The sequence below is a fragment of the Mesocricetus auratus genome, unplaced genomic scaffold (assembly GCF_017639785.1).
Source record: "Mesocricetus auratus isolate SY011 unplaced genomic scaffold, BCM_Maur_2.0 Super-Scaffold_4256, whole genome shotgun sequence".
NCBI classification, from domain to species: Eukaryota; Metazoa; Chordata; class Mammalia; order Rodentia; family Cricetidae; genus Mesocricetus; species Mesocricetus auratus.
Window position 1 is genome coordinate 13,391,867 of NW_024429182.1, and position 144,179 is coordinate 13,536,045.

Here is a 144,179-nt window from a genome sequence, read left to right on the forward strand (position 1 = left end):
GTGTCTGGATCAGTTCCATGCTGGTCTCTCAGTCATCAGTCTGGGGTCCATGTGTTCCCCCTTGTTTAGGTCAGCTGCATCTGTGGGGTTCTCCAGCCTGGTCTCGACTCCTTTGCTCATCACTCCTCTTTGCAACTGGGTTCCAGGCATTCAGTTCGGTTTTTAGCTGTGGGTGTCTGCTTCTGCTTCCGACAGCCACTGGATGAGGGTTCTGGGATGGCATGTAAGGTAGACATCAATCTCATTGTCAGGGGAGGAAATTTAAGGTAGCATTAATGCCAGTTGATGTCATTTTTGTAGATCTGTGAAGATCTCACTAGTGCCAGATCCCTCCTCCAGCTTATAATGGCTTCCTTTAATTTGGTATCTCTCATCCTTCTCTCCTCTATTCTTTCCCTGGCTTCCTCTGTGTCCTCCTCTCCCCTCCTATGCTCCCCCTCACCTTCTCCCATCTCCTTCTCCCCTCCCCCCTGCTCCCAATCCAATTAGGAGATCTCCTCCCATAACCCTTCTCCAGATTACCATGCATATCTCTCTTAGGGTCCTCCCTGCTTCCCAGACTCTCTGGCAGTGGAATTGTAGGCTGGCACTCCCTGCTCCATGTCTAAAATCCATATATGAGTGAGTACATACCATGTTTGTCTTTTTGTGACTAGGTTACCTCACTCAGGATGGTTTCTTCTAGTGCCATCCATTTGCCTTCAAATTTCAAGATTACATTTTTTTCCTGCTGAGTAGTACTCCTTGTGTAAATGTACCACATTTTCTCTATCCACTTTTCAGTTGAGGGACATATAGGTTGTTTCCAGGTTCTGGCTATTACAAATAATGCTGCTATGAACATAGTTGAGCAAGATGTCCTTATTGTATGTGTACATATTTTGGGTATATGCCTAAGAGTGGAATTGCTGGGTCTTGTGGTAGGCTGATTTCCATTTTCCTGAGGAATCTCCATACCCATCTCCAAAGTGGCTTCACAAGTTGGCATTCCCACCAGCAGTGGAGGAGTGTGCCCCTTTCTCCATATCCTCTGCAGCGTAAACTGTCATTAGTGTTTTTGAATTTAGCCATTCTGATGGGAGTGAGATGGTATCTCAGAGTTGTTTTGATTTGCATTTCCCTGATGGCTAAGGATGTTGAACACTTTCTCAGGTGTCTCTCAGTCATTTTAGACTCCTCTATTGAGAATTCTCTATTTAGTTCTGTACCCCACTTTTTGATTGGAGCCTTTGGTGTTTTGGAGGCTTGCTTCTTGAGTTCTTTGTAAATTTTGGAGATCAGTCCTCAGTCAGATGTGGGGTTAATGGATATCTTTTCCCATTCTGTCGTTTTGTCTTGTTGACTGTGTCCTTTGCCTTACAGAAGTTTCTCAGTTTCAGGAGGTTTCATTTATTAATTGTCGATCTCAGTGTCTGTGTTACTGGTGTTACATTCAGGAAGCTGTCTCCTGTACCAATTCATTCAAGGGTGCTTCCCACTTTCTCTTCTAAGAGGTTCAGTGTGGCTGGATTTATGTTGAGGTCTTTGATCCATTTGGACTTAAGTTTTGTGCATGGTGATAGATATGGATGTATCTGCTGTCTTTTACATGCCAGCATCCAGTTACTCCAGCACCATTTTTTGAAAATGCTTTCTTTTTTCCATTGTATAGTTTTAGCTTCTTTGTCAAAAATCAGGTGATCACAGGTGTGTGGGTTGATTTCAGGTCTTAGATTCAATTCCATTGGTCTACCTGTCTGTTTTTGTGCCAGTACCAAGCTGTTTTCAGGACTCTATAGTAGAGCTTGAAGTCAGGGATGGTGATACCTCCTGAAGTTCCTTTATTGTACAGGGTTGTTTTGGCTATCCTGGTCTTTTGTTTTTCCATATAAAGTTGAGGATTGTCCTTTAGAGGTCTGTGAAAAATTGTGCTGGTATTTTGATAGGGATTGCATTGAATCTGTAAATTGCTTTTGGTAAGAGTGCCATTTTTACTATGTTGATCCTATCTATCCAAGAGCATGGGAGATCTTTCCATTTTCTGGTATCTTCTTTAATTTCTTCCTTTAAAGACTCAAAGTTCTTGTTATACAGGTCTTTCACCTGTTCGGTTAGAGTTACACTAAGATATTTCATATTGTTTGTGGAAATACTCTTAAGTCTTAAAAAGAAAGAATTCCCACATTTGTAACCATATGCAGGAATCTGGGGATGTTACACTAATTGCTATAAGCTAGATTCAGAAAGACAACTGCTAAATATGAATGTTTGAACTGTAGGAAATCAGAGGAGACCAGTTTATTTTGGTTTAACAGGTGCTACAGGAAGAGGGGCACAAGAAAGAAAAGGGAAGGTGTTGACCACAGGGCACTAAATCTCAGTCGTGACAAAGAATTCTTTTAAGATCTTTTGTACAGCAGAGTGACCACCACCAACAAGAATTTGTATTTCAATTTTTTTAATTAAAGAGGTTTTAAAATGAACCTCTGCTCTAAAACCTTATACCATACATCAATTAACTCTAAATCCATAAATATAAACATAAAAGTCAAAAGTATAATACAGACAAAATACAGACAAAAGAAATTCATTACTGTCATGGAGTAGACAGAAATGGCTTGAGACAAGACAGTGGAAGTAAAAGTCACACAAGAAAAAAATAAAGATTCATTGGACCTTATTAAAATGTAAATGCTCTGTTCCTCAAAATGCACTGCTGGGAAAATGAAATGGTGATCTGAAAACTGGGTAAAATAACCTTTACATGTCTGCTTGAAAAAGCCCGTGCGTCAGTCTGCACGAGGAACTTTCACAACCTAGTAAGAAGATAAAAGCAGGCTTGAGTTTTGAAGGCATCTCACAAACTAAGACATGAATGACCAAAATGACAATAACAGATGCTTGATTCTGTTAGTCACCAGGAAATAAGCCACATGGAGACATCACTGTTTACAGAATAGAAGGACTTGAAAACACTGACAGTGCACAGTATGGACAAGGATGTGGAGCAACCAGAGTCCATGTGCATTGTTTTTAGGATGGTATGCTGATACATTGGTTTTAGGATGGTATGTTGATACATTGGTTTTAGGATGGTATGTTGATGCATTGGTTTTAGGATGGTATGTTGATGCATTGGTTTTAGGATGGTATGTTGGTGCATTGGTTTTAGGATGGTATGTTGATACATTGTTTTTAGGATGGTATGTTGACTCAAGCAGGCAACACTTTGACAGTGTCTTCTCAAGTAAAATACACACTTTCGGGCAGATCCAGCAATTCCATTTCTTAGTGCTTCTCCCAAGAGAAATGGCAATGTCTATCCACATAATGACTCATCTGTGAGTCTTTGTAACAACTTCATACAAGTTGAAATTTAGATGCAACTTGTACTCCTATCAACAATTCAAATAAATGGCATTATTTCTATATATAGAATGTTGTTATGCAATAAGGGTGAGTGGATGACTGATGTGTACACACATTTATGAGCACATGACTGATCTCAAAACGACGGCACTGTATTTTACAGACCCAGGTCCAAAAGAATACATTGTGTGGACTTCCCTTATATGATACAGTAGAAAAAAAATAAAAACAGGTATACAGGGACAATGAAATCCTTCCTCTGGACTCGGTGAGCACTGAGTGTACAAGTGGTGTATAGGCATTCATGTAAGCAAATCATTCATACATATAGAATCAAATAATTTTAAATGCAAAAAGATACATTCAGAAGTATGCAACAGTAGTATTTCAAAGATGGTGTTTAAATATTTACCAATTTGGTAGCCTGAGCCCTTACAAGTCAGGACAAATGGCAGTCATGAGCAATTGCTACAGTCCCAAGTAACAGAGATAGGGGGTGGGGATTATTGGTAGCCTTTTTCTCCTTTTTTGCTTATCCTTACTTTCTAATTTTCTGTTACAATGGGATACTTTAAAATAAGAGGGAAAATCTATTTTTAATTATAAAAAAGAATGGTACCCTGTTGATACTACATTTCCTACTGTTATAAAATTCTAATGGATCTCAAAACCCTAATGGAACTTTTAAATAATAGATATGAGGAATGGTATACTAAAGCAGCATTGAATTAGGAGTTAAAAATGGATAATGCTATAAAAATATTTTCCATCTACTACAAAGAGAATGATGAGATATATGTTAAGTTATTTTACAATTTTAATATTTAAAAACACCCTCCCTTTGCTCTAATTCCAGCTAGGTGGCCATGTAATGGAGTACATTAACGAAGGACTGGTATCCTGTTTTTCAAATTGTCCTGCTTCTGAAATGCCACTCTACTCAACACTCGCCATTTTCCTAAGGGAATCCTGGCCAAGGTCAAACTTCAAACTCTAAGCTAGTCAGGAAATAAAATGAGACTTATCAACCCTGAATGAATGTTTCCAGCAGAATTACCACCACGACTGGCATCATCGCCACCACCTCTTCCTAGAACACACAGCTATCACCCTCTCTACAGCATATCACAGCAGCAATCCTGTGCTCTGAGCCATTCTTCAGAAGTCAGCCTAATAAAAAGGCAGCTATAGGAGAAGTTGCTGAGAAGCGACGATCAGCAAACGATGGCCAGGGAGTCTCTGCCATCACGACTCCCTATGAACAGAGAACCCATGGCAGTTCATAGTCTTCCCAGGTGGAAGTCCGTGGTTGGTTTAATGACAGGACTCCTCTCTCAAACTCAGAAAACCCTGGGGTAAAATTACACAGCTGTACCATCTCCTTACGTTGCTTTATAATGCAGAGCAGATTCCTGATTTTTAAGGGCACCAAGCCCACTGTGAGCTCACAGTTATTGCCAATGCTTTGCAAAGCTCAATGTCTTTAACAACCCACCTTTGTGCCATGGCTATGGTGGAAATATTTCTACCTAAATGAATATTGCTTATAGAACTAGGCTTTGACTATTGGCAGCCTTAACTCACTCTTCCACTTGAATATAAACATGTAACATCTAGGGGTGCTGCATGTATCTCCAGAGCCTTCTTCTGTCCTGTACCATAGGCTCCCTGTTGGTAGTGCAGGTGACCACCCAGGAAGAAGAGGGCAGCAGAGGTCACTGGGATTTTTTCTATGGTGACTGAATGATAACAGAACACTTCAACTTCTGACGATGAGAGGCCCCCTTATCTCCAGGCTGTGGGTTATTTTTATTGTGTGTAAGCTTATTTGTGATACATGACTATTTTATGTCATATCCCCCCAGATTTTAATAATAATACATAGAAATTTCATAAAGCATACAATGTGGCATTTTACAGGATACTCAAGTTATAAATTCATTACTGAACCAAGCCTCATCCAGACGTTTGAACGTCATCCACCGGGTTTGTGCATGTTAGAATCACCTTTATAGTTTATAAGAATTATGTAGCAATTTTTCTTCTCCAATTCCAAAGCATTAGTTATCTCTTATGTGTATATGCCTTTACATGTGTATGAACATACTTATACATATTGTGCAGTCTGTGCCTGGAGGTACTCTAAGCTCAGGTGATGAAACTCATCCACTTTTCAAAACAACTCATTGTTATGAACCAGGATGTGAACCCAAGTATCTCCAGAGTCTTTGTCATCCTGGGATAGACCAATAACCATTGGTGAAATGGTTGCACTGTGATTTAAACATAGAGACCTGTACACCCCCAGGATAGGGCTCCACCACTGAGATATATCCAGCCTATTCTTGTCCAGACTGAGATAGAATTGGTGATCTTCCTTTCTCTGCCTGCCAAGTGCAGGGATTACAGGCATGCACCACTGTTGAGTGATGCCTTTTCCTTGCCAGCCGCTTTGATTTTTCCCCACCAGTCGCCTGGGCTCTGCCACGTTGTAGTCCCCAAATAACACACAGGACACTGTATTAATTATGAGGCAGTTGGCCATTTGCTTGTTTCTTACTGGCTATCTCTGACTTAAGTATTTACTCCATAATTATTAATCTAAGTATTTCTCTTACCGGAGAAAGGGTCGGGACTTCTTATCCCTATGGTGGCTACATCATGACTCCCTGTGTTTCTCCTTCCCAGAGTTCTTTATTCAACAACCAATAAGAGAGAGATTTCAGAGTGACATCTCCCATCATACCACCTTACCTAACTCTACTGATTCTTATGTTCATTTGTTTGGAAACAAGATCTTCTGCAGCCCAGGTTTAAATCTGACTGGCCTTGTAGTCAAGGTTGGCCTTGGATTCCGGATCATTCTGTCTGTCCCACTGGGATTACAAGCATGCATCACCCACATCTGGCTCCCATTGTGATCCTCTGGATTTAAAGTGTTCTTGGTAACTTCTCTAGGAGACTACCCTACTTTTAAAATTTCATGCACAGTGCTCGAAGGGCTTAGGAACATGCCTCATCACAATATCACCAGACACTAAGGTGACTTTCTACCTGTGGCATTCTTACTCTGGTCCAAATGAGAGCAACATAGGATGCCATGGCCTATCCCGTGCCGCCTCCATCTCCTAACCACTTCCACTTCCAGCAGTCAACACCTGCTGGCTCTTTGTCGGAGGCCTGCCACTGTGTGGCAAGGGCCTGCATTGCCAACAGGCAGAGATAACCAGAGAGGTCCCTCCAGAATTGCCCTTGGCTGGTGAATAACAGTAAGAATGTTTAACTATCCAACCCCCCTCATCCCTCATGGTAAAACTCTGAGCACTGACTGCAGTGTCTTCAGATCTCTGCTGCAAGCATAGTCATAGTCTCCCATCGTGGAGTTTGACTTTCCATGCCTTCCTTTCATGGCCTGCTTCTCTTCGCTGTTTCACGTCTGTATTCTCTTACCTGCTCTTGTAGAGTCGTCACATAGTAGAACACTTTCACAGTCTTCTCTGTCGTTGGTCAACTTCTGGGGAACTTCTTCCCCTAAGCAATAGCACCAGCCTCCGGAATGAGAGGCCACAGGACAACCAGAAAATTCTGTAAAGTCCTGTTTTCCTGCACCATCTGAACAAACATCTTGGGTCATGCTCCTGATGATGGGAATCACAGTCATGAACATTCTAATGCTTCACTTACATTGCGTGGTAAGCGTTCTTGTCAGAACCACCAACCCTCAAATAATGACTTATTATTAATCATGAAAGCTTAGACTGAACTAGCTCTTACAACTTAATTAACCTGTGCCTATTAATCTATGTTGTATCACATGGCTCAGTTACCTTTCGTCTGTCCCGTATGTCTGACTTGTTCAATGTGCTGTTGGCATCTCCCTCTTTCTTCCTCTCTTTCTGCTGGAAATCCCACCTGTCCTCTCCTGCCTAGCTATTGGCCAATCAGCTCTTTATTACACCAATCACAGCAAGACATCTTCACACAGTGTACAAATATCCCACAACAGCATTGTTCTTGGTCTTTGCCAAGAGACTTGCCCCTAGGTAATTTAAAGAACTGCAGAAATCAACTTATTGTAGGAGAGATGGCCACGGTATTACTGAACGGATATTTAAAAAGGTGACGGTGGACTGATGACCACATAATTGTGGCTATGATGAAAAGAAGTCGCAATGGACTCTGTGGCTCAAAACGCTGTGGCAGCCTGAGAGCCAAGCATACGGGTGCTAACGAACCCCACTGTCAAGCACAAGGCCTCCAAGCATGGCCACCAGCCCTTTCTCTTCAGTCTTGGGTCCTTCCACTGGAATCATTATGTTAAACATTCCCCTCAGTCATTTTAAACATTAATGACATGCTCTACCAAAGCAAAGATCAAAATCTCTACAAAGATTTTTTTATATGATGAAGTATTTATTGGCATTTCTCTTCAGAATAGATTTTCCAACCCCAGGCCTGAAATGACATCCCCACATGGAAGTCACTCTCAATATACACTTTCTGAAGTCCCAGTAGTGTGTCCTGTTTTCTCATCTCATTCAATGACTTGTTAATGAGGAATAATTAAAATAGATTTTCACTAAGAAGATATGAGGGCATGTACTGCATTTTTACATATAAAATATTTTGTACATACAAAAATCTTCAAGTGCTCAAATATCTATAACAGAGAAATTAATACCCAACGCTTCATCCATCCCGAGTTTCTAAATCTGGTGCATTTCAAGTCAGTCAATGGGACTGTAACAGAAGATCAGCTTCATGCCAAGGGCCAGCCTAATTAAAAACCTTCAATTATAGTCTGTTAATGTCCATGCTTCAAGTACGGCATCATCACTCTTACATACAGGTCATTGATAGTTGTCCATCCCTTCCCATTCTGAAGAGCTGGACACCGGCTTTTCTAGATATCTGTGATCTGAGGGATTCAAAGGCAATTCTGTCACAATGTTCCAGCGCAGATTTCTTAAGCTGCTTCCAGTTACAATTTCACCTTGGATGTCTGGTTGAGGGGAAATCCACCCCCAGTAAATCGAGGGCCAGACTGCTTAGACCCTGAGAAGACGTTGTTCACGGATAATCTGTCCTTGTTTCTGTAAGAGAAAAGAGATGATTAGCTTCCCCAACATCCTTCTCCTCTTCTAAGTTTCATTCTCTGTGAGTTCCTAGGGTAAGCTAGCCACTGAAGACAACTGATTAAAGCCTCTGGCTGGAGACAAGGTGGTTGGGGAGATCTAATTAGGTGTTTTCTGATAGCATGTAGACTTATGGGGAGACAATTAGTTATGAAATATATACCGCTATTGGTGGTCCAAATATGGACAGAGGACCTCATTATAGCTCAAACACTGTGGCTTCAATGCTCTCTGACTTGTAATGATCATCCTGTTTTAAAAATATTTGTTTAGTTCCAAAGATCAGTCAGAAGACTCTTGGCTCAGATACAATGACTAATTAGTCATTTATCACCTGGTACATTTCCAAATTCTCGTGGAAAGTTAAAAATATTTACTGAATGTATAGTATCTTCATCAAACTTGAACATCTATAAAATACAAACTCTCCTATAATTCCAAGCATGCAACAGAAATTACTAGAAATAGTTTAAGATACAAGAAAATCTGGGGAAATTTAAAAAAAAGATGGTATTTTTGGTAATAGATAAAAGGAATTCTGCTTACAACAAATCTACAATGTATTTTTTCATCTGCATCCCTTTCACACATGTGAATACACATACACACATATACACACATGCACAAATGCACATATACACACTCATACATATACATCCACACATGCACACACACACACACCCCTTTCCTGCATATTTACACAAGTTACCTATTTTGGATTAAAAAGGATAAAAATTAAGTGAACTTCTAAGACCAAAGTCAAATAGATGGGCCAAAATCACATGACTGATCTTAGAGGAATGAATACTGGCTTGGCGGAAAGGAACTCATCTTTGAAACTACAGAACAGCATAAGAAGTGGAGACTGGAGGAACCGGGTGGGAGGACATGGGTGGAACCAGTGGCTGGTGAAAAGTGTGTCTGAGAAAAATGAAAGAATCCAAAAGGCAAAAATGATATGAGATGCTATTTTCTAAAGGGTGTGTGTTGTGTGTGTGTGTGTGTGTGTGTGTGTGTGTGTGTGTGTGTGTGTGTGTGTAGAAAATCCATCCGCAGGGCAGGGAAGGCTCTGAGTTATTCCATTTGGAAAGAACCTGTAGAGTGATGGTTAATCAACTCAGCTGCTCTTAGTAGAATTGATTTCATTACTGTGAAAACCCATCCTCCATAAATAGGACAAAAGCTGTAGCAAAGAGGATTCCTTCCCGGACTTTGGCAACTTGTCTAGCTCCTGACTGGTGTTAGATGCAGGCAGTCCTCACTCCCCCTTCCCTGCACCCCCTTGCCTTAAATAACCTGAATTTTCCTTTCTGAAGGAACTTAAGCATAATGCTTCTGGCTTGGTCTAAGCTGACTAATGGGAATACTGTCTCCTCTCCATTATCTGCTCAATGTATTTATAGGCCATTATAATGACTCCCTGCAGCCTTCTCCCCCCAGTCTAAAGCATCTCAGCACTTTTGTTCTTGCCTTTGCATATCTTCCCGAGCACCTTAATCTTTTCTGCTGTGTTCCTATGAACTCTTCTCTCTGTCTGCTGACTTATGGATGCCTCAACTTAAAGGAGCTTTCAAGGAAGCCAAGCCCAAGTCAGAGGGCTGCGAGGGAGGACCAGCGGAAGACAGGCGAAGCCAGAACTCGAAGAGCCACACTAACCATCAGAGACCTCGGCAACAGAGGAAACAGCTCTGGAGCTAGCAACTGTGTGTGGTATCCAACACCATGAATGCAGCTGCTGCAACCAAGGCACAGGATTTTCACTGGTTTAAATTTGTTTGCAGCAGCCGTTAAGTTGGGCTAAGCCAAGAGAGAGCAGCTCATCCTGCTGTATCCAGGAAACCGCAGACTAGCCAGGAAGGCCACGGAACCTGAGATCAGGGGCCAGAGAGGCTGGCTTTGTGTAAAGAGACTTGATGCCATGCCTGGTGGCCTGAGGTGGTTGATCCCTAGGCTTACATGGCAGAAGGAAATAACTGACTCCCATAAGTTGTCCTCTGACCTCATTCCCTACACCATGGCATGGCCACCCTCACCCCCAAACCTCTGCACGCGCGCGCACACACACACACACACACACACACACACAATAAAAATAAATAAATAAATAAATGTGACTTTTTAAAGAGGCAAGAGCAAGCAGCAAGTACAGCAAAACGTGAATTAGTTTTATAAAGATGACAAACCATTTAGCCAAGCTGACTGCTTAGAACTGCGTAAACTATACCACCAGTCTCAGGTGGGGTGTGTGAACACTTAGAGGCAAGAAAGATGATTCCCCTGTATCAGAAAGAAGGTGTCAGAGTGTGGCCAGGCTTCTATCTTTAAATCTAAGCATTATGTTTTACTTGTCATCACAAAATGGTGACAGCATTCACGTGGAGGGCAAGTTAAAATCTTCTGAAGGTAAATCTGAATGACTCCAGGACTTTTTCCTTTGTTTAAAAAAGTTTATGTGCAAAAAAAAAAAAAAGGTTAGGTGCCAGGTGGGAGGGGGAGGGGGGCGGCGGCGGCAGCAGCAGTGGCGGCGGCACCGCCCACCTTTAATCCCAGCACTGGGAAGGCAAAGACAGGCTCTCTGTGTCTCTGTGAGTTCATGGCCAGCCTGGTCTACAGAGCAAGTTCCAGGATAGGTTTCAAAGCTACACAGAGAAACCCTGTCTCAAAAAACAAAACAAACAAAAAAAGTATATGTATAGATACATGGGAGGGGGAAGAAAGGATTTTAAGAATCTCTTATTGTCAGGGTGTGAGCTCAAAAAACTTGATGATCTCAGAGCTTGACCCCTCCACACGAGGAACCAGCCCTGCTGATATTTCAGCAGCACAACCTCAAGATCCCAGAGGTGGTGTGAACCATCTGCTCCCATACCATGTGATCTAGTTAAACCCTAGCATTTCCACTTCAAGACTCCCTTACCTCGGATGGTTTCTCTCTTTCCTCCTCCTCCTCCTCCTCCTCCTGTTCCTCCTCCTCCTCTTTCTTCTTCCTCTCTCTCTCTCTCTCTCTCTCTCTCTCTCTCTCTCTCTCCCTCTCTCTCTCCCCCTCTCCCTATCCCTCTCCCTCTCCCCCCCTCTCCCCCTCTCCTTCTCTCCCTCTGTGGTTCTGGGCTCTGAAACTTCAATGTGCTGAAATCCACCCAGGAAGTCTTGAGTTGCAGATTTCTGAGGCGGATCCAGATATCAGAAAGCGGGGCTGAGGACCCTGCATGTTTAGTCAATCTCACTACGGATTCAGATAGTCACAAGACCCACACGTTAGGACAGACTTCTCTAAATCATGGCCGTATTTCACTCCACCGAGAAGTTGGCATCTAAATGTGGACCAGGGGAATATCCTGATTTACAAGAAGGGCAGATTTTTACTGGCAAATGAATTTGCATCCAGTTACTTTATATGCTGTTTGCTGCTAACGGATTGTAGGCAGATGCACTCAAACCATATTTCACGCTGTCCCTGAGATGTCCATGCAGATGAAATACCAAATATGACTTTCAACCCGTAATGGGAGTCATTGTGGAATTAGTTGGATTAGCTTTGGCAAGGCCACACGATCAGACCAAGTTTCAAACTTCCTGACTCAACTGGGCTCCTGCCCTACCCCCTGGGCACAGGAAAATGACAATAACACAGCAAAGGGAACTTGCGCTTCCCAGAATTTGGGCACCCCCAACTCCCAAAATGTCAAGCTCAGCATTTGCATCTTCATATCCTTATCTCCTGGAAGAGAAGCTGAGACCAACACTCCACCACAAATACTCTAGTCAATGGCCAGCATGGATGATCACAGACAGTCATGTCTAAAACATAGCATGTGTTCCCAACCACAGCGGTGCTCCTGCATTACGAGAGACAACAGCCTTTCGAAGTCCTGCCCCCTCCACAAAAGTGTTTATGGTTTTAACTGTGAAGAAGCTTTAGCCTAGAGAAGTCTGGTTACTGAGTCCCATCTGCAAGCAGTTATTGCCTGGTTGTTGGCAAACCTGGAGAACAGTGTGTGCGGCAGAGTATGGGATGCCCCCCTCTCCCATCTGCCCCCTGTTCAGTCCACCTATGAGCAGGTGTTGGTGGATCCCTGTTAGGTTCCTAACATAGGAGAGATCAACATCAGATGAGACATCAGTTCTGATATGTTACGAACTTCTGGTTGCTTGCTCCATGACTCAGTTTACCCTACTGAGATTGGCAGCTCTGAGAAATTCATCAAACTTTTTTTTTTTTTTGGCCTGGGGGTCTCACTGTGCAACCCTGGCTGGCCTGGGACTCTCTATGTGGACCAGTCTGGACTTCACAGAAGTCAGCCTTCCTCTGCCTCCTAAGTGGTAGGAGCAAAGGCCACCACTCCCAGCCTCCTCAAACATCTTTTCTAAAACAGACAGCAGACGTAACGAGTTCAGAGCAGCTGACGGAGTCTTACTTCTGAATGAGTTCTTTGCGTTTCTGAGCCAGGTATTTCTTCTTTAATGTCACCAGTTCATTGCCAAGTCTCTCGATCTCATACTTGTACTCATGGCTCTGGGATTCGTACATATTCAACTCTGATGAGAGAACCTAACATGATAAGCAAAGCAGTGTTAGCAAAGGATGTACAAGGAGACCGTATCATTTTCCGAAACATCTGTTTTACCCTGTTAGCAACCATCCCAGGAGCTAAAGGTGCAGGCCATTGTGCCGGAATAACAATGGCTCAACAGCACACTTCCGCAGGCCCAGAGTCATTACCTAGTTGTTAATCTGGCTGAGGACCGGTGACTCATAATCAAGCGGCAAATGTAAATGAAATATCATGTCATGCTTAAAAGGAGAGCTAGCAGCAACGTTCAGATGGGTTCAGATAAACGGTGTAATGTGTTTCAGGGGAGCATTATAAGTGGAGACAGAAATACTCCTAGATAGACTGTCTGGGATAGCTCTTAGCCCTTTAAAATATACTCAAAAGAAAATACCACTAGGGAGTGAGATTCTGAGGATTACGGTAAGAGGCCTTCTGAAAGCATCTCACCAGCCACCACTAACTAGGTTTTCAGTTTATGTATATGCCAGGGTGGTTGTTCTGCTAAATGTCTATCATCATTGGCATTGCACGCTCTGGGACTATTCCCTGGCTCACTCTATCTCAATAGTGGGACACTTTAGTTCTTAGAAGCAAGGAGCTGGGATCTTAATGTCCAATGCAGGATCTTAATGCAAGAGAGAGGCTATGATGGGAAGCCTGACCCCCACCTCTCTTCATGACTGGGTTCAGTGACTGCTAAGGGGTATGAGCTGTACCAGAGCAGGGATGTACTCATCCGAACAGGGCATAAAAGATGCCCAGTACTAGGGTGTGCTTCCGACCAGAATCCAGGCAAGGAAAGGCAGCCAATTGTTCTAAGGGGCATGTACTTGTTGCTTTGGAGGTGTTCCTAGAAGAAAGACCACTGCTTTGCCTGCTTGTTTCTGAACTCTTTCCTCTTAATTGTTGTGAGTGTGATTGTGGCCATGTTGGCTGCGCAGAACAACATGATTTTCATGGTGAAAGAAAACCTGTCTCAGTGGTTTGATTCTTGGGGACAAAGAGCCTGTTTTGAGAATCCAGATAATGGCATTGCTCTGTGGGACCTGCTCAGAATACACAACCCTCCCACCCCCTACCTCCTCCATCCTCCCCCTACCCCCATCCCTCTGCTGCAAGGTGTTGGCTTTTATTCTGAGCTGAAGACAAGAGTTTCTTAGGTAAAGGACTGCTGTAACACACCGCCCCTTGGGGGCCATTGAGGACTATCCAGAGCCAACTGCGGGGAAGACAAAGGAAGTGAATATGTTTCTAATTTATCTCGTCCTGAGAAAACAAGAAGAAAAAAATTTTGCTTGAAATATTCAATTGTTTCAAGAAACAAAAGTAATCAAAACTGTGTGTGCCCTTTGCAAAATTCAAATTATGTCTCATGTGAAATGAGCACTCAACAGTAATCTGAAAATTAATATTCTAATTAGATTGGTTTCTTCTGTCCTTTTACCTAAAGGACACAGTATTATAATGTCTTGTTTATGCAAAGATTAAGCCTAAACTCATAGGTTGCCACCTATTTTATCCCCAATTATCACCCTTGTGGGGCAGGTAACTGCCAGAAGTTAGTTGAGCTGCACAGGACACCACAGATGTGTGTGCAAGCATAAAACTTCTCTGGTATTCTAAGAATAGTGGCTGCTCACTCAGGAGACAGAGCTGAAAACACAGCTTGAAGATGGACATTTTTTGAGAAAGCTTCTATGAGGCACGCAGAACAATAAAATACTCCATGTCTCCAAATCAGGCTTTTGTGTCACTAGGAAAGGAATTACGCCAACAAAAATTTTGCATGGTTTTATCTCCCTCCTTTCATGACTGTCTACGTGATAAACGGACATGAATCAAGGCCCTGGGTGGAAAGGAATAGCAGAAAGCTGCCTTGGTACAGAAATGTGCTTCAGTTTGGCAATGGGGTTTAACGTTCTTTTCTGCCATGGGAGCGGTCTAAACCATTCTGTGACCTTCCACGGCTTCTACCCTTCCTCAGCTTCTTCCTTACTGCCCACTCTCCTCCTTTTGGGACCACTGGAGTCCAGTGAACTCTGAGAAAAGCCGGTGTGGTGGGAGACTGACTCACTGAGCAGCCCCGGGAGGACCCTCAATGTGACCCGCTGTCCCAACAACCCAGAGCCGGGCCTGAGCCTACTTTCAGCTGCTTGGTCCTCTCCCGTAGCGTGTGCCGGTAGATCTGCAGCTGCTCTGCGGCCTCAGGGCCAGGCTGCCGGGCTAAGGCGTGCTTCAGTTCCACGTACAGCTTCTCTTTCTCCTGGGGAGGACACAGCCAGAAGCAGACATCAAACAGCAGCCTGTCCAATCGAGGGAGGGGACTGCGCCCACAGGGGCCCTAGTTCCGGAGCCCTCCTTCTAAGCTACCTGGCAGCTGTACACTGATTACATTCACTCTGGAGCTGTCACACCAACCCACCTTTCACAGGCCTAGGGTGTGCTCAGCCTCTGGAGTCAAGGGACAAGGAGCAAGACAAACATGATGAGCATCCTCTCTATCTGGACATATGATTGCGGGGCAGTGTTGGAGAGTCAAGCGGCTGCTGTCAGAGGAGGTGGGGGAAGGCTTGCAAAAAACCATCATTTGAATGTCCTCCCTAAACACGAGTAGACACTTTGCCCACACAAAGAGGGAAGAGATTATTTTTAGGCCAAAAATCCCATGGTGGAACAGGGTGTGGCTTTAAGAGTTCACGGGGTCTCAGAAGGAGTTACCTTGCAAGAGTGAGTGTAGGGGACAAGTCAGGAGGAAGAGAAAAGGGCCCAGATCACAGCGAGTCTGAGCTGTATAGGGAGCCACATCTTCTGGGGAGCTGGGAGCCAGGAATGAGCATGCCTGGGCTGTCTTCAGAGGGAGGAGAGCAGCAGCAGAATGAGCAGTCCTGGGGCCGCAGGGCAGATGAGAACAGGAAAAGCTGTATCTCAGGTCCCTTAGGAGCGAACACGGGTAGAGGTGAAGACGTTGCTTGGGGTGGAATCAGTGGGCTTTGGCGAGTGATCGACAATTGTGGAAGACAGGGACACAGTGACTGAGTCTCTGGTACCTGCCCCTGCATGTGGGAAGGGAGGGCCACAGTAGCAGAGGGAAGAGAGAAAAGCTGGAAGAGGAAGAGCTGTCCCAGAGGCTGCTAAGTAGACAGAGGTTGAGGTCACAGCCAGCCTGGACCATGCATACATCTGGGAGCTGGAAATGCAGCCCAGAATTGGGATGCCAAAAAGGGCAAGCTAGAGCACCCAGCTCCTCCAGACAACTAGCATACAAGGAATGGGTGTGGAACAGGGGGAGGGGAGGAAAAATGATGGGGACCAGCTCAGAGTCCCACAAAGCAAAGAAAAGCAGATGCCTTAGAAACGGGAGAGATGGTGTGAGCGCACATCAAATGAGATGAAGGGAAGAAACCAGGCAGCCTCAACAAACCTGAGGCAAACTGAAGGCAGCAACCAGCTGGCCTCACTGAGGCACACATGGAAGAGAGTATCTCAAGAAACACGAGGGTGGGGGGGGAGGTAAGGAGGTAGCTCAAGGGGTGGGTAGAGGCCCCAGGAAAACGAGGGCAAGCGTATTTACAGGACTAAAAGAAAGGATTTCCCAGGAACCAAATGTGCTCCTCACAGCCTTACTCAGACAATAAACAGGACAGAACTCTCCTTGGCAGCCTAGAGTTTAATTACTGGTGAGACGTTTTCAGATCCTTAACCTGAAGGTGTGACACTGAACACAGTGGGTTTCAGCATCATGTCCCAGTTCTAGACACACATTTGCATGGAGCGGGGTAAACGGCACAAGCATTAATGAAGGCTGGGGTGCTCATTAGTCTCCAAGCGCTCGGATTTCCTGTAGGTAATTATGCTAGCAGGAAACCCATGGTAAGTGCAAGCCTTCATGTTAAATGGGACACCCAATCACATGGAAACTGATCTCTCCCTAGAGTTATGTAACCTTGGTATTGTCACCCAATGACCTATTTTTAACAGAGCACAAACTTCATTTTTAAAATAGGAAAGATCCATTATTATGGCATCATTACCATTTGGTTTAGGTTTCTCCTTTCCCCTGACCAAATTTGAGATATTTTACTATAAAAACCTAGCTCAATCTACAGTCTAGTGTTTGTGGCTCCAAAATCAGGTGAATGGAATCAAGTGTCTCCATAAACACATACACCAAACAAGCAAAAAGTTGCCTTGTAAGACATTATTCCAGAAGCGACAAGGAAACGCGGAAGCCCATAATAAGGAGAACACAGACAAATAGAATTAGAGAGGGGTGGTCTTCCTTTGACATATAACCCCTCCTGTCACACCTTCCAATACAGTCTTCGCAGTAAATGGATACAGCAAGCAGAGAGAACGGCATCAGGAGGCGAGTTTATTTTCTATAGCCTCTTAACACCTTCTCTGTTGGAAAAATAACACTTCTGACAAGGCTCCAAGATTCAATTCGGAGAGGCTGAGACCTGTGTGGAGAGGCCCAGGAAACTGTTTTTGTTCATTTCTTTCAGCTCACCTTGCTTTCTTCCAGACACACGGAGGGTTGAAAAGTAAAGAACCCCATGATGATGAGGAGGAAACAATCTGGCTCAGGATAGAATGGTGTCTTGGCTGCAAAGACCATCTGACTCCAAGAGCCATGAACTGTTTCCCATGTGTAATGTTTTTCAATTACTCGTGCTCAGCTGGGAGTCAGGACACAGAAAAGGAAGTTTGGAAGAAGCAAATGCCGTTAACCTCAATTCAGAGGGGGAAATGTCAAAGTCAAAAGAGACTAATAACATCCAAAGTCCCTCCCCAAGCATGTAGCTATGCTGCTCAAGCATCACCTTCCCTACAATTCAGGGGCTTAAAAGACACACTTTCATGGAAGGGGCAGGGAACCGGGATCAAACCAATCTACAAAATTCCAAAGACTACTCAAAAACATCAATAAAAGAATCAAACCAAAAGGTAAATCAGGCCTAAACTAACCACAAACTAAATGTCTACGGAAAAGATGACCCAAGCCCTCCATCTCCTTTCCCACACTGAGTAGGTCCAGCCTATCCACCCATCTTTCGATGCAGAGTGAATGAAATTTTACTCTACCACATCCAGCTTTGGATCTCAGAGTTATTAAGCGAACCCTAATGGATTTGTCCTAAACATTAGCTGAGCGTGAGCTGGAGAGATGGCTCAATGGCTAAGAGCACTTCTGGCAGAGGAGCCAGATTCATCATTACACAACTGCTCACAACCACAGTCCCATGGAATCCAGTGCCTTCTTCTGGACTCTACTGGTATCAGCCATACACACAGGGCCCCTTAATACACACTGACAAAACATTCATACACATACTGTAAAAAATAAACCTTTGAAAAAAAGAAAAGGAGCTGGACAACTGGACAGAGAGGAACCCACGGGTGTGAAGAAAAGTGAGGGAAATTCCAGTAAAACCACCTATTCAAAAACCAGAGTTCTGCTGGGCGTTGGTGGTGCACACCTTTAATCCCAGCACGTGGGAGGCAGAGGCAGATGGATCTCTGTGAGTCGGAGACCAGTCTGGTCTACAAAGTGAGTTCCAGGACAGCCTCCAAAGCCACAGAGAAACCCTGTCTGGAAAAACCAAAGGAATAACATCAACAACAAAAACCAACCAACCAACCAAACAAACAAACAAACAACAGAGTTCTGAGAATTAAATCACCCAAGATAAGTGATACATATGTTGTGTTCGCAGAGGGTGGAAGAAATGCCAAAGGAGACTCAGGCACTGTCACTGAGGACGGAAGCAGGAAGAGTGTGGCCATGGCCAGTAGTGGTGGGAGGGTACTGACTGCCAGGCTTCAGTTTGTGCAGATTTGGGTCTATACTTACAGTGGAAAACCTGACTGGTGAAACCAAAGTGACATCTGGTCATCATTAACATTCTGGCCATGTGTGTCATAGAAATGTGTGTTTGGGGAGAGTGTGCGGGTAATTTAGATAAATATGGAGAGTTTGATGGATTGACGGTCGAAAGCACGATTGTCTTCCCATTTATTTCTCTCCTAACCCTCTACAAGGTCCAACCAAGCTCTTCAAACACTGTGCAATGGTGTGTATAATAACCCATTTAGAGACAAAGCATGCAATTCTATTATAAAGAAAATCCATCTTATGCAACAGAGACTCATTAGCTGTCCGATGTGTATTGTCTCCATAAGCCAGCCCCAGAAGAACCAGCTGTCTCATAATACATAGCCTGTCCCTCTTCATTAAGTCATATCCATTTCTCTTTAAACCTAGTCAATTAATTTGTCACTTGGTTAGCAGCTCCGTATGTCAATGAAACAGCATAAGAAAAATCATAAATACTTCATTTCCTCACGAACAAACAGTTGCATCTTTTGGTTTCCGTTTCTTATTTATTCAGAGTTTTTATAGTGTGCATCAACATTACTTGGCAGCACGCTTTAGTCTTGAAGTTATTTTATGAACAGCCATAGTGGAAAAAAGATAGACTATTCATACCAAAAGACTAGCTTTCTCTTTGACTGAGCTTATCTTGAGACTAACCACACTACTGTCATGCTAAAACTGGTATTCTCTTCCCTGACACTTCATCCCCTGTGTAAGAGAGATCACTGGGCAGGATTATAGAATATCTGGCTGCAAGAGGTCCCACCAACTTATAGTGGATAACCGACCAGATCTGCTAAGTGCACTGTTAAGAAATAACAGTGTATATGCCCAAAAGTGGTACTGCAAGGTCTTGAGGTAGGTTGATCCCTAATTTTCTGAGAAATTGCCATACTGATTTCCACAGCAGCTGTACAAGTTTACACTCCTACCAGCAACGGAGGAGTGTTCCCCTTTCTCCACATCCTTTCCAGCAAAAGCTGTCATTGGTGTTTTTTTTATCTTAACCATTCTAATTGGTGTAAGATGCAATCTCAAAGTTGTTTTGATTTGCATTTCCCTGATGACTAAGGGTATTGAGAATTTCCTTAAGTGTCTTTCTGCCATTTGAGATTGCCCAAAGGCACATTCACACCACATTTGCTCAACTATGCTCACAGCAACATTATTCATAATAGCCAGATCTTGGAAACAACCTAGATGCTCCTGAACTGAAGAATGTTACATTTATATAATGGAGTAAGAAACAATGACAACCTAAAATTTGCAGGCAAATGGGCAGAACTAGAAAAAACCATCCTGAGTGAGGTAATCCAGAACCAGGAAGACAAATATAGTATGTACTCACTCATAAGTGATACCAGACATAAAGCAAAAGATACCCAGCCTACAATCCATAACCCCAGAGAAGCTAGAACCCTCTTCCAGAAACAGAAGGAAGCAGATGCAGAAATCCACAACTAACCAATGGGCCAAGCTCCTGGAGTACAATTAAGGAGGGAAAATATGAATAAAGAGTCAAGACCATGATGGGGAAACCCACAGAATCAGCTGACCCAAACTAGTGAGATATCACTGATTCAGGTCTGACAAATGGGGATCCTGCATAAGACCAAACTAGACTTCCTTAATACAGGTGACAATGGTGTGACTAGGACAATGTATGAGGCCACTGGCAGTGGGTCCAACATCTAACTCTAATGCACAAACTGACTTAATGGAGCCCATTCTATATGAAGAAATACCTTGCTCAGCCTAGACACAGGGGTGTGGGGGTGGAGAGGTGCCTTGGTTCTGCTTCAACTAGATGATGGGACAGACTTAGTTGAGTTTCTAAGGGAAGCCTTACTGTCTCTGAGGAACAGATGGGAGGGAGAAATGGGGGGAGTGGGAGGAGAGAAAGGAGGAGGAACTGGAATTGGAATGTAAAAAATAAATTAATTAAAAAAGAAAAGAAATAATAGAGGCCAGGGAGACGGCTGGCAGTTCCCAGAGCAGGTGTGGCAGCCCATCTGTAATTTCAGCACTGGGAAAGCTGAGACAGGAAAGCTGAGACCCGAGTGAGACCGTCGTCAGGGAACTCTGGGTTCAACTGGTAGACCCTGCCTCAATGAGTAAGGTGGAGAGTGATCTAGGGAGACTATCACCTTCAGTCTAGACACATCACAGGTATGTCCATATATGTCCACATGCATTCAAACATGCATACACACCCAGGAACACATGTCGTACGTATATATACACATGAAAAAGAAAGAATTGAGAAAAAATTAACTACACTACTAACTTCAAATAATGCTGTCATCACTTGGTGGCAGTCCACAACCTGAACTGGAAACTCCGGGTAAGCAATCCCTCAGAGCTCAGGCCTCTATAGTTTACCTGACAATAAGTTGAAACTCTGCATTTTGAACAGTGAGTGCTATTGTAGCCACGGTTCAGAGGAAGAGGTTGAGCTGCTCTTGGGATTCCTTTACCTCCCCAGCCGTGGTCTTATGACCACTGTTTATATTCTCTGTCTTTTGCTTTGCAACTCTGGCTGGAAACAGAAGGAAGGTCACACTCAACACTGCCTCCGCACCTCCTCTTCCTCCGCTTGCCTACTCGAAGCAGTAGTCAACTGAGAGGAACTAATTTATTCTGTTTTCACCCCAGTCTGTGTTTGGCAAATACCAGTGCTTGATTCTGCTCACTCTGGAACCATCCATTTGCCCGCGCAAGAGTTGGGGATTTTTGCCTCCCCCACCTCAGTGAACTAGCCGATGTGCAGGAGACAGGTAGCTCTCCTCCTGGCTAAAGATGGACACTGATCCGCCCCACCAGGGCAAAGCTCACCCATGTGGACTCTCGAGTACCAACCAAATCCTCCAAGGACAGGTGTGTGAGCCCTCCTCTTTATTCTAGGCTTACCTGACAGACTGAAAATACAGTGAATTAAGACATGAAAATCCTATACCCACTGCTTCTGAAAAAACGCCTCTTTCACAGAATAGTCAGGAACAGAAATGCCGATTTTTCTGAACATTACCAGGCACCGGGTACAGTGCTAACTCCCACACCTGGACTTCGAGGTCAGAACTGTGACAGAGCTCTCTGCCTCCTTCACACCTACTCTTGTGTTCCTCTCATTTCGGGTGCTCAGTAGTTTTGCCCACTGCAATTACAGTGACACCCCTCTATGTACCCCGTATTTTACAGTATTCTTCAACAGAGGTATGGCTGTATTTGAGCTGAGAATTACTCTTGAATCACATGAGACCTTTGGATAGCATCCTTCAGTGGGCGGGGCTTGCACACTGCATATCGAGTGCCGGTGCTGTGAGGGTCAACCCGGTGAACTCAGTGTTTGCATTGTGTCTATTTGTGCGTAGCTCGGAAAATTACTTGATGTGCAACGTTGATCTCCTCACTAAACGGTTTTAGAGGTTTCTAATGGTTCTGTTTCAGACACATTTTTGAAATTCATATGACTTGTAAATGTATTCAAATTAACTGGCTCTGACAACACTACTTGAATGTGCATGTTCATACTGATGGTGTCAGTATGAAAATGTAAGGGTAAGTCTTGAGCTGCTTTTGTCCATTAAACAATGTGTTGACTTTTTAACAATGTTCTTAAACACAGAAATCCTGATCGCACTTATAACTCTCCCAGAATTAAAAGAAAAAGTATAATTTTTTGCCTCTTGGCTTAAAATGTATTTACTTTCTTGGTTTCAGTTATTTTTCTAATCTCCCTCACAACAATCCAGAATTCTTAATAATGTATAAAGGTAGATTTAATTTTTAAGCTAATTACCACTACACCCCCCCCCCATACAAAGGCAAGTCCAGAAAGAACACTGCCTAATGTATCTGGAAATGCCTGTTTTCGTTAGTAGGAAAATGAATTAGGAAGTCTGTAAACATATTATATTTCTGCATGGCTTTGGAAAAGGAAAAATAATGGCTGGTGTCTTGAGGCTTTCTTGTTTATTGGCTTTATAAGGAAAATGTCAGCAAAACTGAACCCTGGGCCCATTTTGTTTATGATGTCATGAAGAGGCAAAGCCCCCTAGAGGAGGTGAGGGATGCTGGAATTGGGGATGAAACAGAATTACACAGCCTCACTCCCTGTGAGCAGAGAACTAGTCTGTTACATCGTGGGTCTTGGCTTCGGATTTGGCTGAGTACGTGTCTTATGAGGCATTTGAGAAATCTGCATGCTCTGACCTTCCTGTTGTTTGCAACAATAGGAAAAATGCTTCTGATAAAACCAACACAAATTTTCAAGAAGGATCTTCCTGTACACAAACAAACATTTGTGAACTTCTGCACAAAGTAGATAATCCCCTAGACCAGCCTGCCTTTTGCTAGCTGAGGCTGCTTGCCCGAGTCACCTTTGAACCTTACTTAGCAATGTTTAGAGGAATTTGCTACCATTAAAACACGACAGTGTTGACTTTTCATAAACCAGTAAGGAAACAATCCAGAGGGATCCAAGGCAAGTAAGTATTTACCTATGCAAGATTCACAGAGGTAGAGAAGTCTGAAAGTGAAATTTACTGTCCAGTGAAGGAAAATCAAACAGCCCATTATAAAGACTAAGGTATGCCAGGTCCCCAAAGACACGGAAGGTGCACTGTGCAGTGCACAGACAGGTTTGGCAGCAGAGGTGACATCTAGCTGGCGGACCATGGGAGAGATACCAGGTATGTCTTACATATTAGTAACCACAATAACAGAAGTGTCGGGGCCCATAAAGATGGCTCCACTCCATCCTGACTGTAGGTCAGAGAGTTCAAAACTGTCCTTAGTAAGTCATAAGACATAAAGCTCATAGGCGTGGCTACAGTAGGATGTTTGATCTTGGCCTTAGGTGCCTTATCTGAATAAAAACAGACTTGGTCTGAGTTGTGGTTACTCTTGACCCTCAAGGCCCAGATAACGAGAAATTAAATAAAAGGTGTGGTTACAGAATCCTTGGAGAATTGAGGAAGAAAAGTCTGTTCGTATATTCGAAACCATATTCCCGTTTTCTGTTTTCTGTTTTTGTTTTTTTGTTAAGGTATTTAAGAATGGTGAAAAAATAAACTCGGCGTGTTTACTATTGACTGAATTACCCTCCTGACATCTATCCTGTGTCTCTGTTTTTTCTCTTAATGTCTTTACCTAACCTTTCTCCATCCACGCTCCCCCTCTCAGGTACGAACTGTGGGTGAGTCAGCAGGAACGGACTGCAACTCCAGAAGCACTGCTCCCCACACAGAAACAATTGGAACATTTGCATTTATGGACCAGAAAACACCTTTGCTATCAAAGGAAAGATTTAAGAGATAAAGCCCTTTGAAGTTAGTCCATTTGAAATGTGTCACTGCTCCTAGAAGATTGTTTCTAAAATATACCCAAATGCTATGCAGGAATTTGACACAGGGAAGGTAGTTGTCATTGATGCTCTTGTTAGACCCATGGCATCCAAGCTCATTGCCCTCCATATACGGTACCCACAGTTCACCATCGTCATAAACGACTTTTGTTTGCTCGCTCGCTCACTCACTCACTCGCTCACTCGCTCACTCACTCGCTCACTCACTCGCTCACTCACTCACTCACTCACTCACTCACTCACTCGCCCGCTCGCTCGCTCGCTTGCTTGCTTTTAATGCCAGTATTCCATGTGGCGCTCCTCTTGGGAATTTTGTTGCTATAAAGTTTGGCATCAGGAAGAGGATTAATGGGTCCCAATTCTCATAGCTGAGCCATTGGGTTCCAAACACAAAGTAATGGAAAAAGGGAGGGGGGTTAAAAAGGATTCATGGATGAGGGTCAGGACTCCATGGGTTTTGTTGTTGTTGTTGCTGTTGTTTAGTCATGTAAAGTTGGGAAGGAAAGATGGCTGGGGGGGGAGTTGAAAGAGAAAGTGGAGTGTGTGTGATCATGTGGGTTTGTTTGAATTCAATGTAATTGCTCCAAAGATTTCCCCCTGGGGGCTGTACAGATGGCTCTGTGGTTAAGAGCACTTGCTTTTCCCGAGGATACAGATTTGGATCCGAGCACCAGAGAAAGATGGCTCACAACTGACTTGTAACTCCAGTTCCAAGAGAGCCAACACCCTCTTCTGGCCTCCAAGGGTACACACACACACACACTACACACACACACACACACACACACACACGTAAGCCCTTAAGATACCCAGGGGAACTGTGGGGTTTGCTCTACTCTTTTTTTTTTTTTAAGAGATAAAACAGGTATTTTGAAGATTTGCACTAAAACAAACTCCTTGGGGGAATTCAGCACACACAGATAAGACGCAGCTAAAGGGGAAGAGAATCTGATTAAAACATTAAGTCACTCAACCGTTTTGAGAAAGCAAAACTGAAACTGAAGAACGCATGCCTAGTTGGCTATTGTTTTACTTTAAATGCATGTTTTAAAAGAGTTGACAAAAAGGAAATAAGAAAGCTTTCACGTGTAATAGATTTTACTGGGACTTTCGTTGTTGTAAGTTTGTTTGCTCTGGCTCTAGAGATGGAGCCCGGGGCTTTGAGTGTGTAAGGGAAGCTACTGGGCTGCGTCCCTGTCCCTCTGTACGTTTCGTGTTGAGACATGTCTCTCTAATGTACCTCGGCAGGCCTTAAACTCTGGATCCAACTGTCTCGGCCACCTCAGCAGCTGGGATTCAGGTCTGTGCCACTAACCCTAGGCTTAAAAGTAATTTTTGAGCCAGGCGATGGTGGTGCACACCTTTAATCCCAGGTGGATCTCTGCATTCAAAGTCAGCCTTGCCTACAGAGCGAGTTCCAGAATAGCCAGAGCTACACAGAGAAACCCTGTCTTGAAAAAGCAAAATAACAACAACCATAATTTTGATGAGGTTTGTTTCCCCCATAAAATTGAACTAAAATTATTTTTAAAACTGTCTCAGAACAGAATTTATACTGTAACTATAGCAGTGTATGACTTGGAACAAAAAACTAAGACAATTACTAATAGTCATAGTTATAACAAGCAATGAACCATGAGCTTATGAGATTTGAGTCATTTTAAACTATTAGATATTTGCAGCAATTTCCAGGGGATCTATAGATAACTAATATGGACATCTTCACTTCTATCCCTAAAATAGTATCTTATATGATTGTCGACTTTGTTTTCCCGAGTATAAAACAATGCTGAACTTTTTTCAAGCTTAAAACAATGCTGAACTTTTTTTTTCAAGTGTATTCCCCATTTTTGTTTCTTCTGGCCTGGCAGCACTAGACAGGGTAACTGTGGGCGTCTCTAAGGACATGCAGGTGACTCTGTCCGCAATTACAGGCAGTAGGAAGCCATTGAGAAATGTCTCTTCAGACGCCATTTCCCTCTTTTACAGCAGAGTAGCTTTTCACTATTGATCTGTAATTGTTTATATGTGCTGGAGAGATAAATTTTATGCCTTAACTTTCTTTATGATTTCCCTGAAGAAACAGACGGTCTTAATTTTAGTGTAGTAAGATTTAGCTATAATTTCTTTTATGGTTAATGCTTTTCGTGTTTCATTTAAGTACTCTGGCCAAGTGTTTTTAAAAGATTTCTTTTAGTAGAAATATTCAAAGGCTTCATTAATTCTTGCAAATCTCTTTCCAGCTCCTGGATCCTTAACATTATCTTCCATCTGCACTTATGCTGTGTAATTTGTTCTTTTCCTACCAGATTCTGGCTTGTCATTGACTTTGAATATAATTCCAACATTTTCCTGGCGACACCTGTGTTGACATCATGGCACATGACATCTAGTGTAAGGATTATAATTTTACCTGCAACTGTTTTGCATTGTATTTTCATTGCACTGTTGGATTGTAATGTGAGTGGATAATCCCACTGAATGACAGCTAACAATGCTGTCAACACAGGCAATTGAGGCTGGTAGAGAAAGGAGAGCAGGGACCAGGCTAACAGAAAGCTTGTTAGTGACTGTAAGTGATGGCATACTCAGCTCCCTGAACATTATTACAATTTGGGACAACTGGGCAAAGAATACTGTGAGGGGTGGGGGAGGTAAGAGAGGCCAGTCCACCCCTCACACAGAACCAGTGTTGCAGACAGGCCAGGCACAGCATACACTCGGCATATGCCACGTCATCCACTGGACACTGTGTTCCAGATGAGGAGGATGAAGCTAAGACCGGGTACCATTCCCAAGGGACACTACTGAGCAGTAGAGCCAACCTTAGAACTGAGTGGCTCCAAATGGAGTGGTTCTGGTTGGGATGAAAACGCGAATTTTCCTTGCTCTCAGCCACTACGTGAAAATGGAGAGCAATTCAAAGCAAAGCACAGGAGTGATAATGTGAGAATTTAAGAGCGTCCAGACAGCAGCCCAAGGTGGCTCAAGCCAGGGGGTGTGCAGGAAGGGTTATAACAGCTTGCTAGACTGAGAGGTGTAGGGAGAGATCTTACGTACCTGTAGCACTGACCATGGCCATTTGGGCGTGGTCACAGGTACGCAGAAGATGTGGGGGGATAAAGAGCTAAGAGGAAGGGGACTCAGTGCTGACCTTGGGTTCTTGGCTTCTCGTGTAAGTGTCTTCTTCCTAAATAAATACCATATGACATCCCTATCCTGGGCAGGCTAACTTTCCTCGATAGACAGGAGGACTGCATTTGTCTCTGAGGGTACAAGAGTCTATCTTTAATTCTAGGCAGTCGAGAGCTACAGAGGTTTCTTGGTGTTAATATTATCCTTATATTAATAGCACAATATATTATCTCCGTACTGCTCTCATGAGTTATTTATGGCATGAAACATATATAAGTCAGGGCATTTCAAGGACTGAGATTAAATTGCATATACCTATAGGTACTCTAGCATTTTCTTCTAACAGAGTGGGTTGTCTCAGGTGCTCTCGGATCATGGAGAGGATGGGAGTGAAGACAAGGCCCAGTGAGGGCAGGGAGAACAAAGCACAGGCTGCAGACGGATGCAAGAGTCCGTGTGGATGCAATCGAGGCGGTCAGCAACCAGCTGGGATGCAGGGAGAACGGAGGAGTCGGAGTGGCTCTGCATTTCAAGCTATGAAAGTTTAGAAAAGCTGTCACCCCATAAGTGTTCACAGCAGGCCAGGGAGAAGGCGATGCCAGGCAGAAGAGGGTGCCTGGGCTGAAAGAGCCGATAGGACATCCTCATGATGTGCAAGTACCAAGAAATCTGAGACCAGGATGCAAAGAGGCCAGAAAAACCATCATCTTCACGAAGGTGGTACCCGAAGCCTTCACAGAACAAGACCTTTGAGAGTACAAGCAGTGTTTGGGAATGTGACCTGGATAATGGTCACCACTGGTGAACAGGACAAGAAGGAACAAAAGGCAAAGGGAGAAGAGAGAGGAGTTAGATGGGGAAGGGAACTTCTGAGGCAGGGAGAAGGCGTTTGCAAAGGGAGTGGATAGCATCAAATTCAGCAAGCCTTGGGGAACAGAAGAAGCAGCTGTTTCCCATTCATTTAATCACGCAGTCTCCCCACCACTCATTGGCTCTCTTCACACACACACACACACACACACACACACACACACACACACACACTCGTGCTGCCCCGCGCACTGGGCTACATACCAACATTACCATCTCTGCAGCCGTAGCTACCCTCAAAGTCACCAGCTATCATTTATTAAACTGTTGCATGCCAGCCCCATTTTTTTCCCTTTCACGAATGGTATGCACCCCTTCTAATGAGTCTGCCATTCATTAGCTTCATCTTACTGATAAGAAAATGTGACCTGAACAAGAAAACCCAGCTCCCAGAGACTATTCCTTCTGTCATTCAAGGAATTCTGAGTCTAATGATGGAGAAAGACAATGGATCCAGGGTGTGCTGAGATAAGGGAAGTTCTTGACAATAACAAAGGGACCTTACAAAAACAAGAAGGGGCATCTCTGAACAGGAAAGGTCCCTGGCATCCCATAACACTCCATTACTTTCCAAGAGCTCAAGGAACTCCACTTCAAAGGTCCCCTGACTGGGACCACACATCCTTCTTCACCGAATCAGTCTCTCTAAAACTTAGATTTTTGGTGATTTATAAAGGAGTAAGATATAGGCTAAAAGTGTATTGCTGTGTTTCCAAAGAGAGGTAGTTAAGGGATACATTTCATTCAAACTCAGATTCTTTGGCTTGCTCCTCTGGCCCTGTCTAACTTCTCTGTCTTAGAAGTATTCCTCCAGACCTCCTACACCCTCCTGTCTAAAGTCTGGAGTCAAGAGTCATTCCAGGCAGTGAACTCCAACCTCCTCTCTCTGAGAGACACCCAAAGTAGGAAACACGATGGAAATTCTAGGACCATAGTTAATTTGACGTTTGCTATGAATGATCCCCTGGGGATTCATAAAAGACAAGCTGATGCCAATTACTTAAGAAACAGTAATTATGATAATAGCTAAGCGCCATTGAGCACATGCCCTAAGCTCAGAAGAAACCACTCTCTACACATCAGCAATGTGACCCTGTCACATCAATTCCACTTTGTAATTGAGAAAACAGGGAACCACTGAGCTAAGCTGTGTATCCAAGACCACACACCTATAAAGTACAAAGTGAAGACTTGAACCCAGACAACTGATCCTGTTTAGGGTAGAAGGGTTACTGGGAATTGGGCCCAGGGCCTCACACTTGCTGGACAAGTAGTCTATCATATTCCTTTTAACAGTGTTACCTATTTTGAGATAGGGCCTCACTCAGCTGATCCTGGAGCTCACTGTGTACCATTAGCAGAGCTTGAGTCTGCCATCCTCCTGCCTCAACCTCCCAAGTACCTGGGATTACAGGTCTGTAGCAGCAGGCCCAACTTTCCTTTATGATTTTTGCACCTTTTATAGATAGTACTTAGTCCTCTTCCTGCCTTTCGAGAGAAGCTCATGTATCATACAAGGACACTTAACCAGGAATGCCCACCCAAAACTTTTACAATCACAAAAAATGAAAAGAAAATGTTCTTAGCTAAATCACATCCCTTGAAAGCATGGATATAATAGAGATATACAATGAAATTATCTACAGCTTGAAGCGCATCCACATAGATACATCAAAGAAATATAATGTGGAATGGGTATAAAAGGAAATGAATAATGTGTGTCATATAATACCACGTGTAGATATAAATGTAAAATACATCAAGTACTCCTTTCTATTACTGGTAGGTACATCCATTTACAGTAAAAGTTCCAAAATATATGTGAGGCTCACACATCAAATTCATGATGGTCGTTGTCTGTAGGAAAGGCAGGGGAAATGAGGTTTTGAAAGGGAGAAAAAGAAGTCTTTACTTAATTTTTGGGAATCTATTCAAGCTTTAAATTTAGAAACAAATATGACACAACATTAACATTTGTCATTTGGGGCCAGGCACAGTGACTCACACCTTTAATCTCAGCACTCAAGAGGCAGAGACAGGCAGATCTCTGTGAGTTTGAGGTTAGCCTGGTCTACTTAGAGCATTCTGGGCCAGCTAGGACTATAGAATGAGACCCCGTCTCAATAAAAAAACTCAGGTAAAAAACCTTTTGGGGTTGCAGAGATGGCTCACTGTTAAGTGATGATCTGAATTCAGTTCTCAGCACCTGGAAGCACCTCACAAGTGCTTGCAACTCTAGCTCCAGGAGGGTTCTGTGTCGTGGCCTCAGAATACAACTGAATTCATGTGCATATACCAACTTGCAGACACACACATGCACAGACTTAAAATAATAAAGTAAATCTTTTTTAAATTTGCCATTTGGCATGGACATAGGGTATATATGTCACGTTTCTCTGTATTAACATTGTATCCAAACCTAAAACAATCACACACACACACACACACACACACACACACACACACACACACACCAGTCTCCAACCCCAATATTACATAGGAATTCACTATGTGTTATTCTAGAACTTCTGTAATATTTCTTAAAATTTTGTTTGCATATGCAGAAGGAACCTGGCCTAACTTTTTCAATAATAAGTTGCTAACACTGTCTATCATTCATGTTTACTTGTCATAGTGTAGTTACTGGCTCACACCCTTTTCTCCTTCATGAGATTAGCTCACACCATAGTTGAGGACCATTTATGTGCCTTTTGAATCATACAATAAACTTAAGACTTCGTTTTTGTTGTTTGCTAAATAAGTGAATGTATAAAGGGGCTAACTGCCGACTGGCTGGCTGGCTGGCTGGATGGATGGCTGGGTGGATGGATGTATGGGTGAATGGGTGGGTGGGTGGGAAGGTGGGTGGATGGATAGATGAATGGTTGGATGAGTGAGAGGGAGGATGGATGGACGGATGGACAGATGCAAGTATGCATGGATGGATGGTATACTAGTTTCTTATTGTTATAAAATACTCTGACAAAAGCAACTTAAGAAAGAAAAGAGTTAACATGTTTCAAAGTTCCTGATTATAGTCCATCAAAGAGGGAATGCCACCATGGCAAGAGCTTGGTTGAGCTGGCCACATCTTATCCTGCTTAGTTTTTGTCAATGTGACACAAACTAGAGTCAACTGGGAAGAGGGAACCTTGACTAAGTAATTGCTTCTATCAGAACCATCTGTGGATATTCTTTGGGGCACTGTCTTGATTGCTAATCACTAGAGGAGGACCTAGACCACAGCTGGGCACGTGGTCTTGTATTGTTCAGGAAAGGTATCTGAGGTTGGGTGTGGTGGTGCACTCCTTTAACCCCAGCACTCAGGAAGCAGTGGCAGGTGGATCTCTCTGACTTTGAGGCCAGCCTCAACTGATAGGAAATATAACCGTACACTGGATAAGGATATTGTTGGCTATTTATTGTGAGAAATTACTTACAAGAGAAACTGGTAACCCAGGTTAGTCTCTGCAGCTTCCCGAGACCTGGCCAAAACCCCAAAAAGAGATAGAGTCCCCTTCCTCCCAGCTCTTTATTCCACACACCTTCTTCGTACCTGTGACCACACCCAAGTGGGTGTGGTCAGCGCTACAGGTACCTAAGATCTCTCCGTACACTCATCTACACAGTTACAAGAAAACCAGGACTACACAGAGAAACCCTGTCCAAAAAAACAAAAAGTAGCTGAATATGAGCCAGTAAAAACAGATTTCCTTCATGTTCCCTGCTTCAGTCCCTGCCGTTGCTTCCCCCAGTGACGGACTTGTAGGACAAATCAGTCTTTTCCTCCCCACCCCCAAGCTGCATTTGAATGTTTTATCACAGCAACAGAAGACAAACAAGGATATATTGGGATATATTGCATCCATAACCAGGGACCAAGAACAATGAAGGTATGTGTGCTGGTCAGCTCCCTTTCCCTATTCATATGGTATAAGACCCTGGCAGGGAATGGTGCTGCCCACGGTGTGTGGTTTTCCCACCTCTGCTAACATACGGTAACCCCATTGGCATTCTCAGAGGCCCATCCTCCTGGTAATTCTAGATACTATTGAATTGGCAAGCAACACTAGCCATCACGGATGGATGGATAGATGGATGGATGGATGGATGGACGGACGGACGGGTGGGTGGATGGATGGATGTCTCAAATACATGACCAAATAACTCTCTGCAAGTCTGCAACCATCCTTCAGATTACATCAAACAATCTCAGAAAATCAGAAAAAACTTATAGCTAAGGTGATGCCTAATAAATGTCCATACTAACTATGCTAGTCAGTATGAGAGCCATTAGCCACTTGTGGCTATCAAGTACTTGAATTGTACATAGTCTGAACTTGATATTCACTGTAAGTCTTAATATACATCAGATACTACCTACTTTCTGCTCTGTTGCTATGGTACCAGAAAATGATGTAAAATAACATGTTGGTAGCTTAAAGTTCATTTCAAATTGAAGTGGTATTAGTTTGAATAAATTGAGTTAATCAATATACATTACCAAAAATCAGTTTTACTCGACTCTTTCCACACTTCTTCATTGTGGGTACCACAAGATTTTTAACTTCACAGACATGGTTCACACTATAAATTTATTGGGCAGCTCTGAAATCGAGCAACAATGTTGCCTTACATCTAAAATTATAAAGAAACCCATATAGTTTTCACATGTGCCTAATTTGAATGCAAACCAACCACCTCTTTATATAAATAATGGCATGAAACTAGATGAAAAAGGATGAGGTCATTATGCCGCACAGCCGACAACTTGGAAAATTAGACCTTGTGCAAATTGTTCCATAGAGCACTTAATAAAATTTTAGGGAAGTGGAAAATTGTGTATTAAGTTCTGTAATGCAAAGTAGATTTGTTTCCAAAAGAACACCATAAGAAGAGGAGGTAGCAAAAAGAACAGCCACAGAGGTGGAGAGCTTCTGTGTTCAGGCTTCTGTAGCCCATAGACACACACACACACACACACACACACACACACGCACGCACGCACGCACGCACGCACGCACACACCCCTCATGTGATTTCTGCCATCCTGGGGTAACATAGTACAAGCCAACATTGAGACCCACCAGATCCAATCAAAGACTATCATGGGCAAAGACGGTGACTAATAAGTGTCTTTCAGCAATGCTCCAGGAGGTGTCCTACCCACCTGCTTAAAATTCCCCTTCACTCAACACAGCAGCTCTCATACCCCCAACTTCAAATGTCCTGGAAACCTCCTTTCATAAGCTGCCATTCTGTTCCCATGATCCTGTGTCTTAAAAGCCTGGAGAACTGGCTAGCCTGAGCAGACCCTGCCTGAGAGGCTGGCCTAGAGTGCAGAGTTATGGCCCTCTCCAAAAGGAAGATGAAAAGCTATGCAAATCTGATTTCTTATCTGACGTCCTGTCCGGTCAGTCAATGCTGGGCTGGGAGAGTGAAATGGTTCTATGTATCACCTTGGGGTCAGCATAGGATGCTCAAAAGATGGGTGAAACGAGAGTGATGCATGATGTCCACGTGTACCCGAGTCTCTTTTGACCTAGGAGGATTTCAAGTTGTGTCAGACTGCTGGAAAGGAAGGTCTTTGACAAGTCAGAGAGTGATAGGTATATTAGACATCAAAGAGGAATGGAGACTTCCCCAAATAGGTGCCATTTGGACACATATCAATTTCACAAACAACACCTATTGAGAGACCCTTAAATAGCAGAGGCATTGTGATAAACAGTTTTGAGGGATGGGGACCGCTGTGCTCCAGGAGGCACCGCTGTATATTTTTATTATTTTTGCTTTTATCTGGTGGACAAATTTATTACATCTCGAGTTCCACAGCCAGCCAAACACCAATGTCATTACTCTGAAAGCTAGCTCAGCAGTGCTCCTTAGGACCCTGTGCCCCTCTGGACACGGTCGCCTGCCCCGCCTCGTCTGCTCATGGCACTCCCTGAGACCAGTCCCTGCACTTTCCTCTCCATGCAGCCCATCAGCCTCCTGGCTTTGCTGTTCCTCCTTCCTCCAGCCCACAGAGCAACACTTCCTAGCGCCTTCTACAACACTTAACTCTCTGCAGGCACACCACAGTGCCGTCTCGTGTGCGTGCCGCACGCACGCGCGCGTGTGTGTGTGTGTGTGTGTGTGTGTGTGTGTGTGTGTGTGTGTGTGTGTAGGAGTGGGTACATGTGCATACATGTGCATGTATGTGGGAAGACCAAAGGGTGTTGTCAGGTGTCCTCCTCTGTCACTCACTACCTTGTGTTCACTCTGAGACAGGGTGAACCTGGATCAGTCCCAGAAGATCCTTCCATCTCCACTGCTCAGCGCTAGATTACAGGCGGGTGTCTCTATGCCCAGCTTCTTAATGTGAGTACTGGAGATCTAAACTCAGGTCCTCATGCTGTGGAGCAGGCACTTTACTGCCTGAGCCATCTCCTCTCGTGGTCTGTGTTTCATCTTGCCTCCACCATGCGTATTTATTGAACTTGGTGCTGTGTTACATAAGGGCATTTTCACACAAGTCTATAACATACGCTAAAGCATGGCTTATTCAGTAGCGCAGTTCAACTCTGCTACGAAGAACATACTTTGTAGTTTTTATGTTTTTAAGCTTTTGTCCTGTGCAGCATGAATAATGAAAAACCCAGAGACAGATGTTGGGGTTCAAGCTGAAGATCAAAAAAACAAAGCAGTCAACCACGAGAGAGTTCTTACCTCTACCAAGGCTGGAGTGATCCCGTCCTCAGAGTGACTGCAGACTGAATGCACTGCACTCCTGTTTTTTGCATTAGACAAAAGCGGGGATTGTGATATTTGTTTATGATCTAACAAATAAAGCTTGCCTGAAGATCAGAGTGAAAACCTAGTCAGCCATAGAAGCCAGGCAGTGGTGGCACATGCCTTTAGCCCCGGCAGCCACACTGGGTAGCCACAGGGGTTGGGCAGTGGTGGTGCACGCCCCTAATTCCAGCACTAGAGAGGAATATAAGATGGGAGGAGATAGGAATGTAGTGTATTCAGTCCGCCATCACGCTGAGGACAGGCTCACCCCAGCCTTGGTAGAGGTGAGCACTCTCTAGTGGTTGACTGCTTTGCTTTTCTGATCTTCAGCTTGAACCCCAGTATCTCTCTCTGGGGTCTTATTATTGGTGCTGCGATTCTGAATTCTTTCTTTCATAACTGCATGTCTAGAATACAAGGCAACAAAGAACCAGAGTCCACTGCCTCCTTCCTCTCAACCTTTTCCCCCTTCTGAGCCGGTGCCAGCAAAGCTTCTATACCCAGCTGTCAACCACAACTGGGCTCTGCAGTAGCATCTGTGGTGACCTTGTGGCCACACCCTGCCTCCGTTCTCTTCACTGGGCAATATCTAACAGAGATGAACTGCTGGTTCTTGGGGTCTTCTCCTCTTCCCCTCTCCCTACCATCAGTCTCCGTGGCAAATCAAGAGAGTTCCATGAAAGACCCAGCAAACCCCAGTGCCCTTTACCCTCCTGGCTGCGACAGTGAATGGGGCTACATTTATCTGAGCAAGGGGTATCCGGAGAAGGGAGCTACAGAAGCGGGAACATCTGGGTGAGCTCTGTGTGCTGCTGATGAAGCCCCATCCTCAAAGGGGGACACTGCACTCAGCCACACAGCCTGCTCCCACCCAGAGTTGTCATTACAGGAAACTCAAAGTTTCTGTAACTGCCAATGTTGTCCATGGGTGTGCCTGTCACCCTCTGAATTCATAAGCCACCCAGGGCCACAAGACAAGGTCTGCTGAGACATCTGGCCCAGGCTTCCTCTCCTCGTTCCTACCCCATGACTTCTGCGAGAAAAGCTCAACAGCAAGGTCCGACCTGGAGAGGAGCCCACAGCCTCACGGATACGCACACCCTCCCTGAAGAAGGGATTTCATTGCCAACAACAGGCAACAGGACGGTGGTTTGATCAATGTGTGGGGTGTATGTTTAGAAATTAATGACAGAGAATCAAGCGGAGTGGGAAAGGTGGTAATGCTTTACACGCCTTACAAAACCGGACAAAGGTTGGATACTTCTATCTTCACGCACCCCACAGAGCTGTTAAAAAAAATTGCTTTGCCGACTGAGAGCACATTTATAATTTGTAATTATCCTTTGATATTTTGCCTGTAGCTAGACCAGGAGTCAGAGTGCGGCAATGTTGGGGAAGATTTAAATATCTGCTAATTCCTTTTGATTCAAAGTTCCAGGAATTGTTTATACACTGAGAATTCTAATTAATTTCCATCTTCTCCACCCTTTTTAGACGTACAGAGTGCACTAGACCTCAGACTCTCTCACCAACACAGGCAAGTTCCGTAGGACTTTCAGTTAGGCCACCAGACTTTGGCCTGAGCCCCAAGAGCCATCTTCTGCCCATAATTTTCTCTTCCAGTCTCCTTCATTTCAATCACCCAAGGCATTGTAAAAATGTCTGATGGGGGAAGTTCTGTGTTTATGTCAATAAAGCACTGTTGGCCAACAGGGAAGCAAGATAGGTGGGACTAGGAGTCTAGGATACTAGTCGCTATGTTATCTCCTGGGAGAAATAGGCACTCAGGAGTGCACCCTCAAAAAGATAAGTCCTTATAAAATATATATTAGTAATTATGGGTTAATAATCAAGTCAGAGCTAGCCGATAAGAAACCGAGCAAACGGCCAACAGCTTCATAATTACTATAGTGTCTTGTGTGTAATTTGGGGGCTGAAAGAGACAACAGGACCCAGGCAGCAGGCAGGAAGACTACATGTTACAAATATCAGTTTCCCCACAGTCACTTCCTGACCATCCAGTTTCCTTTTGCCTCTCTGCTTTCCAGGAGCCCTTCAAGTTCCCAATGAATGGGAGCCAAACTATCTTCTGAACAGGAGTTGTTGCATATGCAAGACCCACAATAAGAGCAAGCCAGTCAGTTTTCTAACAGAGGGAGAAATGCTCATGAGACCTCCAGTCCTGACAGAGGGTCTGTTGACAATGGGTGCCTTCCTGGGGAAGCAGAGTCCATTTCCTTTAATGGTGTTGCCCTGGATGGTTTCCTGCTCTGCTCTGCAATGGGTGGTCCCACACCCAAGATGTTATGGGCAGCACAGAGGGAACTTAATTAATTATCAGTTTTTAATAAAAGGACACAAAGTTGGAGGGGTAGGAAACTGAGGGTGCAGCTGGGAGTAGTCGGGGGGAGATAAGGGAAGTGAATGTGGTCAAAATACATTATAGAAAATCCTCAAAGACGTAATAAAAATATTTTAAAGCAATATCATTTTCACTATTTCAGGTAATATTCAATGGCTAATTTTGGTAAACAAAAACATTTAATTACAGAATAAAAACAAATCTAATATTATTTCACAATAATAAAACCATTACTACTTCTTAAGAAGGATAATTATGTATCTTGAAACCTCAGAAAAATGATTAAGAAGGTATTTATTTGACAGGTTGGCTACAGATGAGCATTCAGAAGCTGAGCATGGTGGGTATCTTAGTTGGCTTCAACTGCCAAGTGGATACAGCCTACAGTCGTCTAGGAAGAGTAAGCTAGCAAGCAGTGTTTCTTGACAGTTCCTGCTCTGACTTTCCTTAGGGAAGGACTGCCACTTGGAAGTTTAAGACAAATTAAACTCTTTCCTCCCACATGTTTCTTTTGAGTGTTTTGTCACAGCCACAGAAAGACGCTAGGAAAGTAAGGCAGGCCTGTACCCCAGTGGTTGGAAAGGAAAAAGCACAGGAATTGTTCTAAGTTCGAGGCCAGCCTGGTCTGAGTTCCTCGTCAGAGCAAGACCCTGTCTCAAGGGGCTGGAGGGATGACTCAGTGGTTAAGAGTGCCTTGCTGTTCTTCCAGAAGACCTGAGTTTGGCTCCCAGCACTCCCAGTGACTCACAACCACCTGTAACTACAGCTCTGGGGGATCCAGCACTTTCCTCTGCCTTCCATGGGTGTCCACACTTACATGCACACCCAACCCCATATACAGACCCTCCATACACATAAATAAAGTGAATACTTTATGTCGAAGACCTTGTCTCAAAAGAAAAAAAAAACCATGCAGGAATCAGCATTTTCCCAACATGACCATAGTAACCCACTGGAATGTGTAATTGGGAAAGATCTGCTCTTCATATCTGCCTATACCTTACCAGGGGAACCACTAGGAATTGTTAAATATATTCAAAGGGGTTCCTGGATTTTCTGTGATTAAGAAATGGTATGTGGGGGGGACTGAAGAGATGGCTCAGTGGCTAAGAGCCCTGGTTGCTCTTCCAGAGGACCCAGGTAGAATCCCCAGCACCCACATGGACACTCACAACTGCCTGTAACTGCAGTTCAAGGGGGATCTGATACCTTCTTTTGGCCTCTGTGAATACCAGGAATTCAAATGGCTGCATAGACATGCAGACAGGCAAAACACACATTCAATAATAAAACAAAAATGGGGGACAGGGTGTGTGTGTCAGAGAGAGAGAGAGAGAGAGAGAGAGAGAGAGAGAGAGAGAGAGAGAGAGAGAGAGAGAGAGAGAGAGAGAGAGAGAGAGAGAGAGAGAGAGAGAGAGAGAAGCGTCCTGAGTGTACCATGAGCTTTGTTTTCCTGGCCATTTATTTTTAGCTTCTCTTTACTGGGGTTTAAAGAGCATTAAGGAGTAGGATGGAGAGGGGCCAGAGGGTGGCTATGGTCTAGATAATGGGCTTTCCAGGCAGCTTATCATCTTTGCCAACTTCATAGTCATCACAGGTCAAGAAGAAAATGGAAACCACCCTTGCCTTTCTTTGGTCTCCTGGCCTTTGCAGACAGTCTTTGCCAGTGCTCTCCTCCACACTTGGAAACATACAGCACAGAGGCATTCAAAATTGTAGCTGCTACCAAAAGAGCTGTGGTTATTGTCATGATGGCATCCACAGCTGTCTAACAGATCAAGGTTACCAGCATTGCTTGTCTCTAAGACAATATATGGTTCGCCATCATCTAGCCAGAAGCACATCTCAGCACAAGATAGCCAACTAAAACACACCCCACACACAACAGCGGAACACATCATCTCAGAACCTCAGAACCTCTTTCCTCAGACTGCAAAACCCTTTACATTTATTTCCAACTGCATCTCCATCAAGCAAACTTTATCTTCCTACATGGGTTTAGCTCCCATATTGCCTTCTCCACCCAGCCCCTCCACCACTACAACCCTTAACTCTCACGGCCCTACAGCTTTGACTCTGTCCTAAGCACATGGAATTACCTGGCCTACTTTAAGTGAATAATTTGCATGCAAATGGGCACTGTATTGCTCCTAACAGTACATAGTTCTAGTAAGGATAAGACCCCAAGTTGGGTCTGATAAAACCAGAACTAAATTTGAGCTCTCCTACTCTGGCACTCCATTGTAATGTACGTGTGGTGGTTTGAAAGATGACCCCCAAAAGGGAGGGGCACTATTAAGAAATGTGGCCTTGTTGGAGTAGGTGTGGTCCTGTTGGAGGAAGCGTGTCATTGTGGAGGTGGGTTTTGAGGTGAGTGATACGGCTCACTTCCTGTTGCCTGTGCGAGGTGTAGAACTCTCAGCACCATGTCTGCCTGTACACCGCCATGCTCCCCGCCATGATGATAATGGGCTGAACCTCTGAAACCGTAAGCCACCACCCCCATTACATGTTTTCCTTTATGAGAGTTGCCATGGTCACGGCGTCTGTTCACAGCAGTAGAAACCCTAACCCAGACAGCATGTTTTTAGGGAATGGCTGGAGGAGGCACCTTGACACCCAAAAGCCCAGCCCAGCCCATTCTTCATTCTGAAGGGACCCAGCTCTTCGCCTCCTCTCCCCGTCCTTCCTGTTCAGGTGGCTGGTGTATACAGCAGGCACTTTATTTTTGCAGTCCCAGCAGTAACTCTGACCCACAGGGAGGTACTCACTGTCTGAAGAGATGTAATCACAGTTGTTCACTAAATGGAACCATAAAGTAATGATCTGGGTTTTCATACACTGCTCTTATCCACCAATCTCATTTCTTCCCAGATATACCTCAGGAATCTTCTCAAATAGGGCTGTAAATTTCTTACAGACAAGGACCATGCCTGATATTCCTCTGTGTCCTGCAAACTTCTGGAGCGAGGTAGACACCCCAAAACGACTTTTGAGGCCTAATTAGACTTCTAAGCAGACTCTCCCATCTGAGGGCCCAGCATACCTCTGAAGATGCACAGGATAAAAAGCTATGAGGCAAAAATCTCCCATCATCATCTCACGACAGACAGAGCATCAAGTCCCTATTCCTGACTGTCAGGAGCTAAAGGAAAACTAGGTCTGATGGCCCCTCTGTAGTTGGATGGCCTCTCTATGGTGCTTAGTATCTCATGACCTCTCTATGATGCTTAATATGCCACATATTTGTCATCTGTACCGGGAGAGACTGTGTATCAGGAACTCAGAAAATAGTCTCCCGGGCATACAGGCAGCTCCAAGTCTGTCTCCTCCATTAAATACACCCAGGGTAGGGAATATGCATCTTTAAATGCATGAAACATGGGGCAAACTTGACACCCATCTATCAAGGCAGCTTTAGGAATAATAAAACCAGAACTGCCATTATAAGGAGAGGGAGCCTGATGACCCACTGGAGATTTCTTTCAATCTAAACGATTCTATAAATTCCTCTAAAATCATAAAAAAGCAGATTAAAGATTCATGTAGGGGCCTGCACTATAAATACAAATTAATTTTGCTCCAGCTGCAATTTTTCTCGTGCTTGTGAGAAGCACCTCCATCTCTGAGATATTTGGGGGTGAAATACCAACCAACAGAGGAGCTGGAGACAGTTAGGACTCCCCCAGGTCCTTGTAGGCAACTATTTTCTTCTAATTTCCCAAATAAATCTGTATCTTGAAATAAACTGAATTGAATCTTGCCGCTGTCCAAAAACATTTATCAAGGAAAATCTGTTTTGTTTGGGGAGTAAGATATAATTGTACACAAATTCAATAAGAAGCTAAACACTCCACGGAGGAACTCATTCCTGAAAACGTCTGGACTCTGAGTAATCTATTTATTCCCTTTTTCAGTTACTGGTCATATTATTGTTATTTGTTTTTACTGAAATTTCCTGTTTGAACACTGCTCTTTCAAAAACCTTGAATAGTTCCCGAGGCCAGAAATGTATTGTTCTGCCTCTCACCTGGGATCATGCATCTCCATTCAAAATTATCCTAGCAGAAGTAAATAACAAAAAAACAAATTTCAGCATCCTCACATCTATTATAGCTCAATAACTAGAAATAAAAAAGAAAACAGTAAATGGTAACATTCTTTCAAGATTAATTTATCAGCTACTGCAGTTTTAGCTCACATGTCTTCTCTGATCCAATATGGAGTCAGAGACCAAAATAGAAATGAACAAATGGGTTGTAGATCACATTTCCAAATGTGTGTGGGGAAAGTGTGTTCAGTTATGACATCACAGCTGTTTCTCCTATAAAAAGAACCATGTCCTGTGGCAAACTATAATTTCCCAAATAAAGGGAATAAAAGATGAAAGGAAAGAAAAACATGTCAGCAATAGAATCCAACAGTATCGACCAGATGCCAGGCATATTAAAATACCATATCCAACAAAAGACTTAAAAAATAAAACTTGTACCACAAGTGTTTAAAATCGAGATGCTTAACTACAAAGTGCTTCCACTGAAAGTCGACAAAGAAAGGAGGCAGGGGAACAGTGTTATGGGAAGACCCTCCTCTATCCTTGGTCCTGAAAACCGGCTTGCTGATTCTGGGCTTTGCCATACGACTTGAGCTGTCCAACAGGACATTAGAAAACATGACACACAGAGACACTCAAAAGTCACTTTGACATTGAGATTTGGGCCTTCTTGTTGTTTTGGAAACCTTGAGGTTGTGACCATGAAAATCAGCCTCCATGAACCTAGTGGGGGCTTAAAGCTCATGGTTGCTCCCATCAACCCAGCCAACTGCCAGTGACAACCCCTGGACATGTGGAGTGATGCATGAAGACCACCCAGCTGCTGTCCCATTCTTCAGCAGGCTGCAAAAGCATGAATGAGAACAGGGTACCCCAGCTGAGGCCCGCCCAGATCGCCAGCCGACATAATCACACTTTGTAAGATGATTGCTGCAAGTCAAGAGGCTGTGGAATGATCTGCCATACAGCATAAGCTAAGTGACACGAGGTCATCACAGAATGCTATGTCATGAGTACAGCATGAATGGGCTACCCCCTCGCCCAGGAGGGAAGCGAGAGACTGCCTGATTCATTGATGGGTTCGGCAGTTATTTCTGAAAGGGAGATCACACACGAAACACTGAGCTGTGTGCTAAGCTCTTTACAAAGCACCACTTTGGAAGCCCTGCTGCCATTCAAATCTAGAGTTCAGTGCCAGGGCAATAACCATCAGGGTTATGAAGCACAAACACCAAACTGTGTGCCTGATAGAGACGGTGTTTGCTGTACACAAAGCCCTCGTTTGAAACATGGGATTGTCGTCTCCACGCTGCACTCTGAGAACTGAGGCACAGGGTAGTTACATACACTAGCAATCAGCACAAGATTACGAGTGAACCAGAACTCACAAACATGAACCATGCTCAGCAGCCTGACCCTTCCTTCCCTCTGCTTTCTACCAGATACTACCTCATGAAGGCCTCTCCTGCCCACTGGCCAGGGAAGCTGTGTGGCCCAGAGAGTCCTCTCTCTGTCTCTCTGTCTCTCTGTCTCTGTCTCTCTCTCTCTCTCTCTCTCTCTCTCTCTCTCTTGATTCTTAGATAGCCAAGAGAAGCAGTTGTTTCAGTGGTTTGAAGCAACAGAGCATGTGGCCAGGCAATATTTACCACACAGAGTCCAACCTGCTACAATAAATAAACAGCCAACCAGCAGCTAGCTCCCCTTTTCCCACTCATTGGAGGGTGGGGCTGGAAGGGGAGGAGCCATGCCTTTCTTTCCATACACGTGCGATCCTGTGTGAAGGACAGAGGAGTCCAGCTGCTGCTCATTCAGTATACATGAGAACCCTTTATTAACCGAAGCCACTGTTTCCTGGATTTCTGACCCTTTAACTAAGCCGAGGTGAAAATGTGGGTGAAGACAGGAATTCAGCAGACATGGCCCTCTTTGAACACAAAATACTAGGTGAAAAACACCCTCGCTAACCAAGACAGAGTCAGAGACAACCAATCATTGATCTGTCTGTCTCTGTGGATTACAGGTGTTTAAGATCCTTACGGTTTAGGGCATAAACTGGCTTTTAACTTCTTTCTGCCTAGTTGAGCCTGGCAGAGCCACTCTCTTCTTAAGAAACACTGACACCTCGGGGAATTGTTTCTGGCCCGTTTATGGAGAAGCAGTGAGCGGGAATATGAGAGGCATTTGATAATTGAGCACATGAAATACACCTAGGCAAGCAGGAAGAGACTGGGGTGGAAAAGCTATTCCCCTCCAATGATGCTGAACAGGATTGTAAGGAAATCTCCAAACATCTGCATGCTTAACACTCGCTCTCTACGGGGAGGCTGAGAGTCCATAGCAACCTACAATGTCTTCCTTCTCTTAGGGCTGCCAGCCCCAGAGGAACTGGCTTCGGAGGGCAGACGCATCTCTCTGAGCCAACATTCCCGATCTGTTGAACAGAGTTGCGGTAATGTTCAGAAAATGAAATAGTGGCTCCTGGGTTGTAAATTTCTTTGACCTGCAAAATTAGGAGCACCAGCAGGCATGCTAATTTAAGTTTTATGACTATACACACACACAGAGAGAGAGAGAGAGACAGAGACAGAGACAGAGACAGAGAGAGAAATCAGTAAGTAAGGGTACTTGCTAAGTAACCCTGACAAGCAGAATTCGATCTTGGAACCTACATAAAGGCAGGAGTTAGGAACCAACTCCACAAAGTTGTTCTCTGTCCTCCACAGGCACACTGCAGTCCAAGGGTGCCCATACATAGACACACACACACAGGCAAAGACAATATAATAAATGCAGTTTTAGAAACCAAAGAATGATGAACAACATTGTGACTTAAATATAAAAAAATCCCCCACAAGTTCATGTTGAATAGTGTTTAGATTCTATCTGTGGTGCTGTAATTGTTTTGGCAAAAAAGGAGGGGTGTTTTACAGAGACATTTGCAACCCCCAATTTAACTATCAGACTAATGAAGTAATAGGCTCCAAGAAAGGGGAGTTTCCCTGAGGAATCTCAGGCTGGGAGAAGAAAACTGGGGATCCTAACCCCAGTTGGAGGGGTAACACAGTTGTAACAACTTGTAAGGCCACCTTCAGGATGGAGCCTAAAGTGCGAACAACGGTAGCAGTTGGCGAGAGACCACACCTTGACCAGGACCCTTCGGCACGCCTGCCCTTCTAGTTAAACTTTAATCTCATTTTAGAACCCCAAAGTTACACTGGGCAGTGGGGTGGAGGGAGAACGACTGGATTGTTTTATTCCCTCTTTCCAATGTGGCCACATTGTCTAAATCTCCCTTTGTTTCGATGTTGGCGAGGCTGTTCTAATTGTCTTCTCAAGGATGGGCTGCTTAACTACATTTCCTAGGCCCCCCAAGATATGGAATATCACTTTAAGATATGTTACATTTGCTTACGTTATGGAATAATACTTTTAACTACGTAAAGCTGTGTTGCATTTGTTTGTGCTGCATTTGTTTAACTATGTAAAGATGTGTTGCTGCTTTACCTTGCCTGCCAAAGGTATGTGAACGGTCTAATAAAAAAGATGAGCAGCCAATAGCTGAGGAGGAATAGGGAGGGCTGACCCGCAGAAAGAATAAATAGGAGGAATCTAGGCTCAAGGAGAGAATAAGGGAGAAAGAGAGGGAGACACCAGCCAGCTAGACATGGGAACAAAACAGAGACATAGGATATACAGAATGAAAGATAAAAGCCCCAAGGCAAAGCATAGATAAAGAGAAACAGGTTAAAAATAAGTTATAAGAGCTAGTGGGAAAAGCCAAAACTAAGGCTGAGTATTCATAATTAATAAGTCTCTGTGTCATGATTTGGGGGTTGACAGTCCAAAAATGCTAGCTATATCCCCAAGTTTACTAACAGTGCTACTTTGGGATGTGCTGAAAGTTTAGGAGGCAGAGCTAGCATGATCCTCTCCTCCCCCCCATAGGAGCCAGTACAAGAAAGCAGGCAGCACTCAGATGCCCCAAGAAACGTTGGTAAATAAGTACAACACTGTAGAAGCTGGAGAGAAGCTCACAGCCATGCCAAATCTTCTAATGTTCTCTACCCAGACTCCCAAGCTGCGTCTCTCTCATCCCATCCTTTCCCCCCTTTCATTCTATTAAGGAAAAAAATATCCAACCGAGAGGTTCGGCTTACAAAGTTCCTCTCAGCACTGCCCTGCCTGTCTCTCTAGTGAGAGAGCATCTCCAATCATTTCAACTCAACTCTAAGGTGGGAGCATCCCTGGTTTACACACTAACAGATCAAACAAGCATTTCGTTTAGCATAGGCTATGCCACCAGTGTGGCACAGTATTAGAATTCAGCTTTCCAAATCCTAAAGAGGTTGTTAAAAAATTGAACAATGACTTTGGAATGGGGGCAGGCAGGAACTCACCCCAGAAATGAAATGTTTAGTGACGTGGAGGCAATACTTAGGGGCTGTGTTCTGAGTTCTGGTGACTAAGGTCTATAAGAGGTCAGCAGGCATTTTCTGTGTGGGGTCAGATGGCTAGTGCTATACAGAGGCCTTATGAGCCATTCAGTCTCCATCACAACTGCTCAACTGTACCTTGATAGCATAAGGACAACCATGCTCAATATGTAAACAATGTGCCAATTAAAGCTTAATTTCTGGACACTGAGTCCTGAATTTCATAGTGTGTGTGTGTGTGTGTATGTGAGAGAGAGAGAGAGAGACAGACAGACAGACAGACAGACAGACAGACAGACAGAGACAGAGTCAGAGACAGAGATAAGAGTACTATTCTTTGGGGATTTCTAACTACTGAAATAAATTAATAACATTCCATCTGAGGGTCATATAGAAGCAGGTACTGAGTCAGGTACAGCCCACGTCATGCCTTTATTTCCCAAGCCTTGGGTTGTAATCAGAGCACTGGCATTTCTGAGCGGTAAATGCTTGACCAGGTTTTGTTTTCCCTCCTGTGTAAGTTCATGGCCAAGTTCACTTCCCTCCCCTATGGAATGAAAACAGCAGCATCTACCTTATCTGAGTGTGCTGTGGATGCAGCCAGAACAGAACGGTCAGCGCAGGTGGCTAGACACCCACTCAGCATTCAGGAAACGTGAGCGCTTGCTAGCTCCCTCTGCTCTTCAACACTCTCTGCAGCTTCTGCCAAACCCATCCAGGCTTCCAGCAAATAGGATCAAAGATCATCACGTCTCCATCAACAGAGAAACACCTGAGACTCCTCAGTTTGCTGGTCCAGCCACGGTTCTCAAATCCTGGGCGTGCCAACCTCTTCCTAATGTTTTAAGTCCCTGGAGTGTGAAAACAGAGGTCCACAGAAAAGTACCCCCCCCAAAAAGTCATACTTTTTAGGCCTTTCCTAATTCTCAAGCTTTCTCCTAAGCACTTAATGTAATTCTTTCCCTTGATCACCAGGCAATAGGAGAATGTTGCTTGACAGGATGTGAGTTCCAGGTTTCAGGGGAAGAAACAAAGGGGAGAAGGTGACACAATACAGCAAGGCCAGGAGCCAGGAGGGGCCCAGGAGCCCCTGTGGTTACCAACACCAGGGCTCTTGCTTTGGAACACTGAAATCTCCAAAGAAAAGGTGACCAACTTCTAGAGCTAAATGGTGTCCTGAATACTGACGGTCTTGTAAAGATGAAGACTGTTGACCCTGGTGACGGGGAAAGTCCTTCTGTGTATATGTTTGCCTTATTGGTTGATAAATAAAGCACTGTTGGCCAATAGGGAAGCAAGATAGGTGGGACAAGGAGAGGTGGAGGATTCTGGGAAACAGAGGCACAGTCAGTCACCATGTAGGATACAAGAGGAATAAGAGGTTCCGACCCTTTCTCCGGTAAGAGAAAACCATGTGGAAATATTCAGATTATCAGTTATGGGTTAATAATTAAGTCAGAGCTAGCCAACAAGAGACCAAAGCAAATGTCCAACAGCCTCATAATTAATATAGCATCCTGTGTGTTCATTTAGGACTGACACAGCTCTGGGACCAGGCTGGTGGGAAGAATGCTCATTACACCCTAGAAATGCAGCATTTCTGCAGAGTTCTCTGGAGCTGCCAACACTGCTGACCTGAACCTAGGACTGGCCTGGAGCGGCATGGTTCCAGATGCTGTGACGAACACGAGCTTGCTCTTGAGTGCCCAGGATTGTCTTTACATGATGCATTCAGTACCCAGTGTTCCTACATTGCATGCTGTGGTAGAAAAGAGCCTTTGGATCCCAACATATAATCCCATACTCCACTAGGTTCCAGGCATATGGTCTTGGGAAAGTCTTAACCTTTCTGTGTCTTATGTTTTCCTACTCTGTGACAGGAGATGGTACTGCTCCTCTAGGCTCGTGATGACAATCGAACGGTAAGATACATACAAACATCTCCATGGCATTTAATAACTAGTTGTTAAATGTGGGGTGGCCAGGAGGTCACAAAAAATGCAGACTCTTTGGTGGAGAACTATCTGAAAATAGACTATGAGAGGCTTGTTCCCCTACATGGCAGGAGACTCATGCGGAACTCTGTCCATGCCCTCCTCTAGTTCCAGCCATTGTACAGTTACGTAAACCAGACTTCTGTCCAATTGATCAAAAGCTAAATTAAAGAGAAAGTTCACCTTGAAAGGGCAGGACCCACATGTCAGCAAAGCAGCAGTGACTTGCAATTCAGTTCATGATTTATGCATCTGAGGTTTTGCTCACTACCTAGGCTTCTACGTAATTGTAAAAGAACACGTGTGGTGGTTTCCTTAGGCAAGACACATCTGAACTCCTCTAATTTCATATTCTTACCCATGTCACTGCAGAGCAATCAGTGCCCATTGGAGTCTCCGGCCAGCCATATTAATACCTAGGACTTCACTACTGCTACACTTCACGGGAGAAAAGTCATCCTTCTTGCCTGTATAATGGGTCCTCTAGAGAAGCTAACTCAGTGAGAACATTCTAGAAGGTCGATTTTATTATCTTTATTTGAAGTGGTAGCACTCCTCAGGTGACTCACCCATCACTTTGTCCCCACTATCTGGCGTGTGGTCCACTAAAGTCTCTGGGGAGGGCAAGCATGGTGCCTGGTACAGGGTGAGCATTTAGTAGGGGAAGGCTGTGATTAGAACAAAGTTGAGGCTTCATCTTTAAAGTATGCTCTGTTCCTGTTGTCTGGCTACTGGATAGTAGCTGAAACGGGGACGGGGGGGGGGGGGCGGCAAAGACCCAGACAGAACTTGATTGGCAGATGCCACCTCCGGTTCCAAAGCTGGATGGGCAGTTTACAGCTGAGATGAGCTGCTAAGGTCATCAGGACCCACCAGGAAGCTGGATCCCATACAGCAGACACTTCTCCTGCCCAAGCCCTGTCCTCTGAACAGCCTGAAATCCATAATCTTGAGCTGGCATGCCTCAATCACTGCATGGCCATCAGTTCCTGGCACAGTCTGGCAGCTTCTGCCTCCAGCATACACAGACTCAGCTTTTCTGCCTCCAGCCGGGGCTCATCTAATGAGACACTGGAGGCAAGCAGAGGCCCCTCAGCCTCTCTCCTCAACCGAGGAGGAGAGCAGTGAGCAGATCCCCCCCTCCCCCCTTCACCCGCTGGGTGCTGCCCTGCTGCAGTTTCTATGCTTCCTCTGCACACTCTCAGAAGCCACTGGGACTCCTACAGCTCCCTCCCTCCATGGCTCTTCCTGTTCCCCTTCTCCCTCTCCTGCCCCTTACGCCAGCCCCCCCCCCCCTTAACTTTCCTCCAGACGAAGCATGTCCAGATTCTGTCTCGCATCTGATTTGCGGTTCCCAAACTGAAATTCCTGCCCACTCCCAAGTGGTGTCCAAGTCCCCTAGCATCCTGCTAAGAACTCCAGCTCTCGTCCCAGTGCACGGCAGTTACAGGACTGAGGGGTCCTTTGACACCAGATGGGGCTGGCTTCGTTCATCCTGGAATCCTCTGGCCGTAGGGTGCTCCTGCGGCCCTTGCATGAGAGGGTGGAGGGCATCCTTGAAGGTCTTTCCAATGCTCCAGGGCACCCAAGCAAGAATCGCTGACAACAAGGGATGAGACAGCTCAGGGAGGTTCCTCTTTCATGGAGCTCATGCTTCCTGCACGAGGAAACATTCTCTACCTCCCCTGCCTCCCCACCGGATTCCAGTTCTCTACCTCCCCTGCCTCCCCACCGGATTCCAGTCACTCAGCCTGTTCACCTCCAACTGCCCACACCTCACCTCCTCCCCATACTTGCTGCCCTTTTCATTCCTGGGCTCTGAATTTCCATTGAGGAACCACAATGTGGTCTAAGGAATCAAAACAAGTAAAGCTGACCATAATTTCCTTTCTCCATTTCTCCCTCCTCTCCAGGCCCTGAAGCTGGGGTTACAAACCACCCATCTGCCACCCAAGAGTGATAGGCAGGTTTGTTTTGGTTTGGTTTAAGTTGCTTTTGTACTTTTGAATTTTATGTGCATAGGTGTTTGCCTGCACGTGAATAAGTGCACCATGTATAGGCAGTGCCCATAGAAGCCAGAAGAGGGAGTCAGACCCCCTGGAATTAGAGTTTCAGGTGGTTGCTGGCTGCCATGTGGGTGCTAGGAATCAAACCTGGGTCCTCGGAATCAAACCTGGGTCCTATGAAGGAGCATCCAGTGCTCTTAACCACGGATCTGTCTCTCCAGCTCAAGACTTAGTTTTGAAAGGCTCATTTGGTATTCTTAAGGTTTGCTACTTTTTAATCTTCAACATACCAAACACATTTCTAGCTGTCCTTGAAAAATGAAGTGATGTATAAGCCTGGATTTTACTCGATTCTGACAGCTGTTTCCTAGAGGTGAGACCCACAATGCCCTGCGCTGTGGCTCCCAGCACTCCCTTTTGCTTCTGACTCTGAGAGCACCAACAATAGACATTTCTGATCCTAATATACAAAACTCAATTCACCGATTCCAATTGCTTGCCTAGCACTTGAGGGGAAACCCCAGCTGCTCTAACTGAGCCTTATGCTTGCAAGTGCCTGCAGCAAGAGGTTAAGCTTCCTATACTTACAACACCTTGCCTTACGCTCATGATGATGATGATGATGATGATGGTGATGAGAGTCATCACCATACACATGCTAGCCTGATTCCACAGATGTCTTTAAAGAAGACTGCCATTCATCCTGTGGACTGGGAAGGAACGAGGGCTGAGTGGAGGAACAGCAATGGCATATGCAGATATGTTTCGACTGCACAGGCTTCCTTGAAAGGGAGCGAACCCTGGTAGACAACAGCAGGCTAGTCTTCTCATGCACACCTAAGTTTCCAATCCTAGCAAGAATGCAGAAGTCTCCATCTTCCTACCAAAACTGTGATGTAAGGCTCAAGGACCATTGTCTGGCAGACCCACAGCAAGAGGCAGACTTTGAGCACACCCATGGGAGTCAGCCTGCCTCTGCACACAAAGATAACACAGACAGATCCATAAACCGAAAGCAAATCCCAAGCCCCTGCAAAGTTGATAGCAAAGTACCAACAGGAAGAATAATTCCCTATCTTGTTGGCCCAAAATTAGAACTCACTGTCTGTGGGATGTATGACTTCTCAGAGGGACATCATTCTTCCAGGATTAATCACTCACTCCACAGAAATTAGTAGGGATGATCCTAGGGTGTGATCACCAATAGGAAAACTCAGAAATCACCTTTGGAAGAAAAACAAATGCCTTGGTGGAACCTATCAACTAGCATAAAAGTATCAAAATGTATAGTGGTCAGCTTGGGGGCTAGTTCTTCTGATAAAGTATTTGCTGTACAAAAGTTTGTACAGCATGAGTCTAAGCTCCAGAATTAGCATGAAAAAGTCAAGTGTTGTAGCATCTGAATATAATCCCAGCACTGGGAAGGTAGAGACAGGATCCTTAGAGCTCTCTAAGCAGAATCTTGGCCTATTCAGTAAGTCTAGGCTAATGTCCTACTTGGTAAGTCTACACCAATGAAAGACCCTCTCTCAAAACACAAGGCAGACAGTGCATTTACAGTAAAAATTCAAGGACACTTGTTTATGGCTTGAGTGTTAAATGCCTTCTGTAAGATCACAAGTTTGAGCTCTTGGAACCCGTCTGGTAGCACTGTTGGGGAAGACTGTGGAAACTTTAAGAGGCGGGGCCTCACTGGAGGAAGCAGACTGCAGACTGCTGGGAGCGAGCCTTGAGGCACCACAGCCCCAACACTCTTCCCTCTCACTCTCTGCTTCCTGAGTGCAATGCAACCTCTTGCTCCTGCTACCACACCTTCCTGGCTCTCATGTCTTCCCTGCCAAGATGGACTATGCCCCTCTGGAACTGTGAGCCCAAAAAAGAAAACACCACCAAAAGAAAGCCTCTCTCCCTAGGTTGCTTTGCTATCACAATTTTTCAAAGCAGCAAGCAAGTGACTGAAGGGGGCTGCATTTGCAAAGCCCTTGACAGGGAAGCCAGAGGGACAACTAGGAAGCGCTTTTCCCAAGAAACTCCCGGGTCTAGTGCAGGACAAAATGGCCTTCATTCTATCTGCTTCTTGGAAACAGTGGACTCTCTCTATTACCAGGACACAGAAAACAATCACCACTTAAAAGTTATCCTGGGGCTCAAAAGAATTCAACCATAGATCTTCAAAATTATATGAAATTCCCCTCTGTTAAGTGCTGGGACTTTTCTAATAGCTCAATAACATACATAAAGTTAAGAGAATGACCAGTCCTTTGGGACATTTCATGCTTTGCCAACATACCAAGGCTTGTTGCCTGGGGATACATGACTGCTAAGGAACTTAGGAGCAGCCAATCCTAAAAGACTATGTGAGGGATTGCTCAAAAAGAAGTGAGACTTTGGAGATCTATTAAAAGTGTCTGGTGACAGATAACAATGTTACTAATAAAATTATTGATGCTAATGATGACATTGTTAATAATGACTAAATACTCTTCTCAATCTGGATGCCCGATAGCACACCCAAGTCTGTAGCAATTATTGTTATTGCCCCAAATTTACAGATGAGGAAGATAAGAGGTGAGACCTCCATCTTAGTCACTTTTCTATTGGCTATGGTGGTGACCAAAGCAACTCACAGGAGGAGTTCATTTGGGCAATAGTTCCAGAGGCATAAGAATCTCTGGAATATCATGGTTGCCAGGCAGGGCAGCAAGAGACAGGCTTGGTGGCAGGCACAGGAACTGGAAGATCACATCTTAAACTACAAGCATGCAGCAGGGAGTGCAAAGAAGAAATAGGATAACGCCCACCTCCAGTGACACACTTCCTCGGGCACACCTCTTACACCTCCCCAGACAGCGCCACCAACTGGGACCCAAGTGTTCAGATGCCTGAGCCTATGGGGGACACTTCTCATTCAAACCACCAACACATTCCTATTGATGACCATTCATCAGAATACATAACCTGAGCCTATGGGGACACTTCTCATTCAGACCACCAACACAATTCCTATTGACCATTCATCAGAATACATAATCTGAAATCCTAAACTCTGGTGTTTACAAAGCATGAGACACTCTAAACAAAGCAACACAAGATTTTACCACAAGGCAGTCTGCATGTGGTTGGCTCAAATGTCGAAATCAAAAGTTGTCCCGCATTTGAAGTAGCCAACAGTGACACAAGGCAGCCATCTCTCAGTAGGATACTCAGTGAGCAAGGAGCCTGGCTTTGAGAGGCCACAGGACAAGGGTGAGGGCTTGAGCCTGTGTGATCTGGAAAGTTGTGACTGATACTCCTCCATATAAGAGTTAAACCAAAAGCAAAAGATAGAATGTCCCACCTCTTCCGGGAAGACCACAAGGACCCATCTCTCAGACTCTCATTGGAAAAACATGGTTCCTCTGGGAATGAAGATCTATCAACCTCCCATCACAAGTCTGGGGTCCCAACACATGTCAACCAAATGGTCCAGAGTCCCACATTGAGCACTAACCATAAAATATTACTCTAAACAACTGACATTGCCTAGGAAACGTGACTGAGTCAAATTCAAGCACATGGGTCCCCAGACAAATGACCAGAACTCCATCTGTGGATCCCACAGTGGAAGGAGAGAACCAGTTCCTGGGGTCTGACCCATGACTGTCACACAATGCCAATGGCACATGCATGCCTGCACACACTCCCAAGTGAAGAGCACATGTACAAGCATGCACACACACTCTCTCTCTGTCTCTCTCTCTCTCTCACACACACACACACACACACACACACACTCCCAAGTGAAGAGCACATGTACAAGCATGCTCTCTCTCTCTCTGTCTCTCTCTCTCTCTCACACACACACACACACACACACACACACTCCCAAGTGAAGAGCACATGTACAAGCATGCACACTCTCTCTCTCTCTCTCTCTCTCTCTCTCACACACACACACACACACACACACACAAATAAGGATAAATACTGTAAAATAAGAAGGAACCATAGTAACTAAGAACATCAGCCAAATCATAAACAGAGCCTGTTGATTTGCTTTTTTATTTTACCAGGGATTTGCCAAAATACAAAGACCACCCCAAAATTTAAAGGTATACAAATATCATTTTAAAGAACCCTGGTGGTAGGGCTATATTAATATCAGATGAATTTTAGCATTCTTGTGAGAGATTCTATATAATATTGAAGGAATAATTCCCCCAGAAATGAATATAACTTATACCCTTTTACTCACCTTATGTGTGAAGTTAAAAATAACACAACTAAAAGAAGAAGTCAAGCTGGGCATGACCTTAAGAGCACTCGCCTTTAGTCCCAGTACTGGAGAGGTAGAGGCAGGGGGATTTCTGTGAGTTCAGAATGGGTAGGAGGCACGTGTCTTTTTCAGACGCCGAGATCATTTACTTCTAGATGATCACTTACGCTCAAAGGCAGTGTTAGATTCCAAAGACCACATCTACTACAGCCCTCAATGAAAAGGAAGACCAGAAGGAAAGTTCAGCCTAAACATGCCTAAATCAGAAGATCTTAAAGTGCATTCTCATTGTCATGGGAAGAACGGGGCTCCTTCAGACCTACTCTATATCAAACCCTGTGGGAAGGGACTAGGGTGTTACTTAAAAGACTCTTTATGGACTCAGAAGCCTATATGAGAAAATAAAAGGGCTGTGGGCGTAGTTCACTGGCAGAATTTTTGTCTCAAGTATGCATGGTTCAATCCTCAACACCCAAAACAGAGAAAAGATGAAATGAGAAGGTAAAAGAGACGAGAAGAGAGGAGGAGAAAGAAGAGGAGAGATTCATGACCATGCATCTTCTTTGACAAAGTAGAAGAATAGAGCAAACCCAAAGTGTCTAAGGGGAAAGAAATAACAAAGGTATAGAGTGCCCAGGGGCTGGAGAGATGGCTAAATGGTTAGGAACACTTACTGTTCTCGCGATGGACCAAGGCTTGGTTCCTAGAACCCAGATTAGGAGACTTAAAACTGCCTGTAACTCCAATTCCAGAGGATCGGAGCCTTCTGGTCCCCAGAGGTATGGCGCACATTACTTCACTCAGGCACAAACACATTTTCCTAGTTATGACACCCAATATAGTAAAGAACAAACTCTATGTAAAATACAAAACAAATTATCTTAAAAACTGAGTTTTGACACAACACACAATTGATTAAATTTTACAAAGTGTCAACGGTAACAGAAGAGTCAAGGGAGTGAAGTCAAGGAAGGCATGGGTTCTGGGGTGGCTGACTGGCTGGAGTTCCAAGCCTTTGCTCTCCAGTTTGAAAAAACAATGTCTCTCATTGTCCCTAAGTCAACTGTTGAAGCTAGAGCTTCCCCGCTCCAGAACCTGCCTCCTCCATCACTAGGCTCATCTCCAAGACTGGATGAAAATATTGTGCTCACTCTATGCAGTGACGCCCCCACTGCTGTGTACCATACAGTCCAGCCAACTTCAGGGAAAACACATCTAAGGTCAAGCACAAAGCAGAAGAGGGGCAGAAGACTCCCCCTGCACGTGTCTAAAAGTACCTGCCTGCCCCTACAAATGCTCACCCAATAGTTAAGGTCACATTGGAGTCGATATTTGATATGAACTGAGTGTGATGCTAAGGTCTTTCAGTGCCTACAACGCTCATTTTCACAGGTTCTATGGTCCTTAATGTAGACTGAGAGCCTCGGCTACAGAGAAATAACAATCAAATAGCTGAAAGCCAGCAGAAGCAGAATGCCACTCCAGACCTCCTGACTTCAGCACCGCTATTCTTACCTCATTCTTAAATTTCCAGGCCCCAACTTTCTCACCACCACCTGAGGGTGATAAGACTCACGCATAAGCTGTTCAGAGGCAATGAGACAGGATAGCTAAACCTCCACACCACACCCACCATGCAGGAAGGGATGCCCCAGTGGAGGTGGAGGAGAAGCAAGGGAGGGAGGAGGAAGGAGGGCAGAAGGGGGAGCAGGAGCAGTGTCAGCAGCAGCAGGTGGTGATGGCCCCAATGATAAAATAAATGCCAGGATGGGGAGATGGCTCGGTGGGTAAGAGCTCTTACTATCCAGTGTGAGGACTTGAGTTTGAATCCTCTACACCCACGTAAAGTCCAGGCATGGCCACGCATGCTCTACACCCATGCAAAGTCAGGCATGGTCATGCATGCTCTACACCCATGTAAAGTCCAGGCATGGCCATGCATGCCTGTCATCCAGCATCAAGAAAGTTGAGACAAGTGGATTCTGGGAGCTTGTTCACCAGCCAGCCTAGTCAAGACTCAGGGTTACTGAGCAACCCTGTTTCTAGAGAATATGGTGGGTGACCATAAGGAAGACACCCAGCATCATCCTCTGTCCTTCACATAAATGTGCACTAGTGTGCACACACCTTGTCCCGTGCCACTCCGCCCCCGCCGTACACATATCACATCCTCAAACACGTCTTTCTGCTCCATTCACACAGATCCTCCTGTGGACAGATCATTTGCGCTCTATGTGAAAACTGTTTTCAAGATTGAAATCACAGCACTTCGCACTCCATGAAGATAGGAAGAAAAGCGGTTAAAATAATTTGACAAATAATAGAGCTGTAGGAAAGTGAGAAAAAATGTTCACATTCCCCGACTGCAGTAAGTCTAGCCTTGAACTTAATTTTCCGGGATTCTTGAAATATCAGTGATCGCAGCATAAAGGAACAATTAATTAGGCTGTTTGTTCTCCTTGTGTGAGTCGCTGTTGCCACCTACAGCTTAGGACGAGGCATGCAAGGCTGCCAAGTCACTGATTTTGAGGACCCCGGAGACGGCCGAGCTTGGGGAGCACGGGCAGTGAAACGGTACCTGAAGGAGGAGCTCCTTCTCCACCACCTCTTCTGTCTTGCTGATGAGTCGCTTCTGCAGGGTGTGGATCTTCTGAATCAGCTCAAAGGTGCTGGGGTCACTGGCCTGTCCAAGGAGAACGGCGGGAGACGGCATCAGTTTCAAAGCTCCGTGGTCTGTGTGCAGTAGTGACTGCTGTACTAAAATGTCTTTCCCCCTTGAAGACCTAGTCAACAAAGAGCTAAAACCAAACAGGATAAAAAAGCGTAGCAAATGACACTGCTACTCCCAAAAGCAGACCACGGTTTCCCCGCTGTCTCGACTATGGCTCTGAGTAACCCACGGATGAAAAGTGTGTGTGTTTGTCCACCAGAAAGAAAGACGCTGATCATCAGGCAACTCAATGCTTCCCATGTGTTATCACATTTTAGCCACGTGACAGCTGTGGGGTGGTATCAATCTTCCCCTTTTACAGACAGGAACACTTGGGAGCAAAGGAGTCATCTGCCAAGGCTGGATTCAAGACGTGCCCTACTATGAAGTCTGTGGCTCTCACAATGCTCTGGGCTCTCCCTGACACCTCAGGTTCCCATAGGACTAACTTCCTGAAATCGATCAGCCTTGGGATTCCCCTCCCATTAGTGTCAACCAGAAGGTTCCATACAGTCCACAATGGGAAAGGAGTCCAGGATGCAGCATCTACTAAGGGGGCGCAACAAGACAGGGCTGTGGCATTTAGCACTCAAATGGAATCAACCTGGACAGCTTTGATGCTACCTCAGCAGCTACGTGTGATTCTCTCAAGTAAGAGTTAGTTACAGGTCTGTCCTCCTCAGGGCTTTGCTTTCAGCCACAGTGACACTCTGAATTAGTCTAGCAGCTGGATATCTTCAGCCCCTCCTCCCCCAGACTCCTTGACTTTTTTAAAATGGAAATCCGCATGGAGTTGGAAATCACCAAGATCTATGTGAGAACCCATGGGACAGGCTGCTGTGATGTAAGCAGGAGTGAGGTCTTCAGCTCACTTCCCAGGCAGACCTATGGTAATCACCGGGTTTGTTGGCTGTGCCACTCTGGGCACTGAAGAGGAGTGAAGACGATATTTCATTAACTCTGACTTTGCTCACCCAGCACCAGCTGATGCCCACATAGCTGAACAGGATTTGGCACACATTCGCTTGGCAGCCCTGGATGGTGTTAAAATTCAGGCCTTGTATTTACACAATTTATAATGCATTAACTTTAATACTTTCTTCATTAAAAGAAAATAAAAACAAAATCCTATTTGGGCGATTTTCTGCCTCTTACCGAACTTTCTTGTGCAATAGACTTACATTTCTCAACCTTGTAATTGGTCGTTTAGCCAAAGTTCCTTTGGCACCACATTATTGTGTAAAACTAAAAGAGAGGGCCATCCTCATCTTGACCAAGCAGAGCTTGTCTGTGGCTGGCATTTGCAAAGATGGTCATGGTGCCTGGCAGGGGCCACAGAATAAAAAGTCAACTACCCGTCCTTCACCAGTGATAGTTTCAGCTCTGTCCCCAGATCCTAAGAGAAAGGGCTTGACCAACACAGTCTAGGCCTTGGAAAAGACTGAGTCACCAAACAGTATTTCCTGCAGGAAATGCAAGAATTCTAAGTTGGCTAAGACATTGGTGGGAGAGACTGCTAAAGGCAATTAATCGTCAATCCAAAACTCAAAACTACCTGAAAAGCAAAATACATACCCACCAATAAAAGCAGTATAGCTTCCACAGGGTATTTTTAGGGGCAGGTAGGATTTTGTCCAAGACTTTTAAAGCCAAACTCAAATTAACCATCTGGTTCTAAAACAACCCAATTTCCATTTGATCCAGTTTTACATTGTAGGTGACAATTTGCATGTCATTACATTAGAGGGAGCCTCTCATCCTGCTTTAGGTTAGGAGCCTTGAGTGGGTGGAGAAGAGGACTGGGGACAGGCAGGAAGCTCCAGCAAGTGTTACCTCAAGCTTCCTCCATCTGTGCACATTCATGGGGTTCTCCAGCTCCTCCTCCAGGGCACGACATCTCGTCCTTTCCTTCAGGAATTCTCTTTGCATGTGGAAAAGCTCCTGCCTAGATAAGACAAGCTGTGTTTGACAAAGAACTTCTCTTGAATGTGCTATCTTTGCTAAAGGGGGCTGGGGAAGGGACGGGTGGGGGGGTGTCCTGAATTCATAAGGACCAGAATTGGAATTCCCAGAACCCATGTAAAAGTCAACCAGGTATAGTGGCCCACCCGTAATCCCATCCCTGGGGAGACTGAGGCAAAAGAACCCCCAGATAGGCTGGTTAGCCAATCAGGCTGGATCTGTGAGCTCTATCTAGGTTCAGCCAGAGACCTATCTCATAAATAAAGTGGAAAACCGTTGAGAAAAGCACCAGATACCAACCTTCCCATGTGTGCATGCGCACGCACACACACACGTGTATAACACACATACAAATAAAAAATGAAATGATTACTGTAGACACACTGTATCTGGCATAAAAAGCCGGATCTAGGAAATTTGTTAGTACAGAGATAGGCCAGCTTCCCAAACCTTGGAAGATCACAAAGAATACTAATTCATTTGGAGTTCAGGATGTGCCTTAGCTCTGAGCAACAGCAGCCTTTAGAATCTCAATTCTGAATGTTTGGGGAAAATTTAGAAGCATATGAAAGTAACCAGGTCGGGAAGGGAATCCCGAGAGTCCCAAGATACATTTCGTGAACACCACATCGCAAACTCCACACCCTGACAGCAAGTTACTATAGCACAGGCGATAAGCCAGCACCAATTACGGCCTCCCACTTCCGTCTTTACAGCACAGTGGAATCACATGGAGCACTCCCAACATCCTTTTTCCGGGACCCATTCTCCAGAGGGCCTCTGCTATATGGGATATGGTACAAAACCTGCACTTCATACGTTTGAAAAGCCCTGCCGGCAACTTGCAGCCTGTGTTTGGAGATGCTGGGTCTGGAGATACGAAGATATTCTACCTTATGTCCCACAGTCATCAAACATAAGTGGTTAAAAAAATCCCCCTGAAGCCCCAGCTCTGTTTCAAATATGGGTCTCAAATCTTCAGGCATCTCTGGTTAACTGGTAGACTGTCTCTTCCCCCCTCAGCATCCTGGGAGATTCTATCCACCAAAACCTCTGTTGACGAAGGAGAAGGGACGAGTGCTTGAGTTGACTCACGTAATAAAGACATTACTATCTGTCCTCATTGGCTGTGGATGCGCAGATTACTAACACGAAGCCATCTCTTTCACTTAATTGCTTCATTTAAACCAATAATACAACTTCCCCTCATTAACAAGACAAACCATTAGAATTAACTGCATGACGTTCACTCAACAGGGAGCGCAGAACAAGCTGCTTAGAATTAAAAGCATATTTTTAACACTTTGTTCTTCTACAGCATCCCTGGAGGAGGAAGGAAAAAGTACCAGCCGCCATACTTGAGGACCGACTGTGGAGGCACATTGCGCTGGCTCCTACCACCTTTAACTGTAATTACAAGGCCAAACCTCAGAGACACTTAGCTATTTGCCCAAGGTCACACAGTTGGTAGACAGTGGAGCTGCTTGCATACGTCCTTTATGAAACTGCCCTCTCCTTGGAGAGGGAAATAAAATCTATTATCAACAAACCAGCATTATCGACTAGGAATGGATCGAATGTGGTCCTTTTTGTATAGCATAAAAATAACTCATGGCTGACGAATGTCATGACAGCCCTTGAGATCACTCAGTGGTCACATAGAATGAGCCCACTTGTCTGTGAAACACCAGTGTGGTCTCTCTGAGTAGTATGGCTATGAGTGATGTTTCTAATCCCTTCTGTGGCTTCCTCTGCATTTCCCACATTCTCTACAGCGAACATGTACCACAGTCGTCATCTGAAAGACAACTCCAACATCAAAAGGATCGATCCATCCTTGATGGTGGCACACTCACAACTCCTGCATCTCAACACCAGAAGTAGCTTTTCTTGTAAATTCCTGTAAGAAGCAGTTCCAAACTGCATCCTTCTCCTGCGGTGGCCAAGGAGAAGCTGCACTCCTACAAGTCTGTGGGGAGTGAGGGAAGTCACCAAGGGATGCCAGATCTCTCATTTGGTTTCCTGTAATGGCTCCTATGAAACACAAGGATGTTTTCCCACAGGGGAAGCAGATGCTGGAAGATTTAAAGAAGGAGGATGTGAGCTAAGCAAAAGCCGTGAAGATGAATCAAGAGTCAGGTAGGAAATGTGGCCACCTTCTCAGGAAACATTTTCAGACAGTAATAGAATTAAATTTTCCATCTCTTTCCAACCTGTATGTTATTCCAAGAAAAAGGCGTGCATATATTAGTAAGATGGTATTTAAATATTGATGCACTGTCTCTTGTAGGCTGCCTGATTAAAGGAATTCCAAAGAACTCACTGGGGGGGGGAGAAAATTCTCAATTGTAACTTGTTGGGGGGGAAGTCCTGTGCATTTGTCAATAAAGCACTGTCTGGCCTATAGGGAATCAAGATAGGAGGGACTAGTAGTCCAGGAGGACTCTGTAAGGAGAAACACAAGGGAGTCAAGATGTAATGCCATGGGGGTAGGAAGCCCGGAATCATTCTCCGGTAAGAGACATACTTAGATTAACAATTATGGGGTAATTACTTAAGTCAGAGCTAGCCAGTAAGAAACAAGCAAGGCCAACAGCTTCATAATTAATATAGCAGCCTCCTGTGTGTTTATTTGGGACTGATGCGGATATAGAACCAGGCTGGCGGAAAGGCTTCTCTCAAGGAAAAAGCTTCCTTTTACATAATGGTTGTCAGGAGCAGGATTGAATTTCCACGCAAAACAACAAAAGCTTTAAAGGAATTTTAGAAACAGAAGAACGGAGAGAAGCACAGATTTTTGGTAGCAGCATTTTCTCAGGTGTGCTCTGTTTTGCTATCGACAAGCTGAGATTCACGCAGCTCTCTTACGGAAGTCTTCCTGACTCGGCATAAAAAGAAAAGAAAAAAAACCCAGCAAGGTTCTTTTAAGAGACTCTGCTAATGATTAAAAGGTGTGTACGTACAGCTGGAAGTGGCAGCTTTTGCTGGATGTCAACATGGACTGAGGCGGTAAGCTGGAGTCACGCTTACGCCCGCCATCTTGAAACGGCAGTTTAAAACAGCTGCGGTTTTACAGATAAGACACGTGGCCAGAAAAACATAAAGATTTGCTGTAAAGTCAGACTTGGATAAAGAAAAGCCTCTAAAGGTTTACAGTGTGTTAAAAAATATACGTGAGATTGAGAGAGAAAATGAAACGACAAAGTGGTAAATAGAAAAGCCGGCTGTGGTGGCGCACGCCGGTAGGATTACTCCAGAGGCAGAGGCAGGCGGATTTCCAAAGAGAAACCCTGTCTCAGAGAAAAATAAATAAAAGTAAAATAAACAAAGTAATAATAGATAAATAAGCCACGTAAAGATGGAAAATACACAGAGAGTCTGGATACTGTATGCTATTGTGTTTTTCAGTTTTTTCATTGCTAAGGAAGGAACAAATGCTAAAGTACACTTGATTATAAATGCTGCCGAATTAATTCAACTTATATCTTTTGAAAATGCCTTGACTTCAAAATTTAAGTATAAGGATATGTTACTCAGAAAAGGAGTTTTAGTTTATGTTTCCAAGAAAATGAAAAGCTGAGGATTCCTTCCAGGCTTCTGTGGTTTGACGAACCAAGACCCCCGGAAGCAGTGGGCCAGATGTTCCAACAATTGAGACAGCTAAGATGATGGAGTTTTACAGACCACGAAAATACGGACTTATACAGGTTTCTGAGTTTTGTCATGATCCCCATGGTATGAACAGCGCCCCCTTCCAGCACGAAGCAGTTTGGAATGAGCGACGTCCCAATTCCCATCTTGTTTATAAATCTTTGTTTTCATTTAAATGGGATTGTTTATAATTGGTTAATGATCACAGCCAATCTCTTTTTAATGGTAAAAAGGAGAATTATGGTATGGGTATTGTTTTTCATTTATTGATACAAATTCAAAGTCAATTTTGTGATGTGTATATTTCTCCTTTTGATTAAGTATTGTGCTTATACTGATCTTTTACAATGTAATGCATAATTGAATGCAGATTATAGATAGTTACTTATAATAGTTAGAATTTATAGTTAGGTAAGTTAGGTTTTCTAGATATACAGAAATATATTTGAGATAGATAAACAGTCTTCAAACCGCTCAAAGACCTTCAGAAAATGGCATTTAAAATAGTTTAGGGTTTTTCTTGACAATGAGAAATGTCTGCTCCTGGCAGCACCAATTATGTCTGAGAGGAAAATGGGCATCGAAGAAACTCGTTATGGAGTTTGCTTTCAACATGGCAAGATTAGCCATTTAGGCAAGAAACTGCTCTTGCCTAGACTGACTAGTTGCTTTATAATCTGGACATGTAGGACCCACAGGAAAGTGACTGCTGAACTCAGTCTTACAGGGTTCCTGCTTCATGGAAGAGTCTACGGGACATTCTGCAGGACACAGAAAAATGACTGACAGACTGCTGATGCAGATGGACAGTTTTGAAATTTCCTGCTTGACTGAGAAATCTTCTAGATACATTGTGGTCTATGGGCTGAAGATGGATGCCCCAATGTTACAGAGGAACTTCGGGTGACTGTCCAGGCAGTAAGATGTCTCTGTCAATCCTAGTGTTTACATATTATCCTTCTGTGGTCTTTGATGGAGTTGAAGACAGATAGTTATAGTTTTCCTTAGTTATGATAAAAGATAAGCTACATATAGAACTTTAGACTCACAAGGATGGGATGGATGATATTTTCTTTAAATCTTGCTGAATGTTGATAGACAAAATATTGTAACTGTATTCTTGATAACTGTTCTGTTATATATGATTTGACTATGTTAAAGTTAAGACCTTTCTTTTTGTTTAAACAGAAAAGAGGAGATGTTGGGGGAAGTCCTGTTATTTGCCTGTTATTTGTCAACAAAGCACTGTCTGGCCTATAGGGAATCAAGATATAAGGGACTAGGAGTCCAGGAAGACTCTGTAAGGAGAAACACAAGAGAGTCAAGATGTAATGCCATGGGGGTAGGAAGCCCGGAACCATTCTCCAGTAAGAGACATACTTAGATTAACAATTATGGGGTAATTACTTAAGTCAGAGCTAGCCAGTAAGAAACAAGCAAGGCCAACAGCTTCATAATTAATATAGCCTCCTGTATGTTTATTTGGGACTGATGCAGATCTAGAACCAGGCTGGCAGAAAGGCTTCTCTCAAGGAAAAAGCTTCCTTTTACAGTAACTGGTTTGCGTTTGTTTGTGTTTGAGCTCTGATTTGAAATTTCCTTCTGAAAGAGCCAGAAGGGTGTTTGAATGACGTTTTTGCTGTCCCCTCCACCCCCTGGAAGGAGACTGGCCTGTTTTTGTGACACAGCATGAGCATAGGGGAGACTTTGAGGAACAGTGGACCCTTTCATCCCATGACGCCCATTCTGTACAATTTGCTTAAAACCTTCAAAGACCCACACAAGGTTCTTTTGCAGACCCCCACCTCATCCTCTTACCTGAGTTCCTCCACGTTCGCCACACTCCTGGCAAGGATCCCCTTTTCCCTGCGTAGCTTCTTGATCTCCAGTTTGAGGATGCGCATGTCCTCCACCCTCTGGTTGTACTGGGTCTCGCCTTTATTCAGCACTGACTGCTGGATCTTGATCTTCTCGTACAACAGGGCTAACTCATCGTTGCGCCGAACAAGTTGCGACCCAAGGATGTCTCTCTCACTGATGACCTGGAAAGACGTGGCCTCTTGTAATGACAAAAAGTCTCCCTTTTCACCATGACAGCCCCATCCACTCTGTCCACCAATGTCTACTGAGTGTCCACAGGACACTGGAAAAATCCTACTAGATGCTCAACATGGCACTTCTCCAATTGTCATAGCCACAGTCTAATAAACCAGTAATGCTTGGCCTAGAGCTGTGTCCTGTTTTTCCCCGAGCTATTTTTTTTAATTCTTAAAAATGTATTTATTTTTGAGTTAGGCAATGGTGGCGCATGCCTTTAATTCCAGCATTCAGGAGGCAGAGGCAGGAAGATCTCTGTGAGTTTGAGGTCAGCGTAGTCTACGGACCAAGTCTACAGCCAAGGCTGCAAAGAGAAACCCTGTCTTGAAAACCAAAGGCGGGGGGAAGAACAAAAAATGTACTTTTATTCCAAAAAATAAAAACGTATTTATTTTTGTGTGCATGGGTATTTTTGCACATCTGTCTGTGCACCTGGTTCGTGCAGTGCCCACAGAGGCCAGAAGAGAGGAGGGCATGAATCCCCTGGTATTGGAGTTACAGACAGCTGTGCACGTCATCCAGGCCATGAGAAGTGAACCTCGGTCCTCTGGAAGAATAAACCAGTGCTCTAAACCCCTGAGTCATTGCTCCAGCACCGCTAACCCATTTTTTATTTTTTTTTCAACTTGAATACTTTTCTGGCAGGACAGTCTCTCTTGCGAATTTCTATCACTTCCTACATAATCTCCCCGACAGGACCCTAACAGCATCTGGATTTCTGACATATAGTAGAGCTCATAGTCTGCAATCCCAGAACTCAGAAGGCTGAGGCAGGAGGATAACCAATTAAAGACAAGTCTAGACTACAGAGGGAGACCTGAAGAGAGAAGTCTTTTCCTTGCCAGCCGCTTTGGTTTTGCCCCACCAGTCACCTGGGCTCTGCTGCGTTGTAGTCCCCAAATAACACACAAGACACTGTATTAATTATGAAGCTGTTGGCCTTGCTTGTTTCTTACTGGCTAGCTCTGCCTTAAGTATTTATCCCATAATTGTTAATCTAAGTGTTTCTTTTAACGGAGAAAAGTTCCGGGCATCTTCTCTGGTGGGCTACATCGTGATTTCCTGTATTTCTCCTTCCCAGAGTTCTGCTCAACTCTTAGTCCCACCTATCTTGCTTCCCTATTGGCCAACAGTGCTTTATTGACATATACACAGGACTTCCCCCATCAGAGACCATTTCTTTTTTTTTTCTAATCCCAAAATTATACACTTGAGTTTCTGTCATGTAATTATGAATGACATTGACACATGAGCAACTATATTATATTAGAGCTTGCATTCCCAGAAAACAGGGACCAATGGCTTTATTAGCCAATGTGTCCCCAGGGCTTAGGAGAACAGCTGATGACAAGCAGTGCCATAACTGAATGGAACGGGTGATTATTTCATGGTCAGCCCAAGACTCTACTGCTAATCTTCAAACATGGCTCGCAGAGGGCAATGGACTGACTGGTGCTTGCTGGTGGGGGTGTGACAAGGAGCTCTTACCTGGTCCAATTCCTTCTTCTGCCTCACCCTCTCCCCGTCAGCCTCAGCAATGATACGCAAGAGTTTCCTCTCTTCCACCTCCTGCTTCTCAATGAAGTGTCTGGTCTCCAGGGCTTGCTGTCTCAGCTTCTGTAGCTCGGCCTGACAGACAGTGGGCGGGTCAGACACACTGCACTCAGCAGTAGCCTACGCAGGACCGGCGGGCTGGGTTTGGCCGCACAGCCTTGTCGAGCACCAGCGAAGCCCAAACAGCGTAGTCTGCTTGTGTAAGCACTCCACTAAGAACCAGCAAATCAACGGTGCCCAGCACAGTGACCCTGGTCATTCTGAAGTTGTGCCCCAAGGGTTTTCTACCAGTCTTCTGTATACACATAGAAGGGGCTCACTGGAATTCAGTAGCATATCCCTGCTCACCACCACAATTCACTAAGAGCAGTTCAGGAGGAGAGCGTGGGTGAGGACAGGGAGGATCTCTACATGTACCAGCTTCTCTTGTGGTCCTACCACAACCAGCGCACTCACTGCTAAGAGAAGGTTTGTTGTGAGAATGAATTAAATTAGTCAAAAATAACAACGAAGCATCGCTCTTGTAAAAACATTTTGATAGGACAGAAGGGGTGTTATGATGTAAAAGAAAAAAAAAACACTCTAAGACATCTCCAAAGTGGAAATGAAGATACACATGCAAATAATATACACATTGTTGAGTGCAGGCAACAATTTTCAGTATCCTTTCTATTATCTATTATTTTATTATTTTTGTGTCTTTGAATGTTTAGGTGTGTGGGTGCACATACATGTGTATGCAAATATACATCTGTGTGGAAGCCAGAGGTCAGTGTTGCGTGTTGGTCATATGTTGATCAGTATTTTGACTAGGCTACCTGGCCAGCAAGCCCCAGGGATCCACCTGTTCCTAACTCTTCAGCACTGGGATTAGACAGGTGTGCCACTATGCACACCCACCTTTCTATAAGAGTGCTAGGGATTAAACTAGCATGCTTGCACAAGAAACACTTCCCTGACTATTCCCAGCCGGCCCCTCCACACACCCACCAGTATCTCTCCTATCGCTTAGACAGTGAGCTGGTGTCACAGGACTTCAAACAACAAGCCATCACCAATCAGAGACCTCAGGGATGCTTTCTCATAGAGCTCACACCTGAGTCAAGGTTAACTGGAGCCTAAGGTGGAGTTAACTAGAAGTACAGGAAATTGTGAAGGAAACTGTTATGTTAGGCAATGGAAATTCCTCCCATGAAAGCCACATCTCTCTACTACCCAGCATCCAAGTGACTAACAATATGCCAAACATGATACTTTGTGTCCCCACACAGAGACAAAGAGGAACACATAATTTAGCCAATGTCACTGAGTTAGTAAACAGTGAAGTTTAGATATCCAAGCAGGATCTTTTGATGCAAAAACCTGTGCTGTGTTTACTGCCTGCATCCAAGAGTTACAAATCAAATACAAAAGATGAGTGAGACAGTATTCATTACCCACTGAAGATGACTGATACAGCTAACAACAGCGTGAACGTGCCATCTGCTGGTGTAGAAAGGGCGTGAGCACACACAAGAAGTTTACATGCCTGCTTGGGGTTGGCAGAGAAGAATGAGACAAGTCCTTGGCAGGTGACAGATGATGCCCAGCTGGAGAGGTGTGTGTTGGAGGGAGGCATCCAACAGTCAGGCTATATGAACTAGCTCGGGCAAACTGAAACATCTGGTGTGTTGAGCAGACAGAACAGTGTCCCTCTCTGGCTGGATCAGAGGGTCAGATTGGGGACGGGAGGAAGAGAGGCTGACAAACAGCTGGGCAGGCCTGGGAAGGGTCCTCTGATTGACTACACTATGGAGAGTACACATCAAGGACCCAGTGGTTCCCACGCTAAGGGAAAGATGTGTCTTAGGGGTGTTCCATGCCCCCTAAGGAGAGTAGGACCGCTGACCATTTAGCACAGGGGAAAGGAATGAGGAGGAGGAGGAGCTCTGCCTTCCCCATCCTTGTAATCGCAAGGGCGGTGATGATGGGACAATGCTAGGCTCCAATGTGTGTGTGATTTGCTCCAAATGACAGCACAGGGCTTATACTTTTTTCCTTCAGTTAACAATTGGGATCCCCACACCCAAGCCTGCAAAAATAACAGGAGGTTTATGAAGCAAACCAACTGAGGTCAAGGCGTGATTCTAGCCTATGAGGGCCAGGAGTCATGAATTTCATACTGCAGCTTACCCAGGCAATAAGAGATAGTACACACCCACTGCCAGACGTGCAGTGTACATGTGTACACACCCACTGTTAGACATGTAGTGTACATGTGTGCATACCCTCTGTTAGACATGTAGTGTACATGTGTGCATACCCTCTGTTAGACATGTAGTGTACATGTGTGCATACCCTCTGTTAGACATGTAGTGTACATGTGTGCATACCCTCTATTAGACATGTAGTGTACATGTGTGCATACCCTCTGTTAGACTGTAGTGTACATGTGTGCATAGCCACTGTCAGACGTGCAGTGTACATGTGTGCACACCCACTGCCAGACATGCAGTGTACATGTGTGCACAACCACTGTTAGACATGCAGTGTGCATGTGTGCACACCCACTGTTAGTGATGCAGTGTACATGTGTGCACACCCACTGTTAGACTGTAGTGTACATGTGTGCACACCCACTGTTAGACTGTAGTGTACATGTGTGCACACCCACTGTTAGACTGTAGTGTACATGTGTGCACAGCCTCTGTTAGACTGTAGTGTACATGTGTGCACACCCACTGTTAGACTGTAGTGTACATGTGTGCACAGCCTCTGTTAGACTGTAGTGTACATGTGTGCACACCCACTGTTAGACTGTAGTGTACATGTGTGCACAGCCTCTGTTAGACTGTAGTGTACATGTGTGCACAGCCTCTGTTAGACGTGTAGTGTACATGTGTGCACAGCCTCTGTTAGACTGTAGTGTACATGTGTGCACACCCACTGTTAGACATGCAGTGTACATGTGTGCACACCCACTGTTAGACCTGCAGTGTACATGTGTGCACACCCACTGTTAGGGATGCAGTGTACATGTGTACACACCCATTGTTAGGTGTGTAGTGTACATGTGTGCACACCCACTGTTACGTGTGTAGTGTACATGTGTGCACACCCACTGTTAGGGATGCAGTGTACATGTGTGTACACCCACTGTTAGATGTGTAGTGTACATGTGTGCACACCCACTGTTAGATGTGTAGTGTACATGTGTGCACACCCACTGTTAGGTGTGTAGTCTAAATGCTAAGTACAAGTAGTTCCTATAAAATCAGGCTTTCTTTGGTGACATTTTGTGTGTTCATTCATGAAATGTGTTTTGATTCAGGGATAAGCAAAATGAAATACTGATTGGGAAAAGATCTGGTCTAGTATTTACCACTCAAGGGGGAGTGTCTGTTAGAAAGGAGAGGAAAGAACCTGCTTTTTCTGGTTCTATAACCATTTAAGGTGACAGCAAAGACAGCAATGAAATACCTGCTTGGCTCACGCTTCCCTTCATAAAACTTTTATTTTCCCGTATCTGCACACTCACGTCTCTGTTCCTAAGTGCCAAGAGCAGATCAGAACCCATCAGCAGAACAAAATGAAACCCTTGTTATATTAAAATGCAATCAACAGTGTGTAAAAGTATCTGTCTGAAATGTAAAACCAGCCTCGTGTCTGGCATTGCTGGGCGCTTTTTTCATAATAGATCAAAATTCTGAGTGGTCTCCTTATGTCATAAATTTATGGGCTGTAAACAAGATGTGACATTAGACATTGGCAGCAAATGTTAGCACCAACAAGATACCTAGGGCCTAATACATTTAGCAGTTGTAAATCTGAGCTGCCTCTCAGGAAGGGTGACAGCCGCTGTGTACCCAAGTGCTGTACCCAAGTTCCCATCAGGCAGCCTCTGAGGGAGGACTTGACGTTCTTTCACCTGCCAAATGCACACTGGTGACCGGAGGGTACAACAAGATGACTGGACACACCCTTCACTAACAATTTTGTTCAGCTTCAGGTTTATAGAATTTTGGAACTAGTGCTTATGGACTGAGTATCATCAGATATAACTCTGGACATAAATCGTATCTCAAGATCCAGATTTGGGAGTCTCATTGGCTCATACATAAACCGCCCGAAGTCTTCAGCCACAGGAACAATTAGGTTTTTTTCTCACCCCCACCTCCCATGGATGACGGCTCTCCATCCATGTCCTGGGACAGAATCACTCAGTGGAAGGATGTGCTACCCTGAGGCCTGTCCCTAATGTGCTACTGAGCTCTGGAGGCAGAGAACTTGCTGCTGCATTATTCACAGAGAAATCAAAGCGCTGTCAAACACATGCAGGATGGCTGGGAAGAGGCGAGACAGCGTCGGGGCTTATTAGGACAGGAAGGCAGACACTCCAAACGAGTGTCGCTCAAGCAAGACTGGAACAAACTGAACAGGAGGATGCAGATGGAGCCCAATCTCCAGCACACCGGCAGAGGTGTGATACACCGACAGTGTCTATGGCCCCCAATCAGTAGAGGCCGGTGACACCAGAAAAGGGGGAAGAAAGAGACAAAGAACAAACTGTTCAGATGAAGGGAGTGAGTAGGGTACAGATGACCTCCTATGACAACTGTCTGTCTGGAGGCTTTGGGAAGCAGTGGGATGGGCTGTCGAATAAAAATGTATCTCATGATCTACTGAGTCTGTGAAGCTGTGCCACTCCAAAGGGTTTATGTACCCACATAGTTTGTAGAATAAAAGATAAATATCCTTGGGGGAAAAGTTACTAGAGGATCTGCCCTTTCCTCCAGGGTTTTAGTTCTCAAACTGAAGATACCTGCAGCCCAGAGGCCTGTGTGGAAACGTGATTCAAATTCTTAGTCTAAACCAGTCAACGGGCTGGAACTGCCCATATGAGCTGTCATGTTATTCTAAGGGATGTCAAGCAGGCTTAACAATGGGCCAGAATTACCCATACTCACAGCACCGTGACCAGTCACCCTCGGATAGCCTCAGCTAAGAAATCAAACATGCTTTATTCTTTCTCTGTTCCTCATCCTCCCCTCAGTGGGAAATGCTAGTAATCCCACTTCTACAGCACATCCAAAACCATCACTGTCCTGTAACCAGTGGCCAAAAGCCATCCAGACCTGAGACGCCCCATTTGGAGCCCACCTCCGAGGCAGAAGCCTTTCAATCACTCAGTCTGCTATTTACCCACTCTGCTTGCCTAGGGATGCATAAATACACAAGGCTACTGCCCTTTATTTTATTATGATGTTTCTTTGGCACTATATATGTAGATGCCTAATAGTGGAAGGCATCATTAAAATAGATACAACCTAACAAAAAACTTGAAGAAATTGGAAGTAACTGATCTTTCATATGGGATGTTATTTAATCCAGAGTGAGATTCTGTACGAGGCACTTAATTCCAACTTGGACTTCACTGTGGAATGTTGGTTTATCTTCTGAATTGGGCGGCACTTGGGAAGTAGAGATGAGAATCAGCACATCCTCCAAGAGGAAGAGATGATATACCAATTAGCAAGGCTTATTACACTGAAGCCTTGCTAATGCGCTGGTCCAAGGGGCCCCTGGTGCAGCAGGGTTTATAATGAGATTTTTCTAATTTGTTCAACAGTAACTAAACCCCATCCTGCTATTGACTCTGGGATAAAACAAACCGTCTCCCAGTTAAACAACTTTTGAACAAGAATGAGGACAAAGATACAGAATATTTTCAAAGTTTATAAAGTACTTTATATGTCAGTAAACTTTAATGAAGAATTTTCCATTCTCTTTCATGAGCTGGAGTGATGGAGATGAATGTATCTGATAAATATTATCAATTACCACATCCTTTTTCATAAAGGCACTTTTGTTATACTTTAATCTTTCTCAAACCAAATGTGCCTTAAACTAATTTAATGCAACGGTTCCATCTCCATGAAAACCTATCATTAGGGTACCGAGCCTGTTATTAAATTAAGAGCATATATGTCAAACTATGGCATCCTGGAATCAAGGGAATGTAACATTAGGCCTGTGTGATGCTGCAGGCATGTTTCCAAGACAGTGTCTATCTTTGAAAGCTACTGTTTGAAGAACCCACGGTTCTCAGTCTCTAACTTGCTATAAAGGTGCAGGTGGATCTTACAAATCCATACATCAAACTTCCATCACTCTCTTAGATGTTCCTCCTTTTAGTTCCTTGGTCAGATGAAATAGAAGGGAGCTTTCTTACATTGTCTTAGTGTACGCAGAGTGTTCTAAACTAGTAGGTTTAAAGGGCTTGCCTATTAGGATGTGGAGGTACCTGCCTATAATTCCAGCATTAAAGAAGTACAGGCAGTGACCTGCACATCTCCTGTGACCAGATTGGTGCCTAGTCCAATTATCATCAGACAGGCATCATCCAGCAACTGATGGAAACAGATGCAGATCTACGGCCCAACATTAGGCAGAGTTTGGGGAATCTTGGAGATGGGGAGGAAGGATTGTAGGAGCCAGAAGGGTTAAGGACACCACAATAAAATTCACAAAATCAACAAATCTAGGTTCATAGGGGCTCACAAAGATGGAACCAACAACCAGGAAGCCTGCATGGGACTGACCTAGGCCCTCTGCATATATGATCCATTTGTGTAGCCTGGTCCTCTCGTGGGACTCATAACAGTGGGAACAGGGGCTGTCTCTGACTCTTTTACAGGCCTTTTGGACTGCTCATACTGGGTCACCTTGCCCAACCTTAATACATGGGGAGGTGCTTAGTCTTACTGCAACTCGATATGCCATGTTTTGTTAATACTCAAGGGAGACCGGCCCTTTCCTAAAAAGAAAGGGAAGAGGAGAGGATTGCAGGATGGAAACAGAGGGGGGCTAGGAGGAGGAACTGGGAGGAGAGGAGGGAAGGGAAACTGTGGCTGGGATGTAAAATAAATAAATTTATTTTGAAGAACGAGGAGGAGGAGGAGGAAGAGGAGAGGTAGTAGTACTGGCCAGAGGTTCATGAGTTTGAGGCCAGCCTGAGCAAGACCCTGTCTCAAAAATATCAAGGGCTGGATTTTTTGGCATCTCAGTAGCAGAATGTCTTGGATGTACAAGGGCCTGAGTTCACCCACAGGATCATTTTTTTAAAAGCAAATAAATAAATCAGTGGGTCTTAGTAAGACCTTTGGAAACAGGTATTCCCAGAAGTAGAGGCTGCAAAGGTCTGAGACCCTCAGACACAAAGTCAACTGTGAACCTGGTCCAGGGCAAACCAAGAGAGGGGAAAGCTCTAGCACCTGGTAGGTAATAACACTGCAGACGGAAAAGTCACCTGCACACAAAGGAGTGAAGATTAGGGACAGATACATCTTATTGAAAGCCCAGAGTGGAGTCTGGGAGTGTTGGGGACGAGCACAGGGCTCATCGGGGGTTGTGAGCCTGCAAAGTCAAGGAATTCCTGGCCACTACCAACATGTTAGCTCCCCTTCCACTGAGGCATGGTGGCCATAAATGAGCTAGGAGCTGACGACCTCCACCACTCTGCTCTCCCCCTGGACGGGGACCGTCACCTGTGAGGAGACCAATCCTGAGATGCCAAAGGTGATCCTCCGAGCACCTGATGTGGGTGGCTTCTGGACATTAACACCTGAGACTACAGGCAGCCTTCCTTGGTCGTTCTCCCTGACCTTGGTGCTTCCAGTGAGCAGGAAGCTGCCTCCACTGGGAAGAGGCCAGCCGGGGCTCCTGCTGCAGGCCCGTACTTACCTTCAGCGTCTCCTTCTCCTTCTCGATGCGCTGCTGCTCCAGGTGGAGTTTCACAAGCGCCGACTCCTTGGCAGAGATCTCTTCCTTCAGCTGGTCCACCTGATGCGTCATGATCTTTAACTTTCTCTTCATCTCTGTTATTTCGTCCTAACAAAAGGAAGGGAGAAAGGTTTGGGAGGCAAACAGACACCATGCTCCACGTGGAAGTTCAGTATCCATTTAAGAGCTCTCCCAAAACAAGATTGACCGAACCTGACCAGGCTACTCCTTCATCTCTTGTGCCCATCAGCATCTAAGTACTTTCTAGCAATGACACAGAAGAGGCTCAGGAGATACACACAACACACAAACAGTGCCATACGCAGCACACATGTGCAAACACATACATGTGCACACACACAACACACAAACAGTGCCATACGCAGCACACATGTGCAAACACATACATGTGCACACACACAACACACAAACAGTGCCATACGCAGCACACATGTGCAAACACATACACATGCACACACACATACATACACACACACAACACACAAACAGTGCCATACGCAGCACACATGTGCAAACACATACATGTGCACACACACAACACACAAACAGTGCCATACGCAGCACACATGTGCAAACACATACACATGCACACACACATACATACACACACACAACACACAAACAGTGCCATACGCAGCACACATGTGCAAACACATACATGTGCACACACACAACACACAAACAGTGCCATACGCAGCACACATGTGCAAACACATACACATGCACACACACATACATACACACACACAACACACAAACAGTGCCATACGCAGCACACATGTGCAAACACATACACATGCACACACACACATACATACACACACACAACACACAAACAGTGCCATACGCAGCACACATGTGCAAACACATACACGTGCACACACACAACACACAAACAGTGCCATATGAGCACATATATGCAAACACATACACATGCATTCACACATACACACAAACAGTGCCATACGCAGCACACATGTGCAAACACATACACGTGCACATACACATACACACACACACAACATACAAACAGTACCATATGCAGCACACATGTGCAAACACATACACATGCACTCACACACACACACACACACACACACAGGAACACTATCTCCTTTAGCTAAAGAAATTAAAAGCACATAAATCATTGTAAATAGGTTCCAAAGGCAGGTTCTGCAATTTAAACAAGAAGGAAAATGTACAACTGCACTCCAAGTCTTGGCAGCTACCAACCGTTCTAAACCCAGGAGCACAGTGGTAATTCCACACAACAATTTAAAGGAGGCTGGGCTCTCTGTGTCCCGCTGGGTTCTGTCACTCCCATTCCCAGCAACTTGACGGTGTGTATAAGCTAGTGCTTGTTCAGGTAGATTGAGCGGGGTTCCTTAGTCTTGTCTAACGCTGCCATTAGAACAACAGAAAGTTTTTAAAGCCAGCGGAGAGAGAAATCAAAATGTTAGCCTGAGCCCCCACCAGGTAACAACACACTGTTTACCTGAGCCTCCACCAGGTAATACACACACACACACACTCACACACACACACACACACACACTGTTTACCTGAGCCTCCACCAGGTAATACACACACACACACACACACACACACTGTTTACCTGAGCCTCCACCAGGTAATGCACACACACACACACACACACACACACACACACACACACACTGTTTACCTGAGCCCCCACCAGGTCACACACACACACACACACACACTGTTTACCTGGGCCTCCACCAGGTTTTTGCTGTATAGGTTCCTATCTGATCTCACAGCTTCATACAGGTTTTGTTGCTGCTTCAGTTTAGTCTCTGATTCAGCAATTTTCTTCCTGTAGTCAAAAATCTGTATTTCTCGGACTTTAATGTCCTCCATGTTTGCAAGGACCTGGGAGAGAAGAAAGTATTTGAACACAGTTGAATAGCCCATCTGTGCTTATGGGTTTGGGGAAAATGAGATTTCTCGGTTTTTGTTTTTTGCTTCTTGATTTACTTATTACATATACAGTGTTCTGCCTGCACGTATGCCTACACGCCAGAAGAGGGCACCACATTTCACTGCAGATGGTTGTGAGCCACCACGTGGTTGCTGGAAACTGAACTCAGAACCCCTGGAATAACAGAGAACAGCCAGTGCTCTTAACCTCCGAGCCACCTCTCCAGCCCAAGTTTATTTATTTATTTATTTTTATCTAAGAGTGGCGGCTAGGGATGCCAGCAACCAGAAAGCTGAGACTACTGTCACTTCAGCACAACACAGAGCGAAGGCCAATTTTACATACACGACACTGAGGCTCAGGTATAAGAGCCTCACACGGTTACTTTCTAAGATCATAAACAGGGGAGTGATTCCACTCTGGAAATGTCTACGACTTACCTCACACAAAAACAAGGCAAGGAGGCCCTGAGTTTAACAGATCTTAACACGCAGAGCTAGGAAGTTGTCACACAAGTACGTTCTCAAACTCACTGTGAGGGTTTTTTAGTGAAGTGAGCTTTGACAGCCATCTTACTCTGTCTTGTTAATGTCAAGCCCTTCCCATTATGCAATTGAGGTAGACTTCATAAAAGTGCAGTCGACTATGTATGCGGCACTTCCAGAAAGGGCAAGAGGCCACACCGCCACATCCCCTTCACAAAGATGAGAAACAGGGCCTGAGACCCCAGCATGATCTATAACCCCGCCCCCATAACCTGTTGACGAGGAGACACTCCCTAATGGTGACTCTGCTGCAGTGGCCACAGAAACGGACTCTTTTTAAGTGAAACTTAATTTTAAATGACTTTTTAAAAAATTTAGCAGAGGGACAATCTATTAAACTGCAATGTAAGTAACAGCAGCACATGAAAAGACAAAGCTTTAAGATATCACCACATCCTGGTGGACGTTTTTGAGCGGTGACAACAGACAGTAAGAGAGTGATGTGGCTGAAGATGGAATGGGGACATACTCAAATGACATGAGCCTCTGAGAAAGCACACTTCTTTCTAGAACCTAAAGGTGAGAAAGAACCACACACCTTTGCCAGGCCCACGGTCAGGTGATCCAGGCATGTGCTGCTACTTTTGTGACCAACATGCTACCAAGTTCTTGTATTACACTCAGTAATAAGTGAAGGAGGTTTAACGGAAGTCCACACTTGGGGAATAAAGAATATCAGATATTATGTCAGGCATTGGTGGCACAAGCCTTTAATCCCAGCACTCGGGAGGCAGAGATAGGAGGATCTCCGTGAGTTCGAGACCAGTCTGGTCTACAGAGTGAGTTCCAGGACAGCCTCCAAAGCCACAGAGAAACCCTGTCTCAAAATGCAAAAAAAATAATAATAATATCAGATATTCATTTGGGGAGCACTCACACAATGAAGGTAAATAACCACCGCGGTCTTCTGCCCTGAGATGCATTTTGCTCAGCTCACAACCCAAGCAAGAGCCCGAGCAAGGACCCTCCCCTTCCTTAGCCAGGCCCCTCCTCTTCCTTGGCCAGGCCCCTCCTCTTCCTTAGCCAGGCCCCTCCTCTTCCTTAGCCAGGCCCCTCCTCTTCCTTATAGGGATCCCGTCTGTCCCCACACAGAAGCCCCAAGGCCATTACCTCAAGTCTATTTGCAGAACAAGATGCCACTACAATAAAGTGCCCCTTGTGCTCCTTTTAAAAGTTCTTTATAATGGTCCCACGTGCCATGACTTAAATTCAATTCATAAGCATCAAGTGCGCACTTTTCTCTTTATGTGGGCCTTCTCACCCTTCATCCACGCCAGGCCCTCGTCTCCACAAAGCGCAAGGAGGGTAACAATCGGTTGCGTGTCTGTCATGTTTTCCCTTGAATTCTGCATTTCCTACTCAGGTCTCCAAAGGAGGCTGCGATAATAACGCAAAGCTCTCAGTTATTTATGGTCTATGTCCCTGGCACTTCTCACGTTTTAATTCATTTAATTGTCACTGGCGTCCTAAAATCGGGAAAGTTGAAGTCAACAGAAGTAATATTTCCACAGTGATTCAGCTAGAGTCTGCAGTCCGGGGATTTCCTCCCTTTTATATTATTTGCTTTGGGGTTCGTTTTTCTTTCTTTAGGCAAATGACACCTTTTTGTGGAAACTTCCATGCACTCAACACGTGATGGTTCCCTTGTGGAGACCATATTAACTAGCTCCAAGTCACTGTCTTGAATACCCTGCAGCCTGAATGAGTGCACCACCACATAGTTAATTACCCACTGCTTGCCACCAGGAGCCAGGCTGCAATGACCATTTTGTACGAGGATTCTCATACATTGGCACTCTTGCTTCTGGGGAACAGATTCCCAGGAGTGGAATAGCTGGCTCAAAAGACATATATATATTTTTTAACTTTAATACATATTGTTAGATTGCTTTCCAAAATGGTTGTAACACTTTACATTCCCACGCCGCCAGCACCACTTTCCTTAATAGTAAACTACCTCGGCACTTCTAGAAGAAACCCTCTTTGGTCAGACTGGATGATAATTTGAATGTGCTATTGAATTTGGTCTGCTACATTTTCATTTAGTACCCTATCTGTGGATTTTAAGTAGTATAGGCCTGCAGTGTTTCTATTCAGTTTTAACATCAAGGTTCTTGCTACTTTTAGAAAAGGAACGAAATGCCTTTCTGCTCACGCATTCACTCACCTGTTCATTCATTCACTCACCTAGTATTGCGTGGGGGAATCAGGATGCTTTGACCAGTATGATGAAGTGGAGTTTATCAGGAGAAAATAACTTACACAGGAAATGGGTGACGGTCTCGGGCTCCCGCTTCAAGCATGCAGACCCTGCCACCCGGATGCTCTCCCTGACCCAAAGAAGGGGCTTCTGAGCCCCAATTCAATCCTTTTAACCAGTCATGTCTGCACCTGTGACCACGCCCAATGGGCGTGGCCAGTGCTACGGGGGGGGGGGGTGAATAGCTCACTACAGTCTAGTCATTCATTCACTCCATCCATTAATTCACTCACCTATTCATTCACTCACTCTCTTCATTCCCTTGCCTATTTGGTCATTCACTCAATGAACACAGACTGAGGTCCTGACTATGACAGACCTTACAAAAGCATGATTGCAAAGAGGAGCAAGACACATTCTCCACCCTCAAGCTTATCTCTATCGGGTGACCCCACTATAGAATGGTTGCTCAATGAATGGTTAAAATCAGATGGTGACATGCACTAGAAAGTCATGGATAATTTCTGGAGATAGACCTATACATCCTATCCAAGCAGATAATATTAGGAGTTTATATCATTTGTGGGAGCTGCCTCTTTGTTCTTAGCACTCAACCGTCCCATCCAAATACTCACCTTGTACACAATCACTGCAGAAGCAATGAGCTGCATCAGTAAAGCAATGGCTATCACCATCACCCCAAAACTACACAAGTGCATGAGTAGCAGTTTTTCCTAGATCTATGCACAAAGAAGACACAATTATAGCTTCTACCACTATAATTGCATAAAATAAGAATTATCTGCATATAATTAAGAGTTATGCAAAGCATTTGATAACATCCTGCCATTCTGTATTATTGGTGTTTACCTCTATCATTCAGTTGATGCAGACAGAAAACACCGAGGCTAAAACATATACAGACTCAAGGGAAGTGACCTGGATGTGTGGGAATAGTCAGGGGTGAAAAGAAATCCTTCATCCAGCACCGCTATAATCTGCATTGTTGGAGCCTTAACAAAACAGCAGGCAGCTTTGTAAGACACAACATGGTAGTTAAAATTGCGTTAGGAATAAACATAAAATCTAAATAAGGCACTCATCAATGGATCTGTTGTCTGATTGTAAGCATGAAAGAAAGAAAATAAGGAGGCAGGGAGGAAGGGAGGGAGCGAGGGAGGGAGGCACTAAAGTTAGTCTGAAATTTAGCCTCTTTTACAGATAAGACATCATTCTCACGGGGTCAGTGAAATGAAAAGACTGAAACTACTTTGAGCAGTGTCATCGGCATTCAGAATATCTAGCAACACATCAGAGAACGCAAAATAAATTGCTTGTTCAATCACTTTGAGAGATATTATAACAAGAATGATCCTTGGCACAGACAGAATAATGCTCCAGAGAAAGGATGCTGGCGAGGACATTTTTTTTGAGCATCCAAGTATCACGGACCAATGTTCTGCACACAACAGTGCACAGAATCTCAAGTTCGCGTCTAGATTCCTGAAGCCGAGAGTCATGGGAATCCATCACCATACCAAGAGGATGAACGAAATTTAAGTTAAGTGACAATGAAGAAACAGCAAGTGCTGAAGCTAAGGAAAAAGACAATTTGCAAGTCAATTTATTTCTGAGCATTGAGACTCGATTTATTCTGATGCAAAGCATTCAAACCAATGTCCTACAGAAGTTCATAAACCCAAAATGTGTTAAATGTGTTGGGGTGCCATACAGCAGTCCACTTTTTCATCATCGTGTTGTTCCCTGTTAAAATCGAGTTATCAGAGAAGCCAAGGGTGGTGCAGCTGTGAAACTGCAGCTTAGTGAATTGATTCCACTTTCAGGTACCCCCAAAATCAATTTCTGAGGTCGACCACATCAAGTCTAGCAATTTTAATTGCAGTCAGAGAATCAGAGCTGCCAGTATCCACAGGTTACTTCAGAGGAGCACAGAGAACGCTTACAGTGCTGAATAGGAGTAGAGTCCGCACATGTCAATCCCCTATTACCATTTCTCTTTATGTTAAAACAGCCTGCCAACAGACATGAGAGTGAAATTAAAACCAGTTGAGGAGGCTGGAAAATGGAAGCACAGGCAACACATCACATGGAATGAGGCTAGACGAGGAAGCAGGTCGCTGACTTTGGAAGCCTCTGCCTGTGTGTGATGAGACATCAGTACAGTCAGCTTCTCAGACACATCCCTCTGTCTCCGTGTCTGTGCTCTCCTGCTGCCAGCACCCTCACCTTCCTAAGCAAGCTGGGAAACTCTCTGAGTGAAAACAAAAGAGACTTCAGTGCCCAGCCACAGCAAATCTGTGCCCAGCAAATTTTTCTTACTTCCTTGTTTTATTCTCTACATCAAGCTTAACAAGATATATCTGCATCTTATTTCAGTAAGAGAATACACATTTTTGGTATCCTGTAAATGCCTAGCACATAGAAGTAATCATTAAATAAATGCTAACCCATTATGATGACGGATTACACAATGTCATGTGTATCTAATGCAAGTACTTAACGAATCAGTTTGATTTTCATTGGAATTAAGTCCAATTCTATGAGAAAGGAATAATATGACATAGAAAGCTCACAGTTTGTGTATGTCTCCTTCATGGCGGTTCTACCTAATTAAACACACTATATATAAAATGCAGATTAGTACCAAATGGAGTATTTATTTCATTATATAGATGTATATTTCATGAATAATGTTTATTATGTGTGTGTGTGCATGGTGTGTGTATGTTGTACTTTGTGTTGGGGTACCTTTTCTCATGTATATATGCATGGAGAACAGGAGTTGTATCTCTCTCCAGATATGAGAATAACAATATGGATAATATGTGCTGAAACCCTGAGGTACATTAGTCTAATGGTTCTTCAAATGTTCCCTCCTTCCCCTTGTCCCACAAACTCAAAAGTATTATTCCTCATTCATGAGGTTGAATTCTAGCATATGATTTGCTATCACCAATGAGAAGTCAGGGCACTATGTGAGGAGACAGAAAAGTGAGCTTGCATGATCAAGTATCTTTTGCATGTCTTCCATCATTTGAAGAACATATAAATTTTAAAATGATAAACAGGTGGTTCCCACCAAGGTCAAACTCACATCCTGGAGTCATACCCAAGCAATCCCAGCCTGTACCCGTCTACTACAGACTTGTGCAAGCCCAGCCTACACCCATCCACTACAGACTTGTAAGATATGCATACTGATATGTGAATGCCATTGAGATTTCTTGCTTGTATATCATGAAACATTTTTACGACAAATTTTGATGGAGATGAAATGCAGCCCAGATGGAAGAGGAGACTATCCGGGTGCCACTCAAGGCTTCAAGTGACAAGGAAAATCCAGATCTGCTCACCCATGAGGGTGGCATATTTCACATTAATTTTCAAGCAAGGCAGACCCCTAGTGTTAAGTATTATAAATACTTTACTGGAGAATAATTTAAGGTAGATACTTAAAAGTGGGTTTTTTGACTGGCTCATTTGGATCCCCTATTATGCTTTTCATTCATCCTTTTGAAAAGTATGTATCTATTTAGCAAATAACTCATTTAGGCCTCAAAACCGAATGATGCTTGTCATTAAGAAGTCAGTGAGTAAGTACATTGAGGCAGATTGGACAACTCTGCAGGATAACACAGAACTCCTTAAGAACCAGAGGGGAAATTGAATCCTCAAAAGGTAAAGGTCACTTTTAATGAAGCACTTTAGTGAAAATGGAGTTGTACTGGTCCTTGAGGGATGGGAAAGATGTCTTAGTATTAATTATGTGTACATGTGTACAGGATCACACATGTGTGTGTATTGGAGTATGTGCACATGGAGGAAGGAGGTCAGTTCTGATGTCCTCTCAACCATTTCTCCAACCTAATTTTCTTTTTGAGCCATGCTCTGCCATTGAACCTGGAGATTGCTGATTCAACTAGACTGGCTAGCCCAAAAGTGTCCAGACATACGCTTGCCTTGGCAACCCCAGCACTAAGGTAGCAGGCACACATGACGTTGGCTGTACCTTGGCTTCTACCTCTATCTTCCCCTCTTAGCTTAGAAAATTACGACCCTTACCTTTCGCTTGCATTCTACAAGAACTCACGTTTGCATCTGCTTTTACACAAACGCAGGAACTCCAGACTAAGAGCTGCCCGAGTCATCTCCCAGGGCCTACTGCTTTGTTGCTCTTACTGATTGCTTACTTGTGTTTTAGTCAGGGCACTAAAATAATACGTACTCGTGTGGTACTTAATATTTATTATCAACTTGACAGAATCTACAATCACCTAGAGACCACAACTGCAGCATTTGTTGGGGGGGTTCTAGGATAGATTAATTAAAACAGTATCATTCCATGGACTAGGGTCCTGGAGTGTGTACAAAGAAGCAAACAAGCAGAGACACAGCATCCATGCCCCTTGCTTCTGTCTGCAAACGCAATGTGAACAGCCTCCCTCCATGTCTGCTGCCGTGACTTCCTCACCACAATGGACAGCACCCTCAAGTTGTGAGCCTAACTGAACTCCTCCTTCCATAAGTCGATTTTGTCAAGTATTTCATCACAGCAGTGAGGAGAGTGGCGAATAGAAGTGTCTTAAGAGATCTTGGAAAAGATGAGCGGCAGACACTAAGAGTCAGTGTTCCCCCACACGGAGGCAATCACTATCAATTTACCCACAGATTTTCCACTCTTGCTCCAATTTTGAACGATGAGGGAATGTGGTTTCTGCACATTTCTTGCCTGGATTCTCAGAGTGCTTTTCTTCATCGCTGTAGACACATCACACACTCACAGGAGCTTTCTCCAGAGCCAGTCGATAAGTGCCTGTTACTGCTCTTTCCTGGAGCATGGCAGGTCAGCACACACATCTCTCTGGATTTCCCATCACCTCTTGGATTTGGGGCCACCATCAGAGACTGACTCTCTGGAACTTGGTTTCTACTCTCTGTCATCTTCATCTCCTGACTTGGAGAATCTGATCCTCCATCTTTTGCTTGCATTCCAGGAGAGGTAAACTCTGCACCCACTATGCTGACTCCATTTCCTTCCCCAGAACTTCAGTTTTTTTATGTTTAGTGCAGATCCCAGAATCTGCCATGTATGGGAATTGGTGGCTTGGCTTTCAGTTTCTATGCAGCTGTTAATTCTTATAATCCTCTCGTAGCTTTTATTTCGTCTTTGTTTTCTCCTCAAAGTGATGCTTTCTTGGAGGCATACCCCAGGTGACAGTCCTATATCCTAGTGGGGTCACTGTCCTTAACAATAGCCACAAGTGTGGTGTGATGGTTTGAAAGGGAATGGTTCCCATAGGTTCTTCATATGTGGCCCTCAGTTAGTGGAACTGTTTGGGAAGAATTAGGGGGTGTGGCCTTACTGGAGGAAGAGTACCACTGAGCGCTCCCTGTGTGTGGATTAGGATGCCAACTCTCCGTGCTTCACACTGCCATGCCTCCGCCCGCCATCATGAGCTCTAGCCCTCGGCAAACTGCAAGATGCCTTGGCCATTGTGCTTTGTCACAGTCGCAGAAAAGTGACTGCGACGCTCAGACTCCCCATTCCGAGCACTAGGAAACCCCACATCCTCCCAGTGTTCCCTAATAAGTTTGTGAAGGAATGACATGTCTACTGCGGTTTCCCAACTCCAATGCTTTCTACAGCCTCAGTTGGCATTTGGTCTCTTATGCGTGGTGTTGCTTTTCTAGACCGTGTCACTGTGCAGTCCTCAGCCCTACGTCTGCCTGTGACATTACAGCCAAAGGTTAACACAGATGTCACTGAGGGTTTATACTTCAGAGCTCAGAGAAGACCTTAAAAACCCAAACTGGCATCCCTGTTCTGAGCAATTGACTTCCTCCCATGGCAACTCCCTACTGCTGTCTCTTCTGGAAGAACCAAGGCTCCGCTTGACACTGGTGTTGGCTGTGCCCAGCCTCTTCTTGGTCTCTCCTCTCTCCTCCCACTGCTATCTGCACCCCAAGTTCCTCCTGACTCCAGTCACTTTCCCTTTTGGTTTGTTTGTTTTTTGTTTTTCAAGACAGGGTTTCACTGTTCAGCTCTTGCTGTCCTGACACTCATTCTGTAGAGAAGGCTGGTTTTGAATTCACAGAGATCCTTTTGCCTCCCAGATCCTGGGATTGAAGGCATGTACCCCTGTGACTTTCCTTATGTCCCTTCATTCTGGCTGATACAACTGTACCTTTCACACCAATGTAAACATCAGGCACTTCACCAAAGTGGACTATTTTCCACTGGTGGAAACCTGGCACCAGATGTGCCCTCTTGTGCTCTGTGAATGAAGCCAGCACTGGGATTTCTACCCTTATCTCCCTGGTATCAGGTCTTCAAGTGGTCATTGACGTACATCCCAGCTGTATTGGGCCTCCAGACTAAGACAGAAGACTGTAGGAATTCTCCACTGCCATCACATTAGACACTCCTCCTGCTCATTCTGATGCCCTGAAGGTCCCTGGCTAATGCTCACAGTGACGCTGGTAGGTTCTTGGGTGACACTGGCCCTGGTCATGGGAAATTAGCAGGGAGAGATGCTGAGCCATCTTCCCAGCTCCTCTTGGGCCATGTGTCTGATGAAGCAAAATGAAGAACCATGAGTGGTGATCTCGGTCCTTTTCAGTTCACCTCTATTGGCTTTAAAATTCTTGTCCATCTTAGTCTCTTGTCTGTACCCTCTGGACGTTTAACAAATTAAGAATAGCACTACCTAAATACCACTTAGAAGAAAAGCTCTGGATTATTTGTCAAGCAGATGTGTTTACTTCAAATACTTTGAAAGCATGATTTCTTTTAATCCTCGCAACCGTCCCCAAAATAAATGCCTCCAACCCTGTTGTATGCATACAGATAAAATTGGAGTCATAACATTTGCATAATTCTGTATTAGTCATATGATGAACATGCTTCCCATTTTAATATTTGCGTACAATTATTACAACAGCTACTTAATATTTTATCAGATAAGCACAACACAATTTGTTTAACCTTTCAGGGTACTGGTTTCTATTTTTCATTATTCTAAATTATACCATGAAGAACATTCTTTTAGAAAACTCTTTCCACTCCTATTTTTTCTAAGATTTGGTTTGTACAAGAGAAATTCCCATGTCAAGATGACACTTCGGAATGTGTGTGTACTCACTTTAGTAAGTGTCAATGTTAATCTCATGGCATTTTCTCTAACCTGGTGTTAGTTCCTAATGCCTTACAAATGGAAGGGATGGGAGAGCTTTGTGTTTATGTTAATGAGGGTATGCTGTGTATCCACATGTGTTGGAAGATAAATAAAGCAAGAGACAGAAATACTGCAAGCCGGTAAACAGTATTTAAGAATTTATACTGAAGCCGGGCTGTGGTGGCGCATGCCTTTAGTCCCAGCACTCAGGAGGCAGAGACAGGCGGATCTCTGTGAGTTCGAGACCAGCCTGGTCTACAAGAGCTAGTTCAAGGACAGCCTCCAAAGCCACAGGGAAACCTTGTCTCAGAAAAAAGAAGAATTTATACTGAAATTGCTTGGGTGAGATCGTGTAACTCCATCCACTTCAAACTCTAGAAACTGTGAAAAAGAGCTGACAGCAAATCTCAACACCAATATCCCTCCTTTTCAAGGGAGTCAAGAAAGAAAAACATAACACCCTATGAAGAACTACAGTAGCATCTTTTAAACCATCACCACGTACCCATTTAAAACCTGCTTAGTGCCCACTACATGTCAGGATATCAGAAATACTGTGTGAGGTAAAGGCATTGCCCCCAAGACCTCCCTAAAAACCAGAGAAAATAAATGAACCAACAAATAATTATGCTAGAGGTTCATAAGTACCAGAGACACCAGAGATACCAACAAACCCGGGGTGTAGAAAGGGAACCTCTCTCCCTAAGGGAGTTCTGCCTGAGCAGTTGAGCTAAGTCTCACAGCAAAGAGACAAAACAACCTTCCAGAGAGAACGAAGAACTTGGACTCCACCCCAGAGGCCAGAGCACCCCCAGCTGCTGTGTTATACATGGCCTTGTATGCTAATTCTTTCTATTCACAGCCTGGCAGTGAGTCCTGGGAGCCCGCATCCCTGGGTTAGTGTATTCTCGCCCTTGTTCCTATGAACAGGAGACCCTGGATTTTCTTCATGTACTGTAATATGAAAATCATTAGGAAGCAATGTCCTGCGTAGCTGGCAGGTGGCAGCTGAGCAAGACGGGGAATAATAAAGTTACAGGGGAGGGGCATGGTGATGTGCATCTGTGCTCCCAGCACCCTGGAAGCTGAGGCAGGAGGACCTTGAATCCGAAGCCATCCTGGACCACACAGTAAGACCCTATGCCAAACAAATCTTAAAATTAAATATTAAAAAAGTCACAGAGTGAGCTCTGCTCCGGTGAAGTCATGGCAGCCTGGAGGAGACCGGCTGTGCCCCTCACAGAGAGAAGTTGTTAATCCTTGATTTCTCACATTCAAGCGCCTGCACGGTCTCTCCACACAGGGTTTCCCTTAGGATAGGTGCGTCCAGCTCCTGCCCAGGGTGTCGGGTGTGTGGGGTGCAGTACGAGTAGGCAAGCCCCACCCCTGCCCTTGCCAGCTGAAGCTCGAGAGAATCCCAGGGATCTACTGGGTCAAGAGGCCAGGGAATCCCTCCAGGATCCTCCTGCGATGTAGGGCTGAGGCTGACCCTCATTGAGAGTTCACCTAAGAAAGAACAGATCTCTGTTGCTTTGGACCAGACACGCAGGGATTATTCTCTGTTGGGCAGGCGAATGAAAAGAAAAGCTAACGTGGAGCTTAGACTTCGGAGTCCCACCTCTGGACTGGCAATGCATCCTCGCAGAAGAGATAAACCGGTCCACATTTGTCAGCCGTGAAGTGTGCACCACTCCCAAGGCTCCGGCTCTGGAGTGTGGGGGTCCTTTAGGGGCCTGCACGGGCTGACTGCAACACTGCCTGAGTACTCCTCAACCTGCCTCTGTAAATCTCACTTTGTTTCCAGTGGGGATCGGCTGGCTTCCTACTTTCCAGCACTTGCTCCCCCTCTGTGTATGCAATCCAAGGGTTGGTGGCTGTCCCTTTATCATCTCTGAGAGTCCATTCAAACAGCAAACGACGAAACAAAGCTTAAGCATGCAAGTGTGCTGCTCAACACTGCACAAGTCACTGTGGATCTGACTGACAGGCAGAAAAGCAGATCCACATTGCTGTAGAAGTCAGCATTTTGCTAGGGGGAGACAAGAAGACTAAATGAGTCTTTCTCCCCAAACTCTCTTCTTAACTCTTCTGATCACCCACCCCAATCCTGGGCCTCTGTTCCAGACCCTTCTCCAAAACTGTGGGACAAACCCACAAGGGATCACTGAATGTGGAAGTGGGGGGGGGGGGTGACAGTACACTTAAATGTTTCTGAAAACACAATAACCAAAAACTAGAGGCAGCTAGCATGATGGCTCTGTGGTTTAAAGCACTGTCGCTCTTACAGAAGACCCAGGTTCAGTCATCAGCAGACACGTTGCATCCATAACTCCAGCTCAAGTAGACCCATGCTCTCTTCTGGCCTCCCTGGGCAACAAAGTTGCACATAGTATACACACACAGGCATGCAGGCAAAACACACGTATAAAATAAATCTTTAAAATATACCTGGAAATCAAAGGTACAAGGAACCCCAGGTGTTTCTGGCGGCGCTCGCCTGTGGCACATCTTACAGCTTTGCTGCCTGCAGCCTTGGCTCTGAGCATGCTCACACACTTTGCACTGTCCCTGTCACAGCACCAGTGAACAACGCTTGGAACCCTTAGCTCAGAGCTAAGACTACTGTACATCATGGATGGCAGTGATTTTGCCCTGCGCACAAACTTTTCTGCTCTTACAGAAACGGTGTAATTATGGAAAACAAAGACTTCTAATATTTTCCCACCATTACTCCTCAAGATGGAAGTATCAATACATCTGTGAATTGTATTGCTAGAATGCTTGATTTTTAAAAATTGCTTTTTTGAGTTGCTGACCTGAACACATTTAAAAAATAACAATCATTACATGAATTTTGTCTTAGGATTAGAACAGAGTTTCCAACAATTTCTAAAATGACCTTACGCATATTTCTGCCATTTTGTATGACATACTTGTGTAAAGTGGCACTCCCAGCTTTGACAGTTATGAAAATCAAAGTAGCAATCAACTCAGAAAAACATTAAGGGTGCTTTATGTTCTACAGTATTAAATATTCAGGCAAGATTTCATTCTTTATGTTAAAAATAAGCATTCGCAATCCACCTCATTGGCATGCAAATTGGCTTTCACCTTTAAGAAATGGTAACACTGCATGTATACCAAAGAACTGCTTGGAAATGTGCTTATGATTTATTATCATATGATGTTTGGTTCACACGTTTATTTCTATGCCTATGTATCTGGGGTCAAGGAAACAAATTCTTGGGCAGAGAGGGATCTTGAGGGCAAACAATTTAAGAATCACTGCTCTAGGCCATTTACAAGTGAGTGCCCTGCAGACAGCCACTGTTTACCTGGCCTTATCGGATTCCAAGCAATGTGCCAAGGCATCTGGCTAAAAAGTTCAAATATCTGAAAACCTCCCATCGCTATGTCCTTCTGTCTCGAAGTGGTTTACAAGAACGAGAGACCTGGGACCCAGCTTCCCTAAGCGTGGATTGCTCTCAATGGTGGAGTTGTAGGTTCTTCCCCACTTGGAAATAAAAAATGCTCTTTGAAGATGTGACACTGTGGACAGGAGGTACTTGTGACCTGGCTTGAGATTGGTTAATTGGGTGTCTTTCTCCCAATATGCTCGTCTTCTGTGTTCTGCAGAGACAAGAGCATCAGGAACAGATGCAGGGTGACCACAGAGAGTTGAGAAACGATGGTGCCAGCAACACAGTGCTGGAAAATGGTGGTTGCTACACAGTAGGGCAACAGAGAAAAGGAAGAAGCCACGAGGCAAGGGGACAAAGGGCAGAAATGAGAGGAGACAGAGCGAACAGTACGGTCCGTTCCGCAATTTGGCCCGGGATCAAGGGCAAGTCCTACATCCGCAGGCAAACCGTAGGCAAGCATCTGAACAAACCATCCCTACACGCTCCGTGGAGTGGCTTACCTTCTGGGTGAGGTCACTGGCCTCGTTGATATACCGATCGCGCTCCTTTTCCAGTTGAAAGATGATCTTCCTCTGCTTCTGGGCCTCATCCTTGTAGTTCTGGATCTCCTCCTCCAGGTTCCTCTTGGCTTGCTCGTGGAGCTTCACCAGGTCCACCTGCTTCTGGGTCGCACTGACCGCCTTAAGCATATTCTGAAAAGCGAGGCAACCAAGCACCTGAATTACAGGGTTTGAGGGCCTGGGGTTCAGTTTAACCCAGCACCCATCTCTAAAATAATTAGATGTCTTGGGTTTGGTACGAATCAAAATGATCATAGGCCCTATAGATTTCGAAGAGTTTGTTATGTGAATTTCGCACAAGGCACGTTTAAATGCACTAACAAACTTCAACAGCCTGAATGGACTCTGCACTGTTTACTGTTTAGCAGTGGGAAATAGAGACTGAAGGGAAAGGGTATCCGCCTGGTTCACACCACAGGGGAGTGGCAGAGCCGGGACTGGAATCCACCTCCATTGCGGCTCTGGCCTTTATATCGTGAAGCCTGGACAGCCAGACTTAATCACCTACATGGTTTTGGCGACAAAGTAAAACAAAACCATCCTGTTAAGTATGCAGAGTTGAGCCCAGTACTGGGTCACAGACCTGTAATCCCAGCAGCCTGGACAGTAGCAAGAGGCAGGAAGATCATGAGTTCAAAGCTGGTCTCTACTGCATAGTGAGTTTCAGGAGGCTCTAGCACACGCACAGGACCTTGTCTCAAAAGAAAAATTCAGAGACTAGAGACGTGGCTAAACAATAGAGCACTGACCCAGCAGGATCCAGAGCACTGAAAAAGTAAAGCCCGGTTATAGATGATAGACGATAGATAGATAGACTGATAGATGCATAGATGGATAGATGATAGATGGATGAATAGATAGATAAATGGATAATGCAAATACCTATAAATAACAAATAACCAATAAATCTATTCCTAAATCACTACTCAAAGAAATGGAAGCACATAGAGAATACTATGAACATTCTTGCTACAAAAGAGATTAGTGTCAACAACAAAGTGATAAGTACATTAATCACTCTGATTTGATCATAAGGCAATGAAAAATGCACAAAACATCCCTCTGTATCTCAAATAGCACTTGTTGCGATTCCATGCCAAGTTAATAGTCAAACAAAACTTTTCTTAAAAAAATCAAAAGTTTCATGCCAGGCGTTGGTGGCGCACGCCTTTAATCCCAGCACTCGGGAGGCAGAGGCAGGCGGATCTCTGTGAGTTCGAGGCCAGCCTGGTCTACAGAGCGAGTTCCAGGACAGCCTCCAAAGCCACAGAGAAACCCTGTCTCGAAAAACCAAAAAAAAAAGAAAAAAGAAAAAAATCAAAAGTTTCATAGTATCCATCTTCACAAAAGTCTAAAACTGAAAACACAATGTCTACCAAGTGATGGGCACCAGAAACACATGGGAGTGAAATATTACTCGGCCGTAAGTGGGAATGAAGTTCTGGTATGTGCTGCAAAATTGGCAGAACTTGAAAATGATGCCGTGAATGAAAGACCAGACACAAAAGTCACACAGTATGTGATTCACTGATACAAGCAGGCAGAATCATCAAATCCACAGAGACAAAGAGCACATATCTCCAGCCCTGGATTTAGTTTTTACATTTATTTTTTTATCATTACCAGCATTTAATCCCTCATCTTGTAAACAGTAGGTTTTCTGCCAGTTCAACACAGGGGTTATTTTCCTTTTTTTTTTTTTTTTTTTTTTTTGGTTTGGTTTGCCTCATTGGGTATTTCAGTGAGGGATATGCAGTTCAATATACCAGCCCCCTCCCCCAGGCCATTGCCCGTGTGAGACTCGGGAGGCATGCAATCGACTTTAATGATTAATTAATTATTTCCCCTCTGATTTGAACTGCCAATCCTCATAGAAAGAAAGAATGATAGTGTTCTGACAGGCAGCACAGTGTGTCTACTGTGTCTTCCAGCACGGCGTGGAAGTGGCATTTATAAAATAAATGCTTAGCCCAGACTGACCTTGTGCGCGTTCTGCATCACCACCCAGCCGATGTTTCCTGAGCATTTTACGTGCTTATAGGCCAGTGGTTATTCAGCCTGGTTGCACTTTGGATTCCTCAGGAATTTGAGAGAAACTGTAAAGCACCCCATGGGAGCTCTGCGTCCAGACAGCCCCCAGGAAGTACTAGGAACCTGGCTTGGCATTCTCAGTGGGAACCTTTCCCCACCACATGTTTTCCTGCTAATTCATCCTGCTAATTCATTTCTCTTTGAGTAAAGACCTCGTTTTTCAGTCCCCACGCCAGGAAAGTGGTCGTCACTAAGGACCCCCAGGTAGTGTTCCTTGTCTGCTAAGCTGCCAAATTATGCAGGTCCCGTGCTGGGGGTGGAGCTTAGAGGCAAAGAGGCTGCCTGGCGTGCACGGGACCCTGGGAGGGATGCTCAGCACTGCGACACTGACTCATGCACATACCAGCACACCAATGAAGGTACCAGAAAAAAAGAGAGGCCTACATTTTATGGCTTTGGTTTTGTTTGTTTGGTTTTTGGTTTTTCGAGACAGGATTTCTCTGTGTAGCTTTGGAGCCTATCCTGGCACTTACTCTGTAGACCAGGTTGACCTCGAACTCACAGAGATCTGCCTGCCTCTGCCTCCCAAGGCGTGCGCCACCAATGCCTGGCGAGAGACCTGCTTTTAAGGGGAAGCAAAAGCTCCCCCAGTCCATCCTTCAGCTTTAGACTCATGAACTCAAGAGACCCAATGAGACAAGGGTGAGAAAAACCGAACCCTACAGCCGAGATGTGTGAGACCCTGAGCTCAATCCCTGCACCTCAAGGAAAGGGAAGGTGAGGGGCTAAATCCAATAGGACATCTCACTAGGTGTAAATTTGTAGAATCCTGAAAAGACAGACGGAAGAAAGGCGAGACTTACATCACCAAGCAATCATTTTCTTGCCTAACACCTCAAAGGCATGTTTTAATTAGCACTCACACCTGTAATTTTTGGATTAGCCGGATTGTAGATTATAGATATTAAATTAAGGAAATGTGACCAACTACTTAGGATGCCAAGTAACACAGCAGCAATGAGACCAGAATCCACAAAACACCCTGAAATCCCTGCTGGCTTGTGTGCTAATTCTCCCGAGTCCTTTTGTGCTCAACAGTGAAAATGTAGCTTCAATTCCAGGCCAGACAATGGCGGAGCATACACAGCTGCTGAGAGGGAAATGAAGCAGCATTGTTCATTCTAATCCATTCTTGTTTGCTCCGGGGTTTCCTTTCCCCCACACAACTTGCTGTATGCAGATACTACAGGGTAGAAGAAAGGCGCTCATTCGCCAGTGTTGCTGTAAGGAACCTACCTTATTTAGTATGTCCCTCTCTCTCAGCAGCTCATCCATCGCCTTCTTATCGAGCTCTGCCTGCTTCTTTGAAGACTCCACCTCTAAATTGCAAGGTAGGAAAATAATAATGAACGGAGAGTCCATCCAAGGGAGAACATGAAAAAGCCAACACGATTTTTAAAAAACAACCTGGTTTTATATGTTCAGCTGTAGCTGTGTAACTCTCTCTGATTGAGTGATGGGTGACCTTCATTCTCACTCAAGAATGTGGGTCTTCTGGTCCCAATAAAGAGATGGAAAAGGAAGCTGAGAGAGATTAAGCCAGCCACAGGACCAAGAGTCAGCAAGGGTGAGATTAAAAGCCTGAACCTGATGGTTGCCAAAGGTCTTTGAGCTTTTTGGGTCTTTTTCATTACATCTGCAGGTGGAAATATGAAATGTAACTACCTAGAACATGTTACGTCTCTCCATTTTTCAAGTCTCCCTTTATGCCCCCTGGTGGAATTCTGTAGCTGTTTTATATATAGGTCTTATAGACATGTTGGTAACTTTGTTCACAGCTACTTTATTATTTTAGTTACTACTGTGGCAGGGGATTCTAGGAAATTAGCTAGGATTCTATACAAAATGCTATTGGTAGCTACATATAGTTTATAGTCTGCCACCTTATTGAAATCTCTTAATTATTCTAGTAGATCTTCAGATCATTCCTTAGCTATTATTGTAGGAAGTCCTAACATATAGAGAGCCCATGTTCCTAACCATTATGGCTAACACTGTGCTTTGATTAGGTACAGCAGAATAAACAGGTTCCCCAGTACACACTGGTAGCCATGTGGGAGGCTGAGAGTTGGAGGGCTGCATCAGCCCAGAAGTTCAAGGCTAGCCTGGGCAATATAGCAAGTTGTTATAACAAACAACATGTCCCTAAGAAAAGACATTATCAGCAGTAAATATGAAATAGCCAAAGAAGGGCTGGAGAGATGACTCAGAGGTTAAGAGCACTGACTGCTCTTCCAGAGGTTCTGAGTTCAATTCCCAGCAACTACCTGGCAGCTCACAACCATCTATAACGACATCTGGTTCCCTCTTCTAGAGTGCAGGCAAGCATGCAGGCAGAATACTGTATACATAACAAATAAATATGTCTTTAAGACAGAAAGGGAAAGAGAGAGAGATGAAATAACCAAAGAAAAGAACTTTCTGGCTTTCATAAATGTGACTCAACAGAGAAAGAATTCAATTCAATGCTCAATGGGTTGAAAATATCTGTGGGGGATTAGAGAGATGGCTTGGTGACTGAGAGTACTTGTTCTTCCAGAGGGCCCAGGTTCAATTCTCAGGATCCACACAGGAGCTCACAACCATCTGTAACTCCAGTCCAGGGGATCCAATGCTCTAGTCTGGCTTTTGAGGATACCCGACAACCACATAACACACAAACATATAAACAAAACACCTATAGACTTAAATATATATGCATATATAGTCAGAGAGAGAGAAACAATGATCTCAAAGCTGACAATTATGGCAAGCAAAACTTCCACATGCTCAGTGTTCGCACAGGGTCTATACCAGTTTACACAATAGATACATGGAGAAGTTGCCAAACTAATCTGCAACTACACCTCGGTGAAGAATCCTTCCCACTGTCTCAGAAGGAAAAATGGCTAGACTTCCTAAAGGCCTACTGAAAAAGCATGTCTGTCTAATCGCTATATCTAGAGATCTAGATTTTGCCTAACTTGCCAAGAAGGAATGTGTACTTTTATGCAAATCTTTTGGAAATGTATGACATACAGTAGCAATGCAAAGAAATCAAGAAGCCATGCATGTTCCTGCACCACGCAGTCAGAATTCATCCCGGAGGCTCCTTCTCCAGGTCTAGAGCTGTTTCTGCCACACCACAGCAGTACCCCACATTTTAGATTATATTGATGTTCAGAAAACAACACATGACAGTTAGTAATCCCTTACTCTGTACTTCCGAAAGACAACCCCAAATCTTATTAATCAAGGGCATTCATTTCAACAGATTCCCTATCGAAAGGGCAGACCTCAGAGTTCAGATGTTATTTATTTCTGTGGCAAATACTGAACGCTATTTTAGGTTAGTTTCACGTGGTACCAACAGAACCTATGGAAGAATTCATTAGGCAAAGAGAGTTGAAAGTAACGGAAATGGTGGCACCTCCTGTTGGCTGGTTAGCAGTGCGTGGGTTAGTCTGCTGGCACACAGAGTCCTGGCTTGAGAGTAAGGAACCACTCATGAACACGAGCACAGAGGCGTACCTCTTTCTAGCCCCAGTAAGGAACCACTCATGAACGTGAGCACAGAGGCGTACCTCTCTCTAGCCCCAGGATCTGATTCTTCAGGGTCTCCTTGTGCTGCTCTACTTCTGCCTTTTGGTCTTCGATTATGTGCAGTTTCTTGTGGATCTGCTCTCTGATTTTGTTCAGCTTCCCGATATCAAGGCGCATCTGATGGACTTCCTCCTCTTTGGCCTGCATTGGTGAGAGAGGGTTAGCCAGGATGCTGAGCAAACACTGATGGACTACGGTAAACTCGTAGAAGAGGCTCCTTCTGTGTCAATGCAGTCTGCAGTCATTCCATGGAACTGACTCAAAACACACACAATCGTTCAGTTTTGAGAGAAACTGGAGGCCTCTGTTCTATGAATGAAGTATGTGGTGCAGAGGCTAAACATAATGAAAAGGTTGGTAAAGTCTGATGTTTTAAATGCCACCTAGTTATAAAGTCATGCAAGAATACTGAGTTATACACATATATGTATGTGAGCTCTGCATACCAATGCTGTATTTGATGGGCAGCTTTCACTTACAGAGTGATCTCTCTGGGAAGGTTAGTGAATCACTATAAAATATTTAAACATTCTTTTGGACCCATAGGGTCACAGTAGCCCAGTTAAATGTGCTGCCCTTCGTCTAAGTGTGTCAGTATGTAGATGTGCAGACAGGTGTGCAGACAGGTGTGCAGACAGGTGTGCAGACAGGTGTGCAGACAGGTGTGCAGACAGGTGTGCAGACAGGTGTGCAGGGTCGCATGAATAAGCAAATCTATACAGTGGCAAGAGGTGTCAGAAAAGAATTACAGCAGTGGAATTCTCTGGTCTTGTGGACATTTCTATTTAAAATTAAATTCACTTTTTTTTAAAGAAATGCTGCCATCAAGAGCTAGGGAAATAGCTCAGTGGTTAAGAGCATTTGCTGTTCTTCCAAAGAACCCAGGTTTGATTCCTGGCACCTCAATGGTGACTCCAGTTCCAGGGGATCCAGTGCCCTCTTCAGGTCTCTGTGGGTGTCAGGCATACCTATGGTATACAGACATACATGCAGGCAAAATATAAACATTTTTAAGTTTAGGGTTTTTTAATTTGATATTTTAAATAACTAGAAAAGTAACTAGAAGGGCAGATTGGGATTCCTCTGTGATCATCTTAACTCTTGAGAAGGGAGAGAGAGAATTAGCAATGTATGTTCTCTCTGGGTTATTGCTAGAAACATAATCCCATTAATTCAGGGATGTAACAAAGTCATCCATCTTCCCAGATTCTCATTCATGTTAGCAAAGGACAGACTTGATGGAACATTTTTTTACCATAATTTCACCTCAGGGGCTAATATATCACTCTGACTTAAGTGGTCATCTCATGCCTGCTCCAACTTGCTACATTGTCAGAACAAGCTCCAGGCCAACTCACTATAGACTCTACTAAGTGTTCTTAGCCTTAGACCCCAGAAAGTTCAGATTGGCTGACTTAAAGCCTTTTTTAGTTTTGTGGTGTCCTAATTATACAGCCATCAATCCAGACTCCATGGTTAGACCTCAGAAGAATCCTGGAAAAGTCTCCTCTTGGCGGTATGCATTCAAAACAAGATTCATGGTAGAGGGTAGGGGAGTGAGGTGTGTGCAAGCGTGTGGTTGTGGTTGTGGAGCATGTGAGGGGGCTGTGGATGTGGGATGCGGGGTGGGGGATGGTGTGTGTGTGTGTGTGTGTGTGTGTCTTCAGATTCTCAAAAGAGACTAGAAGATAAAACATTGTTCTGGTTTACTACTCACATCAATTGATTATTCTTGGTAAGCCATTTATTGAATGCCCAGTATCCAAACATAACAAAAATCGGGACTATGGATTTTCCTTAATCACAAAGGAACATGATACAGACCTTAGTGTCAAACGAGGATCCAAAGTTCATTTACAAGAGAGGGCAGGGAGAACAGGAAAACTGTCTGAAATATGCATTAGACGGTACAAAAAAAAAACACGATTCCATCACAGTTTTTGAATGCCCAACAGAGTCAGTCTACGCCCCGGCTCTCCACACAAGCAGCGAAATCTAATGCTAGCTCTCTATTGTGCACGTAGTGAATGGATCCTAGCTCTGGGCAACTGGTTACTTGCAGGGCTAATTACAGAGACGAACATCTGAGCTTGCTTGGGAAAGCATTTGCATAAGCGTCTGATCAGTTTTATAAGTAAGAGCGGGAAGTCATCAGACTACCTGCTTCTGGCCCTGAAGCGATCACTACGGGCTTGCACCTGCCTCTCTTATGGAGGCTCTTAGCGGTGCTAATACAGGGGCTCCAGTGTCAAAGGCAAACCTGTTTTCACAGGTACTGAGGGCGGAAGTGCTAGGGACCGGACATGGCACACGGTGTTTACTTTGAGCTCCAGGGCCTTCTGCTGGTTTTCCTGGGACAGCTGCTCGCAAGTCAAACTATGCTGCTCGTTCTCCTGCTGGAGTTTCGAATTCCGCAGCTGAAACTGCTCCAGCTCCTTCGCCGCTCTCTCGTTCAGTATCTGAAAGGTGGAGAGTGCGGGGGCTGGTTAGTGCCTGTTAATCTGGTGACTGTGTCTGCATATGCGCACGGGAGGCCCCACAGCCCCCTGGGATGGTACCAAGCACCGTCCTTTTCGTCTTGCAGAAAATGTTCTTTATCCCCCAGTGAAAGCACTAACGCACTCAAATGTAATGAATGTTAAATGGCTGAGGGAAACGATGCCTTCTGATGAGTAACACAGTGAGCATGATTTTTTTTTTCTGCGAGCTTTTGGGAAGTCTTGTTCACAGGTGGTGGATAAATATTTTAATGCCTGTTTGCCGTTTGGCAGGCTGTGCACACGCAACAATTTCTATAATCATTGCAAATGAGCAAGAGATTCAAATGGGCTATGTCAGCTCCGGGGCCCAGAAGCTGCATTAACATGCTTCCAGCAACCCTCCCACCCCCAGCAGAATGGGTCCCCAACACCAGCCCAGAGACAATTCCCCTCTAATCCAATTTAAGGAGATCCCAGGGGGCCCGGCGGTGGAGGAACTACTGCCTGTTCTGAGCAGACATGGCTTTAGAACGACAGAAGACTCCATCTGAAGAAGTTATTTCTACTCGGGGAATACTGGAGAAGTGAAGAATGGCAAAGGAAGACAGGGTCAGCCGGTCACTCTCTTTAAATATAGCCTCCTTGTGTATGAAAGCAAGAGGCAGGAAGAGGCACCCAATTCCCTACCAATGCGGACAAACGGAACCAGCTATGCTAAAGATGACATTTTGTTTTATATGGATCCTGGGCTATTATACAAAAACCCTTGTTTTTACCTGGCTTTCAAAGCCCTTTTTTTTTTCAAGTTCATGTTCAAAGAAGCCTCATGGATTTTTCTTCCCCTCCTGGAGACTGTACACTGTGTGCTATTCATTTGAATTCTGGCTTTATATAAAATTAATAAGGCACAAATGACAAAGAAATGTATTCTAATATCTACATTTTAAGTAGAAAAGTGTATGTGCCTTGACAAGTCTTTAGAAAAAAACTTTATAAGAGAAAAAATTTTAGGAAAAGATTCTTCAACTAACTGTATTGTTTCTTTAACGAATGAGAAAAGAGGGTGATGTGTATCTGTAATCTCGGTACTTGGAAGGTTGGGTCAGAAAGACTGAAAGTTCGAAGCCAGCCTGGACAAAGCTGGGGGGTGCAGGGGTGGGGGGGAACACAGATTAGAATCATTAATGTCTGTATTGTCTTAAATGGCCACAAGAGGGGAAACACTGGAAACATGACTATATTGAAAATGTGTGCCGGGCGTTGGTGGCACACGCCTTTAATCCCAGCACTTGGGAAGCAGAGGCAGGCGAATCTCTGTGAGTTCAAGGCCAGCCTGGTCTACAAGAGCTAGTTCCAGGACAGCCTCCAAAGCCACAGAGAAACTCTGTCTCGAAAAAAACCAAAAAAAAAAAAAAAAAGAAAGAAAGAAAGAAAATGTGTAAAGATGAAAAACAACTTTCTCAACTTGAAAATTAAACCTGTGAGGAATACATATGTTACATTCATTCACTCACTACACGGCATGGAAAATGAATGGTCCGTGCTCGCTGTGAGAGCCGTGACATCAGGGCTGTCTGTCCCAGCATAGTCCCTACCAGACACACTGAGCGCTTGAAATGACGCTGGCACAAATAGGGGTTGAATTTTTAAATTAGTAATAAAGGTAAACAGTCACATGTATTTTAAGGGTTTCCATACAGGACACCACGGGTCCATAGCTACACGGTAACCATAACCAAGAGAATATGGAGAAAGTGAGACACAGGAAAATGCACTCAGTTTGTGGTTCGGTTCTGTAAAGCCCAGACAAAGCTATTAGTCCATTAGAATTTGAGAAGAGGCACAGCGGCTTTGGAGCATGTAACTTTGGAGAAGTAACACTTTGCTTCTTGGGCTGACTGCAAGTGAACAAGGCATGATCGCGTGTTGGGAATACACGAAGCTGCATAGTGTGACATACATGCTTGTCTACGTGTACATCATCCATCCATTGAAGGTTGAAAAGAAACTCATGCAATGACAGGCATGTTGACTGAGGCCTCTAATCTCAGCTACTCAGGACACAACGGGGAGGGGGGTGGCAAGTTCAAGATTAGAACAGGCAAAGGGGGAAACCCTGTCTCAAAAGGAAAAAGAAAAAGAGGTTGAAGGGTGGGACATAGCTCAGTGGCAGAGTGCTTGCCTGGCACACATAATATCTTACGTTCAATCCCCAGAACTCAAAAACAAATTGGAAAAAATAGGCTACCTTTCAATACCTATGAGGTCTGGGAGCAAGAAAATAGTTAATAAATGGCCCATAAGAAGCATCGGGGCTGGAGAGAGGATGGCTCAGTAATTAAGGATCTGGCTGTTCTTCCAAAGGATCCATGTTGGATTCCTAGCACCCTCATGGCGGCTCACAGCTGTAGGCAGCTGCATCCCTAGGAGATCGCACACCCTCTTCTGGCCTCAGAAGAGCACCAGACATATGTATGGCACACAGACATACATGCAAGCAAAACACGAATACACATTTAAAAAACGTAATTAAAAAAAGCATTCAAAGCCCAGTTATAGCAGTAAGTAGTGTTGTAATTTTTAAATAGTGGTGTGAGAGAGAAAGATGCCATGCAACAGAGTTCAAGCAGAGGGTTATTTTATTGGGGGGAGTATCGTAAGAGGGGAGAGGGGGAGGGGACACCGGCCTCCAGGGACAGCAGCAGCATAAGAGAGGAAAGAGAGGCAGAGGGCAGAGGGGCAGAGGAGAGAGACAGAGAGAGAGAGAGAGACAGAGAGAGAGAGAGAGAGAGAGAGAGAGAGAGAGAGAGAGAGAGAGGGAGGGAGGGAGGGAGGGAGGGATGGGAGGTGGGCAGGGCCCTTTTAAAAGGGAACAGAGTGAATGTGCACAGGTGGTGCTCTTAGTGGCAGCAGCTGAGGGCGTATCCTGTCAGAACCCCAAGGACAGGCCAGTACAGATGCCTGAATACTTGCTGGCAGCTTGCTCCTGTCACAGCTACTGAATTGTACATGCTTTGCAGGAAAAAAATGTGGGCTTGGGGCTGTAGTTCAGACGGTAGAGGATTTGCCTAGCACACAAGAAGGCCTGAGGACTGTCCCCAGGATCAAACAAACTAGATGTGGAGGTGCCTGCCAGGAATCCTAGCTCTCAAGAGTTGGGAGTCAGGAGGGTCAGAAGTTCAAGGTCATTCTTAGCTCCTTTCTGAATTTGAGGGCAGCCTGAGCTACTTTAGAACGGATCAGAGAGAAGGGAGGGGGAGGGGAGGGGCCATGCGCGTACCTTCTGCTCCTTGAGCTGCTGTTCCAGCCGCTGAAGCTCCTCCTTGCTCTTCTGCATGTACTGCTGCAAGGCCTTGATCTCCGTCTGCCTGCTGTCCATGTCCGACTGGATCTGCTTGAGCTCTTTCTCTAGCTTTTCCTTCTTCCGAGACTCCCTGGATGCTTCATTCTGACGATGCTGAATTTCTTGTTGGAACTGTGGGCAAGGACAGAGAGTAAGAAGATGAGCGCTTGCAGCGGCCGGTCTCCATCAGCCAAGATGTGCCCGCGCGGGATGTGGTCTGCAGCATGTTGTGGCCGTACATGCCTCGGTGGGACAGTCATGCTGGAGCCCGAAGCTCAAAGCTTCAGAGATGCTCTGTGTTGATTTTCAGGACCTTGACACCATAGGTCCAGCCCGGCTGCAGACAACAAATTCACAGATGGTACTGTAAAACTCAACCGAATGCAGGAAGACGCGCGGGGCCCTAGAGATGGTAAATATAGGGAGACTATCCAGCTCTGCTTTAGGAAAGGCCAGCTACCAGAAATAAGAAATTGTGTTTCTTGATCCCGGGCCTTGCAAAGACAAGCACGCTGGTTACACCTTGATGTTCAAAGTCTATGAAAAGCCCTTTTCTTATCTCGTGCTCAAAAATGCCATTTTCTTACAAGAGTCTGCTCTTGTGATTTATCTTGCGGATTAGAAAGGAGGAGGCAGAGGGATCTCTGGCTCTGTGTCTGGTGCCGGGATGCCTGTTTGAACCCAAATCTTAGGAGAGCCTAAGTAACTTCTCAGACAGAACCTGGACAAAAATGAGCTCAAGAAACAGGCCCAGGGAAACAAGGCAGAACAGAGGACACTTGGTTTAGACACAAGGGGTCCTATCAGAGAGGAGCTAGCTGGGAAATGAGGCAGGAAGGACAGACCATGCCCCGGAACACGGAACAAGGTAGCAGACCTGATTGATGGTCTGCTCCGCGTCTTCCTTGGCGCGCTCGGTTTCCTGCTGCTGTTCAGTGGTCTGAGCCAGGTTCTCGCGCAATTTCACCACTTCCGACAGGAGCTGATCACGCTCTTTCGTCACCTCTTCTTTGAACTTCAGCAAATCTCGGATGCTGAAAAGGAAGAACACAGGAATCCGCCTAAGCGGCCATTTGTTCGGGAGTCCTTCCTATTGTCCTCAAGCCTGGCTTCCTGGGAGGTCAGCGGTGCACACTGTTGAGGCGATGAGCGACAAGAGTGGGAGCTGACTGTGAGAGGTGTTTGTGGAAGGAAGTGACAAAAAAACAATAAACACAGAAAGAACCTTTTTGCTTTATTAAAATACAGTATCTTTTCCTCTCTGTTATTCGTTACCTCTGAGAATCAGGGTTTGGGGCGGATCAGTCAGAGGAATGACTTCTTCCTGGAACGGTGTTACTTGGGTCTGCTACAATAAGAGCATACTGTTGTTGTCAACTCTTACAATGGGCCCTGAGGTGATGTCAATTTAGGAAATTATTTATCTAACGTATCCACTGGAGGGCTATGATGACAACTAAATGTCTAAAATAAAGCACAAATACAACCAAATAATACGCATTGCCAATTTTCTTTCCATTCATCCAAAATAATTAGCTTATCCCAAGGGGGGCAGCCCACAGAAAATGTTGCCCAGAACAAACTTTAAAATGAGGCCGGCTCCTGGATTTTGTGGAGGCTGTGATAATATTCATTGATTTGAATTGTAAACTAAATAGCTCCACATTACAAAATCCATTCCATCTGACTCACCATACTTCCTGCAGAACTAGTGCTTGTCGGGTGTGAAGTTCTGTGTCCGATGGGACTTTTGCAGCACAGGAAACCCGGAGGGAGGCCAAAGAAGCTAAGAACACGCCCCACAGAGTCTTGCAGCTGACAGTCATTAAGCAGTGTCTCAAAACAGAGGAATTTGACAGTGCTCATTTACCAGCGTCCTTGATATAACATAAATGTTTAGTAAGGAGCCGTCAAAACCTATCCCCAGTTGCATCTGCAGAAATGAAGCCTCGGCTCTAAGGCTGATTGGAAGAGAGAAAGCCACAACTGAGCACACTGTCAAGCAGGAACTACAAACTGCACCTGCCCACACAATATCCTCCTTGCCCTCTGCCACGTGTTAACAGGCCTCCTGTCTGAATCAACCCTCTCACACGGCTCATTGTTCGTTCCTTCTACCACGAGCCCAACATTACAGAGGCCATGTTGGGTTTTCTGATTTTCTCCCTGGTGCCTATAGATGCAACATCCATCAAAGTTGGGTCAATAGGAAATACAAGAAACTGAGAGATCACCATCAGGCCCAAGGAAGCTTACAGAAGAGCAGGTAGAAAGAATTTAAGAGCCATGGGACCAGGATGTCTGCTTCAGGATAGTGTCTTCTGTTTATGATAGGGATCATACCCGTGAATTATCAGCAATATGTTTGTCTCAACAAGACCTGAAAAATGACGACACCATCAGGCATGCCAACATGGATGGGGAAAATCTCACAAGGCCCCACCCCTCAATGAACAACTACAGTAGTTGCTGAGACAGGGAGAATCTGTCTTCTCCAAGGACAGACCCCTTGATAGGCTTTCCAATGCCAAGTGGTCAGCGCTAAGCCCGTGTTTAGTGCACTAAATGAACTCAGCAGGCTGTGCTTATAAAGTGTGTGTGCGCACATACATGGCATCAATAGTGGAAAGGTAAATCTAAAATCTCTACTCACTCAGAAACTATTAGGGTTTCTTCTAGAGAAAGAAGTGTAATATAATCTTTTAGGAGGACAAAGAGAATCTTAAAAAGCAAAAGTCGGGTGCCAGAGAGATAGCTCCGGGGTTTTGAGAGCTGACTACTCCTCCAGAAGACCTGGGTTTGATTCCCAGGGCCCATATGGTGGCCCACAACCACCCGTAACTCCATACCCAGAGGATCTGATGTCAGCTTCTGAATTCCATGGGCACCAGGCACGCAAATGACGCACAGACATATATTCAGACAATACACCTATACAAATAAATTTTTAAATAAATCTTTAAAAAAATCAAAACAGAGCTGGGCAGAAAACAGTTTTTAGGAACCCCACAAAGCAGACTTTTGCAATTCAGAAAACCTTTAAAAGGGGTGCAGTCCAACCCCAGGTTAACGGTACCAGGCTACACCAGGCCACTGCATACTGCAAAGCAGCTGCAGAAGCAAGTTCTCACACTATCAGAAAGGCTTTGACCTACTTGCTGTCCTGATCCATCGACAGTCCAGACCCCTGCTCAACTAGTTTGGTCAGGTTTACTATTTCTTCTTTCAGGGCAAGAATCGTCTCCTTGGCCTTTTGTTCCTTATCATAGGCTGCGTCCACCATCTTCCAGGCCTTTTCAATTTCCTGATGGGACAGAAAGTATTCGTGAGAAAAACAAAACAAAACAAATGGGATTCCAGATGCAAGATAAACCAACACTATGGTTGCAGTGTGATAGCCACAAAAAAAGAATAATATGTACTATACAGTGTGTGGACAGACTAAAGTGTTCAGTGTGAGGAGCCTCTAGTTCAACGAGTATTTTCCTTGTGTAGGGGAGTGAGTGTGGCTGCAAGCTTCTATAGCTCCTGCTCTGTCTAGAAGAATTATTTCTGATAAATTGAAAATTTTTTAAAAATTTAAGTGAAAGCTTATATGCTTAGCAGATACTTAAAATGACTCTATCCCATAAGAGATGACCATAGATGCAATCCTTAAGTTAATGGATTGAAAGTGACTCTTGAGAAGAAGTATATTTTAGTCAAGCAGGGGGATCATGAGTTTGAGGCCATACTGAGCTACAAAGCAAGGTCATCCTGAAAACATGCATATACTTACATACATATCCTTACATATGCACACACACTTATATAACACACACACACACACACATGTATAATGTGTGTGTGTGTGGTTTTTCCTGGGATCCCAGGTGAGTGCCTAGATGGCAAGGCCAGCATGAGAACACCCCACAAGGTCACTTTTCTTTGCTGGCACAGGAGTGTGCACAGCAATCCTAGCAATTCCCATCTTCAGAAGGCCAAGCCCAGATCTTCATCAAATGCACAGTAGGCGAGCACTCTACTTCAGCCCTTGAGTTTTTTCGAGAGAGGGACTCTCACTGTGTGTCAGGATGGCCTGTTTCCTTAGAAACAAATGCTGGTGCTAATGGGGGGGGGATAAAACCCATAGCAGAGAATGGAACTATGACTTCCTTACTGTTGTGGAGCGCAGTATGGAATACTTACATGCACACTTTAAGAGGGCGGATTGCCACTCTATGAGTAAAGGAACACAAGCATTTGTCTTCAATAATCTTGAGTTTGCCCTGCCACTTCACTGTCTTGAAACATTTTAGACAAACAAAATTTGGGTCCTCTATCTAAATAAAGTTTAGGTGAAAATATTTAGCCTTTATGTTGACAAAAATAAAATGGATGGGAGACAATAAACCCAAGCTTGCTATTACAGCATGCAGAGAGTCCTCTTGTGTGAGCACAGAACATCTCTTAGTGACTCAAGCAAAATGTCAGTTTGTGGGCTCCATCCTGATGAGGCAAACATGCACACTGGGCAAAACAAGGAAGCATAGCTAAATGAGAATGTGATTGCATAATGTTTTAACCAAACCAATCTCACCAATTAGATTTTAACTTTCGTTTCCAGTGTTAAATTTTATAATGAAGTGTTTTTCCAATTATCAAATGAATTACGGTTTCCTCATATTTTCCATCAAGAAGCAAATTACAGTAGAGAAAACCATGCTAAAGGAGAGTAGTTTCTAAGAAAGTGGGTCAGTCTTATCTTGTACTGGTCTTGGAAGTGAATCTGAATCGGATGATATCCGATTGCATGCTATCAAGGGAATTACCTAAAACATTCAGAAATTATTTCACAGAGCTAGAGATTTAATTATGAATTAATATGTCTCAACCTCTTATGAGCTTGAGATCAACAGAGAACATGTGTGTTTTATCTTCAAGATAATACAACTTAAAGATGAAAACCACAGTGTGGTACAAAGGCCAGCTTCCCCCAGAGTCCGCAGACCAAATCTCTGGCTTTCCTGCAGGCTCACTGGGGGAGATGAAAAGACAAGGAGGACGGATCATGAAAATTACTCTACAAGAACTCACAAAACAGTCTCTCCTGGATCGAGAGGAAAAGGAGGCATGTAGAAACATGTTTGACAAGGTATCAGTGACCGAAGCGCTTGCCACGAAAACACAATGACCTAAGTTGCATCCTCAGAGTCTACTCATGGCACATGCTTCAACTCCAGTGCCAAGGAGACAAAGGCAAGTGGACCTATGGGGCTAAGCCGGGCAGCCAGTCTGGTCTAATCCTGAAGCACCAGGCTGGTAAGAAGGCCTGTCATTAAAAACAAGGTGGACAGCAACTGAGAAACAACTGTAAACCTCTGGCCTCCACATAAGCACACACATCCACCTACACACACACACACACACATCTACCTACAAACACACACACACATCCACCTACACACACACACACACACACATCTACCTACAAACACACACACACACACATCCACCTACAAACACACACACATCCACCTACACACACACACACACACACACACACACACACACACACTGTCAGATGCATACTCATCTTACATCAACCAAACATCCTGAGAGCCCCAATATTACATTTTATCTCTAAGTCTTTTGGACAACCCATTATTTTCCAGAAACTAGTCAGTAAAATAAAGTTCTCCGTTTGTTTGCAGCATAGCAAGCCTCACCAGGGATAACTACTTTCTCTCTAAGTGAATGCTCCTCCCTGGGCTTAATGAATATCTACATTATGTAAATTTTCTCCTAATAACTCATTCTTACCAGCCGGAGAGCTGTCAATATAATGGACAAGTGACGTTTGAAAGTCAAGTTCATCTGCTTCTAGATCACTGACCTTCTTGAGAGACGCGATGGTGGTCTGGTCGTCTTGAGAAAGTTTCAGGGCAGTGGCCACCTTGGCAGAGTTCACCACGATCTCTGCATTCAGCTCTCTGCATTTGGCCATGAGGCGTTTCTCGTTGTCGTAAGACTTTCTCATGACATTATGAAGCTTCTCATATTCAATCCTGAACTTTTCCACACTTTTGTCTCCTGAAAGTTCATTGAGAACCTCCTGAAAATCTCTTTCAATTTCTTCAAATGCAGTTTCCTCCAGCACGAGTTTTTCACCCTTTTCCTACAAGCAAGGATGTCACTCCATTACTGTCCAGAAATGGCAACTGGTACCTCAGAGTGAAAGCCCCTCACATATGCAAAGTCAAAGCCACCAGCCAGCAGAAACATTGAGACTATGTGTTGGGAAGATTCCCTCCTCATATTCTGATGTATTTATATGATGCATACATATATGCCATTATAACTAGTTGACATGAGGTCGTGCCCAAGTAAGGTAAGCCTTCACTCCAATAATATAGGTATACTTAGCAGATTTGGGCAAAGACAAAGAGACACAGAGAGGCAATGGAAAGACTATTTGGACTGATGCAGCTGCAATCCAAGGAAGACTAAATATTTTCTGCTACTACCAGACACTAGAAAGAAACAAGGAAATATTTCACTCAGGGTCTCAAAGAGAACATGACTCACCAACATCTTAACTTCATTGAGAACTGGCAGACAAAAGATTTCTACTGTTTCAAGCCACCCAGTTCATGACACTTTGGTATGGCTGCTCTCAGATGAACACCTACTTATTAAGAACAGCATAGCAGCACAAATAATGATATAGGTATGGCTAATGCATTCATTCATTCATTCAACGAGTGTTTATTCACCACCCTCTCCTAGAGGCAACCAAGGTAAGAAATAAATGGCCCACCCACAGGCTATTTCTCTTTTACTAGCTGGTTGAGTATTTCTGTAGTAACAGAAATATTGAGTCCCTGCCATAAAATGCATTCTATGTTCTTCAAGAACACATAAAAAGAGACTTACTCCCAGCAGCAAGAATAAAGCACATTTCATGAAAGAAGTGGTACTCAAGCCACTAAAAGAAAGAAAAGACTCCTCACAGGCAGCTCTGAAGAAAAAATCACTCCCAGCAGATGACAATGCCTGAGGCAGAGCTCACGGCCACACAAGTGCCGGAGATGCCCACAGCTAAGAGGCATGACAAGGAGAAGAGGCTGAGACAGGTTGGGAGCGTGGAATGACGCGCTAAGAAGTCTGGATTCCTGTTCTGTCAGATGTAAAGACCCACCCAAAACGTCTGAGAATAGATACAGCATGAAGCTTCGTTTATGCTTTCCACGGTGTGCTTTGATAGTCTACACAAAAAGGGTTAACGTCTGCCACCCCCTGCTCATCAAAGAAACCAAACGAAATGATCCTTTATCCCAATAATAATAAAATTTTAGTTCACACTCAAGATTCTAAGTAGCCTTGTTTGCCTCTTCTCTCAATGGGCACAGTTTGCGCAGTATGAGGAAGGTTTGTGCATATAGTCTTAGTTTAAAAAAGAAAGAAAGAAAGAAATACGCACTGTTAATTAAATCCCTACACATGATGCATAAGCAAAACACAGTGTTTAGAGATTTAAATGTGGTGCATGTAACACTTGGCTTAACAGCTTTAGTACTATTTTAAACCCAACAGAGGTTCCCTTGCTAAAAGCAGATTATTGCACAGAACACCATTCAGCAAATGCTCGAAGAAGGAAAAACCACTTTGAGCAAAAGTGGTGGTGCTGCGGCTGCCCCGTCTCATTGATGCAACACCTGAGTCACAAATTCCTAGGAGTCACAACAGCGCTCTGCACTCTGGCCTTGAACGTGGCTTTAGTGTCAACATTTGATCAGAGGCCTAATGATTTGTTTGCAACCAGATTCTCCCCATAAGCCTGCAATTAGTACAGGAATGGGAAAACATCAAAGAGACATTTTAAAGAAACTTTCATGAATGAAAGAGGTGTATGTTCACATTGTCACTTCCAAAAGTGTTCTTCTGTTAAAGGCAAAGCAACGATAATCTCTTAGCCCTGACCAAGAGATTATTGGGCAGCTGTTAATTTCTACGTGGTGGCCAGGCTTGAGTGTGTACTTAAGAAGGACATCAAGATGAAGTGATCAGATCAGAGGAGCTGTGACAGTCCATCATCTGCCTACAGAGTGTCTGCCCTGGGGTCTGAGGCACATCCCGTTGTAAGGAGAACTTTTTTTTTTTTGAGGAGAATAAAGAACAATGAACTAAGATGACACAGTGAGCCGAGGAGGGACCCTCAAAGCAGACAATGAATGAGAGCCAGCAGGACCAAGAGGAGAAGACAGGACGCGAGAAGACATGAAAGAGACTAGGAGAGGGGAGAAGCGTTGCAGCAGCGGCAGCCTCGTGGGTGTGGGGATGAGAGTGATGGCGCCTGGGGGTGGGACCAGCGGTGGAGATAAGGAGCCATGAAGAGCCATTAACCATGCAGAGTGGAGCTTCCAAAGGAAGACCGGGCATGGAGGAGACTGGGATGCAGAGGCGCAGGGAAGACAGAAGCAATACGGTGTGGCATGGAGGTTTTGGAGATGCTGGGACCAGGGTTGGTTTCACGGGTGTGGGCCCAGTCAGTCACACGGGATCTGGAAGACTCCTACTTTGGTTAAATTCCCTACTGTCATCTCTTAAGATTCTTGGTTTTAACAAAATGCTTTTAGCTTTACTCTGGGCCTCATGAGTCATGCAGGTGATTCCCGCTAGAAATTGTTAAGAGGTGGGGGTGGGCTCCGGCAGATCGATGAAGAATTTAAGTAAGACCAGGCTAGATGAGGACTCTGAATATCGATTGATGGTGAGGATGTGGGGCTGTTGAGGCTATAAAGGAGAGGGCTAATGGACAGACAGGCTACGGAAGGATGAAGAAATGAAGCCTCATTAGTGAGGCTGAAGATGAAGTGTCCTATAGCGCCTGTGAGAGATGCCGGCTATGAGATGTTAACACGGGGTCAATGAGAACGCGATGGACCTTGAGGAAAGTGTATGACAGCTGGTGATCATACGTTAGGGAGTCGGGGCGTGACAGGTGGGCAAGCTAGTGAGCAGGGTGACAATGAGTGTGTCGATGAGACGTTTTCAACAGTATCACCTGCAGTTCGGCTGTAGGGTGCAAATCACGGTCTGGGAATTCATGAAGGAGCAAAGGGTGGGGACAAAGCCAAGGGAGAAAAGCGCGAGAGAGCAGATAGCGAGGGTGCTGGTGAAGGAGGACCGGAATTAGCGAATGTAGCAAAGGACGGGTTCCAGCAGGAGAGAGATGACAGCGAGAGGTCGAAGCAGAGAAGCAACAGAGGGGCGCTGACTCCTGACCTCCGTCATCCTGACGCTCTTTGAAGGCGGCCTCAAAGGCTGCCGTGGAGATCAGAAAACTGGGCTGGAGTCTGGAGAAGGGGCTGTGCACTGCCCCCAGTGTCTAAAAGGGCGACACGTTTTTTCTGATCGCCAGCCCGGCGCCGAAACCCGGCGCTCGGCGCGTCTTCGGTCTCCTGGCAACCGCCACGCCCCCTGCCGCTGACAGCGCCGCAGACGTTCGAAAGGGGCGGAGCCCCGAAGGTCCGTACCTGGGCGTTGGTCTGAAGAGACATTTGCAAATGTATTCTGAAGGTGGGTGGGTCCAAGGAAATCTAGAGGCGGTGCCTCTGAGAGGCTGGAGTCCAGAGACCCAGGAGAAATGTGCAATGCTAATAGGAAGAGCTGGTATAATCAGTCTCCTTCGTGAAATGTAGTTTCTTTTTTTTTTTTATCGCTAGCCCTATTCCTAACCCTCAAACTCAGCCCGAAAGGTTGTTCAATAAGTGCTCTTGTGCTCAGACGTGTAATTTTTAAGTCAGTAACATTTAATATGCTTTTGAACGCTAGAAATCGTCTTGAGTTCTTTTTTCACTCAGTGTTCTTTTCTAGGGACTATCTTTTGCTTGTTTGTTTGTTGTTTTGTTTTGTTTTCCAGGACAGGGTACCTCTGTGTAACCCTGGCTGTACTGCAACTCTCTGTAGACCAGGTAGGCTTCGAACTCGCAGAGATCTACCTGCCTCTGCTTCCTGGGTTCTGGGATTAGGGGTGTGCGCCACCACTGCCAGATTGTACGGTCTATCTTCATTGCACTCGTGCCCACCGCTTGGCATTTCAAATTTGGGATCCAACGCGTTACTCCCTTTCTCAACTGCTGAATGCAAAGGCTGCCTCCAGTTCCCCAACGCCAGTAGTAAGGTAGCCATGGACATTGTTGTCTGCCGTTCATTTTACGGATCTACATGCAAATTCCCCTGAGAAAGATATTGATGAGTTGGCGATTGTGCATAGGGGAATCCTGGGACACCACATGAGAACATGTAGGTGTGTCCTGCACAAAGAAATCCAGCCAAGCGACCACTGGGGCTAAAATAGAGCCTCTACTCTCCCTTACCACACCCCTACTATGAGATTTATCCTTCATCCTCCCAACACACACAGGCAGCAAAAGCTCTCTTCTGTAGCCAACTCATGAACCTGTGAGGCTGTGACCGTGTGACTATCTGGAAGGTGGACGCTGCTTTCCAACTGCAAAGGTGTCCCTACTCTCTGGTGGAAGTCAGTGACTCAACGGCACCAAGTGCTTGCTGTTCGATTGTGGTACACAAGCACTGTCCTGTTGTGTGTCCCACAATGTGCTCCAGACTCAGCGTTTGCTGGTCTGCAGTACTTTCGATTCATGAAGACCCAGAAGGCGTTTATTTAGCATAAACAAGGGCTTTACAAACACTGGCTCATCTAATTCGTGGTTCTCTGACCCTGTCAATGGGCTGGGAGAAGCAGGAGCACGTTTTTTGGCTTTTTTTTTCTTCTTTTTCCAATAAAGAACTTGATCATTTCTTCATATGCACATGAGCCATTTTGGGCTTCCCTTCTGTGAGCTGCCTTTGCCAACCTTTCTTTTCCTTTTTAAACATCTCAAATATTTACTTAAAATTAAAAGAATAAAAATAAGCCGAATAACGGTGGCACACACCTTTAATCCCAGCACTCAGGAGGCAGAGGCAGGTGGATCTCCAAGTTTGAGGCCAGCCTGGTCTACAGAGTGAGTTACAAGACAATCAGAGCTATACATAGAAACCATGTCTTTAAAAAACCTTATTATTATCATTATTATTATTATATTATATGGCATGGAAAAACATTTTACCTTTATTTGGATGTTTCAATAGGCATTAATTTGGATGATATGACAATAGTTAAAATCTATGTCAATAAAGAAGTTAAAATATTCGTGCACACTTTATGATTTGCAAAAATTCTCCATTTGTGTCTGCCTAAAAAGAATAATACTTTAGCTGGTGAGATAGCTCAGGGGGTAAAGGCGTTTGCTGCCAAGCCTGATGACTTGAAGGCAATCTTCAAAGTCCCATGTAATAGAAGGGAGGACTGATTCCCCTAAGTTGTCCTCTGATCTCCATATGTCTACATCTGCCATGGTACACACACACACACATATACAAACACACACACACACACACACACACACACACACACACAATGTTAAACCATAGTATTTTGTGTTTTTTGGTTGGTTGGTTGGTTGGGCTTTATTGGTTTTTCAAGACAGGGTTTCTCTGTGTGACAGCCCTGACTGTCCTGGAACGCATTCTGTACACCTGCCTCTGCCTCTCAAGCGCTGGTGTTAAAGGTGCGCATCACTGCTAGGCCTGCATCTTGTCCTTTTAATTGGCCTTGAAAAGGACCATTAAGTTAGACTGGAAAGATGGCTCGGGTTAAGAGCCCTGGTTGCTCTTCCAGAGGATTCAAGCTTAATTTCTAGCACCCTAGTAGTTGCTCACAACTGCCTGCAACTGCAGTTCCAGGGATTCGGTACTCTCTGGTCCCTGTCAGCACCAGGCATGTGCACAGTACACATATATGTGGGAAAACACCCGTACACATAAAATAATTTTAAAAGACCATAAGCGGTATGCGTGTGGTGTATATACATACACATGGGCGAAACAATTACACACATAAAATGTAGATAGTTTTTTTAAAGATGCTGGAGAGGGGGGCAGGCTCGGTGAATGGAGGCACATGTCTGTAATCACTGCACTCTCGGGAGACTGGGCAGAAGTATCAGAAGGCTGAGGCGATCCGGATTCCATGGGGTGTGTGTGAGGGGGTGAAACTCCACTAGAGCGCTAACATTAACGTTGGCTATGCAGTGGGATTTTTGCATCTTGCCCACTTTCCTGTCTTTTCCTTCTTTTCGCTGTACAGAGCGTCTTTGTGAGGCCTGGACAGCAGTCTGCCATCCAAGACCGGAAGCTCCGGTCTTCGTGCTTTTATGAAACAGTAATCGTAAGGTCTGATACCGTAGCTCTCTGTCTTTTTTCTCCCTTTCATCTGTCTGTTTGCTCTTTCCCCAGCAGTCTGCCCTACAAGCCTCACCGTTTCACTTTCTAGCATGCGGTTCTCAAGCCCGTGTGCAGTCCGCCTTAGCACTGAGTGCGAAACGGTGACGGAGACAGACTCGCTTCTCTCGCTGACCTTTGCACTCACGACGCGCTGCTGGCACAGAGACCGAAGGGAGCGGGCACAGAGAATCCGAGCACAGCGTGGAATGGTCGTTTCCCACGCGGATGCTTGGACTGTGTGGCTATGTCTAGCACCTCAACACAGGGTTCACAAAATTTTAGCAACAGTGGACGGTGTTTAAAAGCACAGGCCAAACACAAATTCAAAATCAAAATATAATGAATGACCTGAGGCGCTGACACCTGCCTCAGTTGTTTCCCACGGCTGCACTGCGGCCTTGGTCCTGAGCACCCATACTTTCTAGAGTGTAAACCATTGCACCGGTGTCGTGCAAACTGCACAGCCTGAAGCGCCTCTGCTCGGGCTCGACATTACTGTTTGCTGCGAATTGCAGGGTTTCTGCTGCACATGCAAGGTTCTCTCTTCTCTCTCTTCTCTCTCTCTCTCTCTCTCTCTCTCTCTCTCTCTCTCTCTCTCTCTCTCTCTCTCTCTCTCTCTGTCTCTCTCTCTCTCTCTGTCTCTCTCTGTCTCTCTCTCTCTCTCTCTCTCTCTCTCTCTCTCTCTCTCTCTCTCTCTCTCTCTCTCTCTCTCTCTCTCTCTCTGTTCTTCTGAACAGGGTTTCTCTGTGTGGTCCTGGCTGTCCTGAAACTCACTCTGTAGACCAGGTGGGCCTCAAACTCAAACTCAAACTCACAGAGAGCCTCCTGCTTCTGCTTATGACGTTAGAGCCTGCTCCTTCACCTGCCACAGGCAGCAAGGGGCAAGGGGAGCTATCTCTCCCCTGCCCACAGCACCGTATGGCAGATGAGGGGTGTGGTCAGATCTCCCATGCTCATGCTATCAGGGCCTGTTCACCTGCACACCTATCAATAGCTCTACCGCACTGCCCAGGTGGCCCGCCAGCCTCACTTTCCCAGTTCCATAGCTGGTAGGGGGAGGGTCAGTTCCCTCGCCTGCCACAGGTGGCAGGGGCAAGGGAAGGCATCTTTCCCTCACCCTCACCGCCACGTGGCAGACAAGGGAAGTGTTCTATCCTTAAGAAACAAAATGACTTAATTATGGGAAGATAATTTTAATATTTTCCTACCAGCCTTCACTTTTCCTACCAGCATTCCTCAGTATGCAAGTATCAGATTAGTATACCTTTGTGTTAGGATGTTTGGTTTAGTTTTTTTTTATTGCTATTTGAGTTGCAGATTTGAGTTACATTTTTTAAAATTTATTATGTAAATTTTGGCTTGGGATTAGGAGAGTATTGCCAGCAAGTTTTGAAGTGGTCTTAAACAAGATTGTGATTTTTTTCAAACTCCAAGTGTTTGGTTAGTGGCATTCTCAGTATTGGTGACTGATAAGACCATAATTTAGATCTACTCTGAAAAACACTGAAGGTGTTTTATGTCCTCCACAAAAATATCAAATGTTAGCTGATATTAGCTAAAAATAAGCAAGCATAATCATCTCATTAGCAGGCAATTTTGCTTTTGCCTTTAATACACAGTAAAATTAAATGTATACCTCAGAAGCATTTAAAAATAAATGTCTTTATGACTCATTGTCAGTAAATGTTTGACATCTATACATATTTTGTAAATTTACATACCAAGGGTCATATACATTTTTCTTGGAGTTATGAGCAGAAAAATTGTAAGAAGTCCTGATTTCAGCTCACAGAGAGAATAAGAGTTGTAAGGATGCAGACACTGCTTACACAGCGTGATTTATAATCTGGGGAAAACACAGTTCCGGAAGTGGGCAGTCTGGGATCCCCAAGGACATGGAAGACACGCAACGTGGTCAGCTCACAGAAGCGAGATCCAGATGAACATCAATGTGGGTGTGGAAATGGATGATGAATAGAAGAATGAATCTTTGAACAACTCAGTTCATGATGATGAAACAAAATGATTTCCCATTTCCTGGTTTTGGGAACTGGAGTCATTCTGCTCCCCCGTAGAGTTGCAATAAAAAGAAAGCCACTAGGTGGCATCACACTACAAACAGTCCGCACCTTTCACAGCCTTAAGGACACCCGAGGTAGTTCAGCTCTGATTTGAACAAATACTAATCTCATTCCTCCTTATACACATTTATTTCCTGAACACCTACTATATGCCCAGCCTTGGACCTTTGACTTCAGCTCCTTGAAGATGTGAAACCTGGAACTCACAGCACTTCCTTCTCTGCCTAGAATTTTGAACCACCCACTCCTGAAAGTTCCAACACACCCTTTCTTCAGATCTCCCATCCTCAGTGAACTCTTCCCTAGCAAGAATGCACATGGCCTGTAGTCTACTTCTTAGACTATCCCATAATGGTAACAAATGATCTGATCATATAATTGGAAAAACCCTCCCAAAGCAACTGAACAGCAAAAGGCCTAAGATCATCATATAAGCCTTGCTCAGCCTTGTACGTTGTTTTCAGTTGGGTTGGGTTTATGGGCTGAACTCTTTGTCTCTGTCTCTGTCTCTCTCTCTGTCTCTGTCTCTGTCTCTCTCTCTCTCTCTCTCTCTCTCTCTCACACACACACACACACACACACACACACTCATATGTTGAAACCCTAACTTCTCAGAGCTCAAAATGAGAAGATTGTGTTTAGAGGTAGGGCCTTTGAAGCCATGAGTCATGACTAAAGTTAAAACAAGATCTTTGGGGTGGACCCTTATGCAATCTGACCTGCGTCCCTCTAAGATGAAGCAATTGGCAGTACAAGCAGGAGCACGTGCAAAGACAGGAAGGCTAAGAGAGAGGCCGCCGTGACACAGCAAACTTATAGACACCTTCATCTTAGACTTCTAATCCCCAGTATTATGAAGAAACAACTGTCTGGGTTTAGGCCATTAATCTACAGACTCACTGGTCATCTTAGATGATGGATCAAGTTCCTAGCCGAGTAGAGTGTGAAGCATTAGTTCTGGCAAGCTAATGCATCCAGCAACTGCACGGTAAGCGGCCATTGAGTGAACGGCTAGTGAGAGAGCTCTCAGACACGGAAGTGAAGGGGGTCACGGCATCTTGGGGAATGGGAACTGAGGTTGAGCTGTAAGAATAAGAGTAGCAATGTGGGAGAAAACAGAAGGAATCCCAGCTATAGGAAATAGCATGGGCACATACCACGGCAAAACTGCAGAAAGTCTCCTGCTGCTTGGAGGTGGCTCGGCACTTAAGACCACATGCTGTTTTCACAGAAGTCCTAGTCTGGTTCCCAGCACCCATATCAGGAGGTGCACAGTCACCTATAACTAAAGTTCCAGGGATCTGATGCCTCTGACCTCCACGGGCTCCAACAGGCATGTGCACGCACGCGCGTGCGCACGCGCACACACACACACACACACACACACACACACACACAAATAGTCCTTTTATTAAAGAAGAAGGCACAGTCCCTATCAGGGGCCAATGCACACTGTAGACAAGAGGGCAGGAGTGAAGAATAGTGAGCTGTGGAAGAGTAGCAGCGAGGTTGCCACAAACTCAAGGACCAAAGACAGTCACGGATACACGTATTTGTTCTGCAGGCTAACTCAAATATTGGCAGGAGCTATAATTCCTCTGAAAATCCCCTTGTTTAAACCTGACTACTGCAGCCTCTTATCAGTGCCCTCCTAGGACTGCTCAGCTACACGCAAAGCACAGCTGTAGCAACACTATCGTGTAGCTAGGCGAGCGAGCGCTGTCCTCATCAATGACACCCAGGGAGCTGATAAAGCAAACCTCCAGAAGAGCAGAGCCTAACTAGAAACTTCCCAGTTTTAAAGGCAATCGATGGCATACCTCAGGAGCTCACTCCTCAAGGGATCACAGAAGTCCTGCATGCCACTAAGATGGAGTTTGCACAACCCACAGTCTCATTTAGACAGACAACTTCTACCACGAAGTGCATTCCTCCACGAGGCCAGATGCTCTGCTCGCTCAGCCTGCCTCCCATAGCTGAGTGTGGCCAGGCATTCACCTGGCCACAAGATGCCTATACATTTTCCTAGGAATCGACATTTATGGTCACAAGTTGCCAGTCAAACACTGCTGGACCCTGGAACTGGGCATGTCAAGGCCAGGAGAAGCAGAAAAAGGTGGGCTTGGGAGAGAAGGAAGAAGAAAAAAAGAAGGTGAAGTCAGGTATGGTAGTCCATACCTGTGATCCCAGCTCTGGGGATGCTGGGGCAGGAGAATCACAAGTTTGAGGCCAACCTGGGCTACATAGCCCAATCACCCACACCTACAAAGCAAAACTTTGCCTCCAAGTTTTTTGAAAAAAATATTCAAACAAAACAAAAAAAGGAAAAGGAAAAGGAGGAGGAAGGGGAAGAAGAGGAACACAGACTCCAAAGAGATTAGGGAGACAACTCTTGAGTTGCTGGTAAGAGGTCCCGGGGAGACCCTGCAATATCTGCTTCCCTGGGTTCTGCCTATGTGCTGTGTCCTCCAACAACATCACGTTATTTGTTTCAGAGAAATGAAAAATGTTTTCATTGCCTAGACCCATGATCCACCTTCCAAACGACAAGCCCTGGCTGACATGGGTCCTGTTTACACAGGCATTCTTCCCATATTGCTGGATTTACTGTCCGTGGAATCTAAAACTGCAACTGGGCCCCCAGTGGCATGGTAGGAACTGCTCCAGTCATCATGTCTAACATTTTTCCCTCCAGGCTGCTGAGAAGATTAAAAGCCCATGTGTTACAGAAAATTGTTATCATTTATCAGCCAACCCTTTGGTCACCTAAGATGACAGAACCGAATCCCAGCTGGCTAGCACTCTCCAAAACTGTGAGCAGCACATTTTATTCCTTTCATCTCCTCCTTTCCAGCCCGCTGCAGACTTAACTTCACAGAACATCCTGTGAGTGTCTGGCACCAGCTCCCAAAGGGCTCCAGACAAACTCCCCTCTTGGTACCGAAGGAAGCAGTGAAGCTCAGACAGACGGATGGGGAAGATGGGAAGGTCGGGAGGGAGGCAAGGTGAGAGCTGGAAAAAAATAAGCCTGGCCCCCTTTGGGGGCAAGAATAGTCTCGTAACCAGGACATGTCACCTGTCTGGAATGTGGTTAGCTTCCCAGCAGCTGTTCTCACTCAGGTGAGGCGACTCTGGGCCACAACTGGCTAAGCCAGCTAATTCAAGTTCATGCGTCTTGCTCAAAGAGGCCAAAGTTGACAGCTCTGCTCCTTCTGTACTGAAAAGGACCTGTACAAACCAAGTGGCTGACCAGGTTGGATAGAAAGGCTGGTGACATCCCACAAAATATACCCACTATAAATAAAAATAAATAAGCAAACACCTTTTAAGTTACAGCATGACTGCTTTTGATGATGGGTCAATTCCTACTATCCCCTGAAAGCGTTATTACTTTCAAACACCTCCAGGCTTTACATATTTGGTTTCCGTAGTGGATGGTTTTATGTCAACTTGACACAAACTAGACTCAAAGAGGAGGGAGCCTCGTGTGAGACAATGCCTCCATAAGACCGAACTGTAAAGCATTTTCTTAATTGGTGATCGATGGGGGAGGGCCCAACCACTGGTGGTCCTGGATTCTACAAGAAGCAGGCTGAATGTCCGAGGACCATGCTAGCACAGGGAGTCAACGTAACCATGCTGTGCCCAGCCAGTCCTGCCCTTCACTGGCCCTGGGATAGCTGAGAGCGGAGCCGCCACCCCCACCCCCTATACTCAGGAAAGATGGCCCCACCCCTCATCACAGGTGTGCACCTCACCTGGGCAGCACATTAGAGCTGAACATCTGGGCAGGGATGCAGGTGAGCTAGCCCTGAGGGCATAAGAGGAGACCTGATCCCGCCCACCCTCAGCTGTCACGTGGTGACATGCGTGAGGGAAAGATGCCCTCCCCCCTCTGCCCCTTGCTACCTGTGGCAGGTGAGTAAGCTGGCCCCGAGGTCACGAGAGTGAGAGATCTAGTCAGGGATGCAGGTGAGCTAACCCTGAGGGCATGAGAGAGAGCAGACCCTGCACCCTGCCTGGACAGCACACTAGAGATGAGCAGACATCGCCCGACCCATACTCTCCTTACAGCAGTCGGGAGGGAGGGTCCTGCATATTGCATGAACAAAACAGCAGAGATGGCCTGGTGCATGTGTGAGCGTGGGTGACCCAGACCAGGGTCTGAGAGCAGGAGAAGTGGTCCAGCTCCTTGTTGCAGGTTGCATTGGGTGAGCTAGCTGAGGCAATGCTGGAGAGCTTGTGGTGATGATGAGGGAAATCTGGTGGGCTGACCAACCCAGCTACCACCCAGGCCCAGAGCCAAGGCTATGAGTTGGCCCACTCCAACATCCCCCTCATCGATGAACTGTTGGAGCAGGTGAAGGGGACTAGCATACAAATCCAAACCAGCAGGGTCTCCATGACACAAGACAGCAACAGGATACCTGAGAGGAACCCCAGTGAGAGCCTGTTATTGATGATATAGCAGAAACCAGAGGCCTTGAGCCCGACCAGCGACCTATGCCAACGAACACTTGCAGGTACAAAGATGAGTGGACTAAAGGGTGAACTGTGTGACTCAGTGGGCCACACTACAGTTCAGTTTCCATAACAAGATCTTCCTCCTCCTCCTCTCCCTTCTCCTCCTCCTCCTCCTCTTCCTCATCCCCATCCTCCTCCTCCTCCCCATCCTCATCCTCATCCTCCCCCTTCTTCTCATCCTCCTCCTCCTCCCCATCCTCATCCTCATCCTCCCCCTTCTTCTCATCCTCCTCCTCCTCTTCCTCCTCCTCCCCCTCCTCCCTCTCCTCCTCCTCCCTCTCCTCCTTGTCCTCCTCCTTCATCATCTCACCCCCTAGATTTTTTTTATTTATTTTGTTTTTCAGGGGAGGTTGCAAGGGCAGAAGGCAGATGTGAGGAGATGGGGAGATAAGTGGAATCAGAATGCATGATGTGAAATCCACAAAAAAATAATAATAAAAGTTAATTTTTAAAAAGCAGGCTGAGCAAACCATGAGGAGCAAGCCAGTAAGCAGCCTCCTCCATGGCCTCTGCATCAGCTCCTGCCTCCAGGTTCCTGCTCTGTTTGAGTTCCTGTCCTGACTTACTTTGATGAAGGACAGAGATGTGAAAGTTTAAGCTGAATAAACCTGTTCCTCCTCAACTTGCTTTTTGGACATAGTGTTCTGTTGCAGCAAGACAGTTCCTATACCTCTTTCACTGTCAAGCTAACAAGTAATTATGCATTTATAGTTGTGCTAGGGATCTAACCAAGGGCCTTGGGCATATTAATCAAGCACTCTACCACTGAACCATGTCCCCAGCCTGATGGGGAAATCCTGTGTATATATCAATAAAGCACTGTTGGCCAATAGGGAACCAAGATAGGTGGGACTAGGATTTGAGGAGGATTCTGGGAAAGAGAAACACAATGTAGGCTGCCAGAGGAGTAAGGGGTCTGGACCCTTTTCTCCAGTAAGAGAAATACTTAGATTAACAATTATGGGTTAAATACTTAAGTCAGAGCTAGCCAGTAAGAAATAAGCAAATGGCCAATGGCTTCATAATTAATATAGTGTCCTGTGTGTTATTTGGGGACTGCAACTGGGCAGGGCCCAGGCAGATGGTGAGAAGACAACACTCTACGCCATCCACTTAGTGTTTTTCAAGAGTACACTCAAGCTGGGCGTGGTGGCCAAACCTGTAGTCCCAAGGAGTGACAGGAAGTACAGGAGTTCAAGGCAAGTCTGAGCTACCTAGGAGATCCTATCAGAGAGAAAGAGAGAGAGAGAAGGAAGAAGGGAGAGAGGAGAAGTGAGGGGAAGGTGGGAGGGAGGGAGGGAGGGAGGGAGGGAGGGAGGGAGGGAGGGAGAGAGTTTTATCACCACCCACTTAGCCACCCCTCCCGTGGTGCTGAGACCCGAGTGTCGATCATTGGCTGCAGCTGTGCATTTGTTTCTGTGCTTTGCTCTGCTTTCCCACCAGACACCGTGTGTCTCTGATGCTGACCCTGCACAGGAGACACTGAGAAAGAGAGGCTGATGAGTGAATAGGAAGAGCAGCTCTCTCACGCATGCAGACACCCAGTAATGGCTCTTAGACATTAGGGAATGAAGAAAGGCAGGCTGTTAGAATGGGAACATGGAAGTGTTGTTTTGAGAAGGGTCTCCCTCTGTACGTCAGGCTGATCTCAGATCTATTACATAGGCCTGAACTCACGGTCCACTCGCTTCGGTCTAAGTGCTGAGATTACAGGGTCCTAGAGATTGGGGGGAGGAAAGACAGGGTTTTTTCTGTGTAGCCCTGGCTGTCCTAGAACTAATTCTGTAGATCAGGCTCACCGAGATCCTCCTGCCTCTGCCTCCCAAGTGCTGGGATTAAAGGCGTGCGCCGCCACCACTACCTGGCTCCTGATTGAGATTTTCAAGGCAGTTAAACAAAAATCATGCTAATGTACATACTAGGACACGGAAGAGAAGTCTCAATATTACAATAAAATGAATTTATCTCTTTTATTTGCCTGTCCTCATTATAAGCAAATAGGACTTCTTTCTCCCCCTGAGGCGTGGATGCACTAGAGGCGTTGGATGACAACGGATGGACGAATGTGGCCTCTGCGGCCACCCTCAGAGAGCACTGTTAGAGTACACAGGCGGTGGTGTGTAAAAGTAAAGACGCCGCGTGGATGAATGACGTGGCCGTCAGCCAATGAGACTGTGTGTATAGAAACAAGCGGTGCCACGAGCTGAGCCTGCCATCTAATTCCTGATTTAGCCCGGCACCGAGCATAGGGTAGTTGCTATCTGTGGGACGAATGGATGAATGAATGAGGGAATGAAGGTTTTCCTTAACCTCCAGCACACTGATTTGCAAACTACGAGGAGCAAAATGAATGCTTCATAGCCAGAAATAATCTTGATGGAAACCGCCCCTAAGTTCTTTACCATCCCCAGCAGAGTATGCTGTGGACAACCAACACATACAAACCAGAATGCACTCATAACAAACAGAAGTGTGAGCTGGAAGGATTGTTTCTTTTAGTTTTTTCAAAGTGCAGATCTTGACTCATGGCTTGAATTTTTTGGAGGGGGCTCACAACACCTCTCTCACCCTCCTCCTTCCACAAGGCTCAGACACATATAGAAAAGGGGATAGAAAGATTATAAGGGCCGGAAGTCAGAGAGGACTTGGGTGAAACAATGTGTTCTAGACATGCCCGGACTAGGGCACAGCAGCTGGGTTGCCTGCACAGACCTGTACCAGGTCGAGCCAGTGGATGCTCTACCATGGACAGGGGAGGGGCTCACAGGGCCCCACCCCTAACTGAGGAGTTTTTGGCTGGAGAAGGCTACTGAGTCAGTGTTCTTCAACTCTGTGGCCCAAGGTAGGTTGTCCATGCTTCAGTGGACGACTGTACACCCATGTTTCAGTAGATGACTTGACTAGCTGTGTGACCTTAACTCATTTAACCACCCTTAGTTTCTTCAACTGCTAAAATAGAGCTAATGCTATCTACTACATAGAATTCTTATGAAAATTTGATGAGTCATTAACGTGCAAAATAGAGGTATGCCTAGCATGGAACCAAAACTAAGTCACTGGTGTCTAGTGTAGCCTTAACTTCTCCAGCCTTGTGATGCGCAGCAGGCAGTCTTGGGCACTATGCCTCTGGGAATGGTTTTCTGGAGCTGACGTTCAGGAAAGAAACAACCAAACACAAGTCATCCATCTTGTCAGACTGACACCTTTGAGGTCTCAGCGAAACAGCATGTTCCAGGGAGACATCCTGTACATGAACTTGCTGTTATCTCTCAGAACTCCAGGCAGAGTGGAATCCAGGGTGGTGAGGGACAGCAGACACCCTGCAAAATGCCCTCCATGGGCCCATGACAGCTCAGGCCGGCTTCCTGTCTCTCCCACTGCAAAATGCCCTTTCCCCTCCATGGGCCCATGACAGCTCACGCCGGCTTCCTGTCTCTCCCACTGTTATGCGTTCTATTCCACATTCTGGGATCAACACAGCTGGGGGTGAACAGGAAATCTGTCCGCAAGTATTAACTATTTAAAATTCCAGCTATCTTGACTTTGAATTGTGAAGTGAAGCTGCCCCGCAGTTGGCCCAGTGTTTGTCACAGGTCACCTTTCACTGTGGAATTTGGAACTTCATCTAGCACCTAGGGGGGTGAAACTCTCTCTCTCTCTCTCTCTCTCTCTCTCTCTCTCTCTCTCTCTCTCTCTCTCTCTCTCTGTCTCTCTCTGTCTCTCTGTCTCTCTCTCTCTTCTCTGTCTCTCTCTGTCTCTCTCTCTCTGTCTCTCTCTCTCTGTCTCTATCTCTCTCTCTCTCACACACACACACACACAGAATGCTAGGCAAGGCTATAACGAGGAATGTTCACCAAAAATAAATAATAAAAAGACATAAAAATTTCCAATATAGATGCTCTATTCAGGGTATCCAAAGAGTTGCTGGAACACTTGTGCTTTTTTTTTTTAATGTGTGTGTGTTTTGTTTTGTTTTGTTTTGTTTTCCTGTACTCCTCACAGTAGCCTAGGCCTGGAAAGAGATGCCCAATTACCACATGAATGGGCGCTTAAGCGCATGGGATCACAAGCCCTCATCTCACATTTGCAGGGAAATGGGTGTGACTGGAAATCATTACCTTAAGCTTAAGATGAGAAAGAAAAATGCCACGTTTCTCTCTCACATGTAGAATCTAGATTTAAACTCCTCACCCCCAACCGTGTGTAGGACATGAAAGTGGCAAGGGGAATATGACTTGACAGGAAGAGTGAGGAAGATGGGGAGAGAGAGAGAGTGGAGAATGCATGCCAGGGAGGGCAAAAGAGGAGGAGGAGGAGGAGGGAACCAGCAGGAGGGAGAGGAGGGGTGGAGGATGACTGTGGGTAGGTAACCCACAACAAAACATAATGCTACAGTGTCTGAAAGTGTCTCGAGAAACCCCTTTTCTCTATGTGCTTATCAAAAGCTGCTAATGTTTGGGTCAGCCTCGCTCATATTAAAGAAATGTAAATTGAGATGATAGCTTTTCTAAACCTGTAAAGTGAACAAATAAATAATAAAAGAAAAAGATACCAGTGCAAACTGGGCCTGGTGGGGCATGTCTGCAATGCCAGGTGACAGAGAGGAGGAAAATGAGTTCCAGGCTAGCCTGGGCTACATGGTGAGACTCCTTGGGAAGGCAGGAAGGAAGGCGGAGAAGACCCAATGCTCAGAAGGATATGGGAGACAGTCGATCAGGAGAGCGATACCTCAGCATCTACCCAAACAGTAAGCACACACAAGCTTTGACCAGCCTTGAAGCAACCAAGACTGAACTAAAACAGTCACCTATATACAGGGTTCTTACTTGAGAGAAATGGACTCCTCATTTGGGTAAATGTTTCCTAAACACACAAAACTACAGCTATGTACTCTGTTACTTATTGACACAATACTCCATTTAAAATTCACTTGTTTTTGGTGTGGTGTGGTATGTGTGTGTGAGTGTGTGTGTGTATATGTGTGAGTGTGTGAGTGTGTATGTGTGTGTGTGGTGTGTGTATGTGTGTGAGTGTGTGTATGTGTGTATATGTGTGAGTGTGTGAGTGTGTGTGTGTGTGTGTGTGTGTGTGTGGTGAGGCAAGCACTGTCAGTACTCTAGCCCCTCCAAAGCATTCTTAATTTGAAAAGTTTAAAGCCTCTGTGTGGTGACACAGGCCTGAAATCCTAGCCCTCAAGAGGTTGTGGCAAGAGGGTTCTCAGTTCCAGCCTGGGCTATACAACAAGACATATGGAGGGAGGGAGGGAGGGAGGGAGGAAGGGAGGGAGGGAGGGAGGGAGGGAGGGAGGAAGGGAGGGAGGGAGGGAGGGGAAGGAGAGTTTCATCTGGAACTTAGCCTCAGCATTTCCAGCGAGTATGCTGCTGACGGCTGGGATCTGAACCTCACCGTTAGTTTTGCTTGTGTGGCAGGAGCATCTGTTTATCTCTGGATACCGAATTGAGCGTTTCATCCCGCTGGGTTTTCAGTTCTTCTCTTGCAGTCTGCTTGTGTTGTAAGCTGCTGAGGCTCCGTTTGCTAATGCTTTATTTAAGATTTATTTTTATTTATTTTATGTGTATGCATGCTTCTGTGAACATGTATTTCTGTGTACTGTGGGCGTGGTACCCAGGGAAGCTGGAAGAGTTCATAGGATCCTCTGGAACTGGAGTTACAGGCAGTTGTGAGCTGCTTTGTTGATTCTGGGACTCGAACCTGGGTGATTGGCAAAGGCAGCTGCTTCACTTAAACACTGAAGTCATCTTCCCAGCTCTTGTTTAAGATTTCTGACACAGAACCTATAAGTGAAATTATTACTTTTCTTTCTTTCCCTTTTTGTTGATGGGGGAAGTCCTTCTGTGTTTATGTTTGTCTTATTGGTTGATGAATAAAGCACTGTTGGCCAATAGGGAAGCAAGATAGGTGGGACTAGGAGAGGTGGAGGATTCTGGGAAATGGAGGCACAGTCAGTCACCATGTAGGATGTGAGAGGAGTAAAAGGTTCAGACCCTTTCTAGGGTAAGAGAAGACCACGTGGAAATACTCAGATTAGCAGTTATGGGTTAATAATTAAGTCAGAGCTAACCTAAAGAAACCATAGCAAACGGCCAACAGCTTCATAATTAATATAGCATCCTGTGTGTTCATTTGGGACTGATGCAGCTTTGGGACCAGGCTGGCAGGAAGAATTCTTGTTACATTTTGTAAGTTATTCATTTCTGTAATTTTTATACATTAATGTGCTCATTAATTATTGCATACACACATACATACACATATACATACATACATGCATACATACCATTTGGTATGGGACAAACAAGTGATATGTTTTCCTAACATATTTCTTCTGTCTTAACAGGAAAACATTCCATCACTGAAGTTTTTAAGTGTAAATACTAAACTTTCTTGAGTATTTGTAGCTTTTCCAGTTTATCTATGCTCTCCTCTGCATTCTGACTATTGCTGCCTCTCTCCCCTAGGACTGGAGATCCAATCAAGGCTCTGCCCCTTGGCTATAGCCTCACCCAGTACTTCATCCTGTTTTTCCAGGTTATTCTGTTGTCTCGAGGATTTTCAGGGCTAATGCTCCTGTTTAGAGGTCCTATAAATCTCCTGAAATTGTTTTTCTAATTTGGTTTATAATTTCCTTTATCTTAAGAACATGTTTTGTGTGTATATGGTAATGGGTATTGGGTATAGGGCCATTAAACTATTTACCCAACCCTCTAAAAAGTCAAAACAAAACAAAACAAAAAACACATTATTTATTTTGAGACATAGTCTTGATAAGTTACCTGAACTGGCCTGAGCCCACCTTGTAGCCCGGGTAGGCCTTGAACTTGCCATCCTGCTGGAATTAGAGGCCCGAACCACCTGGTCTGCCTGGGTTCTGACTTCTTAAGGGCATCTGCAGTAGGCACTATTTATTTTCCTAAGTATCCGATGAAAGTTTTACATTTGCCTATAACAGGCCAAGGAGATTCAGAGCTTTAAAATCAGCTTTGATAGTCTTCTCTTCAGGACTCTCTCTCTCTCTCTCTCTCTCTCTCTCTCTCTCTCTCTCTCTCTCTCTCTCTCTCTCTCCCCACACCCCTCTCATGAGTAGTATACCTCACACCCATGCAAGGCATAAGGTGTTTGATTTGTGTGGAGACTGCCCTAGTTAGGGATATTAGTGCTGTGATGAAACACCATGATCAAAAACAAAGGTTTATTTGGCTTACACTCTACATTGTAATTAATATTTGGTGGAAATCAGAATAGGGAGTCAAACAGGACAGGAACCTGGAGGCCTGAGCTGATGCACAGGCCATGGAGGCCTACCTTCTAATAGAACCCAGGACTACCAGCCCAGAAATAGCACCTATACAAAGGCGGGACCCTCCCCCATTAAGCACTAATTATGAAAATGTCCTTCAGGTTTGTCTACAGCCCCATCTTTTTTTTTTTTTTTTTTTTTTTTGGTTTTTTGAGACAGGGTTTCTCTGTGGCTTTGGAGGCTGTCCTGGAACTCGCTTGGTAGTCCAGGCTGGTCTCGAACTCACAGAGATCCGCCTGCCTCTGCCTCCCGAGTGCTGGGATTAAAGGCGTGCGCCACCAACGCCCGGCTACAGCCCCATCTTATGGAGGCATTTTCTCAAATGAAGTTCTCTCCTCTCAGATGACTTTAGCTTGTATCAAGTCCATGTAAACTCAGCACCTAGACAATCTTTCTAAGGGTTTGTCTTAGTTTTATTTTGAAACCAGGTCCTGTTGTGTATCCTCCCTATGTGATCCAGGATGGGCTTGAACTCATGATCATCTATCTCTGACTCTTGGGGATTGTAGGCATATACCACTGTTTTGTTTTGTTTTTTATTAGTCGAGAGCCCAGACAAACCACACACTTCCTTTCTTATCCAACACCAATGGGAAGAAGATTTTTCTTTTCTTACATTACCTAAAGAGCCTCCCCAGCATTCCGGCCTTGGGCAAACATCTTAAGTCTAAATTTCTGTCATTCTGTAATTCAAGACATGTATGGGCTCCAACCATCTACCCCTTCTCTAGGGGGTGTCCAACCCAGGCAAGGATTCTGGGAAGGATTGCCTTTCTTGACACCTGAATACCGAACACTTAATTAGGAGTGTGTGTGTGTGTGTGTGTGTGTGTGTGTGTAGACAGATACACACACACACACACACACAGAGAGAGAGAGAGAGAGAGAGAGAGAGAGAAGCATGAATAAATAAAAGACAAATATTGGGGGTTCAAACTTCAAACTAAAAATCAGAAAAACCAAGTAACCGTCCACTACCTCAGGCTGAAAGGCTGATCTACAAGCTCTTCACCAAGCCTCAAACTACTGATTGATTCAATCTCATGTAGACCAGAACTCACAGAGATCTGTCTACCTCTTAATACTGAGTCCTAGGATTAAAGGTGCGTACTACCACCTCCTAGCTTCTGGCTGCTGTGATTAAATGTGTGTGCCTGGCTTCTATGGCTTGTGGTTGACTTTGCTTTCTGAATCCTCAGGCAAGCTTTAATAAAGCATAAATTAAATAATATAATCACCACACACACACAGAGAGAGAGAGAGGGAGAGAGAGAGAGGGAAAGAGAGAGAGAGAGAGAGAGACAGAGAGAGAGAGAGAGACAGAGAGACAGAGAGAGAGAGACCGGGTAGGAGTGAGGGTGTGTATGAGTGTGCATGTCAGGAATTCAGTGTGGCACATGAGTGAGTTACACGCTTGATAACATGAAAAGAGACCTGCTCATGAAGGACTTGTATGTCAAGCTAGGACGATGGACCTTTTGGTCCTGAGAACGACAGAAGAACATTAAAGGCAGCATTGGGGTGAAATCACCAGGTTCAAAAGGCAAAAAATATAATAAATGATCGTTATATTAATAAGTGTATGCAGCTTGCCAGAAAGTGCTGAAATAGACTTTGCCGGCAGATGACAATCCCAGAGTGCATTGGAGCACTAACCTTGACATTCCAAACATAACACTGAACCAGCCCAAGGACTGACTGCCTTCAGTGCAGGCCCCCACGTCCCAGACTCTTCCCCCACCTGTTCTGGGTGTCCTGTCCATCGAACCTGGAGACGGTTGGGAAACGCACTGCTCTTTTGATAATTCCCAAAGTTCCTCTCCCTTCCCTGGCCCCCAGCTCTGCAGCAAGGATCCCCCGCCTCAGGAAGGGTTCTGAGCAGAAGTCCTCTAAAGATTGAACATAAAAGTGCCCTGGGCCAAGGGACAGAGGGTCTATTTTTAGACCTTTTTCCTCAGCGTCTGTTTATCGTGCAGACGGCCTGTGCGTTCTAGAAGAGTGTTAAAAAGCCACCAGGCTGGATGGAGAAAGAAAGCAAGATGCTTTAAGACCAAAAGCCAGTGGTAAAGTCATAAGACACCCACTTCCCTCGCTTTCCCTGGGTGCTCCTGAAACGAATTAAAAATTTACTCCAGCCCTTTCCAACCACGCCCACACGGTGTGGGAATGTGCTGTTCACAAAGGAAGGGTTGGCGATAGACTGTTAAACTTTTGTCTAGAGTACGCTCTGCTACAACGCTCTGCACGGTCTCTTCCTGCTCTAAAAGCCATACTACATGTGACTTGACAATGGAAAGGAGAGCGCCCCCTACAGCATTCGGTCATCTTGTGCCTGGTTACTCCGGCGGAGACACCATGTGTTCATTAACCATAAAACGAACTGCTTAATCCAGGCCGGCCAGTGTCTTCTCGATTTATGTTTTCCTCGAGGGACATAAAATAGGTGGCCTCGGGAATCCCTCCGCTTGTAAAACGCGCCACAGAAATGCGGGTTGACTTGCAGTGACTTAACCCTTTGCAGTCTGCGGCCTAGACCGCCTTTTAAGGGCGTCCTTCCCGGTTCCCCCGACTGCCTTCCCTAGCCCTCTCCGGCCACCAGATCCTTCGCGCCAGGTCGCTGTCCAATTCCGCTGTCCTCTCTGGAGCATCGGGGAGACCAAGAGGAGGATCTCCGAGGCGGACCCACAGTCCCTCGGCGGCAACCGCGCAGTCGTCCTTAAGGACCTCCGACAGGAGCCAGCAGAGGCGGGTGTTTTGTTCTTATAAGGAGCAAAAAGTTTCCGTGACAACGCGGAAATGAGTAGCTCTGCTGCCCAGTAGCGCTGGGCGGGAGGAGTCCAGGAGGCCGGAGTCTCCGCGCTCTGGTCTCCCGCGTCCCAGGATCCCAGGATCCCGGCAAGCCTGCTGCTGTCCCGGGACCCCGGCGCGCGCGGAGCCAGGCCCACTCTGTCCCCCGGCGGCTGTCGCGACCGAACGTGAGTGCGGGGCTTAAATGTGAGGTTTTGCTGCTCCCCAAGCTCAGTGTGTGGGATGAAGGGTGCGCAGGGGACTGGGGACTCCGGCGTGTTGAGATCGTGGCCAGGAGCGCGGATTGCGAATACCGGGACCCTGGCCGGGACCGGCGCTAGGAACTCCTTTAATGCACGCATGCGAAGTGGGCATTGTCTGCCTCATCACTCTTCGCGGGTGATGCGCTGTGGTCTCTCGGCCCCGGCGCCCCGGAACCCCTCGAGTGTTCCAGCAATCTGGGAAGCTAGCAGCTTCTGCTCCCCCGGCCGCAGGCTTCGGAGCCCACAGCGGGGCCACGTGTTTGCACCTAGAGCTGGACCTTGCGTCTCCTAAACCGGGCTGGGTAGCCGAGCCTCAGTTCTGGAAGAAAGGAATGGGAGTGACGTTTGTTTCTGGTAGCTAGCCTTGACGCAAGGAGGTTGCTTCAAGCCGGATGAAGCCCCTGCCACTTCCTCTTTCGGGACTCCTAGTGGAGTAGACCCTCCGCTCTGCCAAACTTTCTCCTGGTCTCCAAATAGTCTCTGCCTTTGGTTCCCAGTCCCATCCTCGAAGTGTTCTCTGAGTTTCCCTCGTTCGGGCCGCCAGGTAAATGGACTTAGAAGCCCCTGGCCGGTTCTCCACACAAAATGAGAAAATACTGACAGAACGAGGGAGCACCTCGTTTAGCCTTTTACCCCACCGCCTAGAGTGAGAATGGTCACCCTTTCCAAACCAGAAAGGACCGGAAACTGGTACCATATCAATCAATGTTGGGTGGCTGTCGTCTTTCGGGTTTCTTCTCTTTACAATCGAGTTCTGCTTTGGAGAGGCTGCCGGCTAAAGCCAACACAGCTGCTGTGGTCGTTGGTCCAGGTCCGCAGTGAAAAGTGGCAGAGGCCGCTGTCATTCACCTCCGGGTGCCTGCCTGGCAGCCTGCTACGCCTAAGTGGCCCTGTTATTTGCTGATTCCCTGGGAATCGCTGCTGCTCCAGGCCATACTGCCTTCAGATTTTCCACTTGTGGGTAACTGTGGTTATACCCACTCTCTGGATGGGTCCCTGGGGAAGATGGAAAAACATTTGCTCACACACTGCCCTGTCAGTGAGTAATTTTCAGAGACGCAGCAGTTTTGGATTCTGGTTTTAAGGAGGTAAAGATCTGAACTTTTAACCTGATGCCATCACCCCAAGAGTTGTTAGCTCTCCGGACCATGGGCAAAACATAAAGGGTGTGTGGGTGAGCTTTTTAATCAGAGGGCAAGAAGGTGCGGCAGCTTCTGGCAGGTAATTACCCACTGTCTAGAAGAAGCCTGGTTTTATAGTTTTCCCTTTTTGGACCCTCTGGGGTTAGTGTACAAAGGGATCCTGTTTGATAAAAGCATGCATTGTCTCCATGGAGACAGTGGTATGCAACTGGTATTCCGCAGCCTACAAGAGCAAGGTTGAACCAGCGGAGTACACTAGTCAAAGCCACTGCTTGGAGGCACACCGCTGGCAAACCAGACCTTGTCCAGAGGAGAGGGGCGAAGACAATGTGGACAGTGGAGAAAGTGTATCTGATGGGGAAAAAGGATTACACCATGTGTGACCCAGGCATGGGAAGCATAGGGGCATGGCTGCGACTGTCAGGCATTCCAGGCATTGAAACTTGATAAAAAGAAAATGGCTTGCTCAGTCTGGCTTCAGATCCCCTGGTTAGGACAGAGATGGGCCTCAACAGAGCCCAGCCATCGGCCCTCGACAGGCAGTGTGCTGGCCGTCAGTGCGAGCAGAGGTTATGAAGGGAGCGGCGGCGCCTTCTGGTGCATGCCTCTGGGTTTCCATGTGTGGAGGTGAGAGGTACCTCCAGTAAGCATCTGAAGGTGGTAGCCTGTGAGGCTGTAGTAGAGCACTATACCAAGCCAGGGCCAGGTTTTTCAAAAATTGAAATGTCATTCATGCCTGATGTTGGGTCATCTTGGATGCCCTTATCCAGTCTTAAAGGAACGGTGAGGATTCGGAGAGCTGATGGTAACCCTCCAAAGCCACCACTGCCAACCCAGCCCTTTGTATGGGTTAGAGTACAGTCCTCATTCTTAGCAAGATGATGCTACATGGTGCCATTTAACACAAGGGTCTCATAGCTGAGCGCTGAGAGTCCTCCTCGCTCCCCCAGCCTGCTTCTCTCGAACAATATATTAACTGGACAATCATTGGCAGTAGCCAGTTATTACGAGTTTAACATGGGCTGGAGAGATGACTCAGAGGTTAAGAGCTGCTCTTCCAGAGGTCCTTGGTTCAATTCCACTGCTCCCACATGATGGCTCACAACTATCTGGTAAGTCCGGTTCCAGGGACCAGACACCCCTTTCTGGCATCCAAGGATGTCAGGCGTGCAAGCAGTGCACAGACAAACACACAAGCAAAACACCCATACATAAAATAAAAATAAAAAAAAAAAAAAGGAGATGGCGGACTCATCCAGCCCGGAAGGGAGGAAGGAAGGAGCCGAGCCCAGCCTGGATGGCCGATGCGAGGCTTGGCCAAGCATCAAATGGCCTTCTGATTACCCAGCCATGTGAGGTGGCAGATCCAGTTTGCACCCTGAAGTGACGGGGGTGAGTGAGTGCCCCCCAGGTGTGATGCAGAAGGAAGAAGTGACAGCTCCACAAAAGGCGGGGCTTCCCGAGAAGTGAGGGCGGGGAGAGAGGTCAAGCGTGCGGACTTGCTCCTCCAGACCCTCTGTGCCCTCTTCCTGCTGCCATCCAGCCCTATGTGTCCCAAGGCGTCCCTCCCAAAACCACGGAGGAAACTCTCGCACTCCTCTCTCGACTCCAGCCCAAGGATGGCTTAGCTGCTACACCACCTGTCTCGCACCTAATTAATTAATTAATTGGGGACAAGTGCAGACGGATTGCCTGTTTACCTGTGTGGCTCACATCACAGGCCTTGGCTCCTTACAGCTATGCCCACTAAGAAACCTACGTGTGCTGTAGAAGGCGCCTCCTGGCAGGATTTCACCCTTTATGTTTTCATAATGCAGCATGTTTTTTTTTTCATTGCATTTACTTATTTGTTTAGCGCTCTGTAAGCGCTAACCCTCAGTTACATGTATTTGCACGAGGCAAACATTATACAGTCTCAGGGTTTCGGGTCTGTGTGGTCTGCTACGAGCAAATCAGTAGGATATTCAGGTGGCCTGGGCGAGTCACTAGAAGCCAAGCACAGGAAAAAGAAACATGGTTGTTAGTTGGCACTAAGGCCCCGGGGAGTGGGAGAGTACAGGTGGCCTCTTAGAAACCCTGCTTGAGCCTGGAAGTGAGGCCTACCAAGGGCAGTGTCTGCTTTGACTGCCACAAGCCACCTGCCCCGCCCAGCTGGCCTCTGTCCCTGTTCTCTGTCTGGGACCACTCTGGGCTCATGATTAGTGAACCATGTCTCCAGGTCCTCCACAATCAAGACGTGGCCTGCGTGTGCTTTGGACTGCATAGGGCTGGGTTGAGTCCACTGTTCTATCATTGGTGTTCTCAATGGTTGGGCAGGTACCTTGTCTATTCCAAATCTTAGTGTCATCTGAAAAATCAGGATAAGCCATCACAGGGAAGAGGTGGGTAAAAACCACTTAGCACAGTGCCTGGCCCATGCCACAGCTTCCTCCCAAGTCCTATGAGGTCTTGTCCACTGGGATCTAGATTGTCCCACCCATCGGGGCAGAAGAAGAGATTCCTTGTCTCCCCAAGCTGAGGACAAAGCTGACCTTCTGGCCCAAGCCAGTTTCAAACTTGTCCTGCAGCAAGTGCCCAGACAGGAGAGCAGGGTGAGGCCTCTAGACAAAAAAAAGTCTCTTGAGAGACCCTCTTCAATGTTTTGGGTGGTTTAGGACCCCACAGAGACTATACCCCCGATGCCCATGTGCCCCACCCAGTGACATCACTGGAATGGAAGCACCTCAGATGGCATCACCGTTGCCCAGGCAACACCTCCACCTTACGGCAGACAGGAAGGACACAAACCACCCTCAACTGTAAGACACATGTTGCAAGACAGGGACCCAGAAGATATAGCTGCCACAGGTGTGTTTCTCAGAGGCTGTAGAGAGGGTGGGCCATGTGTTGGAGCTGAGTGTGTGCTCTGGACTGTTGAACTAGTTGGTGGGGGGGGGGTTCTTGAGGCCTCAGGTGTGTGTCCCAAGGGAAGGTGTATCGCCGACTGCTGTCCTCTCTTTCTTCTCTGAGCCAGACTGACTCCATACAGGAGCTTCTGCTCCCACAGCTCGAATGTCCAAGGAGGGGTGTGGGATACTGGTGCAGGGACAAACAGTATCAGGAAAGTGGCTTTCCTGTGTGTCCTCACCCCGTGTCCTTACTACAAGGGTTCTTCACTGATTAAGCAAATATGACAAGCATGACACTGTCAGGGACTCAGTAGTCTCAGGGAGTTTTATAACCCAAGGCAGGGAAGGCAAAGAATGTGTGGAAGCTGCCCTCCAAGAGGTAGGCAGCTACTTATCTATCACCCAGCTCTCGAAGGCCCTGCGGGATTCTTCAAGCGCTAAATTAATCCTGCAGAGTCCCTTTATCTTCAGGAGCTTGTACTGGTATTTTGGAGATACTTGGTAGTTTGGGAGCGGCAGTAGAGAGGACAGCCATGGTACCCAGGGACACACTGAAGACAGCGCTGTGAGCTGGGCTGAACTCCTGGCAATTCTGACTCTCTTAATTGCTGGCCTGTGGCTTCAGCCTTGACTTCTAAGGTGACGCCTGCTGCTGTCCTTCAGACAGAATTCCTGAGCAAGGGCTGTCACGAGCAAACGCTACCAGTGAAAGATGCAGGCACAAGAGAACTGCCCTCCCGGAGAGGAGTGGAAAACCAGATGACATGTCAGGTCTGCTCTACAAAGCTTCAGAACCCAAGGCCTTTCAACTTCAAAGGGCCTGAGTCAAGTCTGAGTGGCGCAACTAGACGTGACTTCAGGTGCTTCTCTGGTGTCCAGGCCCCAAGTTTTATATGAATGTAGCCAATTTTCACTTCAGTGAAGATTAAAGTATTCTTGGTTGGGTAGACAATTTGCAAGCTCATGCTTCCACTTGGAAAACTGGTCCCCTCCCCCAACAACAACAACAAAACAAAACAAAACAAAAAAACACGTCTCAAGACCATTTGTTCCTACAAACAGAAAGATCTTCATAGAGAACAGCAGCCTCATGCACTGGACATCTGCTCCCAGCAAAGCTTGCCTGTGACCCTTTGCATACATTGTCTCTCTTGCTCTCAGCAGCCTCTCAAGGTGCACACATTCCCGTGATCTAGATCAAGGAACAAGCTCAGACTTGCCCAGTGTCCCTGAGACACGATTCCAACTTAGATCTCCTATCTCCCAGGTGTTTCTTCCCGCCACCTCAGGCATTTCTGCCTGGACTCCACAGCCCAAAGACTAAGAAAATAGCATACAGAACCCCACAGCTTGAGTATCAAAAGTGAGAAGCTGCCAGGTAGATCACCAGTTCCGGGCCTAAGCCACCAATCCCTCTCCACTCTGTGATATTAGCAGAACGGGACTGTCCTCTTGTCCACGTAACATGTAGTAAGATGCTCACATGGGAGTCCCAGGGGAAACACAGAGTCCGTGCTCACCAAGTGACTCACTTCCCATGACTGAGCACTCAAGGTTTACCCAGGAAGAGAACAAAGCTGTCCTCAGCTGACACTATGGATGCCCAAAGTGGGTGCAGAGAGTGCCCCACCAGCAGCATCCAACCTGGAGGGATGCTGTCAACATCTTGGTCCTGCCTGTCGGGAAGGCCATGAGCTCATAGCACAGTTCCCACGGAGCCTGTTTCAATAGCCCTCTTCTGTAGAGGAGACTGGGGAGTCACCTGATGTTCATGAATGCGTCTTTTGTTTGCTGAGACTTGGTTCTGAATCTCTGAGGAGGCAGGAGAGCACCCTGGGCTGGAAGGGAGGAAGCAGGGGATGCCCAGGCCCCATCCCTACGTCCTGTTCCCCAATACCCTTGAGTTTACCCATCACTGTTTCTTCCGTATGTTTTACCCCAACACATACAACCCCTGTCCCCTGAGAGGAGGCTTGCCCAGGTCACACGGCCTCTTGTGAGTCTGTACAGTGTCTCAGTGTCCATATATAAAAGGAGAGTTCAGAGGCACATGCGTGTCTCATGTCCTGCAGATATGGCATGAGCAGCAGTTTCATGAGCTACTTTCAAGCCACCTTTGGTGTGTTGGGTGAGTGACCTTCCTCCTCTGTGCCTCAGTTTCCTTGTCTGGATATGAGTGCCTGCCTGAGAGGTTTAACCTGTACACAAAAAGTACACCGACAGAGCTAAGCATCAAACACTGTGTATCGGCTACGATGGCCCAAATGTGCGTCATCCCCAGACGCTTGTCCAGCTCTCCAGAAAGGACACTTGCTCGCTTTGCCTTACCACATTTTTTATCGAACCCTAATCCCCCATTTCTCTTCTGTTTCTACAAGTCTCTCTTGAAAGAAGTAAGGAAGCACAGTTCTTATAAAGCTTTCTGCAGGCCTCATACATGGTTCTTTCTTTGTGAACACTGGCCTGAAGTTCAGGCTTGTCAAGACCAAGAAGAACTAGAGTTGCTCCAGGGTTACATCTTCAAGGAGCTGGAGTCGCATTTGTTGGCGCTTGGCACACATGACTGTTAGCTTGGCTTTTCTGAGGGCAGGGTCTCTCCCAGAAAGACTGTCTAGATGTGAATTCAACCAGGGCTCCACACGCCACTCTAGGAACTTCCTGTGTCTGCTCCTGGGAATAAGACTCCATTCATTCCCTTATTCATACATTTCTTCAGCAAGAAATCCTAGCAGAGCTGCCCTCATGCTGCTCAGAAACTCTTTGGCACTGCTGGCCCACTGGAATGGAGGTGGGGGGGGAGGCAGCTGCTGTTGAGCCTCCTAGACCACCAGACATTCTCTTCTTCTGTGGCCTTTAGAAGATGATAAGGAGGTAGAGGAGATAAGTTAGTGTCCACAGGGTTCTGAGGAACCTGCAGGGATGTCATTCAGTGTCTTCTTCCCAAAGAAACAGTGCAAACCCAACGACAATGTCATTTCCAAAGCGCAGCACTGAACATGATGTCGTAATGCCTCACCAGTGGGGTGCAGTGCCTCACCAGGGGGCTGTAAGCTGTGGGGTGGCACACGGCAGAGCCAGAGCTCAACCCGTCCTTCTGATCACACAGTCTGACCCCTTTATGGTACTCCAAGCTTCTCCAAACTCAAAACTCTTCCTAGCCGAAAAGCCTTGGACTGTTTCTGGGTGGCCTTGGGGTGGGGGAGGGGCAGAAGTTTGTGCAAGGGAACTTATAGGTGCTGATGGATGGGCCATGGTCCTGTGTTCATCTGGACATGTACGACATGCCAGGCACAGCCTGGGTACAACGTGTGTTGTTCCACACGGCCGCTTGGTCCCTGTGACTGGAAATAGAGTGGTGGTGGTGGTGGTAGGTTGTCATTGCTGTTGTGGTCCGGGGAAAACTCACAAGAAATGTTACTGTGCCATCGCAGATAATTCAGGGAGTGACTTCCGTGGCTGTACAAAGCTGGACAGTTCAGGCCCTCTGTGTCCCAGAGAGACAGCGTTAGCCGTGACCAACAGGTGTGGGAAGGCAGACAGGCAGCCATTCTGTTGTTCAGCCTGAATCCCAGCACGGAAACCTGAGGTTCAGCACAGGCAGAAGCTGACCACAGCTCTTAGCTTTTTACAGCTGGCTTGGCCTCTCTCCTCTCTGTTCCCCTTTAAGAAGATGAAAGCCTTTTGAGATCTTTGCAGGCACAGACTCTCTCTGTCTCTCCCTTCCTCCCTCCTTCCCTCCCTCTCTCCCCCACCTCTGAGAGAGAGAGAGAGAGACAGAGAGAGAGAGAGAGAGAGAGAGAGAGAGACAGAGAGAGAGACAGAGAGAGAGACAGAGAGAGAGAGTGTGTGTACATGAGAGCTTCCTTTCTCTCCACCCCTCTCTAGACTCTCCTCCAGTTGGGGCTAGACACTACTTTCAGGTACTTCCTGAGGCTAAGGAGGATGAGCTAGGGAAGCCTATAGTAGGGGAGCTGGCCTTTCTTCTGCTGCAGAGATGGGTGGGGGTGGGGGCATCCTCCTCTATGTTTTAGGCGCAGGAGAATTCAGACAGGCTGTCTTCTGAGCTGACTTTGTTCCCAGGCAAGGATCAAAAAGAAAGTGGCCGCTGGGCACTGACAGCTCCTTCAATTCCACCACCCCCAGCGTCTTTGGAAGGGGCGGGTGGGAGGTGGGGCAGCGGGGAGGGAGGGGCCTGGGAGGGCTTTGGTTTTCCTTTGTGTTTATTCCTTGGTTCTGCTCAAGCCTTCTTTCTCTTTGTCTGAGTCCAGCAGCTGACTCTGCTGTGCTGGGGGATCCGGCTTCCCCCACCCCGCAGCCTGCTCTGCCTGCTCCACCAAGGAGGGAACCTTGGAAGGCTCTGTGTGTGCAGAGCTCAAGGTGGAGAGACAGGAAGCGTACAAGGGGCAGCCCTGGTATGCCCTGTCCAGAGGGAAGTGTGTGAGTGTGTGTGTGTGTGTGTGTGTGTGTGTGTGTGTGTGTGTGTGTGTGTGCGCGCGCGCGCATGTGTGATTCTACTCTAGGGAGGACTAGCCTGAGCCACCAACCCTGTACAAGTCTGGGAAGTGGTTAACAGAATCACAGTGCCTGTTTCAGTTTTATAAATTTGTATGGGAACCCTGGGGGCGGGTGGGGGGTGTGGGCGGGGAGGGGAGGGGGAGGGTTCTAGAGAGGTTCTTCTGGCCAGCGCAGTACAATCTAGGAAACTTGTGGAGAGAACAGTTAGTGAGAGAGGATAGTCAACAGTTTGTGGAGGTTTGCCTCAGAATGTGGTGTGCCCAGCGTAGGCTGTGAGTCCCTGACACTGTGAGCATGTCGGTGTCAGGTACTCTAGGGACCGTGAATGCAGAGAAGACACCCCTCTCCCGGCCCTGGAGAAGCCTGCACTTAAGAGATGCAGCTGTGCACAGAAGGTGTGGGCCTGGAGCTTTAGCAGTTGAATGGCCTCAGGCTGTTCAACTCTGGTGCCTTGGGCTCCCTGTGAGGCGAGGTTGCTGGCATGCTCTTCCAGGGCAGCATCGTGGGATGTAACACTAAGGACAGAGGCCCAGGGAGCCCGCTTTGGGTGTGCCTGACAAGTATCACCCTATGTAGACGAGGCACACCTATGAGATGCCTCGTCTACAAAGAGACCAAACACTTGCCCACGTTCAGAGCCTTAGTGAACATGGCTAACTCCCTCCCCTTGCTCTTTGCTTCCAATTACGAGGGAATTATCTGGAGTTGGAGGAACCTGCAAGGCTCCTTGAGATGCTTTTGGGGAGGAGTTTGCAAAGAAAACAATTGGGTAGAGTTTTAGCTTAGGGAAACGGGGCGCAGAGTAGGGTGGGGTGGGCCTGGCAGGAAGTGTTCAGAGGAGGGTCTGCAGTGGCAAGGCAAGGGTGGAGACAGGGGCCCCTGAGTCTGGCTGTGGCCAGGCTCCGAACTCTTGCTGCCTGGGAAGAAGACTTCACTGATGTGGGGGAGAGTTTCAGGACTGGAGAAGCAGGCAGCAGGAACACAGAATGCCAGGACCTCACCCCAAAAGTCTATCTCATTGTCATTGGTGAGAAACAAAGGCCAGAGCAGAGCCAAGCAGATGTCCCCTGATTGACAACGGCATCTCCCATTTAGATCTGGAGGTTTAGTCTCCCAGTGCTTTTTCCTCTGTCCTGTCCTTTCTGCCTCTCCAAAGGACGTGGGGCCCACTTAGATCCAGGATCTCATCTCAAACTCCTTCATCTAAACACAACTACGATGTCCCTTCATCCAAATAAGGTCACTTTGGGGTCTGGGTATTAGTCTAGAGTCACACCGTCTTGAAGGCTGCCATTCAGTCCACACAGTGACTGCTGGATTCCAGGAGCCCTAAAGGGAATAAGAGAGGAAAGGGGATGTGGCCAGGGCTCAGGGCTGCAGACCTTCCTCCTGCCCCTATCCCTACCCCATCCTTTGTCTGTCTGTTCCCAAGACATCACAATATCTGTGATGCCCTGTGGGCCAGGTCCTCTGCTGCTGGAGAGCCAGGATGACGTCCGGACAGAGGGACACCTTGTCCTTCCTGGGAGATTGATGGTTTCCCTGACACGGTTAGTGGGGGATGCACCAGCTAGTGGGAATGCAGAGCAGGAAGGATGTAACCCTCCCACTGGGCCCAGAGTCCAGGCCCCTGTCCTTCCTGTCCCTTGACTGCCCTGGCCACTCTCATGACCCCAGTCCAGACAAGAGAACTGGCATCCTGGTAACTTCCTTGAAACCCCTTCCTCTTCCAAGAATGCTTTTGGTACTATGACCTGGTACCTCCTTTGGGTCCAGCCAGCGTCCCCAAGTACCTCATCTAAGGGACCACCTCCCCACGCAGTGGGCACTTCCCACTGGCTCACCGGTGTCCTGCTCAGTCCTCCTGGGTCTCCACTGACTTGGGTAGAGGGTTTCTCTGGTCTTTGAGAACCACAGACCTTTAGCACTGTTTCCTCTGTGGGAAGGAGGGCAAACGTGTCTGGTATCTGTGTAAAGCCCCCAGCGCACAGGCCTGGCACACGCTCATCCCTAAAGGCTGACATGATGATTCTTTCCAGGCTGGTGCTTGGCTCACTAGGAGATACTGGAACAGTCAGGACTGGGTTGGGGGCAGGTGTTAGGTTTAGGCTGAGGAAGTAATTACCAAGTGATGCCAAGTAGTTGCTGAGGGGGCTGGAGGAAGGAGCCCAGAGAAATGCATCCCAGGGAAGTGAGGCAGACAGCAGCAGAGAAGAGGCCCAGGGCTAGCAGGAAAGGGGCTGCAGACAGAGTACACAGGCCCTGATGGACCTCTGAAATGTGAGTGGACTCAGGTGGCATTAACAGAATATTTTGAAATAGTAGCCAGTCATTTAAAAGGAAGGATTCTGATAAATATCCAAATGGTTGGCTTCTTGTAGGGAGGAAAGGAGGTCTTGCCATTCCAGGTTCACAGAATATGCACTGTGGTGGCCACCGCCTGCAGGTAAAGCAAGTGACCAGTGCCCCCGCTGCTCGGCCCTCCACAGCAGCCTAGCTTATTTCTCGCCGGTGTCCTGACCTATCTCCCTCTTCTCCCCGGCAACTGCGGCTTCACCACCACTGTTGCAGGGAGAACAACTCGGCAAAGAAAACAGAAAGAACTGAGCGGGAGGAAGACAGTAGCTGAGGCCAGGGCTTCAAGGATTTTGGGTAAAGGAGGTGGGTGGGGCAGACCACACCCTTTCTGCCTACTTTCTCAATTGTTCTTCTTCCTTCCTCTTTCTTTACTTCCTCTTTGTCTGCCCTACCTCTCGTATGAGGACCAGGAGCCTGCCATGGGCCAGCCCCCAACAGAGATGCCCTCCTTGTCCCCCTATAGATACAGGAGAAGAGTGGTCCAGCCAGAGATGCCCTCCTTGTCCCCCTATAGATACAGGGGAAGAGTGGTCCAGCCAGAGATGCCCTCCTTGTCCCCCTATAGATACAGGAGAAGAGTGGTCCAGCCAGAGATGCCCTCCTTGTGCCCTGTAGATACAGGAGAAGAGTGGTCCAGCCAGAGATGCCCTCCTTGTCTCCCTATAGATACAGGTGAAGAGTGGTCCAGCCAGAGATGCCCTCCTTGTCTCCCTATAGATACAGGTGAAGAGTGGTCCAGCCAGAGATGCCCTCCTTGTCTCCCTATAGATACAGGTGAAGAGTGGTCCAGCCAGAGATGCCTTCCTTGTGCCCTGTAGATACAGGAGAAGAGTGGTCCAGCCAGAGATGCCCTCCTTGTCCCCCTATAGATACAGGAGAAGAGTGGTCCAGCCAGAGATGCCCTCCTTGTGCCCTGTAGATACAGGAGAAGAGTGGTCCAGCCAGAGATGCCCTCCTTGTGTCCTGTAGATACAGGGGAAGAGTGGTCCAGCCAGAGATGCCCTCCTTGTGTCCTGTAGATACAGGTGAAGAGTGGTCCAGCCAGAGATGCCTTCCTTGTGCCCTGTAGATACAGGAGAAGAGTGGTCCAGCCAGAGATGCCCTCCTTGTGTCCTGTAGATACAGGGGAAGAGTGGTCCAGCCAGAGATGCTGCAGTAGTACCTTGTGTCTCCTGGTCCTTACTTGGACAAGGGTCAGCTCTGTCAGGCCTTTCTTCCCCCAACGCGCCCCCCCCCCCGTTCTAAAAGGGCAGTGGACGCTGTCATAGCAGACAATGCACACTGAGCTGAGGAGACCAAGCCCTGGTGCTGAGTCCTGAGTTAGCCAACAATGGGGTTGGTGGAGACAGGTGACCGCCATATCTGTGTCTTCCCGGGCATCTCCCAGCACATGCTAAGTCCGCTGCCACTGACGAGCTTGGGGCTGTGTTGTGTCTAGTCGGTGCAGGGTGCGTGGGGAACTGCAAAAGGACACTTGGTTTGCTCTGCTGGACCTGTGGGTGACAAAGCAGAACAAGTGAATGAACTGGCATAGCAAAGGGCGGGGCAGGCGGGGCAGGGCGGGGCGGTGGTGGAGCTTACAGTGGTACTCAAATGGGGGGAGGCCCGCTTGCTCCCAGGGAAAGCTTGTCTCACACGAGGGCTCCACTCCTAAAGAAAGTGCGAGGTTGGAGATGGGACTTAGGGCTGGAATACAGGAGGGAGTCTCCACAGGGCTCAAGCCGCCCAGGCTGGGCTTCCCAACTCCCAAACCAAGCCGAAGGCCAAAAGGAGCTATCAGCTGAGCCTTCATGATGTGGCCCTGATTCTCCAGGGCCTGAGAGACAGTCACCTTAGGTGGCCATGGACCTACTCACTCAGTTTCCCCTCAACCCCCTGAGGGACGGAGACAAAGCAGAGGGAAAGCAGCAGGCTCGGCTGGGGTGAAGCTCACCACTGACAGTCACACAGTGGACCACACAGTCAGTCACACCGTCAGTCACACAGCAGGTCACACTGCAGACCACACAGTCAGTCACACTGCAGACCACACAGTCAGTCACACAGTCAGTCACACTGCAGATCACACAGTCAGTCCACTGCAGACCACACAGTCAGTCACACTGCAGACCACACCGTCAGTCACACAGTCAGTCACACTGCAGGTCACACAGTCAGTCACACTGCAGACCACACAGTCAGTCCACTGCAGACCACACAGTCAGTCACACTGCAGACCACACAGTCAGTCCACTGCAGACCACACAGTCAGTCACACTGCAGACCACACAGTCAGTCACACTGCAGACCACACAGTCAGTCACACTGCAGACCACACAGTCAGCCCACTGCAGACCACACAGTCAGTCACACAGTCAGTCACACTGCAGACCACACCGTCAGTCACACAGTCAGTCACACTGCAGGTCACACAGTCAGTCCACTGCAGACCACATAGTCAGTCTGGCACCGTAGGTAGCGTGTCCAAAGGGCCTGGTTTTGCGCCTGGCACGGGGTAGCTCATTGCAGGGCACTTAACATCCGGCCAGACATGAAGTAGCTCTCAATAATGAAGTCATCTTTCACTATGTTTCTGCACAGAAATCCCTGCCAGATGTCACCTGGCAGGGCCCAAGGAGGATGCCCATTCTGCCTCAGCCCTCTACACCACCCTCCAGGTCCAGCCTAGCTCCTCTTTAGGCCTCAGTT

The 144,179-nt window shown here is 45.8% G+C and overlaps 2 protein-coding genes across 3 annotated transcripts in view; one reads left to right on the forward strand and one right to left on the reverse strand.

The window, feature by feature from the left end:
- Positions 1–7,740: 7,740 nt before the first annotated feature.
- Cfap58 (cilia and flagella associated protein 58) lies at positions 7,741–110,713 on the reverse strand. The gene is made up of 18 exons (XM_005063479.4): positions 110,550–110,713; positions 107,158–107,439; positions 104,438–104,586; positions 102,160–102,316; positions 101,220–101,414; positions 97,781–97,918; positions 95,441–95,600; positions 93,114–93,196; positions 89,727–89,918; positions 75,653–75,814; positions 73,862–74,008; positions 66,074–66,214; positions 64,307–64,530; positions 58,709–58,820; positions 56,744–56,848; positions 15,180–15,299; positions 12,899–13,032; positions 7,741–8,441 (listed from the first exon to the last, which is right to left on the reverse strand). The coding sequence occupies exons 1-18, from the start codon at positions 110,556–110,558 to the stop codon at positions 8,330–8,332; spliced, it is 2,622 nt and encodes an 873-aa protein (XP_005063536.1). The 5' UTR covers positions 110,559–110,713; the 3' UTR covers positions 7,741–8,329.
- A 19,673-nt stretch (positions 110,714–130,386) lies between these two features.
- LOC101827448 (inositol 1,4,5-trisphosphate receptor interacting protein) overlaps positions 130,387–144,179 on the forward strand; it is a 23,272-nt gene continuing 9,479 nt past the window's right edge. The window contains exon 1 of one of the 2 annotated variants that reach the window (XM_013123066.3): positions 130,387–130,513. The gene's annotated coding sequence lies outside the window, so the exon portion shown is untranslated. Of the gene's footprint in view, positions 130,514–131,562; positions 134,578–144,179 lie in introns of those variants that run through there. The other variant, XM_040743210.1, reaches the window with a different exon arrangement.

Coding starts and splice junctions, on each gene's coding strand:
- Cfap58 (XM_005063479.4), bottom strand. Junction 93,197..95,440: donor GATCCTGGGGCTAGAGAGAG/GTACGCCTCTGT, acceptor CTTGCAATTTAG/AGGTGGAGTCTTCAAAGAAG. Junction 13,033..15,179: donor AGAGGACCAAGCAGCTGAAA/GTAGGCTCAGGC, acceptor TTATCATGTTAG/GTTCTCTCATCAGAGTTGAA.